Here is a 110,368-nt window from a genome sequence, read left to right on the forward strand (position 1 = left end):
ATGCTCAATGGCCACACAATACTGACCAACTGTTCAATGGGAATGGAATAACAAGAGAGAGGAAGAATGGCGTATCCTGGAAATGGGCAGGGCTAGCAGAAATGCTGAAGAGGAGCCCTCAGCCCTGCACTTAACACTTCCTTAAGTCCTGAAGTTCACACAGAAATGCTTTGATCTTATGGTAGCTATTTTAAACCAGAAATAGCCAGTGAGCTTTTTTTTCCCTTTTAAAAAATGTTTAGGGGTACTCTCATTTTGACTCAAGAAAACGACCATTTTATAGTTCAAGTCGGGGGAAATAAATACAGTGAATGGACAAAAGTACAAAGATTCACAAAATGTTTAGGGGTATGCGTACCCCTGAGTCCCCCCACAAGTGCAACTGCAAAGCCAGGAGTTAGGGCTGCTATGCAGTTTTTCTCTGTGCATGTGTTTCATTGAGCTGAAAACCAAGTGGTCTGATTTAACCCCATTTCAATCTAGGACAAGGAGCACTTGTGCTGTGGGATGGTGTGTGTGTCTGTGTCTGTGTCTAAAGTCATCTATGCCAAGCAGAGTTTCCTTTGCCAAGTGCCCAGCCAGGCCGCTGTTTGGGAGCAACTGCTGCACTTTGGACTTCTGTCTACGGAGAGGAATGATTAATTCCCAGACCTAAGGAAAGAATTTCCACTTGGTTGCAGCAGCTTTGCTTCTTTGCCTATATTTGTGGCAAGAATGGGTTTGAGGGAGGAGGAGGAGGAGGAGGAGGAGGAGGAGGAGGAGGAGGAGGAGGAGGAGGAGGAGGAGGAGGAGAAAGCCATAGAGAGACTGGGGCTGGTTTGAGGGGCCAGTTGACACTGGAAATAAAGTCTAGGCCCTGTTGCTAAAATGCCTGGTCTGAGACCATGGGTGGTGATTTAGGGTCCCATCTGCACTATGCATTTAAAGCAGTATCATACCACTTGAAACAGCTTTGCCTTCCCTGCAAAAATTTTGGGGACTGTAGTTCGTTATGGATTCTGGAGAACTGGTAAGAAACCCCTAGTCTCTCAGAGCTACCATTTGCAGAGTGTTTAACAATCCATTTTTGCAGGAAACTCTGGGAATTTGAGCTCTAGGAGGGCAGTCTCCTACCAGTTCTCAGAACCTGGAGCAAACTGTATTCCCTAGGATTTTGAGAGGGAAGAAGCCATGGCTGTTTAAAGTGGTTTACAAATAGAAACAAGAGCATGTGCTTCTGAAGGCAGCCCTGTTTAGGGGAGTTTTTTGTGTTCTGGTGTTTTATTGTATTTTTAATATTTTGTTGGAAGCTGCCCAGAGTTGATGGGGAAACCCAGTCAGATGGGCAGGGTATAAATTTATTGTTATTGTTGTTGTTGTTGTTGTTGTTGTTGTTATTTTCTCCAGTGCCTATACTACAGAGACATTCATATTAGCCTCATCTCCCAACTACAGTGGAACCTTGGTTTATGAACACCTCGGTTTATGAATTTTCGGTTTACAAACGCCGCGGACCCATCTGGAATGGATTAATTCACTTTCCATTACTTTCAATGGGAAAGTTCGCTTTAGTTTATGAACGCTTCAGTTTATGAACAGACTTCCGGAACCAATTACACCCATGCTTCGGGTTAAGTACGCTTCAGGTTGAGTATTCCGCGGACCCGTCTGGAACGGATTAATCCACTTTCCATTACTTTCAATGGGAAAGTTTGCTTCAGTTTATGAACGCTTCAGTTTAAGTACTCCGCGGACCGTCTGGAACAGAGTAATCCACTTTCCATTACTTTCAATGAGAAAGTTCGCTTCAGTTTATGAACGCTTCAGTTTATGAACAGACTTCCGGAACCAATTGTGTTCATAAACCAAGGTACCACTGTACTCCATAAGTACCCAGGGCGCACAGGACATCATCCCATCATCCCTAGCTAACAGGACAGGGATGATGGGAATTGTAGTCCCAAAACATATGGAGGGCCGAGTTTGCCTATGCCTGGTTTGGACAAATCCCCAGCAGGGCTGGCAGCGCAACAGCAGGTGCCGGCTCGGATCTGCCGCCTGAAGCAAATGGCTTCACCTTGCCTTATGCACAGGCCATCCCTGTGCTCAACAGCAGCAATATACAGAAATTCAGCTCTTACTACTCCTACATAATCACACTGTCAGCTGTTACAAGGCACAATTAGAATGCAATTTGAGCTTCAGGTGCTTATGGAATGTAACCAAAAATGTACACATTAACTTGAGCACTTTTTAAGTAAGGAAGCCGGAGACAGAAAAGATATCCCAGAAGGGGAACTGGCAGAGGATCCCCTGAAAGCACCTGAAAAATTAAAAGAAAGGTTTTTAGGTGCTTTCTGAAGATCTGGAGACTCTGACCCAAGGGGATATAATTTGTCCTTTTGGGTGTGTGATTTGCCTCTTGCAGATTTGGCCATTTGAAGATCACTGTTGGGCAATGTTTCGGACATCCTCCTGTCCTTACAGAATCCGAGGAAGCTCTTTTGCCCAATTTCCACAGCAACTTGGCAAGACCCCTGACCCAAATAGCTGGAAGGTGGGGCTTGCTTGCATTACTGTCTGGGCCCGGGGCAAGACTTGCCTCTGTCAGAGTTGAGACGGCACTGCTGCACGTTCTCCACTCCTGGCACCTTGCTAAAGGCAGTTTGACTTGTGAAGCCGGTGAGTACCGTTCTAATATAGTTATTGCAAAAAGACACCTATATAGTGGAGGTGCCGGTATATGTGACTTCTGGAGACTCCTTCCTGGAGCCACTCTACGCAATGTAGATTAAGGCTGCAATCTTTTCAGGCTCCCCATAGGCATCCGGTTGTCCACTATGAGAAGACAATACTGGACTATGTGCCTGTGGTCTGATCCAGCAGAATCGTCTTACCTTCTTATGCTCAGATGCATCTTTTTATTTAGCTATTCCAAGGGGGGGAAAGATGTTTCAGAGCTTAGCCTGTCACACATTCAGCACTGAGCGGTTAAAAAGAAAAGAAAAGAAAGCAGGTAAAAGGTTAAATGTACCTAAATTCAGGAACGAAGCAAAAATTGTGAGCAGGAATGGGTGAGAATTTTTTATTCATTTCGCATTCGCTTCGCATTGCATTTCGCTTACTGAAACAACATGCAAAATGAAACACAGCTTTCCTTGTCCTGTATTTTGCAGTGCGAGTAATGGGTGCAAAAATTACATCTATTAAAGTAGAATTAAAATGCATGCATTTTGTAATTGTTGTTATATATTGGAAATCAATAAAGCTACATTTTTAAAAAGAAAGAAATGAACAAGCCTGTCCCTCTCCTAGGGCTGCTTTTGATTCTATTAATAGGGAATAACTTTGACTTTAAATTTCTTAATGCAAATGTAATGTGTACTTGAGAGCATGAGAAAAAAATAAACTGTGCTTCCCACATTATTTGAGGGATAATTGCATGTTTATTGCATGTGTAATTATATGTAAAGATCCCCGAGACAGCTGTTTTCCTCATTGAGTCCTGGCACCCAAAGCCGCTTTTCCTGTGTCAGGGTTGAAGTTCCAGGATTGTACAAGTTGAGACTCTTCTGAGGGCTTCCTAAGAAACCACATGGGAAGAATCTCTTGCCTTTGTGCTGCAGATTAATTTATCCTTTGCACTTTAGTTTACAGGCTAATGCAATGATGGCAGCCAAAAGCAAGCAGGTAATGCAGAACGGAACCCCTAAGGTAAGTGCGTGGGCAGAAATCAAGACAGAGAAACTTGTTCCCTAAAGTAAGAGGGTTTATGACGGCTCGGTGCATTTTGAAACACAGGCTCCTTCAGAAGCAACCTTGAACTTTCAAAGTCTGCAGAATGATTGAAGCAGCTTGCACAAATGTTGCTGCTGGCCTCATACCCTACACCCTGACAAAGGCTCCAGTCACATGTGGGACAATTGTTGTTCCTAAACTACCCTTGCAGGGTTTGCTCCTCTCAACCTCCTTCATTCATTCATTGTGTTTACCTTATTGACCCAAATATAAGCCACACCCGAATATAAGCTGCACCTTTAAAATTGGCCGGGGGGGGGGTATCCGAATATAAGCCGCTTTATTGCTCGCTGCTGCTCCCGGCTGCATACAGTGGAACCTCGGTTTATGAACACCTCGGTTTACGAATTTTCGGTTTACGAACGCCGCAGACCCATCTGGAACGGATTAATTCACTTTCCATTACTTTCAATGGGAAGGTTCGCTTCAGTTTATGAATGCTTCAGTTTAAGTACTCCACGGACCATCTGGAACAGATTAATCCACTTTCCATTACTTTCAATGGGAAAGTTCGCTTCAGTTTATGAACGCTTCAGTTTATCAGCAGACTTCCGGAACCAATTGTGTTCATAAACCGAGGTACCACTGTACTGGGCAGGGGGGGAGAGCTGCGCTGCATTGCCGACGGCCTTTCCCTTCCTCTCTCTCTCCTTTCCCGGCCTTGGGGGAGAGGACGGGGGACTACGCGCGGGACGGGTGCCGTTTTGCTGCGCTCCTGGCACTGTTTGCCCCGTGCTCCTGGCTGCATACCATAAGGTCACGAATATAACCCGCACTTTATAACTTTTCATGGTTGGAATTGGGGGTGGGGGTGGGGGGTGGCTGAGGCTTATATTCAGGCCAATATGGTATTTACTGCCTTTCCTCCGAGCAACTCAAGGCAGCGTATATGGCTGCTTCACAACAACCCTGCGAGGTAGGCCAGGATGAGTGTGTGAGGAATCGAACCTGGAGCCTTCCCAGTCTTAGACCCTTACCTTTCTTCCCCAACAGGGAAATGATAACGCATTGCAGAGGGTCTTGCACCTACCGGTGCTCAATTCAGCATGCGGTAACCTCCAGAAGGCATATTCTGTCACCAAAGAAGTTCATCCGCTGATGGCGTCCGTGTGTGGGGCTTATGAGCGAGGCCTCCAGAATGCCAGCTCCATAGCTGCATTGAGCGTGAAGCCTGTGGTAAAGAAGCTGGAACCTCAACGTAAGTCAAGAGGGGGGATCTCTGGCCTGGGGGACAAGTGTGGCCCTCCAGGCATCTCTATCTGGCCCCCGGAACTCTCCCTCAGCCACACCCCCAGCTTTGCACCCTGACGCTTCTTGCCTGGCTGTAATTTGGCCTTGAAGCTTTCTAACACCTCATGCTTGGTTGGGTAGAGGATGGAGAGGAGTGTATGATTGGGTGTACTTCGGCCCTCCAGATTACAATTCCCATCATCCCTGACCACTGGTTCTCTTAGCTAGGGATCATGGGAGTTTTAGGCCAAAACATCCGGAGGGCCGCAGTTTGGGGATGCCTGGTGTAGAAACTAGCCCTACTGTACTAAGGTGAAATTTACATTCACATCATCACCCATTTTTGTTTCCGGCCTCTTCCACCACCAGGATGTGGCCCTCGGAAGGTTACCCTGGAGGTAATTTGGCCCTCAGGCAGAAAAATGTTCCCCAATCCTGATGTACTGCAAATGCTGTATTGTTTGAGGTCTGGAATTGACACAAAGGAAACAAGTGCATTTGTTTAATTCCTGGCTTGAATTGGCCCCATACATTCTCAGGCAGATACTGGGACTACAAAACCCTGCGTGGGTTCACCATTCCATGACAAGGCCAGGGAAAGGAAAATATGGTGCCATGACAGAAGCCGACAGGAATGGCAGCTGAATCCAGCTTCCACAATGGTGAGGGAGCAGCTTCCTCCACTGTAACTAAGGGCAGCAGGCCTACAAATTTTGCTGCCTGAGTTAGCAGTGATACACATGTGCACAGACACACATCTGCTCAAATCAAGGTGCATACGTTTCAGCTAAGTTTCTTTTGAAGGAAAATGTCCCACAAGCACCTCTCCACATACCCCCCACACACTGAATGAAATAGACATTTCTCTCTCTTTCATGACTCCCAAAATAGGCAGCCCGAGGCATTCGCCTCTCTGTATCTAACGATAGGGCCGGCTCTGTTGGCTCAGCCATAATTGAAATGCTTTTGGAGGAAATGTGTCATGGAAGGTCAGGCAGCAGAACAGAAGGATTGTGTTTTTCACTCCTCTCTTTTCATTATAAAATTAGATCTTCCCCTGCCACCTTGCTTTGTGCACGAACCAGGAAAACTCATGATAAAACAAAGATGGCTTCTCTGTCACATGTTTCTTATATAGCTCCGAGGATGTGGAGGGAAGACCCTGGGAGTGAGGAATCGTGGTCAGGGTCCCCGTCCCACCACAATACACACGCCTCCTTTGTGCTTTTGACTTTAACATGCAAGTTAATATAGCAATTATACCCAGGCACCCGGGTCAAACAAAAGTGTCCTGTTCACAGTATGCAACAGACCCTCCAAGTGTTCCTATATTCCAGGGACGTCGCTGTTTCTGATTTGATCCCGGAATGTCCCGGTTTTTCTTAGGATGTCCCTATTTTCACTGGAGAAATGTTTGAGGGTATGGAGTTATTCCACTCCCAAGCCGTCTCAAGGCAATCCTGTATAGGGAAGGTGTTTTTAAATGTTTAATGTTTTATTACGTTTTTACATGTGTTGGAAACTGCCCAGAGTGGCTGGGGCAACCCAGTAAGGTGTGTGGGGTAGATACAGTAAAATTATCTTTATGGAATGGGATGTCCCCCATGATGCAGAGATGGAGAATTTGGATGTTGGACTCTGAATTTGACTTGTTTGGAAATCGTTAAGTGTGTGTTGTGCATGGACTGATTGAATCAACCAATTTACAGCTTCCTCCTTCTCCCTAGCTCTGCCCTAGAACTGTGTTAATATCTACCGTATATCCTCTTTGATTCAGTTGCAGCAGCCAACAACCTGACTTGTCGAGGTCTGGACCATTTGGAGCAGAAGATTCCTGCCCTCAACCAGCCAGTGGAGAAAGTAAGTTATGAGGCTGCTTTGCTGGACGAGCCCTAAAGTCTAGGTAAAAAATGTAGAAAGCCATCTCATTCAAATGTATGTTGTTAAGATGCACGTCTTTGCAGGCACCCCCAAACTTCGGCCCTCCAGATGTTTTGGACTACAATTCCCATCTTCCCTGACCACTGGTCCTCTTAGCTAGGGATCATGGGAGCTGTAGGCCAAAACATCGGGTGAACCGCAGTTTGGGGATGCCTGGCTCAGCCTTTGACAGTTAAGATATTTTGTTATGTGGGACCCACTTCTTCTTTTGCCAAATAGTTTTTATTCGTTCTCCGAATTTTAACCAATCAATACCAAATTACATCCAATTTACTACATTTTTTCAAAAAAGATGACTTTCCATTCTTCTTCTAGATGTGTTCCTACTCCCCCCATTTACTGCTTTTTTCCATTTTTATTTGTATGTTTGTTTATACTTTTCAAGTTTATACATTACATTAATTTTATACATTTCACTAACTTTACAATCATTTTGACATTTCAAAACTTGACTTCCCCCATCTTTCCGCAGTTCCTTAAATTTGTTTTTAATATCTTCTGCATGTCCAGATTAACTTCATTTATTCATCTTCTTTAAAGATATACTCTTATAAAACTCCAGGTTATTACAATAATTCTGCCATTTTTTAAATCTGTTTATAATTTATCTGTAAATATTCAATAAACCATTTCCATTTGGGGGGGGGATTGTTATCTTGGTTTCTTACTATTCTGGTAAAGTTTGCCATTTCTGCATATTCCATAGGTTTTTGTATCCATTCTTCCTTTGCTGGGACTTCTGCTTCTTTCCATTTGGGGGCAAGTAACATTCTTGCCACTGTAGTTGCGTACATGAATAAGTTTCTATACATTTTAGGTAGTTCTGTCCCTATAATTTCCTATTTGCGTGTGGAGACATTTTAACCAGGCCTAGAAATAAATTCAGACAGGACTCATATTTTTGGTTTGGTTTTTGGCAGAATTTAGGCCACAACTTTATTGATTACAAATCAAGTGAGTGGTTGCATAGGCTCTGGTTCGAGTAGCTACCTGCAGCCTTGCAGGCAGCGCTGACTCTGGGCACCAGCAATAAGTCAGTCTTGGGTGAACACCTGGGACAAAGGCAGACAGAGGTGTCTGCCACGTCTCCACCCAGATGAGTCCTGAACTCTGGCTCAGGGCACAACCCTACATAGGGAAGACCAACCATGAGTCCTTGGATTCCTTCTTAAAGGAATACCCAACGCATAGGGATGGCTAGGCATCCCGCCACCCCTATCCACAAGAATCAGAGCCTATCCACAACCTTACAAGTTGTGACGATTTGCTACGCGGCTGGCGAAACCCAAATGGCACCAGACAATCAGCCAAGTGGGGGAAATTCCTGCTGTGCCCCTGTTTCAACGACAGGCGACACACGACGGCATAGCAAGGTCAAGCGCAAGCCCGAAATATAGGGAGAGGTGGGCGGGTGTTCCGATGCACTGAAGCCCAAAAGAGGAAGCTCTGGGCCACATGCAGTGCTTAAGTAGTGGTCCCTCGAACTCCTTTGACTGGCGTCCTGCTAGCCCAATTGCTCCCAGGTTCGAGGGACCACCAATAGGGTGTTGTGGCTGCTCCAATGATCCCACCCACAACAGAAGGCCTGATTGCCGGGTCCCACCTCTGTTAGGGAGGACCCGATTTACTGCTTTATATTCCAATTCACATTTCAACCCTTATGTCTCATCTTGAATTTCACATTTTCCAATTCAATTCTTTCTCCTTCTCCCTCAGCTGTCTAGTTTTCAATTCCTGCTCATATACTTAGCAATATCTGATTCCCTCGTACAGCAAAAGCAAAAACAAAAACAAATGAGGTCTCTCACCTCCTTGCCTCTTCCCCTTAAATCCTTACTTGTTGTTTCTGTACTAATTCTCTCTTTGTTTTCATCTTGCATGTGTATAGATCTGGGACACACTTATTCAGTTGAGTCTATTCTGTTGTGTTTTGGCCATTTATAACTGTAATACAGTAGTTTTATTTGATTTCATAACAGTATACATTATGTTGTTGCAACCTGCCCTGAAACATTATAGTGACAGACAGGTAAGCACCCTTTTAAATAAGTAAAATAATGATCTTCTTTTCTGTTATCTCCATCTGCTTTAGGTTACATCTGATCTAAAGGATTCCATCATAACTTACATGCAAAGTGCCATGTGCTCAGTTATGCACACCTTGGGACTGGGTGCCAAAAGCTGCAAGCAGCCCAAGAGTAGTATGAGGGACGCAGCAGAGTGTGCCAGGACCAGTCGAGTGAGCCAGCTGGCTGAAGCTGGAGTAGACGCGGCCATTGGCAAACTGGAGAAGCTGGTGGACTTCTTCCTACCAAAAACTGAGCATGAGTCAGGTGAGTTAGTACAGGGACAGGCTTTGGTAATCTTCCATAAGATGGCGCCCTGTGCCAGGCCAAAATTTGAGATCTTCTCAGTTAGAGATCTTCTCAGTCTTGCACAGCTTGACATGCTGTGCAGGGAAACTGTCTGCACCACTCTAAATCCAGCACTGCTTAGTACCATTACAGTGGTACCTCTGGTTATGAACTTAATTCGTTCCGGAGGTCCATTCTTAACCTGAAACCGTTCTTAACCTGAGGAACCGCTTTAGCTAATGGGGCCTCCCGCTGCCACCGGCGCACGATTTCTGTTCTCGTCCTGAGGTAAAGTTCTTAACCCAAGGTACTACTTCCGGGTTAGCGGAGTCTGCAACCCAAGGTGTTTGTAACCCGAGGTACCACTGCACCAGATTTTGTGGATGGGTCGTAGGGTTGCCCTATTTTGAAGAGCATAAAAGAGGGCGCATTTGCCAACTTCCCCTTTTAACTATGGATCGCTAGGGTGATTCTCATTTTACATGCCCCTGAAAAAGAGGATGTGTCCTAGAAAAAAAGAGGACATGTGGCAACCCTAGCCGGTGTTAGGTCGCGGATATGCCCAAAGAGAACAAAGCAGTCCCGGTGTTACAAAAACGGAGGTGGTGAATTGTCTACCCATGTTCCCCAATGTTGCCAATTCTCAAATAGAAACAAAGAAAACTGCTTTCTACTGTTTAGAAAGTTCACCTAGCTTGCAACAACTTTCACTAGGGGTTTAGGCAGGGGTCTCTCCCAGCCCTACCTGTAGGGATTGAACCGGAGACCTTCTGCATGCAAAGGAGATGCCCTTATCATTGGGCTATAGCCCTTTCCTACTACGTACAGTGGTGCCTCACTAGACGAATTTAATTTGTTCCACGGGTCTATTCTTATAACGAAAAATTTGTCTAGCGAATCCCATAGGAATGCATCAAAAAAATTTTTTTTAAAAAAATTGCCCATAGGAATGCATTAATTTAATTTCAATGCATTCCTATGGGAAACCGTGATTCGCTAGACGAATTTTTCGTAAAACGAATTTGTCTAGCGAGGCAACCTCGGCTAGAAAAATCCTTTCTTTAAGCGAAAATTTTGTCTTACGGGGCGTTTGTTAAGCGAGGCACCACTGTATTGCCTAAGGGAATTCAGTAATTTCCACAAGGTGGCACTGGAGATGCTTCTGTTTCCAGTACTTGGGCGTACTTCATGGAGTTATTTGGATTCAAACCACAGTTATTTATTTATTTTAACGGAAACTCATACTGCAGATTGCTTAACATGTCCCATCTGAAATTAATAAAAAAGAAAATGGAGGTAAAATGGCCATTCAGACAGAGTATTGTTAGCTGAAATTACAAGGACCATTTTTTTCTGCTTAGCAGCAAGTCATTAAAACTGGGTTAAACCCGTAAACTGATTAAAAACTGGGAGTTGTATCCAATGTTATCACTTGGATGATGGAAGGGTCTTTGATCTAGTGGGACCTTCTATCAGCAGAATGGGGAAGGCAGGCAATGTTTATGTATTCACTCTCCCCTCTGTACCACACCCCCATCACCCCGCTTTCCTCCAACCTGCTCCAGAGAGGGGGAGTTTACCCTTCAGGGCATCATGGGAGTTGTCATAGGGCTGTAGAGGGGAGGGTGAGTCAGGAAAAATAGCTGCCCTCCCTGTTCCACTGATGGAACCCTCCACAGAATCAAAGGAACCTTTCTGCCAGTATAAGGACTTCATTGGTTTCAAGACAATTCCTTATAAATGGACACCAAAAAAGACATTCATGATTAACCAGCAGCATATTATCTAAAATATTAATTATTTTTAACATGAGTTGTTTTTTAAAACTGTGGGTGACAGTAAGGATGCGGGATAAATTTGATTCCATTCACATTTAATGGTGAACCTAACTTCACACTTTCTGAAACAATACTCTGGTGCTCTGCCACAACAAATTCACTTTTGACAGCATCAACAACAGACTTTTTGCAGTAAGGAAAGCGACTGGGAAACGCACTAAAAAAAAGTGTGAGATAAACAATTGGTTTGACAGAAAGATGTAGAACTTCCAAGCAAACAAAAAGATGGATGCTCAATAAAGAATGGGCATATTCTAACCTCCATGGAAGCTTTGTGCAATAAACAAGTTGCCCAAAGAGAGCCAGAGGGAATGAGAGTGTAAGCCCTATGCCAGTTTTTATGTGAACTGCCCTAAAAAGCTGGGGGAATTAATGAATGGGCAAGATTATCCATATGTCATTCATTGATCAGTTAATTTAAACTTTTTTTATGGATTGGTAAACTATGCAACCTTGTGCATGTCTATCTAGAAATCAATTCTTTCAACTTCAATAGGACTTATTCCCAGGAAAGTGTGTGTAAGATTGCAGCCTAAAATTTCTTTAACCTTACCTTAAAACTGTCACCTTTGACAGCTACTGTGGAAGTGTAAGGTGTAGCTTATACTCAAACCAAACTGTCTTGCTATTCTATTTAATTTTTGAGAAGGCAGGCCTGAGTCTGCTCCTTGAAAGAAAATGGAAGCAGAAAGTGGAGAGATGATCTTATTTATATTTATAAAGATGGAATTAAAAAGAGAATGTCGGTCTGTTAGTCATTGGTGTAGCAGCGGTACCCATTTATCTACTTGCACTGGTGTGCTTTCGAACTGCTAGGTTGGCAGGAGCTGGGTCAGAGCAACAGGAGCTCACCCCATTGCACAGATTCAAACTGCCGGCCTTCCGATCGACAAGTCCAAGAGGCTCAGTGGTTTAGACTACAGCGCCACCTGAGTCCCCGTTTATTAGTAGGGATGCTCTGATGTCTTAGAAAGTGCAGAAGCATATAACCTCTTTGTCTAATATCGCTGCTGTTGCTCCTTGATTGCATTATATTCTCATCTCCCCACATTTTTCTTCTCTAGTGCACAAGCCTCCAAGGAAGTGTGAGTCGAGCACCTTTGGGAGGATAAGGTCTTTAGCTGCTACTGCTTTCCATCGTGCATACAAAAAAACCACCCAAAACATTCAGCACGTAAGAGACAAAGGGCAGGATTTGGCAACGTGCATCCCAGGTCTGGTAAGTGTCTCTGCCTGGAATTCTCTTGGCTAAAATGAGTGTGGCTGTTGTACCAAGTGCTGGATTAGCACGTAAAAGTTTAATTTAGGGCTTAGCATGTAATAGTTTAATTTAGGGCTTAACTACACATTAATTTTCTATTTTAAGCATCACTCATAATAAGTTTCCCCATGGCTCCCACTGTTCTAGGACCGTTTGAATTCCCTGCCCAAAATTAAATGAGCCATCGTCAGGACACAGTCATAAAAATCATAACGCCTTTGTTTCTTTAGGCCATATTTCCTTCTCGATTCTTAATGCTGTCACTGTGCTCATGAGGGCTAGAAACTTAAAAATAAAGTAAACAAACAAGAAGTAAACAGAAATGCCATGAAGCTCATCTGGTGCATGTAATGTGTGGAACTTTAAGAAAGAACCAAAACACTCAGAACTACTTCTTCTTCTTCTTCTTCTTCTTCTTCTTCTTCTTCTTCTTCTTCTTCTTCTTCTTCTTCTTCTTCTTCTTCTTCATATTATTAATTTACTGTTCTTCGTTCTAGTATCACAGGGTGGTTTACAATATAAAAATACAAAAATATGCAACATAATAACAAATGAAAACAATAACCCGCCCACACACAGTTTAAAAGGCCATAGTTTGGTCTTTGGTCTCTTCTGGAGATGCTTACTGGCAATAGTGACATCAGGAGATTCTGTCAGCCTGATAGAGAGGCCTGGGGACCCTCAGCTTTAGGTTTTCCACCCTTGCTCTAACCATTGCACTACACTATTGGCCTGCATAGAGAAATAAATTGACCTACATTCCCAAGTAAGCCAATTTCTAACTGTGTTCCTAATTTATTTTCAGGATTATATAATAGTTTCCTGTGTTTCCTTTTCGTGGGGGGTTCTGATCTCTAGTAAAGACTTTATCTCTGGGCACTAGGTTCACAAATGAAGATGAAAAGGCTGGTTTATTTTTAAATGGCTCTGTATTGATTCATGACTTTGATTAACATCCTTCCTAAAGCCATGAACTCTCCCTCGTGGAGTCATGGGAGCATGGGTTTTGAACAGGAGGAGGAAGACACACAAATTATCCCCCTTGGTACCTCCTTTCCAACATCCTGTTGAGTTTGTGCCTGGGAACCATCACATAGCTACTTCCCCTCCCGAGACCTTCTTCTCCCCTACTCCCCATGTATATCTCCCAAAGGACTGGGTCCTCCTGGCTCCAGTCCCAATATAGAGACATGTCTTGGGTGCCCAAGATTAAGTAGAACATGTGTGGTTCCCTTGAGCTGGGATGTGCAGCTTCTGGAGGAAGCTACTAAGCACTCTTAAGAGTGTTTTCACTCTTGAGAGCTTGTGTGGTGTAGTAGTTTAGGGTTTGGACTAGGACTGCAGAGAGGGAAACCCGGGTTCAAATTGCCCGGGTTCAAATTGCCCCTCTGGGCTTAGGCAGTGTTTTTTTTCCCTTTAAAAATGTTTAGGGGTAGTCTCATTTTGACTCAAGAAAACCACCATTTTATAGTTCAAATCGAGGAAAATAAATGCAGCAAATGGACAAAAGTTTGCATTACCTCATATTACACAGCTGCCAGCTCACAGTAACTTCCACATTGGCATGAGGTTGTGTGTACAGTATTAACATCTTCCCGATTCCTCTGCTTGCTGTTGGTGTCTGTCGCCAGATGTCGTCCTTTCAAAAACCATGAATTTACATAAACTTGAAGGCTTAAACAAACTCAAAGGAGGGCCTACCAGTTTGATAAACATTAAGTTGGCTACAGGGTTCGTTTTTGCTAGGTTTGATGGGAAATGAAATTGCGAAGGTAGATCAAGGACTATTTATGTACGCCACAGTGGCAGCGAGAACTTTGTTGGCCCAAAAGTGGAAGTTACAAGAGATACCTACTATTGCAGAGTGGCAGGCGAATATGCAGAAATGGCCAAATTGACTTGCAGGATCCGAGACCAGGATGACCAGAAATTCCAAAGGGACCGGAGTAAATTTATCGTATATCTAAATGATAATTACAAAAATTTGAAGACACTAGCAGGATTGAAATAAATCCTACAATGTGGACTATAGACAAAGATTTAAATTGCGCGATTGGATTTGAAATAGACTACCTGTTGAAGGGAGGGAGGGAAGTCGAAAGCTCGGCAGAGCTAAAAGCTGTATTGTTTGGTATTGTAATGTTGAGAGTGATGTTAAAGGAAGAAAATAATAAAAATGTATTTTTTAAAAAAATAAGTTGGCTACAGGGTTTAAATGCAATGAAGCTCTTGTTGGAATCAGTATTAAATTCATCTGAGAGAAGCCACGTTCACACTCACTTGTTGAAATTGGGATGTTCTTGATTGCGTTTAAAAGAGGCATAAGAGATGGTGGAATCTTCTTTTCTGAAAAGTACTCTCGAAAACCCCTTAGGATTTGTCTATCAGGAAGTCCAAATCTGTTGCACCAGTTCATTTTTTCTGTTTCACCAAAGATTAAAGGAGGATTATCTGGTCAAGTTTTACAATCCAACAATGTAGCAATGGAACTGATGATTTACCGTGCTAGAGAAGAAACAATTTTTTTTAACATTTTTAGTTTCTTCTCCTGTTAGATTCACAACATGTTTAGGGGTATGCGTACCCCTGCTTCCCCCCAGAAAAAAAGCACTGGACTTAGGTCATTTGCTATCTCTTTGCCTAATCTACTTTACAAGGTTGATGAGAAGATGGGAAGTGGAGATGGGAAGTAGAGTGGCCACATGACCAGCTTTACAGAGGACACTCCTCTGTTTGAAGGTCTGCATGTTTTTAGGAGTCTTCTCTTTGAAGGGCTGCCCAAGCTAAGGTGGGTTAAAAGATAAAGAACTCTAAGAAGGGAAAGCAGGAGGGATCTTGAAGTTCACAAAAACATCGGTCACCTGGGTGCAAGTTTTCCCCATCAAGGTGAGGTGTATTGTATTCCTACATAAGATACAGTACTTAACCACCAACCTTTTTACCTGGTGACCTTTTCCTGTAGCATGAGTCATACTGGGAGCTGGGGAAGAACTCCTTTTAGCTGCCTCTGGTGGGGTAGTGAAATGCTTAAAAGGGAATAATGTATAGCAAATTATTTTACTTATAGAAAGTGTTCATTATGAGTACACATAAAAGCTTTCAAATATAAAAATAACTCTTCATATTCAATTTATACATTTCTGATACTAACAATTTATAGACAATTAAAACACAGAGAGACACCTGAGCTTGATGATGGGGTTCCAGATGCTTGAATGAGGCATGTTTGCCAGCCAGGGAGAGCTCAGTTGGTAGAGCATGAGACTCTAAGTCTCCGGGTCATGGGTTTGAGTCCCATGTTGGGCAACTTTCCTTCATTGCAGAGGGTTGGATTATCAGGCACCCCCCCAAACTTCGGCCCTCCAGATGTTTTGGACTACAATTCCCATCATCCCTGACCACTGGTCCTGTTAGCTAGGGATCATGGGAGTTGTAGGCAAAAACATCTGGAGGGCCGCAGTTTGGGGATGCCTGGATTAGATGATCCTTGTGGTTATTATTATTATTATTTTATTATTTATACCCCGCCCATCTGGCTGGGTTTCCCCCGCCACTCTAGGCGGCTTCCAACAATTACCAAAATACATTAAAATATCACAGATTAAAAACTTCCCTAAACAGGGCTGCCTTTAGGTGTTTTCTAAATGTCCGGTAGTTGTTCATCTCCCTGACCTCCGATGGAAGGTTCCTTCCAACTCTACAATTTTATGATTTCTACACTTACAGCTATACATAGAAATCACCGACCCTTTGAAATTTGTACTTTGATGTGCCCAAAGTGACCAAAAAAAAAAATCATTTCTCACCCATGTCTAATTAATTTTAATCCGCATGCCTTCTTTGGGTCTGGAAATGCATAGAATCTTCACCATCTTCTTCTGTGCAGGTTGTCTTGGCCCGGCAGAGCTCAAAGAAGGTCCTGCAGATCATCACTGGTGTTCCGAGCGCAGAAACCGGCTGGCTAAGCAAGAAGGTTCAGAAGGTGCCGAAGAAAGAGGAGGAAACCAAGAAAGACGACACTGCGAGAAAGGTACAACTTTTGAAATCATTATTCTTGGACCGTGTGTAGATCAGTGACAGAAACCATCCTTTGCATGCAGAGGGTCCAGGTTCAATCCTTGCCATCTCCAGGTAGGACTATAGAAAAATGTGTTTAAGATACATTTGCACTAAAATGCTGATGAGTTTTCATGGGGGTTATTTTTAAGCACAAAAGGCTGCAGAAATCTGGTGGATTGAATTTAATGTTGGGAAAACAAGAAACTTAGAGCACTGAAATAATCAGACCCTTCCACCTTTACGTAGAATAATTACTCCCCACCAAGACTTTCATCTTGCTTAAAAGAAAACCTCAGGAACAAAGAAAAGTAGTAGTTTTTAGTTTTATGCAAAGGAGGAGGAGCTTTCCAAATCTTTCGAACTCCCATGTTCACAGAGAAAACTTCAAATGTGGAGATACCTATGATATCCACCAGAGTTCTGTTTCGCACTGGAGAAGCAGAGTTAGCTTTTTAGGAGATTAGCTTTGGCATGTAAATAAATGGTGTTAACCTGTTGAATCCAGCAGTTTTGTGATTTGAGGTAGCCAGGCATTTTGCTTTTCTCCTCCATTGGATGCAACTGGGGGACTCAAACCAGAGGCCAAATTTCCACAGGAAATTCGTCCTCTATCCAAACAGCTTGGGGAAGGAAACGGCAGGAGCTCTTTTCCCAAGGGGACATGGCATTAAAAAGCCAAGCACGGGGTCTTTGATTATATCAAAGACCCTGGAATTTCTGGTGTTATTACTATTATGACCTCTGTTCAGTGGGGGAGGGGGGCCTTTCAGGAAAACTTTAAATTTGCAATTTTTCCATTGTCCTAAATTGATGGAGTTCTGATTTGACATGTTTACCCAGAGAAAATTGAATGTGCTACTGTGTAGTGGGAGCAGAAGGGTACAGATGTGGGAGAAATGTGATTTTATTTTTGTTTGCATTTTAATGAAAAACTACCCAATTCACCCTTCTGCAAACCCAGGATGTGAGCTGGCACACAGTTATGCTTTTTAATTTCTACCGCTCCAAATTTTGCAATTCAGTTTGCCAACCAACCAATATGTACGAAAATGCACATATTGAGGGGAAAGGTGTGTAAAAATGCATAGGTTAGTGGAAACAGCATACAAGAATGCATCGTAGCGGGGGGGGGGGGGTGAAATGCTTGAAATAATGCGCATATTACTCAAAACAGAATTAAGAAATGTGCATGTTAAGAGAAATTTGCACTATAACGCTGGAGCATTTTCAAATTACTGCAGAAACGTGGTAATATGGGGAAAATGTGAAACTGAGAGAAATTGAAATTGTCAGAATTGTCCATCCCTAGTGGGAGGAGAGATTCTGTGGGAGAGAAGCCATCACTTCCCCTAAAGCCTGTGAGATCACACCAGCCAGGGCAAAAAGGTTGGCGAGGGGGATGATTTTCTTTGTTGCACACCCTGACCTGGTTCAGCCTTGAAAAAAACAAACGTTTAAATCCTCATTGATACTAACTGGGTCCCCTTGGCACTAGCTTTTCATCCTTCTTGAGGTTACGTCAGGGGTACAATAGAGTTTGGGTTCCATCAGATCCAAGATGTTCTCAGATTCACACATGGCTCACCCTGCTTCTGGTCCTATTGCTCCACAACCTAGACCTAATGATGCTTAGCACCCTTAACAAACTACAGTTCCCAGGATTCTATGGGGAACTGGTGACCTGGAAACTACAACTAATCCAGAACGCAGCAGCTAGACTGGTGACTGGGAGTGGTCGCCAAGACCACATAACACCGGTCCTGAAAGACCTACATTGGCTCCCAGTATGTTTCCGAGCACAATTCAAAATGTTGGTACTGGCCTAAGCGTTTCCACCCCCCATCATTCAGCCTGGACACTGAGGTCCAGTGCCAAGGGCCTTCTGGCAGTTCCCTTCCAGCAAGAAGTGAAGCTACAGGGAACCAGGCAGAGGGCCTTCTCAGTAGTGCTGCCCACCCAGTGGAATGCCCTCCCATCAAATGCCAAGGAAATAAACAACTCTCTGACTTTTAGAAGACATCTGAAGGCAGCCCTGTTTAGGGAAGTTTTTAATGTTTGATGTTTTATCGTGTTTTTAATATTCTGTTGGGAGCCACCCAGAGTGGCTGAGGAGTCCCAGCCAGATAGGTGGGGTATAAATTATTATTATTATTATTATTATTATTATTATTATTATTATCATTTAAAGTGTTATGAAACCGCTTCAAATGAATGGTGCAGATGTGGTCATGGGTACTCATCATAGGTGCCAACTCCCAGATTGAAAAATCCGGGATCGGCAGTAGCACGGCACCGGAAGTCGCGCTGTGGCCATTTTGGAACTGGGCAGAGCAGCACAGGAAGTTGCTTCTACGCATGCTCTGCCCATTTCCAAAATGGCCGCAGCGCCAGAAATCGCTTCTGTGCATGTCCAGAGACTCCAGACATGTGCAGAAGGAGCATCCCCGTGGCGGTAAGAATCCGGGGGATTTACGGGGTTTTTTAAAATCCGGGCTGCCAGCGGGAAACAGCTGGAAAAACGGGGGTTTCCCGGGGAATACGGGAGACTTGGCAGCTATGGTACCCATATGGGAAAGTCATGCTTGCCCAACCAAGATCCTTGGCTTTATTTTCTGCTTCTAGACAGCAAAGCAAGTCGAGGCACAGAGCTTGCTGGGCAGTGTGTCTCAGAACCTGCAGACGTCGTGCTTCTCCATCGCCTCAAAGGTGAAGGATGCCCCTGCTACTGTCTGGAATGCGGCTGGGCAGCTTCTGCAGGTCTCTCCACAGAGGGCCATGTCTGAGGCAGGGGACAAAGTGGACCTGTTGAAAGAGACCTTTCATAATATCACAAGCAACCTGCTGGGAACAGTCTCCTACTATGTACCTGTAAGTCACATCTCCCTCCTGTGGGATAAGAGGTGGAGTGGTGGGCATATTTGGAGTTCGGATCTGCATAATTGGAGTGGGGTGTGTTGCAGCTTGAATCTCTGTGAACCATTTGCCTATGCACAAACTAGCTTGTCATTTAGAATGGGGAGGGGGAATCAGATTCATTCCACATTTCAAGGTGGACCTACCTAACAGGCATTTTTCCAAAACAATGTGCGAACTATTATTTGAAATTTGCCACCCTCCAAATGTTGCAATGCAGCTCTCCAGCCAGGTAATAGGTACAAAAATGCAGATAAATGCATCTATAGCATACAGCAATGATGTATATTATACGTACAAAAACGTATCAGGGAAACTTGCTTTGCCAAAATGTGTATACTAGGCAAAATTGCGTACAAAAATTTGTCTTTGGGGAGAGACATTTGTGTGAAAATGCTGATGAATTTTCATGAGGACTTCTGTTTGTTTAAAAAAATGCAGACTGATGTGGAAACGTGGAGAACTGAATTGAAAGAATGAGAAACTGAAATTGACATAGTCACCATTCTCTACCCATCTCTCTCTCACAAACACAAACACACAGAGACACAGACTTGCTGGTTGCCTTAGGTCTTTTCCCTCTGTGCCCAGGCCACATGGGCATAGCTTTCCTGTGATTCTGCCCTATGTGGATGTAAATACCACAACCACCTGGATGTAGCTCATTGAATGGGTGTTTCCCACACTGTTGACACTCTCCCTTTGGGCCAGGGACATACTGGGTAGAAAGGCACTGCTCATGCAGGTGCAATGGTCATGTACATACATCACAATGCCAAAAGTTGAAGACTGTAGGATGTGGCCTATATCTGTGATGGCTGCAGCCTTTGCAGAGATCTCTAAAGCAGTGGTGGGGAACCTGTACAGATCTTGTTGGACTTCAGCTCCCATCAGCCTCAGCCAGCATGGCCAGTGGTCAAGGATGATAGGAGCTGTAGTCCACCAAAATCTGGAGGGCCACACTTCCCCACTCCTGCTCAGAGGCCACACCTGTCGGTGGCATCAGCCGTGTGCCCCAGTATCGTGAGAATGTTTGTGCAAAATTCTGTCGTAAGTGCTTGAACCCATCCTGCAGAAACCAATCTCCAAAGGTTGGGAGGAATTTCCTGAAAAATTAAAGCATCTGGGTTTACCCATCCAAAATTCACACCTCTCTCTCTTTCTCTCTTTCCATATCCACTCTCTCCCGCCCCTGGTTTAGCTTCCAAAGATCTCGGTGAAGCAAGAGGAGACTGCAAACATACCCGTGGCTAATTCTGAGACAAGTCAAGACCAGGAAGGTACCCAGCCTGTGAGCACAGATGATGAGGAGGAGAGGGGGCTCGCGTATCAGCTCCTAGGAGTCCGGCGGTCTAGCCGAGGTCACCATCCCCTCTCCTTCCTCAATCTTGATGGGCCCCTTCCTCCTCAGCCAGCCCCCTCCCAACATCGGAGCGCAGCCTTTGAAGCTGAGTATTCAGGATCCCGCAAATCTGCCTTCTCTCCTTACAAGGATTGGGCTGGCAGCAGGAGACTGAGCGAAGGGCTTTGCCGCCCCAGTTCGCAGGTCGTGTACGCCAGGGCTAATACAAGCCTCTATAGCACCACCTCCAAGAAAGACTAAGCCAATAAGAGGCCCAAACCCTCTGCTTAATAACTTGTACAGTCTCTTGAGTCTACTGCCCTTGCTGGCTTTGCAAGCTGCATAACATTAGAATATATCAGTTAGGGCCCGGAGTCCTCAAAAAGAACATTGTGGGGTGAGGAACTGCCTCAACCCCTAGGAGTGCGTGATCAGGATAAGGACCACAGTATGTGAGGCTAGTAACCCATTTCCCCACACCAGGGGGGGGGGATTCTCCATGAAGAGAAATAGCTTTGACAGTTTTTATCAGGGCCACAACCTGAGGAGTTATGTGTTATCACTCCACACTGTGTTACAGTCCTAATCTTGTATTTTTTTAAAAACAAACAAACCTCCAGACATGTTAAATGGGGAATCTGTGACCCTCTGGTAGGGATGGGTGACCCTGGCAATTTCGTTTCTCTCAGTTTGTTTTGTTTTTAGTCCAGTCTTCAGTTCCATATTAGTTTGCCATTTTTCTTTAAAAAAAAAACACCTTGTGAAAATTAACCGGCATTTCAGTGCTAATTTCTCCTAACAAATGCATGATTTTTGCCAAGGAATTTCCCCAAATATAAATTTTTTTTGGGTAAGCTAATTTCACTAACATAAGCATTTCTAGGCACACTTTACCCAAGCAACATGCATTTTTTGTACACTCTAATTGGCTGGAGAATGACACAGCCAAGTTTGCAGATGTGCAAATCTCAAGGGATGGCTTAGTTTTGGTTCACATGTTGTTTCGGAAAGTGTGAATAAGGCAGGTTCACCTTTAAATACGAGCTGAATTTAATTTCTCCCCATTCCTACCCTCTTGAGTTTTGTTGGACACCAAGTTCCATCAGCCCCAGCTACGGTAGTACAGTCAGTGGTCATGAATGATGAACATTGGAGAGCCACAGATTCCTCAGCCCTGCCAAATGCATTGACATGCTTAACACAATGCCTCGTTTAACCTTCAGAACCATAGCTAAAGACAACCTTCCTTACTTACTGGTTGGGCTACTTACATTCCCAGTTGAGGCTTTAAAGAATGAATGGCAAATCTGTGATTTCCTCCTAGCCGACAGAAACATAGAACCATAGAATTGTAGGGTTGGAAGGGACCACAAGGGTCATCTAGTTCAACCCCCTGCAACGCAGGGATATTTTGCCCAAGGTGGGGCTCAAACCTACAACCCTGAGATTAAGAGCCTCATTCTCTACCAAACTGAGCTATCCCTGGGCAGCAAACACGCCTCCTTTGAGCATCTAAAACCCCATCATCGAGCTCACGTGTGTCTGTGTGTTTTTAGTGTCTATGAATTGTTAGTGTCAGAAATGTATAAATGAACAGTTATTTTATATTTGGAAGCTTTTATCTACTTTCCATAAATAAAATAATTTGCTACACATTATTCCCTTTTAAGCATTTCACTACCCCATCAGAGCGGCTAAAAGGAGAGAGAGAGAATTTTCTGTTTTACAATTTAAAGTACTCATTTTTACATTCTTAAAATATTAATGACTTCCCTTCTTCTCTTTCCATGGTTCATTTTACATATCAAAAAGCCCTGCATATTTTGCAGAAACTATACCATTCAGCATTCCATTATTACATCCATCATAACTTATTTTCACTGTTGACTTTATCTTCGTGCTGCCGGCGTTTCCAGCTGTACAGAGTTATTTCCCATGTATTCAATAAACATTTTCCAATCGCCTCTAAACGTATGTTCTTCTTGTTCTCTTATTCTGTTCCACTGTCAAGCAGCCCATACAGTCAGAAAGTTCTTCCTGATGTTTAGTCAGAATCTCCTTTCTTGTAACTTGGGTCAGGTCCTACGCTCTGGAGTAGTGGCATGGGAAGGGGGTGCGGGCAGCCCCGGGTGTCATCACTGGGGGGGGGGTGACAAAAATAATTCCCTCACCCACCACACGACCCTTCCTACATCACTGCAGCAACACACTCCCCTCAAGTGTGGTGTAGTGGTTAAGAGCGGTAGACTCCTAATCTGGGGAACCGGGTTCGTGTCTCCGCTCCTCCACATGCAGCTGCTGGGTGACCTTGGGCTAGTCACACTTCTTTGAAGTCTCTCAGCCCCACCCACCTCACAGAGTGTTTGTTGTGGGGGAGGAAGGAAAAGGAGATTGTTAGCCGCTTTGAGACTCCTTCGGGTAGTGATAAAGCGGGATATCAAATCCAAACCCTTCTTCAAGTGATTTCCAGAAACCAGAATAATTGCTGCCTCCCAACTTTGCAGGCAGAGCACAGCCTTTATGGCTAGCAGTAGCCTTCGACAGCCCTCTCCTCCATGAATCTGCCTTAGCTGCCGCCTCCTCTCCATCTTCCTCACCTGCTCGCTTTGGCACAGTAAGTCTCCACGGAGGAAAGCTGCTTCCCTCTGCAAGAACTGGGAGAGTCCCAGCGCTGCCAGCTGGGCAGAGAGCAAGGCTCCCCCTAGAGGCCAGGAGGGGCGGTGGGGATCTTCCTGCCAGGTTTCAGCCACCTGGAAGGTTTTTTGAAGGCTTGATCGGGTTGAAATGGGCTGAGGCTGCTTGGGACAAGTTTCCATGAGGGCTGCTTTTCTGGTGTTGACGAGGGCGGTGTGGGAGTGAGTTAATACTTTTTGCTGGGTCTCGGTTGCTCTGGGTTTTAGGACTGCCTGGTGGAAGCCGCCTTTGGAGGCTCGTTGCCCTAAAAAGCGGCTTTTGAATCTCTGCAATAAGCCCAGAAACCCACCATCCGGCCCCATTTCTTCCCCTCTCCATAAGCAGGCTGCATTCCTCTCACCACCATTAGCATATGTCCAGTCACAGTCCAGCCGCTGGCTCCTATGGTAGGGAGCAAGAGCAATGGGGCTCGGGCTCGGGGAAGTGAGCGGGAAGAGTTTGGAGATCCACACTTAGGTGAGCATGAAGGGAGAGGTGTAGCTAGGTGAGGCAGGGGTCACACCACAGGGACTGAGCCATGTGTCTCTTCTGAGGGGGAGGCGGCGGGTGGACTGCCTACAAGCTCCGCGCTGCTTTTTCGAGCAGCGCAGGGCCTGCATCTGCCCACCAACCCAGCTGCCCTACAGTTGAGGGAGAGGCTGCGGAGAGGCTCCACGCAGTGCACCCTGCCTTAGCTCGTTCTGCCCCCATGGGCGGCTCACTCCATCCCCGGCTGCACACTGCCCCGGGCACCCGAGCAGCTAGCTACGCCACTGCTCTGAAGCAGGAGAAAACAAGCTATTTCTGTCTTGGGAAAAATTATGGAAGGAAGACTTAAAATTTACAGCGTGCTGTGCATTGAAGGAAAACTATATGAAAATGATGCATAGATGGTACTTAACACCACTAAAATTAGCAAAGATGTATAGAACTGCTTCTAATGTTTATTGGAAATGTAAAGAGAAAGAAGGCACATTCTACCATATGTGGTGGACGTGCAAGATAACCAAAGCATTATGGGAAATTATATATAACAGACTGAAGAAAATGTTTAAAATAACATTTGTGGGGGGAAAACAGAGGCTTTTTTATTAGGCATTTTAGGTACAGTATAGAGATTCCAAGAGAGCAGAAAATACTTTTTTATGTATGCGAGGACAGCAGCGAGATTACTACTGGCCCGGAGATGGAAAGAAGACAAAGTTCCAATCAGAGAGCAGTGGCGTAGGAAGGGGTGTGTGGTCCCTGGGAGCCATCACAGGGGTGTGTGTGACAAAATGGCAAAAATAAGTGTTTTTAAAATAAAAAATTGAGGGTCTCACGACACTTTTTTAAAAATAATATTTAAAAACGAGTTTAAAAACTTCATCTGACATGTTATGATTTTGTGGGCAAAGGATGTGGGACATAACATTATGATAGAGGATTGGGAGAAGTTGTGGAAGGAAAATATTAAGTTTACTGCGTGTAGTTTATTAAAGGAGAATATAATTAAAATGATGTATAGATGGTACCTTACACCAGAAAAGCTAGCAAAGATTTACCACAACAACGATAATAAATGTTGGAAATGCAAGAAAGAAATAGGCTCATTTTACCACATGTGGTGGACATGTCCACTGGTGAATGACTTCTGGAATAAGATTTATAATGAACTTAAGAAAGTGCTAAAAGGCACATTTGTGAAGAAACCAGAGGCATTCCTAGTCGGCATTGTAGGGAAGGAGATTCCCAAGAGAAAGGTATCTTTTTTCATGTATGCCACCGCAGCAGCGAGACTTTTGATTGCTAAATACTGGAAGCAGCAAACGTTACCTACGATTGATGAATGGCAGATGAAGATGATGGAATTTGTGGAACTGGCAGAGATGACCGGACGAATCCGCAACCAGGGAGAACAAGCAATTGAAGAAGAGTGGAAAGATTTTAAATTGTATTTAAAAAATTATGCTAAAGTAATATTTTAAGAATAGAAATTAAGTGGTAAATAAATCTGTGGATTAGGTAAAAGAGGTTATTCTAGAATAGAAAATAAGAAATTTAGTATTAAAAGTGAATATTTAGAGGTAGAATTTGCTAAATTAGAAGTGTGTTTGAGAAACACAGGGACGGGAACCCGAGGAGGTCCCAATATACACTGTGACAAAGATAAGTTATACAGTTTTTTTATTTTTTTTACTTTGTGGTTTTTTCTGCTTTTCTTGATTTTTGTATTTTTGCTTTTTTGTATTCATATCTCCCCCACCCTTTCTAATTTTCTGTAAGCCCTTTTACTACTGTGAAAATCAATAAATATCTATTTAAAAAAAAATAAAATAAAAACTTCATCTGATAATTAATTAACCTCAACAAGTCAACATAATAGGTATTGAAACTTTTTAGTCGACAAGTGCAACGAAACGCGGCTAAACTCGACATAGTGGAGAGCGTATGGATAAGGAAGGGGAGGGGGTGTTTCCATTGAGGTCTGTCTCTGCAGTTTGAACTCGAACGAGACGTAAACAACCGGTGACTCATCATCACTCAACCCACAACCAATCCTATCCGCTGCCGTGCCAGTCAGTCAACCCATGTTATTCTGTTGAGTTAGTTGTGCATTATTACTGAAGCTTATAAGTGCTGTAAGTATCTTATTTTTCCTTCTTTTAATAATTTCAATGTGAGGGGGGTGGGGTGACAAGAAATTTTCCGCACCGGGTACCACCTGACCTTGCTATGCCACTGCCAGAGAGGAGTGGCTGATGGAGATGATTGACCGATGGAGATGATTGACCATTGCAAAATGCCGAAAATGACTGGGAAAATCAGAGACCAGGAAGAGAAGAAATTCAAGAAAGAATGGGGGGGGGAATTAGAATGTATTTAAGAGAACACTGTAAACAACTAAAAACTTTGTCAGGATTAGAATAATACTTTTAACGTACAAAATACAATGGAAAAAATGGTTAATAATATTTCTAACAAATCCGGGAAAATAGGATAAGATGAAGGAAAAGGGGATTGACAATGGAACCCAGGGAAGGGCGGTGGGAAGTCAAGGGATTCTGAGAATCCTAAATGTGAAGGTGAATGATAGGTTGAAACTGAAATTTGTTACGTAAAATTTTATAAAAATATTTATAAAAGAGAATTGTAGTTAAACAACATCTGGGAGTCCACAGGTTCCTGCTGTAAACTTTCTGCACCAAGTTGACAAGTCCTTCTCCAGCTTTATGAATCTTTGCCAGCTGGAATTTCTCTTTAACTGTTACTCTGCCGCTCCCCTACAGGCACACACTTGCTGTAATGAGCAGAAATCCAGAGGTGCTACACAACAGGCAGGATACAGGGTTGATGTGTGGGAGATGCTGTGGCCTCTGCCTTTGGGAATGTCAAGGTAAATATAGTGCAGTGGTTCCCAACAGGTGGTCCGGGGACCCCCAGGGGTCCGCGAGCTATGCCAGAGGGGTCCTCAAGATCCTATTAGAATAAAAAATATATTAAATATATTTCGTATGATAACAGATTTTTTGTTTTGGCCACTTCCTGCATGAGCAGAGTCTAGCGCAAAACTAGAATTAGATAGAGGCAGTAGTTCTGCTGTATGCCGCAAGGACTACAAGAAACTTGGAGATAAGGCAATGAAAAAGATCCTTCCACTTGCAACCACATATCGGTGTGAGCAAGCATTTTCTTCCCTGTGTTTCATGAAAAACAAATATAGGAATCGGCTCGACATGCGGTCGGATTTCAGAGTGAAAGTTTCAAGTTTGGAACCTAATGTTTCAGAAATAATGGACTCAAAGGACAGATTTAACTCATCTCATTAAGAACTGAAAATTAAAACTAACTGTATACTGATGGAGTACTCTGTTGTAACTGTAAAAAACGTATAAATATAAAATATAAAAAGACTCTTAATTTGGCTCTCACTTTTTAATTTTAGGATTAGGAATTAATGGGAGTCCTTGTCACAATAGCGGCTCGATGAGGGGTCCTCGAGAAAATTTTGTTGGGAACCCCTGATATAGTGCATGTCTCTGGGCTGTACTCCAGCAACCCTTTGGAGAAGAAGCTTGGGGGGGGGGGGAGAGAACAAATCTAAAAGCCAGTATGATTGTCACTTAAAACAACTATTAAATGCCTACTTCCAGTGTTCTATTAGCCACCAGGCAGGCAGAAATTTACAGCATATCAAGATGCCAAAAAAGGCATAGAAATACCAGTCTGGATCTATGTAAGATTTCTAGGCAAATGGTCTAGTTCAGGTAAATTATTTCTTGGTTGGACTCAGGCAAGTATGTGGCACATTCCCCCAAAGTCCTGAAAAGAATATAAACAGGTTAGTATGCTAGCTATGTATCCTATTTTTCAGAGCACTATCCTTTATTCGAAAATGTCCCTATTTAATGGGTAGTTTAGACCAGACTTGGACCAAACTGCCCTTTAAATAGGGAACACATTCAAATAAGGATAAAAAAGCATAGGAAGGGATTGGGGGAGTGTTGAAGGAGGAAGTTACTTGGTGGCTTCCTTTATGGTGGAAAAACTATTGTTTTTTCCTATTTAAATTATAGTATTTATTTCTCAGTTTGTATCATGTCCTTTAGCATGTGCAAATTGTATGCGTAACTGTTGTCATTCTCATTTCTTTTACAGTGGAACCTTGGTTTATGAACACCTCGGTTTATGAATTTTCGGTTTACGAACGCCGTGGACCCATCTGGAACGGATTAATTCACTTTCCATTACTTTCAATGGGAAAGTTCGCTTCAGTTTATGAACGCTTCAGTTTATGAACAGACTTCCAGAACCAATTGTGTTCATAAACCGAGGTACCACTGTAGTTATATGTAAGTGGACACTCTTAAGTAACATGTTCTAACATTGTGCGCATTCTGTCTACTCTGTTATACAGCTTTTGAATCTCCGAGTTGCTCTGTTGCAGTTTCCTGTCCCCATGCCTATAAATAGGGCTGGTTTGTGCTTTGTATGGTCCTGGCAGGGAAATTAGCATCTAAGCCTTTGGAGCCAGCATAATCACTTGATGGCAGCAGCAGCAGCGAGGGAGGAACACTCAAACTGGAATAAAGAATAACTGGCGACATCTATGCCAGGTGTCTGCTTGGTCTCATTACTGACTTCTCCCAGATTTCATGAGATACAGTAAATCAGAAAGCTGTCTTTGCTGGGGCTACCAATCTTTCCCCTAGTAGGAGGTTGCTGCCTTTTGTGGCTTTGTGACTAATGGAAATCCAACTGATAAAGCTTTTCCCCATCAGTGCATGTGAGGAAAAGTCAGCTGTTCAATTCCTGCCTGTTGAGGCCACCTACCACCCTACTTCTGTAATGCTAACTCTGAACAAGAGTGGATCTGGATGGGCAGCTGAGTAAGTGAAGTAATGTGATCAGGTCACCTCTGTGGCTGACTAATGGGCTCTTCTGGGGCCCCTCTTCCAGTAGTAATAATAATAATATTTATTATTTATACCCTGCCCATCTGGCTAGGTTTCCCCAGCCACGCTGGGTGGCTCCCAACAGAATATTAAAAACACGGTAAAACATCAAACATTAAAAACTTCCCTAAACAGGGCCGCCTTCAGATGTCTTCTAAAAATCAATTAGTTGTTTATTTCCTTGACATCTGATGGATGCCACCACTGAGAAGGCCCTCTGCCTGGTTCCCTGTAACCTCACATCTCGCAGGGAGGGAGCCACCAGAATGCCCTCGGTGCTGGACCTCAGTGTTTGGGCTGAATGATGGGGGTGGAGATGCTCCTTCAGGTGGACTTTGGTAATATGAGGCTTTGAGCAAGGACAAAATTTGGCACCCCCTCCCCAAATATATATATTTACTTTCATGCCCTCCTCCATCTTGCCTTCCATTCTGTGCCCCCTCAGCTCAGTGCCCTGTATGGGGGGAACCACCCACACTGCCCTAAATCCGGCACTGCCTCTTCTCCCTTCCAATGGTTCAGTATGTGGTCAGCCCTTCAAATAGAATACTCTTTCAAACAGAAGACTCTCCTCTGTAAAGTTGGACAAATGTGACACAAATGTGAGCATCCTGAGCACAGCCAGCCCAAGGAAGACAAACGGCCGGTAGTTGTTGCTGTTGTTATTAAAACATTTCCCATAAGAAGAAGAAGAGTTTGGATTTGATATCCCGCTTTATCACTACCCGAAGGAATCTCAAAGCAGCTAACATTCTCCTTTCCCTTCCTCCCCCACAACAAACACTCTGTGAGATGAGTGAGGCTGAGAGACTTCAGAGAAGTGTGACTAGCCCAAGATCACCCAGCAGCTGCATGTGGAGGATCAGGGAAGCAAACCCGGTTCCCCAGATTACGAGACTACCGCTCTTAACCACTACACAACACTGGCTCTCAGAGTAAAGTTGGAGGAAGCTCCTGCAGCCAATCGGAAGCCGCGGAAGCCATGTTGGGTGTTTGGGTTCCAAAGAACGTTCACAAACTGGAACACTCACTTCCGGTGTTTGCGGCATTCAGGAGCCAAAACATTCAAGTCGCAAGGCATTCGTCAACCAAGGCATGATTGTATATAGGATTATGATGCGGAAAAATGAAAAAACGGAATGGGCAGCTTCATCCATCTCTACTTCTGACTCACAGTGATTTGAGTGCTGGGCCATCTTTTAAAGGGCTGAAAGAATGATGCATCACATAATTGGGGTTGTTTTTATCTCTCAGCATATTGTTGCTTTGCTCTGGAAACCACCTACAAGTCATGTTGCATCCAAAACCATTTTTAATTTCTCAATAGGGGGTCTTCAACATCTGGCACAAACTTACTGTTACAGCAGCAAAGCCTGTGTTGTGCTTGTGTACACGTGCTTGGCAGGTCTTCTTTGCTCTGATCTAAGCCAGGGCTCACCTAGAATGTGGTCAGTGACTGGAAAGAACAGTTTATCCAGGGAGAAGCGGAAAGCTATATAAACAGCCACCTTAGCAAAGCGACTGGTGCTGATGAAAACAAACGGGCAAAACAGGGAACATTCCTGCCTGGAATCACAGTAGCGGAAGCAGACCTCATATCTCTGGGAGTTCTGCAGCAAGGGAGGGGGACAGAGTTGAAGACGGGAGGCACTTCCAAATGAGTTGTCATTGAGCATTCATCCTGATACACTCGAAGGGAGATCAAATGTTGGCTACTTATTGAACATTCACTCTTATTCGTTTGTAGGGAGGTTAGATGCCATTGCATCAAAGCACACATAATCCCACATGTTCCAGTGCATTTCCCTGTCACTTTCCTTACTGCAATTAGCCTGATGCTTTTTTTGGAGGGGGGGGAGTTTGTTGCGCAGTACCTCCCAATGAACTATACTTGTGGCACATGGACAAGCCAGTGTCATGGACTGCTGGGGAATCCCCAAGGGAAGCAGGATCAAAGCCTGGGGATCAGTGGTGGGATGACGATGAGGGGTCAGAGGGAGAAGACTGGGAGGAGTTGGTGTCAGAAGCTGAAGAGGCAACAGGGCTTAGTGATTGGGGGTGAGTCTGTGATAGAGAGCAGTCCAGACTCAGAGGCAGAAGCCAAAGCAGGGGAAGAGGGGGGCCAAGAGGCAGAGATGAGTCAGGATGGTGAAGGGCCCCTCCTGCTCCCCTCCCCCCTGTAGTTTAATTCTACAGCAGGGAGCCTTTTTCAGCCTGGGGCCACCTTACCTTCTGTGCAACCTTCCAGAGGCCTCAGGCCAGTGGTGGGCAGGGCCTCAGGCAAATGTGGGAGGAGCACCGAATGTCAGTGTTACCATTTTACCATTACATAGGGGGCTAATTACTACACACACCCCTCTCTTATATTTCATCCAGGCACGCAAGACACATCACCAGGGTACAAAAACATGCAAAAACATCCAAGGAGGGTGTGATCGAGTGTGGGTTTAGGAGGGGGAGAATCTTGAGGGCCAGATAGAGACACCTAGAGGGCCACAGTTGGGTTCCCCATCCCTGCCCTACAGCATATTCATTCTTCTAGCATGGACAAAAACAGAAATCCAAGTAAACAAATAAACATATTGTACTCTGCCCATTTTCTGGGCCGTATGACAGCTGCCCTGCCCCTTGTCACCTGGCTCCAGGAATGTTCCCTTTCCCTCATCCTGTTGAGAACAAAAGATCATCCCAAAACCGCCTGAACAAGAGGTGCATCTGTGTTTATTTTACTCCCTTGTGCACAAAAGTAAAGTACCAGCACAGAAATGAGTTTAGAAACAGCCACAGCCGTCTTATTTACACACTCAGCCTTCTCAGCTCACCGTAGAAAGAAGAGCACATGAAATTACACACATATATTCAGGAAGTGGCTTTGCTTTGTGGAAACGACAGCGTGAAGGGTTCAGATCCAAGACTCATTTTCAGTTGTAGGCTGTAACACTAGAAGCGGAGAATCCTGCCCCCACCCAGGTATTGCTGGACAAAAGCTCCAATTCTTGATGACTGGCCATGGAGCTGATGGGAACAGAAGTCCAACACCGTGTATGCAGCGATCTCATTCCAAAGAAACCAACTCCAGGGTAGACCTTGTAACTTCTCTCCACTAGGCTGCTAACTGGGAATTGGTTTCCTTTGCATGCAAAGGATTGCTTTCAACAGCACATATCGAGGGCTTCTCCCTCTCCACCAAACAGCCACTGCCCAACCCAACCTGTGCATCTGGGGTGAAAGGGCAGACCATCTCCTTGCAACCTCCTTTCTCTGCCAGAGGAGTCGCCTGCTCCCAATTCTTTGCACTTTCAACCGCTTCTTAGGGGCCCCGGGGACAATTTTCCAGCAGAAGACAAGCTCCAGCTCCTCTCTGGGATCAGGCTATTTAAGATCTACCACACCCACACAAAGCCCTGGAAGGAAGCCATGTCTCCCTTTGCACAGGCGTGTGCTGTACATCACTTAAGAACAGCAGCTGCCTGCTGCCAGCCAACCGATCGGGAGGGAGGGGTGGCTGATTAGGACATGGAGTTCCAGGCACCTACTCACATCGCTCTGCAGCTCGGCAGTAAAGCAGTCAAGTTGAAAGCAAGCAAGACAGAACCGGAGGCTGGAGGAAGACTTGGCAAAGATTCTTGTGTCTTTGCTCAGAACACGCAGCTGACGATATGCTTCTTCCAAGCTGCTGTTATCAAGGCGGGAGTAGCGAGGATTCAACACCAACATGTACAGGGAGAGGCTAAGGCCATACCATATAAGCTTGCCCCATTCAGCATCCACTGGGCTTAAGAGATGGGAATGTTTTGCATGAATAAAGTCCCAGATTCTACTGTTCAGGTCCAGCATCACCAAGCTGCCCCACCAGTGTTGGGAGACTGCAGCTGGGTTTTAATTTCCCACAATGCCCCATAACGCTGCTCAGGGGCACGACTGGAAATTAAAATGTTGGGGCACACCCAACCCCCTGCCCCAGGGCCTGCAGCAGCGCTGATAAGCCTGTTGGGGGCCACCTGTGCAGAGGAAGGAGCACCAGAGGTGACCCTGCTTGTCACCTGAATCCCTGGCATCTCCAGTTTAAGGCTGTTGGGTAGCACACCTGGGGAATCCTCTGTAAGAGTTGTTGCCAGCAAGCCAAATTAGGATGTACTGGGCCAGATGGGTGACTCAGTGTAAGTATAGTGTTAGGAACTCCAGAGCTGACAATGAGATTTGCAATCCCATCCAACAAGTGAAATTCCCATCTGTGCCATGGGGTGTAAAATGAAGATGTAGGACGGTCGCATCCACACATTTAAAAGCATGTTTATGGCCCCAGCCAAATAATCACGGGAGCTGTCGTTTACACCTCTCAAAAAGCTACAATTCCCAATACCCCTAACAAACTACAGTTCCCAATATTCTTTGCAGGGCGAGGGCACGCTTTAAATGTGAATTAAAAATATGGTGTGGATGCAACCGTCGTCTCTTTCAGCCATCGGTCCAGGACAGCCTTTTTTCAACCTTGGGTTCTCAAGGTTGAACTACCGCCCCCATCATCCCTGAACACTGGCCATGCTGGCTAGGAATGACAGGAGTTGTGGTCCAACAACATCTAGGAATCCAAGGTTGAGAAAGGTTGGTCTAGAGATATGGCCCTGTGCAAACACAAAGGTTTTATAGCAGTTCTCGTGCATCAATATAGGAGATGGAAATGGAGACCCCCAGCTTAAATCAAGGGTATTGGGCAAGAAGCTAGCTGCCCCTGATCCAATTCCTACTGTGTAAAAGTTCAGGGGGAAGGGAACGTTCATCCCCCCTTAAGGGCAGCCTGGCACCTCTTGAATTTCAACACCACTTTATTGCCTATTGAGTCGCATTGCCCTGCAGACTCCTGCCTCTGGAGCAGGGTTAGAAGAATGAAATACCCTACTCCAGGCATGGTGTTTCTCATATTCTCAGTCCATCTCACTAGTGGTGGTGGGTACCCATTGGGACTGGTAGGGCAGAAGGCAAGGAGGCCAACAGGCCTAGCCACCCCCTGATGGGCCATACATTAGAAGGCAGGCAGGCGGGAGCTGGCTGACGGCAGACTGAGGTTGGTGGGGCAGTGCCCTGTTTGCCCTGGCGGACCAGCTTTCACCATGTCTCACATGGAGTCTGTTCTCTTCCGGGCAAACACAGCAGACACGCTCTTCACGATGCTGCGGATCCCAGTGCCTTTCTTCACGGCCAGTTTGGCCTCGCAGATGCGTTCCGCCAGGCTGTTGAAGACCACGAGGGCCCCGTGGTAGGCTTCTGCTGCTGACACCTCGTAGAACTCACAGTCCAAGGAGAGAGCCAGGAGCCTGCCCTCCTCGCTGGAGACTGTGCGCCGGTGGTGCAAGTCTCTCTTGTTGCCCACGATGACAATGGGCACTTTCTCCTGGGCTGGTCCTTCCTTGGCCGCCTTGATGAACTGGATTTTGGGTTGCACACTGTTAAAGCTGGCTCGGTCACAGATGCTGTAGACCAAGACAAAGCCGTCGGCCCACTGGATGCGCTTGTCCTCAGAAGAGCTCTCATCTGTCCGCTCCTGAAAAGGAAGGAAAATGTAAGGGTTCCAATGTTTAGTCTATTGATTGGTTAGATTGATTGGTTGCTCTTTTTTATTGAATAAAAGCAATGCCCTTATCAAACAGTTGGTCTGCAAATATAAAGCATTCCTTTAGAGGAGAGAGAGAGAAGGAAAGATGTATCTTCTAAGTTAGTGCCTGCAACACTGGGATTGTTGGAGAGCCTGCAGTTCTGCAGATGCTGTTGGACTCTGTCTCAAGCAGCATGGCCAATGGTCAGGAATGATGGGAGTTGTAGTGCAGCAACACATTGAGCCCCCCCACCCCAATATGAAAGAAATAATATCTTCTTCATCACAATTATTGTTTTTCTCATATGCAGATTTATTCAGTTTATTGACTGAAGCTCATGTGACTATGATTTGATCTAATCAGATGGCATGTCATCCTACAAATAAATTGAGAACCCAGGAGATGCAATAAAATAACATTTAAAAGGCTGGTCTTTCAGAGGAGCACCATAGAATCATATCATCTAGATCCTCAGCTTGGTTGACATCCCATCACAGCTCAAGTCAAGAAACAAACGCAATTAACCAGAATTCCCATAGTTACAGCAGTCAGGTACTTTTCAAGAGACTAATCCTGTGCAACAGTCTCACACATGGCTTTTAAACTTGCTGCACTCTTGTCAAGAGGAGACTCCTATTCCCCTTGTAGAGCAATAATTCCCTGACGAGGGAAGAGGGCATTGATTGTTAAACCACTCTGGGAATTGTAGCTCCGTGAAGGGGAACACTCTCAGCACCTTTAACAAATGACAGTTCCCAGAATTCTTCGTGGAAAGCCACGGCTGTTTAAAGTGATATAAGAGGGCAGATGGGGCCTTAGAAAGTGGAGTTTTACACACACACACACACACACACAGGAATTTGGCACGAAGCTTGTAATTTAAAGGTACTGATCGTCTGCCAGACCTTTGGGAATTATCTGAGATCAACTGGGAATAAAGTGGTGCCTCGCTTAACGAATGCCCTGCTTAACGAAATTTCCGCTTAACGAAAGGATTTTTCGAGCGGAGGTTGCCTCGCTAGACGAATTCGTTTTATGAAAAATTTGTCTAGCGAATCGCGGTTTCCCATAGGAACGCATTGAAATTCAATTAATGTGTTCCTATGGGCAAAAAATAAAATTTAAAAAAATTCAATGCATTCCTATGGGATTCGCTAGACGAATTTTCCGTTATAAGAAAAGACCTGCGGAACTAATTAAATTCGTCTAGCGAGGCACCACTGTAATTATATTTTTAACTATTGCTTGCTTTGCATTTGTTTTTAAATAGTTTACTTTCTTATTTTTTAAAAAAATCCCCACCCCCCACAATCATGGCACTGCCCATGAATCTCTTGTCAACCTTTTGTCATTGCTGTTCAAAGGGGGAGTATAAGTACTGGAAGTCGAATGAAGGTGATAGTGTGGATGGTTAAGTCCAGTGAAAGGCGACTATGGGATTGGGGTCCTCATCTCGCTTTCAGGCCGTGGGAGCCGGCCTTTGTCCACAGACAGCTTTCCAGGTCATGTGGCCAGCATGACTAAACCACTTCTGGCGCAACGGAACACTGTGACGGAAATCAGAGCACACAGAAACACCATTTACCTTCCCGCCACAGCGGTACCTGTTTATCTACTTGCATTGGCATGCTTTCGAACTGCTAGGTTCGCAGGAGCTGGGACAGAGCAACGGTGAGCTCCATCGCAGGGATTTGAAACGCCAACCTTCTGATCGGTGATAGTGTAGGATAACCCTCTCACCTGCGAGCAAGGGAAATCCCAGATGTGGAAGAGGATCTCTCTGCCTTCCGCTGCTAAAGTGTGGGTGTAGATAGACTCTGGGTGGGGGAAAAGCATACAGTTCAGGTTTGCCAAAAAGCCACTCCCGATAGCTCTGTTCTCTCACTTCCCCTCTCTGCGTCTGCTCCTCTGCCACTCCCTTTCCAACCTGGCATTCCTCTCCAGGTGTTAGCAACTGGCAGCCTCGTAAAGCAAGAAACGAGAACTGGAAAAGTTTTATACAGTTTTGATCCCTGTATGGGACAGCGGCATATTCCTTCACTGCAGGCGGTTGGGTGAGATAATCCTCAGGGTACCTTCTAACTCAACAATTCTATGAATCAAGATTTCTCCTTCTTCCTTAGTGGCAACTTTATACAACCAAAACTCGGTTCCCAAACACCTCCATTTTGGAACGTTTCGGCTCCTGAACGACGGAAACCTGGAAGCAAGTGTTCGGGTTTTCTAACTTTTTCAGAAGCCGAACATCTGACGCGGCTTCTGCTTGAGTGCAGGAAGCTCTTGCAGCCAATCGGAAGCCGTGCCTCAGTTGTCGAACATTTCGGAAGCCGAATGGGCTTCCGGAACGGATTACGTCCAACAACCAAGGTTTGATTGTACACACAAAATGGTTCACTGTGTGTGGGGGGAAGCTACTATGCAGTGTTAGTTATAAGTGGCTTCCTTGTGGCAGCTGAGCAGCAGGCTAAGAATCTGGACCAGCTGCAGGACTGAGAAGGAAGGCCCCGGAGAAAGCAGCCTCCAGGTCCTGGTGGGCCTATATGGGCTTATCTGGCCCTGTTGATGGTGCTACAACCAGTGCCGGCTAGCTTAGAGCTGCCATTTTAATTTTCCATAGTGCCCAGGAGTAGTGCTATGTTGGAGCCACCATGCGATGTTAAAATGGCAGAGGTCATAGGAAGTTCCCTTATTGGCCCACCTAGCTCAGTACTGCCCACACTGAGTGACTGGCAGACTAGGGTGTCCAAGCTCTACCTAGAGATGTCAGGAGATTGAATCTGGCAATTTCTGCATGCAAAGCAGATGCACTACAGCACGGAGGTCCCAGGGCTGGTTTCAGGTTTGGAGAAACAGGCATCAGCGCAGAGACAGACTCTGGCAGCTGCCTGAGAATCCCATATGCTGGCACTGGTTTTTCTAGAATCCCCTCACTGGATGGTAATCTAATCTACCCATCCCCTCCTGCTCCACATTTCACGGCAGAAGGAAACAACCCAGCCCTTTGCACAGCATTCATTTTTGCAACTGGAATTGTTTCTTGTTTTTTTTCCCAACTATCCAGCCTCCCCAAGGGTGACATGAAATTAACAGGCACAAATCTGTCCATGCAATGATGTAATTATGACACTCACCCATGTCTCCATATTCCCCGATGAACCTTCTAGTGAGAAAGCGCACTGTCAAAGCTGTGAAAAAGAGTGGGAGTTGTAACTGTTATGTAGGACAGATATTGAGATATTGGGGGGGGGGAGGGAGGACCTTTGTTCTATTCTCAGACCGAGAAAAACAAACATAAACTCAAACCTGCAAATATGAAAGTTATCAAAATTAAGTTTGCTGGATTTGTAGCTGATCTGACAGCTATTTTTTCCCCCTTGAGGAGAAAATCTTAAGTTCTACAGAGCCAAAAGCATAATTTTGCACATGGTTTATAACCATGTGCTAATGGCCATTTCCAATTAAAGATGTTTGCACAGTGGTAGGTCGCTGCCCCTACAAACATCTATAATTATAGCACAATCCCAATCATGTTTAGTTCCACTGAGCTGGTTTGCATGTAATGCTGTGCCAAACCATGGCTTAGCATGAACACATGAGGAGAATTGCAACCTGCTGAACTCCTCTCCTGGTATTGTTGCCACCATATGACCTGGGCCTAAGCCATGGTTTGGTTTAGCGTTCCATTTGAACCCGAGCTTGTGGTTTATCACATTCTAGACAAACCATTTATAGCTAAAGTTTGTTCATGAGTTTGCAGCTCATGGTTTGTTTGGAGGAGACGAATCAAGAATTGGGTCTCAAATGATACAGTAAGCCAAATTATGGCTTCGCTCACATAAATGCAGGAGGAGGAGGACTGGGCAAGGACCACACACGATCTTCTCTGTGAGAACCCTCACACTTGTGCATTTGCACTAAGCCATGGTTTGGTTTAGAGTTACATACACACCAGCTCACTGCATTCTGTGGTGCTTGCTCCCTAATAATTGTATTTAGGACAGCAGCCTTCTTTGTAAGCTCAATAGAATTTTTGTAGAATTTCCTTCATACCGAGTTCCATAACACTTGGGGAGCATATGACTGGGCTGTTATTTTTTCTTTATTTGTTACATTTCTGCTCCACCTTTCTTCCACCATAGAACCCAAGGTGACATACGGTAAATATAGTTCCCACACAGTCACCCATCCAGGCATTAACCAGACTCAAGCCTGCTTAGCTTCTACAAGATGGTCACTTTGCTTGCCTACAGGCCATTTTGCTAGCAATGCCTCAATTAACCTCCAAGTCAGTATGCAAAAACTCACAAAAAAAGATGCAGCTATTGACAAATTATAGAATATATTTCATGTATGGATGCAATCATTATGCTTCAGATTAGGGTTTCTTTAACTTAAAGTAAGGCTGCAATCATTTGTACGTCTACTTGAGAGTAAGTCCCATTGAAATCAGCAGGATCTACTTCTGAGCAAACATACACAGAAGTCCACTGGAAATATATACTGCGAAAGAGTTAAGAAACAAAAATTAATTTTAAAAAGGAAGACATTTCAGTGAGCCGTGAAATACTGCAATCTTCCCTCTGTGCTTCATATCATTTAGCAAATCGGATGAGAGGTTAGCAATTGGCTCATACATATGGATCGTAGTGGATCATGCAACTTTTCCCGTGTACTGTAAATATCGAACTCACAAAACAATGCTGAGTTGTGTTCCACCCTAGCTACCTTTTCTGAAAGGCAAAGGAGAAGTCCCCAAAATATAGGGGTTCTGTCTCTGAGGGGGTGTTTCACAGCATTAAGTTTCCAGATTTCCTTCATTTGACTCACTTTTTCGTTACTTTCTTCCAGTGACAGAACTCACCTGATTTTCCCACGCTGTCTGCTCCAAGGACCACCACGTTGGCTTCCACTTTCAATGGCGAAGAAGTGGGTGCCTCCACCCCAGACTGGTGGTCTGGGGTGTAGCTGGCACTTCTACGCAGAGGGATTCGGAGGACCATTGGTGGATCTCTTCTCACCCAATCTGTCAACCACTGACTTGTCTCTTGGCTGCTTTCCTCTCTCTGTTCAGCCAGAAGGAGAATGACTCCCTTTCTCACTGCAGCTGGAGGAGTGATTTGCATGGATCATACCATTCCTAATGAACAGGAGGGGTTTCACTCAGGGGAGCGGCTAGGTGAACAGATCCCCAGCTATTAAAAAACACACCATGACAGCATGCAATGTAGCAGGCTAATTTTATTCACAATAAAATTGTCAAGAGGAAATAGTGGTGAGATTGACCCCCCTGCATTGGAGTAGTGGGAGAATCTGGGTGGGGCTCATTCTTTCTATATACGTAGATTTCACCTCCAGTACTCTCCATATATTATACACACAGCCCAATATGGGATAAAATGAACCCCATCATGTGTTCAAAATGCATAGGATTGGTATCTAACACTGAGTAAAATTGAGTAAAAATGTGCAAAACAAGTTCAAAATTGTGTTGGAAATGTGAAGAGAAGGAGGGTACTTTTTACCATATGCAGTGTAAAGGCTTTCTGGGAAATGATATATAATGAACTAAAGAAAATGTTTAAAAATACATTTGTTAAAAAACCAGTAGCCTTCTTACTAGGTACACTAGGTGAAGAGTTACCAAGAGAAGATAAAAGACTTTTTATGTATGCAACAACAGCAGCGAGAATGCTACTAGCCCAGAGATGGGAGGAAGGAGAAATATCAACAAAAGAAGAATGGCAGATGAAACCGGTGGGAGTATGCAGAGATGACGAAACTGACAGGGAAGATCCGAAACCAAGAATATCAAGTATTTTCAAAAGACTGGAGTAAAATTGTAATTTATTTAAAAGACCACTGTAAACAGTTAAAATCTTTGGCAGGGATGTAATGAGGAATTACTTATGGTAATTACGGTTATAAAATAGATGGGTAATGGTAAAAAATGCAGCAATTTTAAACTTAAACATGGAACCCATGGAGGGAGGGAAGGAGGTCCGAAGGTTCAAAAGAACCTTGTATTTTAATATTTGAAATGGTTATGTTTTATATGTATAAAATTATCAAAAATCCAATAAAAATTATAAAAAAACAAACAAAGTGCATATGAAGGCCTCTGTTTGAAGGTATTTTCTGTTTGAAGAGCTGTCTGTTCCAGGGGTTTCCAAGCAGAGGTTCACAAACTTCATTCAGGTGACCCCCGGCATGTCTGTGAAGAACATATACAATATGAATTAAATGCAATACAAGGAAGAAGAAAATCGATAACATTGCAATAAAAAATCGCACAGCATCTAGCACAGTGTGTTACAGTTGTTGCAACAAGCAGGGAAATTGTGAAGTGGTCTTCCAGGGTCTTCAACCATTTTCACATGGTCCATGGTGGGGAAAGTTTGCGAACCACTTGTGGTTACATTTTTTTAGGGTTGTGTGTCCGGCTAAGTTCTACTCAGAGTGGACCTGTAGAAATGAATGAACCTAACTTCATGGTGTTCATTAACACCAATGGGTTTACTCTGAGTAGAACTAGCACTGAACACCACCCAATGAATCTTAAGAAGGGAGAGCAGGGGACTTGAAGTTGTCCATCAACAGTTAACAGCATCTAACAGCAGACTGAGCAGGCAGGCACCCAGGTCACCTGGGCAGAGTCTTGTTTTGCACTCTGGTATAATCAGTCGTACTTCTGTTTAAATGACAGTAATTATTTCTAAATCTGCATCTTAACATATAAATTAGGATATGCAAATTATTATTATTAATAATAATAAATGCAAATTATGCCCTCTTTTGTCCTCTTTTTCGGCAACATGTAGCAGGCCACTTTAAGCCTGGCATGTTCCAGAATAGGTGAAAAAGTAAAGGTAAAGGACCCCTGGATGGTTGAGTCCAGTCAAAGGCGACTATGGGGTTGCAGTGCTCATCTCGCTTTCAGGCCGAGGGAGCCAGCATTTGTCCACAGACAGCTTTCCGAGTCATGTGGGCAGCAGGACTAAACCACTTCTGGCGCAATGGAACACTGTGATGGAAACCAGAGGGTGCACGGAAATGCCATTTACCTTCCCACCACAGTGGTACCTATTTATCTACTTGCACTGGTGTGCTTTCGAACTGCTAGGCTGGCAGGAGCTGGGACAGAGCAACGGGAGCTCAGCCCATCATGGGGATTCCAACCGCCGACCTTCAGATCAGCAAATCCAAGAGGCTCAGTGGTTTAGACTACAACACCACCTGTGTCCAGAATAGCAGCTGCCCCAGAAGATATAAGGTTATGGTGTTACTTTCTTATTAACAAAATGTTACCTATTGCCCTTGCAAAATTGCTCATAGCAATACAGAAAGCTACAGTATATATAAAAAGGATGGCGTGAAATAGCTGCAGTACCCTTTATTTTGAATTCAATTTGGAAGCACAAGCTTGTCAGGATGGAGGGCACTCCTATACCATCATTATTTTCAGGTGAGATTTAATCGCATCCCAGAAAACTTGGGCTGCACAATTCAAGCTAATGTGGAGCTCTTACGAAACAAACCAACTTCCCGGCACAGACAGGACTTTGGGCGATAAGAAAAGAGACGGCAATGTGTACTAGAAAGTGTGAGATGACATTTGCTTGACACGATGTTGACTAATCTCCCCACAAGCAAATCAAGATGAATGCTCATGAAACAGGTCGTCTCAAAGCAACTGGAGAGAGGCGCGTGCAGAAATGTCTAGCTTTTGTGTGGCTGGAATGTAATCTAATGTACAAAGGTAGGAGTCACATCTGTTGCTCCATTTATGTTCGCCTCAACCCTGGCATGCGGGCCCTAGAAGGGGCCATCGGACAATGTGACCCTCAGGCTGAAAAAAAGGTTACCTATCCCTGCCTTTACAAAGACCTGTGAAGGCACATGAGTCTTCAGCGGGTGATTACGGATGGACTTTGCAGTAACAAAGTCCACAATTCCCAAGCACAAAATCAATTGGTTTAGTAAAATTGTTCATAAACCTGTGAGAGCTCGGCCTGTCCTCTCCGGTTGTGAGAATCCCATAATTGGTTTTGGTTCCTTAGACTGCGCTTGCCAGAACTCCTTGTGCAATGAACTTACAGTTCTGCTACTGTTAATTATTGCCCATTATCACCACCAAGTATTTATTTGCAGGCTGTTAGGGATACAGCAAATTTGTTTCTCTTGTGGTGTCTTTCTTCTCATCTGCATGCAATACCAACAGACTATCTTGTGTCCTCAATCTCAACCACTCTGAATCTTGATCTGATGAATCTGATATCTGATGAAGTGTGCATGCACACGAAAACTCATACCAAAATAAAATAAAAACTTAGTTGGTCTTTAAGGTGCTACTGAAGGAATTTTTTTTATTTTGTTTCGACTCAGACCAACACGGCTACCTACCTGTAACTAGAACTATGGAAGGCACCACATTGAGCCGCATGAAATGGAAGTCCATCAAGGTATCTGATGAAGTGTGCATGCACACGAAAGCTCATACCAAAATAAAAACTTAGTTGGTCTTTAAGGTGCTACTGAAAGAATTTTTTATTTTGATCCATGGGTCGTCTTTTTTGCATTTTTTTGAAACCTAATTTGTTAGTCACAGTTTTATGTGTTTTTCAGAATCTTTAACGATGGACCATTTTTTTCTGCATTGTTCAGAATTCTGACCTCACAGTTCAAGATATTGTGCATTTTTTTCCACTTTGGCATTTTCTAGAATCTTGAGCTGCAGGCCACATATTAGTGCATTTTCAAAATCCTGACTCCATAGGTCACATTTTTCTATTTTGCTATGGGGGAAGCCATATATGATTCTGCTTTTAATACCATTTGCACCTGCAAAAGTTTTGGGGCAATCACACAGCTTCATTTCCATTAGTGCATATTCCAGAACTTCCCGCTGAAATCCCGTAACTTCTAATGCCACAAATGTTCTGATTTATTTTTGTCCCCCTTTGGTTGTATTAGCTCCTCCAGACTGGAAACTTTTTGGGGGGGGGGGGACACATTAAAAAAACCTGTTGCCAGTGACCTGCTTGCAACATCAAATCTATCTGACTGACCCATTTGCAGTATTAAGTCCCTATCTGGAAGCACCAATAATTTTCATTTCTGCTGCTATATTGTCGCTTTCTAATTTTGGAATCACGCTGCTGCTGGATTTGCTTTGTTTAACCCAGGGGTCCCCAAACTACGGCCCCCGGGCCGGATGCGGCCCAATCGGCCTCCCAATCTGGCCCGCGACGACCCCCGCCGCCTGCTGCCGCCGCCCGCTCTCACGGCGCGCGGCGCGGCGACGATCTTAAAAATCGGCAAAAAATCGGCAAAAATCCTTTGTGCGCATGCGTATGGGCCTCTCCCGACCCAGAAGAGGTCATTTCCGATGCACTTCCGGGTCGGGGGAGGCCCATACGCATGCGCACAAGCGATTTTCGGCGATTTTTCCCCCGACCGTGTGCCATAGCTGCCAAGTATCCCGTATCCCCCGGGAAAACCCCTTTTTTCTTACTGTTTCCCGGCGGTATCCCGTTTGGCGATAAATCCCGGCATTCTCCCTTAAATTCGCTTCTTCCCGGCGGCCATTTTTCTGGTGCCGCTTTGCCCTTCTATGGGCACCAGAAAATGGCGACGCTGGCGCCGGAAGTCGCTTCCGCGCATGACCGGAAGTTGCGTGACGCGACTTCCGGTGGCGCTTCGCCCTTCTATGGGCATCAGAAAATGGTGACGCCGGTGCCGGAAGTCGCTTTTACGTGTTTCCGGTCATGCGCAGAAGCGACTTCCGGCGCCGGCGGCGCCATTTTCTGATGCCCATAGAAGGGCGAAGCGCCACCGGAAGTTGCGTCACACAACCTCCGGTCATGCGCGCTGCCGATCCCGGATCTTTACGACCCGGAGTTGGCAGCTATGCCGTGTGCGTGTGCGCACGGGCGCGCACTCCCCCGCCCTCCGGCCCGCTGCGCACGCACTCCCCTGCCCTCCGGCCCGCTGCGCGGTAAGTCTGGGGACCCCTGGTTTAACCTGTCGCTGGAAAGACTGTCTTTATTTCGTAAGCAAATGCATGCAATAAAAACAAGCACTTCCCAGTTGCTTTTAAAAAAACATAAGTCTTTTTTGTGGTACAACCCACCCCCTTTGCTGTTTTTTTTGGCTCTAAAACAATATTTAAGGAACCACAATACTCTGTAAAATAAGGCTTCAAGGTGCAACTGAAAACATGTGGTTGGCATGGAAGAAATTTTGATTAGCATTCATAAAGATTAAAAGAAAACAGCATTCAAGAGGTGAACAAGGCTCTTTCATTGTTTGGGATCATTATAACAATACCAATTTATAATACAAATACCAATATCAATCATTGAACCAAATTATATAATTCAGATAAGGAGGCCCCCCACGTGCTAGAATTGATGATTTTCTTTGTTTCTATGTTCCAAAACCTTATTGATTTCAATTACATTCCAGTCATCATCATAATCCCTTATACAAGCAGCTGCAATATTTATGACTTCTATTCATATTGACACAGTAAGTGATTTATGCAGGGCTTTTTTCTGGGGGGAGGGAGGTGCAAGGGTACGCATACCCCTAAACATTTTGTGAATCTTTGTAGTACTTTTGTCCATTAAGTGTATTTATTTTCCCCGATTTGAGCTATAAAATGGTGATTTCCTTGAGTCAAAAGGAAAGTATCGCTGAACATTTTTTTTTTAAAAGCACTGGATTTATTTTAGAAGTGAAGATCTCGAACTATATATCCTTGTTCTTCCTGTGTGTGACATTTATTCAGTCTGTGGTGTTTCTTCCTGTGCTTGCAAAACTATCTTCTGCAAAGCATGTATTGACTGATTTACTTTTTTTATTTAAAAAAACCCCGCATTTCTGGTGTGTTGGGCTTCTGTGGATTGCAAACATTTACACAATACAGCATCATCGGGGGGGGGGGGGGGACCACGCAGAGAGCACCAGCTTCCCTGGCAGGGCCTGAAACGAGCCCTCCTCGGCGGTGCCCTGAGGAGAAAGAAGGCAGCAGGCAGCGGGCGGCGGCTCCTCCTCCTCCTCCCTCATTTTTAAAAGCCACATCTTCTCCGCCGCCTCCTCCTCCTTCTCCTCTCCAAAAGCCTCCCTCACTCGACGGCTCCCTCGCCAAGGAAAGAGGCGGGGCCGCCTGCCGACGCCATTTCCCCGCGCCGGCTTAGTCTGGCCCGCCCAGCGCCGACGCCTCAACTCTGGGTAGGTGTTGCCGCGCCAAGGCTCAAAAGGAGGCGGCGACGAGGTGAGGTGGGAAAGTGCACAGCGCTTCTTCAGCGGCTTCCCTGGGAAGGGTGCCTCTGAGCATGTGCAGGGAGTTCGCGGTGTCCCGCTTCCTCGGTCTTTGGTGTGTTTATTTCCCTGCAGGGGGCATGGAGCCGTTTGTCCCGCCGCGTCTCAGCAACCCCGCACCCATGCAGGACCATCCCTCCTTCTTAATTTTCTCGACCCTCCCATGGTAGGGGGATTTCTCGGTGCCTGACTGTCTCCCTCCCCCCCCAAAACCCCTCAACCCCCCCTTTTCCGTATGCGACCTGTGCCCACCCCAAATTTTCTCGTGGGGTACTAAAGGTGCCACTCCAGCTAGCCATGCGCCTGATGATTCTCTTTGGGAAAGTCAGAGTTTTGGGCCAAGTTATTCCGGAAAAGTTACGCCTTTGGAAGTTTGTGATTTTTACGTGTTCTGCTCCTAGTGCAATTTTGGGCAATTAAATTGAAGTTGCCACATATTTGTTTATTGTGTTTATATCGTTTTTTTTTGTTAGATTATTGTGTTTCTATCCCACCTTTTTTGTTAGTTTATTGTGTTTCTATCCCACCTTTTTTCTCCAAATGAGGCATATGTTGTTCCTACCCCCCTCATTTAGTCCCCACAACAACCCCGTGAGGCAGGTTAGGCTGGCTGTCCCAAGTTCAGCCTGTGAGCTTCACGGCCGCTTGGGGATTTGAACCCTGGTCTCCTAAGGTCCTAGTATGACACACTAACATTACATCACACTGACTATAATGTTGTCTAGGCCTTCTTTAAAAACAGGTGCTGAGCTGCAGAGGGGCAAAGCTGGGGTAAGGGAGAAGGGTTAAAATGATGAGATTTATTTAAAAACCTGTTAGATTTCTTTGAAACTGGCTGTTGTTTACGGGTGGTTTCAAGCCGTCACTATTTTCAGGTGGGATTCAATTTGGGTTGTGCAATTTTTGTTGATTGAGAGGTCTTGACATTTTGTAGTAGGAAAAGTGACAGGAATATGCACTGGAAGGTGTGGGATGATAACACTTGCTTTGATGCAATGTCATTCAATCAGTTTCTGGGAATAGCAAGTGGGGAGATTTCTGTTGCTTTTGGGTCCTGCTTTCAGGCTTCCCACAGGCATCTGATTGGTCACTCAGAACACGGTTTTGGACTATTTAAGTCTTCGGCCTGATCCAGCAGGGCTCATTTTAAATTTTGTATTGTACAGTGGTACCTCTTGTTGTGAACGGGATCCGTTCTGGAGGCCCGTTGGCAACATGAAAAAACGTATCATGAAGCGCTGCATCTGCAAACACGCGTGACACAATGCAACGCTTCTGCGTATGTATGCGCAAAGTGCGATTTAGCTCTTCTGTGCATGCGCGCAGGTTACGGACGTGCTGAACCCGGAAGTAACCCGTTCCGGGACTTCCGGGTTCGGCACGTCCGTAACCTGAAAAGACGTATCATGAAGCAGACTTAACATGAGGTATGATTGTATTTATATTGTTAACTGCTTTGGAAACTTTAGCTGAAAGGTGACCTAGATATCCAAAAATATAAAACATATGCTTTAACCAGTATATATTTTTTTTGCTTGTGTTGTCTACCCTAACTTGCCTTATCCTCTTCTCATAGCATGCCAGGCATAGAGATGACACTCCTACATAGTTTTCAGATGTCCTGACTCTTCATTCGCTACCAGCCATGGGTTTGAAAGCCAAACTCCAGCCACCAACAGTGGAGGTTCCTGTCAGGGTGGCTGTACGGATTCGACCTTTACTTCCCAAGGAACGACTGCATGGGCACCAGACTTGCCTACAAGGTGACCCAGAGACTAAGGAAGTTACTCTTGGGCGCAACCGCCATTTCCACTTTGACACAGTCTTCACCGAATCCTCGGACCAGGAGTCTGTGTATGCTGCTTGCGTACAGCCACTGGTGGAAGCTTTCTTTGAAGGTTTCAATGTTACTGTGTTTGCCTATGGCCAGACAGGCTCCGGGAAGACCTACACCATTGGAGAAGCTAGTGTCTGTGAGTTCCATCTTTTGCATGAATGCCATGTCTTGCATTCTTCCTTCCTCTCTACCCAGGGTACATGTAGCCCTATTACTTTTTAGTGCATAGACAGGGACTGTATTGTATGTAAGCCACTCTTTAAACAAATAAGCTAAATCATAACCTGCATCTGAGCAAGTGAACTGTACTTCACGAAAGGATCTAGCCTCAAGGGCCAGATTTCATAGGTGCGTGGAGCCGTCCACCTGTCAATCACTTGATGACACAGTGGTGGCAAGGGATTGCGTGCTTTCAAGTAATGAAGTTGAGACTTTAAACCACCCAGTGTAGCTGATTTACTCTCTCCAAAAATGTGAAGCCAATTTAAATGTTTTGAAGAAATTTTCCAATCAGGTTTCTAAAAAAGCTTTTGTAAGAATGAATCACTCCAAGGGAGCTAAGAGGGTAAACTTTGGAAGGTAAACTTTGTATTGTATTTGTATTGTTAACTGCTTTGGAAACTTTAGCTGAAAGGTGACCTAAATATCCAAAAATATATAACATATGCCTTAACCAGTATATTTTATTTTTATTTGCTTGTGTTGTCTACTCTAACTTGCCTTATCCTCTTCTCATAGCATGCTAGGCATAGAGATGACACTCCTACTTAGTTTTCAGATGTCCTGACTCTTCATTCGCTACCAGCCATGGGTCTGAAAGCCAAATTCCAACCACCAACAGTGGAGGTTCCTGTCAGGGCATTGGAAGAAGCTTGGTTCCTTGACACCCACACCACTGTGCCACTAATGGCTATCATATGTACAGTGGTACCTCGGTTTATGAACACAATTGGTTCCGGAAGTCTGTTCATAAACTGAAGCGTTCATAAACTGAAGCGAACTTTCCCATTGAAAGTAATGGAAAGTGGATTAATCCGTTCCAGACGGTCCGCGGAGTAACCGTTCATAAACTGAAGCGAACTTTTCCATTGAAAGTAATGGAAAGTGAATTAATCCGTTCCAGACGGGTCCGCAAAGTACTTAAACTGAAGCGTTCATAAACTGAAACATGGGTGTAATTGGTTCCGGAAGTCTGTTCATAAACTGAAGCGTTCATAAACTGAAGCGAACTTTCCCATTAAAAGTAATGGAAAGTGAATTAATCCGTTCCAGATGGGTCCGCGGCGTTCATAAACCGAAAATTCATAAACCGAGGTGTTCATAAACCGAGGTTCCACTGTATGTTCATGGCAAGTGGGCTAATAAAATACAGTCGTACCTTGGAAGTCAAACGGAATCCATTCCGGAAGTCCGTTTGACTTCTAAAACATTCGGAAACCAAAGCACGGCTTCTGATTGGATGTTTAGCTTCTGAAAATTGTTCAAAAACTGAAACACTCACTTCCGGGTTTTGATCGTTTGGGAGCCAATTTGTTCAGGAGCCAAGGCATTTGAGATCCAAGTTACGACTGTACTTTGTGGGTTAGTAACTTTTGTGGATTCCTTTTGCAAGGCTGCTGTACAGTCTCAGGTGAGGACAGAAGCATTTTTCAGCTTCATGCCTTACTTGAGACGACTGGGGAATCTTGGATAATCAGTGTAATATCTGCTGGGATTTGGCTGTCTGGTTTATTGAGTAGATGTGAGTCCCCTTAAAGTGTGTGGGAGTGGATTGCTAAATTCATGCTGAACTGTTATTGAAACCTGTGCTCTGCAGCAAAGTTGACTTCTGAATCAAGTTTGGTTAAAAGCAAACAGTAACCTCCTTCGTTATAATAACTTTCTTCCTGGTGGTTAAATTAGTTCCCCACACATCTATTACAGCTTGCAATCCCCCCCCCCCACAAATGTGTTTTCTTTGTTGCTTCCAGCTTCCATCAATGAGGATGAGCAGGGCATAATCCCACGAGCCATGGCTGAAGCCTTCAAGATCATGGATGAGAATGACTTGCTGGATTACACGGTCCGCATTTCTTATCTAGAAGTGTATAAAGAGGAGTTTCGGGACCTGCTGCAGGTGGAGACAGCTAGCAAGGACATACAGATCCGGGAAGATGACAAGGGCAATATTGGTAAAAACAAACAAACTGTTGCTGCTATTGCTCCTTGCATCTTTAAAAGCCTGACTTCTCATTGTAGTTTCAGTTGGCATTGCTCCTTTTCCTTGCCATTGCTAGGTGGCAAATCGAGCAGGTAGCACTTTGGTTTGCCTGGTCTGTATTTTGTGGATTTAACAATCTAGCACTCCCTTTTTACCTCTTCTCCAAAACTGGAGTTTAGTTCCCTCCATCTTCCCTGGTGTGGCTGAAAATTAGGCTGGTACAGGCTTCTTTTCCCAGGATTTACCTCTTGAATCATACATTATTTCAGGATTTGGCTCCCTGTACACAGTGACCTTGCCGTGCCATTATTAGCCTGAGTTATTGCTTTCATTACTTAATTAATTAAATAAATGGGTTTTACCGGTACTTACCTTCTTGTTGCTCAGCTGTTTAACTCACCTTGATGCTTTCATCAGCTGAGGCAGAAAAGCTTCATCAGCTAGAGCTCCCTTTAGCTCTTGGTTTTCCTTCTTTGCTATCCCTCTGTTGTTGCAGTGCTGCATGGGGTGAAGGAGACCGAAGTTGAAGGCTTGGATGAGGTCCTGAGCTTACTGGAAATGGGCAACATGGCCAAGCACACTGGGGCCACCCACATCAACAGAAAGTCAAGCCGCTCGCACTCCATCTTCACCGTGACCATGGAGCAGCGCCGCAGTGCCGGGCGTCTTACTCGCCTCACCCTTCAAGAGAAGGTCTTGGTTCCAGCCTCTGGCCAGGTTCTTTCCTCTAAATTTCACTTCGTGGATCTGGCAGGCTCTGAGCGGGTGGTGAAGACGGGGAACACTGGGGAGAGGCTCAAGGAGAGCATCCAGATCAACAGCAGTCTTCTGGCTCTGGGCAACGTAATCAGCGCATTAGGAGACCCCCGCCGGAAAGGCAGTCACATTCCTTACCGGGATTCCAAAATTACCAGGTTAGTATGCTGTTCTTTTTATCCACAGTGGCCTACATTAGGGCAGAGTCCTGTGTGTCTTCCTTGAGCAGTTTGCTCGTGTCTTGACTGTGCTGTCTTTCCACTTGGAGGTTCTTCTCTTTCTGTGTTTCCCAATTTGGACCTGCTGCTTGGAATCTCTGCTAGTTTTGTCCCAATTGCTGCTTCTGAGGCAGGCTCAGTAGTCGGAATGTTCATTTTTATTGTCCTCCTTGTCTGTTCAGCTTCAGCCTTGCTAATGGATGTACAGTGGTACCTTGGTTCTCAAACTTAATCCATTTTGGGAGTCCGTTCGACTCCTGAAACCATTCGAAAACCAAGGTGCAGCTTCTTAGTGGCTGCAGGAGCTTCCTGTACTCAAATCAGAAGCCACATCAGACATTCGGCTTCCCAAAAACGTTTGCAAACTGGAACACTTCTGGGTTTGTGGCATTCGGGAGCCAATTTGTTCGGGAGCCAAGCTTTTTGACAACCAAGGTACCACTGTACTGATTCCTGTCATATTCTTCAGGATCCTGAAAGATTCTCTTGGTGGGAATGCCAAGACTGTGATGATTGCCTGCCTCAGCCCTTCCTCCTCTGACTTTGACGAAAGCTTGACCACACTGAATTACGCCAACCGTGCGCAGAATATAAAGAACAGGGCAGTAGTGAACTGCTGCAAGGAGACGGAGCACATGGAGCAGCTGCAGCTGCAGATAAAGAGCCTGCAGAGGGCGCTAGAGCAGCGGCACCGCTCCGAGACACGCATCATCAACCGTTCCGAAGCTCCCATCAAGCGGCATTCGCAGGATAATGCCACCCGCTTGCATGCAGAGTGTAGCCGGTACAGAACCTGTACGGACGCCGCATACCAGCTCTTCATGGAATTGCAAGGGGAAGGCAATCTGACTGTGGACCAGATCCTGCGGGTGAAGGATTGGTTGTGTGCTGTGGAGAGTGAGAGGAGCGAGCTGAGCTCAGCCTCTGGCTTAGACAGTGGCATCGAGAGCACTTCAGTGGAAGATCAAAACCACAAGGCGGCAAGTTCCAAGCTAACTAAGTCTCAGGTACTATTATTCGCTGCTATTATTTTTTTCAGATTTCTTAGCCACAAGGGTGAGCCACTACCATTTTTTAAAAACCACACACACACACAAATAAATAAATAAAACCACACCTTAAAATAGATTGCAAGAAAGTAAAGTAGGTCCTAAATATTTATTTAGGATAGTACTGTGGGCAGGAGTCCCCAGGTCCTTTGCCAGGGGGGTTCACATGGGAGATGAGATTCTTCTGCAAAGGTTGTCAGCTGGTCATGTAGTTATCTTAATCTGGACCTCTTTTAGGGTATGCAAAGATGCCAGATCCATGACAGACTTCAGTACAATTTGTTGACATTGCCAATGAAGAGTGAAGCTTCGTGGTAGAACACTCTTTTCTCCTTTACGTCGGCAGGTGTGGCAGTAGGTGTGCTAGACCAGTGTGGGGCCTCAGTGATGGTCTGGATGAGAGCCCATAAACTGAACCTCAGTCTGGATACGACTGAGGCACTGTTGGTGGGTAGATCCTTTAACTGGACAGGTGGGGTTCAACCTGTCCTGGCTGGGGTTGCACTCTCCCTAAAGGAGCAAATGCACAGTTTTGGGGATACTTCTGGATCTACGACTGTTCCTGGAGGCACAAATGGCCTTGGTGGCACAGAATGCTTTCCATCAGTTGTGGCTGGTGGCTTAGCTGCAACCCTCTCTGGACAGGAATAGGCTACCTTCAGTTGTCTACATCCTAGTAACTTCTAGGTTAGATTACAGCAATGCTGTAATACACATGCATGCCTTTGAAGATAGGCCAGAAACTACAACTATTCCAGAGTTTAGTGGCCAGATTGTTGGCTGGAAGTAGGAGGTTTGATCATATAACACTGATCTATCTATGTAACATATAACACCGATCATATAACACCGACTATGGTGGCTGCCTTCTAATTTCCTGATTCAATTCCAAGTGCTGTTTTTTGACCTATAAAACCTCAGGACTCTAGTACTTTCGGTAACAAGTGTCACCCTCTTTCTCTTTGGCAGAAGCAAGAAGACCACATGGAAGGATCTGAAGCTGTGAGAGAAGAACACATGACAAGGCTGGAGAGGCAAGTGGAACGTTTAGAGGAGGAGAATCGGGATTTTCTAGCCGCCCTTGAGGATGCCATGGAACAGTACAAGCTGCAGGTATCACTTAGGCCATGTGCAAACTTCCTCTCTTGTGGGCACAATGGTGATCTTCAGACAAAGAAATCCATATTTGCAGCCAGATTCTTCTTGTCCTCCCTTTTACTTTAAGGTTTTGTGCTCTCTTCTTTCCTTCGCTCTGTTAGGAAGACAATTGGTTCATCTTTTGAAAATGAGTCCACACCAGCATTTTTACAGGTCACCTGTTCAACCTCTGAGTTTTGGGATTTTTGTTTGCAGACTTCATTCAGCTAAGCTGAATGGTACCCAGCAGTATCTGCTGGGCACTTAATACATGGAAGATTCCATCTTCTATCACCTTCTATCATCTTGCATATTGTTACTCTAAGGTAGGTCTATGTGCTGCTATAATCCAGCCTAGCCAGCAGTCCGAGATGATGAGAGTTGCAGTCCAACATGTTCTGGAGGGCACCACATTGACTACCCTGTGAGGCAACCAGAACTTGTTCTCTCCCTCCCCCACAGAGTGACAAGCTGCAGGAGCAACACGACATCATCTGCAAACTACAAACATACCTGCAGACGGAGATGCCCACACTTGGTGTTCCTGAATTGCTGCAGAACGTCTTTTTGGTACAGCTTGACCAAAGGCCTCACACAGCTCCTGTGGATGCTGCCCAGTCTCACCACCGGCTTAGGCTTGCCCGTGATAAGCACAGCAAGGTTTGTGAGCTGCCCTGGGGTATTCTATCATGATACATTGAGTTTTGCTTCCTCTTGAGTGTTGTCTAGGAACAGCCTATTTCACCTCCCCCCAGCCCATCAATTTAAGTAAATTCTGCTACAGTAGAGTTCGGTGTCCTAGAGATTTGAATTAAAAGTGGTGAGAGATGTAAATATCATATTGCTTTTATTCGAGGTGAGGCAGAGAAGACAACGTAGACTTTGTGTGTAGAAAATATTTCTGATGCAATGTTTTTGGGAGGGCTTTTCCTTCTTTTATTTTCTTCTCTGGACAACTTTCTGTGTAAAATTGGGAGGTGCTTCCTCACACAGTTTGAGCATAACTCTGGAATGAGTGGGAGGAGCCACCCAGTATATCATTTGTCCACCCACTGAAAAGAATTAACAGCACAGTAAGTCTATTGTAAGACCACACGGGTGGCGCTGTAGTCTAAACCACTGAGCCTCTTGGGTTTGCTGATCGGAAGGTTGGCGGTTTGAATCCCTGCAACGGGCTGAGCTCCCGTTGCTCTGTCCCAGCTCATGCCAGCCTAGCCGTTCGAAAGCATGCCAGTGCAAGTAGATAAATAGGTATTGCTGTGGCCGGAAGGTAAATGGCGTTTCCGTGCACTCTGGCTTCCATCACGGTGTTCCGTTGTGCCAGAAGTGGTTTAGTCATGCTGGCCACATAACCCAGAAAGCTGTCTGTGGACAAACGCCTGGCTCCCTCGGCCTGAAAACAGGATGAGTGCTGCAATCCCATAGTCACCTTTGACTGGACTTAACTGTCCAGGGGTCCTTTACCTTTTACTTTTTTGCCTAGAAATGTTAAGAAGCTATTTGCGGATCACAAAGGTATATGTGTGCTTTTACTGAATATATCTGCCATAATTACATTTTCAGGTAAGGGAGTGTCAGGTGTAGAAAATGGGTTACATTTATCTGGTGAACCTGTTACTCTTTCAGACTTCCTTGAAGGAGTTAGAGCTAAGGATCTGAAGTTTCCCCTTTAGGGGACAAATAATTTCAGGGTGCAGGCAACACTTCAGGGGTATTTCAGTTAGTATCCATTTCTCTCTATAACAGCTGTGCCAAAGACTCCCTTGTGGCTTGACGAGCAGCTTAGAGGCTAACAATACGATACAAACACAGGAGATTGACAGGACTTCAGAGCAGGCGGCGGAGCCATCTGTGGAGAAGGGAGACCGTGAACAGATAAGATCCCTTTACCGACGCAGGTGAGTGAAGAGCCTGATGCTGGACTTACAGACCCACCTACTTCACATACCTCTGGTTCAGTCTCTAGCATCTCCACCTGGATATCTCTTCCTTTGGAGCAGGATTTCCCAAACTTGGGTCGCCAGTGGTTTTTGGACTACCAACTCCCATCATCCCTAGCTAGCAGGACCAGTGGTCAGGGATGATGGGAATTGTAGTTCATTGCTAGGAGATGCAATGAGGTTGAGGGAACGTTCTTTCATATGTGTTGGATCTGTAAAAGGGTAAAAGAGTTTTGGGAAATAATCCATAATGAATTGGAAATAATCCATAATGAATTGCGAAAAAATGTTTAAAAGTACTTTTTTAAAAAACCAACAACAAACAGAGTCCTTTTTTAAGATGGAAATTCCCAGGTGTCAAAAAAGGTTATTTATGTATGCCACTACTGTGATCCCAAAATGGAAAATGAGCGAGGTCCCAACTAAAGGAGAATGGCAACTTAAGCTGACGGAATATGTGCAGCTTGCAGACTTAACATATAGAATAAGAGAACAAGAAGAACATACATTTAAAGAATATTGGGAAATGTTTATTGAATATATGGGGGGGGGATTGTGTACACTTGAAAATGCTGGCAGCATTAAGATAAATTCAACCGTGTAAATAAGTTATGATGGATGTAATAATGGACTACTGAATGGTTTAGTTTGCAAAATATGTAGGGATTTATGATATGCAAAATGAACCATGGAAAGACAAGAAGCCAGGGAAGTCATTGATATTTTAAGGATGTTTAAATGAGTATTCTAAATTGTAAAACAGAATTTAATAAATATATATACTGTATACATATATATACATATATATACATATATATACATATATATATATATATATATATATATATATATATATATATATATATATAGGAATTGTAGTTCAAAGAGAGCTGGAGACCCAAGTTTGGGAAACACTGTTTTGGAGGGATGCTGCTTGTGTGGGATACCTTGCCTTTCTGCCAGACTCAGTGATTTCCTTGTATCAGTGTCTGAAATTGGAATGTCTGGCTTGTGTTGTGACCATCTGAGGGCCCACCTCTTGCTAACACAAGTGGGATAACATTTTATGCATGAACTGCCCTTAACAATATAGGGGAATGTAACTGACTGGCTGAGCAGGCATGCAGATGATTTCTTGTGTGATCCCTTAGCTTTACTTCATCAAGGGTGATGAATTCCATACAACAAAGGGGAAACTGACTGAGATGCCACCAGCTTTACTTCTGTCTGGGCTCAGGGTGGTGTGTGTGTGCTTTATAATTTCAACTTTTCTCTCCCGCATTGCTTATGCCAAGTCCTTTGGATAAAGTGACCAATTTGGTTGCCGTTCTAGAAATGGGATCTACAGCTGCAGCCAGGAGGAGGTTTCGGACAAGAGGAGCAGCAGACAAGGGAATAAGAGCAATCCAGCACTGATCCAGGAGGAGCCTCCAGAACCCTCTAGAGGTAAGAGGAGATTCAGTTGCCCCTCTCAAAACTCTAATGAAAGCAATATAAAACCAGGACACCCTGAATGCCTGAAGCTGTACCTGGACTAGGCAACTCATTATTATTATTATTATTATTATTATTATTATTATTATTATTATTATTACTATTGGAATTCAGCCCGTTTAAAAACGGGCGCTAGAACGCTGCTGTTGTGCAGCGCCGGCATGGGACGGAGGTCTCCGAAGCCCCGTCTCATGTGGGAGGTGCGAGGCGGGGGGGGGAGAAGCACTTCTCCCCCCCCTGCCGCGCACCTCCCGCATGAGACGGGGCTTCGGAGACCTTCTCCGAAACTCCGTCCCATGCCGGCGCTGCGTGCCGAGGCGGCGGGGGGAGCGCTTCTCCCCCCCCCCGCCGCCTCGCCGCGCACCTCCCGCATGAGACGGGGCTTCGGATCGGGGACCTTCTCCGAAACTCCGTCCCATGCCGGCGCTGCGTGCCGAGGCGGCGGGGGGGGAGGAGCGCTTCTCCTCCCCCCCCCCCGCCGCCTCGCCGCGCACGCCAAGCCAGTCCCCGAGCCGAAGTGCGGCGCGGCGGGTGCTTTTCACCGTTTGCCTCCCCCTTCGCTCCGGGAAGGCAAACGGCGAAAAGCCCGCGCCGCACTTCGGCTCGGGGACTGGCTTGGCGGCGGCGGGAAAAAGGGGAGGAATTCCTCCCCTTCTTCCCGCCGCCAAGCCAAAGCCGGCTTCCCTCGGCGCCCGCTGCCGCTTCGGCTTCCTCAGGGAAGGCAAGCAGGCGGGCTGTCTGCCTGCTTGTGTTTGCCGAGGAAGCGCCGTCCCATGCCGGCGGTGCGCGGCAAGGCTGCCGGGGGGAGCGCTTCTTTCCCTCGCCGCCTCACCGCGCACCTCCAGCATGAGACTGGGCTTCGGAGCGGCGGTTGGCGGAGCGGCGGTTGGCGGAGCGGCGGTTGGCCGTTGTCTCTCCGTCCAATCCCTGTGTCCCTGGGGCCCATGCGCAGTGACCCAGGGGCACACGGGACAGCTTGGACGCAGGGACAACTTGGACTTTATTATATAGGATTATTAATTCAATTTTACACTATACATTTGACTTCAAACATCAATCATAATCATCAACATTTAGGATTTCCTGAATCCTTAGACTTCCCTCCACCTTTTGCTGGTTTCCAATACAGTAGTACCTCGGGTTACGAACACGATCCGTTCCGGGTCGCAGTTCGTAACCCGAAAAGGTCGCAAACTGAGTGCCGCTTCTGCGCATGCGCAAAGCGCGGTTTTTGCGATTTTCGCGCTATGCGCAAAGCGCGCACGCCGAAAACACTTCCGGGGGTGCGGAGTTCGTAACCCGAACTGTTCGCAACCCGAGCGGTTCGTAAACCGAGGTACGACTGTATGAAACTTTTTCTGCTGCATCATATATTTTCTCCATTTTTCTTATAATAATCCATATTTACCTTGGTTTTCAATACATTACAAGTGTTACTCAAATCCTGCCAAAGGTTTTAGTTGTTTACAGTGTTCTCTTGGGTAAATTGTAAAATTTTCCCCCATTCCTTATTAAAGTTTCTGTCTTTCTGGTTTCTGATTTTCCCGGTAATTTTTGCCATTTCCGCGTAGTCCATCATCTTCATCAACCATTCGTCTCTGGTTGGGACTTTAGTTTCTTTCCATCTCTGGACCAGCAGTATCTGCGCTGTTGTCGTCACATGCATAAAAAGTTTCTGCTCCATTGGTATCTCTGCATCTAAAATTCCTAGTAAAAAAACTTCTGTTTTTTACACAAACATTTCTTTCAACTCATTTTATATCATTTCCCAGAAAGCTTTTGTTATCTTGCACGTCCACCACATTTGGTAGAACGTGCCTTCCTTCTCCAGCATACATTTGAAGCAGTTCTATACATTTTTGCTGATTTTGTGGATTTTAAATACCAACGATACATCTTTTTCATATAGTTCTCTTTCAACGCACGGCATGCTGTAAATTTTAAGTCCTTCCTTCATAGCTTTTCCCAATATGTCAATTGGATATTATGCCCAATATCTCTTTTAGGCAACTCTTGCCTTGGTGCCTTCTGTCCCTTCACCTATTTGTATTGGAGCCTTGCCAGGGCACTTCTATATTTTGCTGCTTCTTTTTTTCGCAGAGGACTGCAGGAGACCAGAGCTGAGCAGCCTTGGAGAAGGCTTTTCAGGGAAGGATTCAGAGTGGCGGCTGCTTCAAGCCCACCAGAAGATCCGTGAATTGGCAATCAACATCCGCATGAAGGAAGACCTGATTGTGGAACTCCTCAAGACAGGTGAGGAGCTCTCTTAAGTAGAGATGTAGCTTGGGTGATTGACATGAGGTGAGGGGAGTTTTGGGGCTGTGCCTGGACAACCGCAGGGCCTCAGGAAGCTGCTGCATCTTTGTATCCCAGCAGAGACCCTTCTTTCCTGTGTCCTCCATATTTTTATTTACTTTGAAAGCATTTCCCCCTTTATATATTCTCAGAACAATTGGAAGGGGCAATGTTATATTTGATTTTATATATATTGTCACAGAGGAGGTGCTGCGACTACTCTAGAGTAACGACTCTCCAAACCGTTGCCTTTTCATGCTTTTATTGTGTGCAGGCTATTTACAGTGCTAGGGCTGTACAGGATACATGTTCTCAGTCTAGGTCAGAACCCTGGAATGGCGCTTCCCGCGTTTTCTTCCAACATAAGAGTCTGGGCACTCCAAATCTCTTTCCGCGTTTCCTCCTGCGTAATTCCGGAACCAGAGGGAAAAAGGGTCTCCTTTCCATGCTTTCCTTCTCCCCCCTTTTCCCCGCTCTCTCTTCCTCTCTCACGTGCAACAGAGGCTCTGCTATCCTGCCAGAGCCCTGTCTCCTACTTCCTCCCTCCCCACTGGACTCTTCCTCCTCCCTGCTAGCCCCGCTGCTATTGGACGAAATTCTCCTCAAGATGGGCAGGGGTTCTCTGTACTGTTTCTCCCCCCCCCCATATATATATATATATATATATATATATATATATATATATATATATATAATATCTTGGTTGTATGGCTTGAGGAAAAGCATTCACATAAAGCCAGAAAGGAGTTACTTTGGTTTTCTTTCAAGAGTAGTAGCTGTATTGTTTTGTGTTCCCAAAATAAATGCAGCCTCTGTATACTTAATTGAGAGCCTCTCCATCAAACCCAGGTGGACTTAACATCTGAACAGGCTTGCAATGAACTGGAAATTCTTATCTGCGGTATTCTTAGTGAAAATTGAAGCAAGACAAGTCTTTTTTTTTAATGCGTCAATATTTTATTCATGAAAAGTGGTGCACAAGTTTTTAAAATACTCTGGTTTTATCCAGAACACTTTTGTCTCTGGCTCTGCCAGTCATTGTCTCTAGTTCTGCCCCTACCAGCTTGCAGCCCCCATAAGAAAAAAAAACTTTTCCCACCCCCTGTGGTAAAAGGATAATTAATTCTTATATGTGTCATGCTGCAATAACAAATATTTACTGCCATTCAGTCTTCTTATTCCTTTCCTTTCCATTCCTGTTCCCCAGCACAACTTCTGCTTGTCCTCTCTTTTTCCTGGTCTAACTTTCCTTCTCTATTATTCAATCATTATTTTTTTAAATGATTTTTATTGGTTTTACAAAATAAATCTCACAATTAACACCATTAAATTTTAAAATCAAACAAGTTTCTTCTGAATCTTACGACTTCCCTCCTCCCCTCCGTGTATAGCTTAATCAACTGCATACTATGTTCATCCAAGTTATAATCCTCCAAAGTATACAAAGTCTTTGTAACATTGCGAGAATTATTCTTTCTCTCTTATTCCCATCCTGGTTTACAGTTACTATTACATCCTTACCGAACACTGAGCTGATAAGACTGCTGCTGTCACATCTTCCTCTTCCTAATTACTGGTGGAAGAAGAGATAGGAGTCTGTCTTGGAGGGTCTTGATTTTGACCTGCCATGATCTCCATGAAGTTGTTTCCCCCCCCCTCCTTAAAATGATTTTGTTTTGCTGCTCCACTCCCCCCACCACTTACCCCCCAAAAGCCCATCCCTTTTATGGTGATGCCAAGTGTCTGTGTCTTTCAGGGAAGCATGCACAGACGATGAACAAGCAGTATTGTCAGAAAATCCGCGACTTGGAGCAGGAGGCAGAGCTGGTGCGAGTGGAATTAAACGACGGCCAGAGGCAGCTTCGGGAGCTGGAGGGCAAGGAGCCCCGAAACCCCGCAGAGAAACGGAAGCTCCAAGAATACCGTTCCAAAGTGGCAGCAGCTCAGAGCAAGGCAAAGGTGAGGCTGGAACACTACTACAGTATATATATTAGGGGGGGGGAGTGTGCCAGATTGTCTTTAAAAAGGCCTCTTCTATTTTGAGATCCTCCTTTCCGGCCCCTGGCATTACTTGTCCTGCCATATTGTCTGTTCTGCAACAGATCCTGCAAGAGAAGAAGCAAGTGACGGAGAAGCTGGCCTCTCTCTCCGCTCAGAACGAGAAGCGCTTGCAGGAGCTGGAGCGGAACGTGCAGCTGATGCGGCAGCAACAGGGGCAGCTGCAGAGGCGGCTGCGGGAGGAGGTGGACCAGAAGCGGCGCCTGGAGACAGAGATGCACAAAGGGCAGCACCGTGTCAAGGTAGGGGCGGCTGGCCTTCAGTGCCAAGGCCAGAGAGTATTCAGGAGCAGCGATGGCCCTAGCTGTTCACAGAATTGTAGAGTCGGAAGGGACCGTTTTAAAGAGAACTACACTGGTTGCTGGCATATTCTGACCTCGGGTTAAAGAGGCTAGTTTTAACCTTGAAAGCCCTTCAAGGCTTTGGGATCCAGGGACCCCTTTTATCAATTTGTAAGAGAATAACATTTTCCACTGAGGCTCCTGTGACTGCCACAACCAGTAATCAAGCAGGTGGAAACAAGAGAGGGCTCCTTCATTGGCGACACTTTTGCTATGTAATCCATTCATTTGGTACCCATAAAAGGTAATATAAAGGTAAGGTAAAGGACCTGTTGTGTCCAGTCAAAGGCAACTGTGGGGTGCGGCGCTCATCTCACTTCAGGCTGAGGGAGCCAGCGTTTGTCCACAGACAGCTTTCCAGGTCGTGGCCAGCATGACGAAACCGCTACTGGCACACGGAGGACCCATGACGAGTGCCAGAGGGCACAGAAACGCCATTTACCTTCCTGCTGCAGGGGTACTTAATTATCTACCTGCACTGGCGTGCTTTCGAACTGCTAGGTTGGCAGAAGCTGGGACAGAGCAATGGGAGCTCACCCTGTCACACAAATTCGAACTGCCGACCTTCCAATTGGCAAGCCCAAGAGGCTCAGTGGTCTAGACCACAGCTCCACCTGCGTCCCATTTGGTACCCAATTATAATTTGGTACCCATATTATCTTTGTCACCAGGTTAAGATTTTTTTTTTAATTCTCTGGGGGCATTTTAAATGAATTGAAGTTATAGTTTTATTGGAGAAGAACAGGGCTTTTTCTGGCACCTCTTTTTCTAGAAAAATAGCACTGGAGAACAATATACATAATAAATAAAACTACCTGGAATTGAGTTACCCATTTGGCTTTCTGAATATGTTTTGATGTTATGGAGTCTTTAGAAGGTGGTCTGTTGTTTGGTGTTGCATCTTAATTGCATAGTTGCATTTTGTGTCATGAGCCACCCTGGGATAGGTTGCTATGAAGGGTTGTACTGTACATAGAAATGCCTTTAAATAAATGATACCTTGCGGGTCTGACTGTTTCCCCTCCACTCATCTTCAGGAGCTGGAGCTGCAGCATGAGCAGCACCAGAAGATCTTGCGCATCAAGACCGAGGAGATAGCAGCATTCCAAAGGAAGCGCAGGAGTGGCAGCAACGACTCCATGATCAGTTTAGAACAGCAGCAGGTAATGGGGCGGCCAGGGCTGGTGTGCCTTTCATGTTCAACAGCGCGAGGCTGGGGTTTGAAATGCCCCTGCAAAAGGACAGGATTGGGAGCAATAAGAGATGGAGCTTTTTGAAGGGTTAATACCTTGGTTGACGAATGCCTTGCGAGTGGAACGGTTTGGCTCCCGAACACCGCAAACCCCGGAAGTGACTGCTCCGGTTTGTGAACTATTTTTGGAAGCTGAACGCCCGACGGGGCTTCCGCGGTTTCCAATGGGCTGCAGGAACTTCCTGCAGCCAATGAAGAAGCCCCGCTTTGGTTTTCAAACTTTTTGGAAGTCGAACAGACTTCCGCAATGGATTCCGTTCAACTTCCAAGGTATGACTGTACAATAGTTAAATCGTTTCCTGGGTTTACAAGTCTTGTCTTTATTTTATTCAGTTGTGTTATGTCCTGAAATTGGGGGACATAGGAAGCTGCATTACACTGAATCAGACCATAGCTTCATTTAGTATTGTCTGCTCTGGCTGGCAGTGACTGTTTAGGGCTTCAGGCAGAAGTCCCCCTTTTCCAGCCCTATCTGGAGATGTCGGGGATTGGACCCTCTGACAGCTTGAGTCCCTCTGACAAGTCTCCCCTTCCCATCAGAAAATTGAAGAGCAGAAGAAGTGGCTGGACCTCGAGATGGAAAAAGTCCTTGAGCAACGCCGTGCCTTGGATGAGCTGGAAGACGAGCTGACCAAACGGGAAGCCATAGTGGCCAAAAAGGAAGCTCTCCTTCAGGAGAAGAATGGCCTTGAAAACAAGAGACTCCGCTCTAGCCAGGTGAGCCTTGGGTGAGGAAGGTGGGCTGCTCATTGTCATTATTTTCTTTGTGACAAGTATAACATAATCCATTCTGAATGTTTTTTTCTTAGTAAACCTGGGGTGGGGGTGGGGAGTACAAAAACGAAGCTTACATTAATGAATCCGTTCATGGAGAAGGTGTAAATGAAAAGAGGAAGAAACATTTCATTGCAAAATTAAAGCTCATTGAAATAGGTTTTTTTTGGGGGGGGGCTTAATTTACAAGTAAATATTCATAGGATTGGGCTATAACATCCAAAATATGCTGTTGGCAGAAGGAAGTGAGGGGTGGGGGTTGCTGCTTAGGAGAGGTGCAGTGGGGAAAGGTGGCTATGTGGTGGCAGCAGCCCAGTTCACTCCCATGGCCATTGTTTGGTGCCCACCTAGCAAAATGAGGCCTGTGCAGAGACTCCTCCCCATTACAGTGTATAGTGGCTGGTGGGGACGAGGCCTGAGGCGAGAGTTTGGTTTTCACCTTTCACAACTCGTTCCACTTGGGGGGGGGGGACACAGAATTCTCCGCTGAAATCTGCATGAAGGCAGAGAGTTGCCTGAGGGTTGAAGGGAGGTGCCCCTCCCTCTTAGGATAAATAAATAGGGTCCTCCTTCGGGAACAGGGGACTCGATCAATGCTAGCCACCATCCTCCCTTCAAGAAGATACAGTGGGACCTCGGTTTAAGAACAGTCCTGTTTATGAACGCTTCGGTTTACGAACTCTGCAAAACCGGAAGTAGTGTCCTGGTTTGTGAACTTTACCTCGGTCTAAGAACGGAATCTGAATGGTGGAAGGGCACCGGTGGCGGGAGGCCTCATTAGGGAAAGCGCACCTCAGTTTAAGAACCGTTTCGGTTTAAGAACAGACTTCCGGAATGTATTAAGTTCGTAAACCAATGTACCACTGTAATGGTTTTATTCTATGCCAAGATGTGTCCTCTCTTTTCCCTTATAGTTGCTGTGCTATTCCTTCTTTGAATAGGGTTAGCTCTGTTAGCTCACTCCCCTGAGGAATTAAAATCAAGAGAAAACTGGCAGCCTTGCCATTCTAAGGATCTCCCCCTTCCCCGTCCCTCAATTCTTTCTGGCTTAGGCCCTGAATGATGACATCATGCGGGTGTCCAGCCGCCTGGAGTACCTGGAAAAGGAACTGACACAGAAGAATGGGCAGCTTTGCCACAGCAGCACGCATGATCAACAACAGATCCGGCAAGAAATTAACAACTTGCGGCAAGAGAAGGACCAGTTGCTCAAACAAAGGTTGGAGATAGACAACAAGCTACGCCAGGGCACCTTGCTGTCCCCAGAGGTTAATTGGCAGTTTTTTCTTGTTGCAAGTATAGTTGATGTACTAGAGATGATTTGTTTCCTTTTCTGCGATTTGTAGGTTCTTACAATAAACATTCTACATAGGTACAGTATATTTCAGAGTGAACTTTCTCTGAAAGTGCTTTGAAAATGACCTATGTGCATCTTCATTTATTCATTAATTAGTTTACGATGTACAGTTCCTCTCATCTTTAAACAAGGGTGTGATTGCCATGAGTGCAGAACACAGCTGCTCGATAAGGTGGAACAAATGAGCCTCAGTGGAGTGCGGGAATCTTAAAACTAGGTCATGACACCTGGGGTTCATTTGTGAGGAGGTGTGGGATATAAGTTTAATAAAAAGAAAATATATCTGGTGTCTTGACTCTTGGGGCATTGTGTCCATGAGTGCCATCCTATTTCTTTCCTAGTTGCTAAATTTTAAACTCAGGCCCCTGCTTGGCCAAGGACTTGAGCAAAAAAGGCTTTGAGCAAATTTGTACGCCAACTGGGAGTCACATTAAACTATATTTCAGGTTTATGAGAGCAGCTAAATGTAAGGACTGGGAACCTCTCTGCCCAGCAGAACTAAGCATTATTAGTTGCAAGACAACCAAAGTTATCCTTTCCCTCTTAGTAGTTTTCTTGCTTTCTTCCTCTCCAGGAGGAACGGATCCTTTTCCAGCTAGATGAAGCCATTGAGGCTCTAGATGCTGCCATTGAATACAAAAACGAGTCAATCACTTGCCGGCAACGTGTTCTGAGGTCCTCAGCCAGTCTCCTATCCCAATGCGAGATGAACCTGATGGCCAAACTCAGCTACCTCTCATCCTCCGAGACCCGGGCACTGCTTTGCAAGTATTTTGATAAGGTAGGTGTCGAATTGTGGCTCTGCTCAGTGGAGCAATGCACTGCCCAATATGAGCACATCAGAGGCCCAGGCCCTTACCCAGGGGCGCAAAACTTTTAGTCAAGCTTAGGTTTCTCTCTTTCCCTCCAAGCCAGCTCCTCCCTGCAGCTTTCAGAGCAAAGCTCCCTCAATGGTTTTCCTGGTCCTTAAAAACAAGCACAATACCGTAAACCTGCATTTGGACTGCCACCATTTGGGGCAGTAGGTTGCGTAGGAAAGGAGCAAGAAGGCATCCCTACACATAGAAATCTAGAATGTCGGGGGTTAGACTGGAACCCTTCTCCCTGAAATACCCTTTCTCTGTGAGGGGATTTTTCATTTATGTTTTGCACAGAGGAGCTTCCCATCTCCATCTGCAGTGGCGATACAATCCAGACCTACGCAAAGTAGGCTTACATGGCTTCCCACATTGTCACTGGGTCACCCTTTTCATAATAATAATAATAATAATAATAATAATAATAATAATAATAATAATAATAATAATTTATTATTTATACCCCACCCATCTGGCTGGGTTTCTCCAGCCACTCTGGGCGGCTTCCAACAGAAAAATAAAATACAGTAATCTATTAAACACTAAAAGCATCCCTATACAGGGCTGCCTTCAGATGTCTTCTAAAAGTCTGGTAGTTGTTTTTCTCTTTGACATCTGATGGGAGGGCGTTTCACAGGACAGGCGCCACTACCGAGAAGGCCCTCTGCCTAGTTCCCTGCAACTTGGCTTCTCGCAACAAGGGAACCACCAGAAGGCCCTCTGTGCTGGACCTCAGTGTCCGGGCAGAATGATGGGGGTGGAGACGCTCCTTCAGGTATACTGCACCGAGGCCATTTAGGGCTTTAAAGGTCAGCACCAACACTTTGAACTGCTCGGAAACGAACTGGGAGCCAATGTAGATCTTTCAAGACCAGTGAATCTGTCAGTGCCATATACATATGTCAGTGCATACGTCGTTTCAGTTCTATTAACAAGAAGATGCCTTAGTTGCAAGAAGACCATGCAGAAAGTTTGTGTTTTGGGCCAGGTGGTGACTCTGCGAGAGGATCAGCACAGACAACACATTGCCTTTTCCGAACTGGAGATGCAGCTGGAGGAGCAGCTGCAGCTGGTATTTTGGCTGGAAGTAGCACTGGAGCGCCAGTGCTTGGAGATGGACCGCCAGCTCACCTTGCAGCAGAAGGAGCATGAGCAGAACATTCAGCTTCTGCTCCAGCAGAGCCGGGGTAACAAAGGGCCTTTGTAGTCATTGGTGAATCACTTGGCATGTTAAATCTTCAGTTGGACAGTTTGCCGGTCCTCAGCAGACTGTATATTTAATTCCCTTCTCTCACACAGAGCACATGGAAGAAGGGCAGGCAAACAGCAGGCTTCAATACCAAGGAAGGATCCAGGCATTGGAAAAAGAATTGGCGCATTACAAGTGGGCCAACCACGAGCTGACTCAGAAGCTGAGCGTGAGCGATTTGGAGGGACAAGGGAAAGGTGAGGATAATCTCAGCTCTGGAGGCTTACATCTTTTTATCACCGCCACTGACAACGGTTCAGATGTGACTATTCTACACAGCAAGCCAAGCACACAGTCCCAACCATGTCTGAAAGGCAAAGTGGTGGACTGGGTTCCTGAGAACGGGGATGAGCAACCCTTTTCATCCAGAGGGCCAAATTCCTGTGCTGAGTGGGGTCAGGCAAAAGTGAGCAGGGCATTTGGAGTAAATTTCACCTTAGCACCGTAAACTAGTTTCTGCAGACATTCTCACATGCCCTTTTCTGCTCTCCATCCAAACAAGATACATTATCAGAATTCAAGGACACATGCCAGCCTGGCAAAAACACTGAATGTGAAGCTGAGCCACTGTGTGGTGTGGCTTGGGAGGGCTGTATTTGGACCTTAGACCTACCCCTGCCTTAAAAGTAACAGAGGCCAAAATAGGCTGGTGCCTGCTGCCAAAAAAAAAATTAAACCTGAAAACAGGGAAGTAGAGGTGAATGAATGGGTACCATTGTTGTTACACCTACTTGGTTACAGTTGGAAATGATAATTAGGCTTTGGAGAACAAGGTTTTTAAGAAGGGAGTTATGGACTGGGGCAGCATTTGAAGGGAAGTTGCTCAGACAACGGCTCTACATGGTTTTTGTGGGCTATCAATCTTAAAATGTTTTGGAACCTGCTTTGTGGAGAGATGTACACTGATGTTGGAAGGTCTGTAGCACATATGCCCATCATGGAAAAATGCTCAGGTTTAATCTCCAGATAGAGAAAAGGTGAAATCAACACAACCCATTTTAATATATATTTTTCCCCCTTCAGCCCTGGCATTCTCAAAACCAGCACTATTATGAAAGCCATTTGCAGGGGGAAATTAGTTGAGCTCACCAGCACTGTATTTATGAAAGAGACAAGGCCCAGTCTCTCTGAAGCCATATTGACCAGGCCACATTATCAATCTCTGCCATCAGAAAAAAATATCTATGTTCTTGGCTGTTCCACAGCTTTTTCTCTGAGCACGTGAACAGCGATTGCAGAGGTGGACAATCTTCTATTAGCACCAAAGATCAACAATCCAGAGGCAAATGCAAAAAGACATGCGCTAAAAATCAAAAGAATTCTAAGCCCAGGAATGGTCCCCCATACCCTGGCATGATGATCGTCCCTGGTTAGGTCAAACTTTCTTCGCTTAAGTAGTGTAATTTGGGTGTGTTGTTTAATGGTAGTAACAAAACAAGTGGGATTTGGAAACCCTTGCTGATCTACTTCAAATCACCCAGAGATCTCTCCTGCAGTACCAAAGGTAGGCAGAAAGCAGGCAATATTGAGCTCGATGACCAAATGGCTTAAGGCAGTTTCCTGCGTTTTAGCATAAGCAGGCTCTCTTTATGGGTTAGTCAATTTTACTATATTCCTGTTGGTTTTCTCGGTACAGGGAATTACCAATTTTGGGGCCATTTTTGTTCATTACACAGCACAGACCCTAGGAAATTACTGTCTAATGTGTTCTTCTCATATAGGTGTGGAAAGAATCACTTGTGCAGCTGAGGACAGACCTGGTTCGATTAGAAAACATGGTGACTTTAGTGCAAGTAGCATGTTGGATCCCATGCAGATAGAGCTCTCTGAAAGAACCCACAGAAGCGGGGATGAACCCCGGGACCTGGTGCATGCAGCCTTGCCATCCACCTGGAGGCGGTCTTCATTATCCAGTGCCAACACCTTAGTACCGGAAGACTTTTGCCAGAAAGAGACAGACTTATTATCCAGAGGTGGCCAGATCAAGGAAGCATCTCTGCCACTGAGCGTAGCTCCTCTGCTGAAGTCTCACATGGAGCTGTACAGGACTGGGCTGTCATATCCAGAAATCATTGATGTCAGGAAAAACCCATTCTAGGTCCCAGCTTCTACCTGCTACTCTTGCTCAAAGCTTGAGGGGTATTGCCTACACTGCAGAACATCTAAGGTGTATTGTTACAAGTCGCTACAAGTAGTAATTGATGGCTATGCTTAAGGTTCAAATTAGCCTTCTGTCATACACTAGAGGGTTTTTTTGGAGGGCAGAAAAGCAGTATGTCAGACTTTTTCCTCTACAACAGTGACCTTTGTATTTAGCTGCAGTACCTCCCAGAGGGAAGACCACTACCTCTGGCAAAAGACCTGTCTCTGGAGAGATAGTAAAGTCAGAAATATTTGCTGCTGTAGGCCTAGAGATATGTAAATAGTTTAACTAGCCTTTTATACTGTAGTTTCTAATAAACTAGAGTAACTTTTATAAGGGCTTGAAATACATTGTTTCCTTCCTGTTCCCAACTTAACCAAAAATATTACTATTTATACTCTTCCTAGCAGTATTCAAGTACCATACAGCTTTGTAGGGTAGACTGATGCTAATTATTTCCAGTTAATTTATGAGCTTTAAAACCTAACAATAAATATTAGTTTCCTTCGTTTCATGGCAAGGAAGATGTGAAATTGTTTTTTGCGTGGTACATAAAAGATATTCAGTTCCCTAGTATTTAGCTAGCACAAATAAAGAACATTCTTTCAGTACTATAAAAGCAACTTACCATATTAATTTATTTTACAAAAGTACTTTTTAAAAGCAGTCAGTTTCACCCATCATTATATCCTTTAGTGCTGAAACTCTGGGAGGAGCCCTATGATGGCATGCTCATAGCTTAAATTTATATGGGGACAGTACAGCTTCTCCTCACTTCCGGTACTAGAACAAAACTGAGTTCATGAGCAAGAGGTGCTTCCATTGTGGCTGGCAATATTATCTTAATTTTGGTTTTAAAGTCATCCAAAATGGCTTTGTCATCAGGCTCCCAAGTATTTTCATCATCTTCTTCCCAGGTTCAGCGAAGCAGCCTTTTCCGTGAGTAGGTCCTCCTGATGGAATGTTGTTTCATGGCTGTAGTGTGAAAGGGGGGGAAGTCTTCATCTGCAGCTCCAAATGCATCATTGTTGTCTCCTATGTAGGAAAAGCAATAATATGAAAAATACTGGCAGGCATAGACAGGAGAGGCAAGCAGTTGTAAGTTAGCTATTCCCCTCTGTGGAACAGCAACTTTCCGAGAGAGAGCAAAATATCAAATAGCTGGTGAAAGAACCCAAAGCAGTTTAAGAATAGGTTCTCGCAGAACAGGACATGAAGGCTATCAAGGGAACTGGGTATTTTATTGTTACAGGAAGGTCTTACAAGAACCATTGGACTATGTAAAGGGGGGGGGGGACCCCTGACCATTAGGTCCAGTCACGGATGACTCTGGGGTTGCGGTGCTCATCTCACTTTACTGGCCGAGGGAGCCGGGTCATGTGGCCAGCATGACTAAGCCGCTTCTGACGAACCAGAGCAGTGCACGGAAACGCTGTTTACCTTCCTGCCAGAGCAGTACCTATTTATCTACTTGCACTTGGACATGCTTTCGAACTGCTAGGTTGGCAGGAGCAGGAACCGATCAACAGGAGCTCACCCCTTCACGGGGATTCAAACCATCGACCTGAGTGGCAAGCCCTAGGCTCTGGTTTAACCCACAGCGCCACCCACGTCCCTATTGGACTATATTTGTGTAGGCAATTTGGCTCTTTGCAGTTCAGGCTTCTTTTGAACACCACTCAGGGGTTCAAATAAACTTCATTTACCTGTGGGCCATTTCCTCAGGGATGTGGTGTGGCCTTGATAGAGCAGCGGGGACTGTGTCAGCGCCCGAAGTCCAGTAGCAGAGATTGTACTCTTCCCTGAAGACTTTGGTGGAGTCATACCTAGGAGACGTGCCAAAAGATATTAGACACAAACCCTGGTTGGAGGTTCCAACACTTCTGGTAGCTATGCAATATTCATATGTGCAAAATGGCAGAAATAGGGCTTGGGTTAAGGTTAATCAACTACAGCTTGATCCTTCCTTTGAACAGTAAGTGCAACCTTCTGTTTATTAAATTCTAAAATACTGAAAGAAAGTTAAGGCATATCTAAAGGACTCGTCAACATTTTAGTAATATGCAAATTGATTGTTTAGCCATCTGCCTTTAATAAATTAACAGAACAATCCTATGCAAATTTACTCATAAGTCCCACCATGCTCAATGGAGTCTACTTCCAATGAAGTGTGCATAAAAACATTTGATCCACTGATAGCCCTTGACACAAGATGTGTGTTGCTCCAAAACTGCTGTGGGGAAAAAAGTACCACAAGCTCAATAGGGAAGCAATTGGACTTGTTTATTAACCCTGTAAATTGCAATGCAGGTTAATTTTAAAAAGATAGTAAGTTGAAAGTTCATAAAATCAGAGCTGGAAGAGATTAAGTTTTGATTCAAGGCCCTTCTCAAAGACATGACCTTTGGATCTACCATGCCACAATCAAGCAGGTACACTGTTGAATGGTTCCTGCAGCTGGGATTTTTAAAAGACTGAGCCTTGCTTGGTGTGCTGGTAGGGCTGGCCAGAGGGCAATTCTAGGGCAATATAGGTATGTGTGGAAAGTCGCAAAGGAGCCTTTTCTCCTCTCTGTCTGTATTCCAGGCATTGGCAATGCTTTCTGCGCATGTCCAGAAGCCAAAAATCATGTCTGGACATGCGCAGAAGCGATTTCCGGCACCGCGCTGCCCGTGTCCAAAATGTCAGAAATCGCTTCTGCGGCTGCGCAGACACAATTTTTGGCGCCGCTCGGCGAGTCACCGCACCGCGCCGGTTTAGTGCAGCACGCAGGAGACTTGCCGAGCGGGCGGCTCTGTTCATGGGCGGTCCGTGGGCCAGACAAATGGCCTCCATGGGCCACATGCAGCCCATGGGCCGGACGTTGCTGACCTATGCTCTACTCTGTTCCTTTTCACTGTAGCTGGCTTTCAGTCCAAAATTACCTGAAATGCCGAAGACCTCCTCTTCCTCTTCCAGTATTGTCTTGTTTAAAGACGCTACACCTTTTCCTGTACTCAGCAGTTCGGCTGCATTTGGGTTGCCCCTCTTTGCGCAGTGCCTTTTTTTCACTTCCTGGCCGACCTCCTCCTCGGGAGACATGTGGCCAAAGGGTCTTTTTCTGAACGTTAGGCATGGGGTCCCTCTGCAGGTGCTCTCGTCTCCACTGGGCTCTGCATCGCTGCAAGGCGACTGGTCCTGAAGCCTACAGATGCCTTCAAGTTCAAAGTCCCCCAAGGGCAGTGCTTTATTGACGCCGAGAAGGTTGGAAGCTCTAGTTTCCCCAGCCACCTCCACGTGCCTCTCGCTTCTGCTGCAGCCCACAGTGGCCCTTTTCCTTCGCGGCCAGTCCTTGATCGCTTCAGGGGTCACTTTCCCTTTATGCTTTGGAGAAGGTGTCCAGGGAAGGCCAACATTGCCCTGGGTTGGGGAAGTAGCGTTGGGGGGACAGTGAGTTGGAGTGTACGACTGACATATATAGGTCTGTCCCCCACCCCCAAACTTTGCAGGGGTACTGTGAGCAGAGCGATTACAAGATGGCGAGATGGAGACAGTTTCCAGTTTCCCAGAGTGCCTGCCGCAACAGGTCACGGAAAGATCCCCTGTAGCAAGATCGCTTTCATCTCCTTTGGGTTGTCCAGACTGCAAATGAGCCTGAGGATCCAAAGCTGGCTCAGAGCCAACCCTTTTAATTCGGAGCTTGGGCAGGCCAGAAGCTTGCATCTCGAGCTCAATCTCGTAAGTTGGTACGCTCGTTGCCAGAGGCAGAGTGTGACTAGTCCTAGGTGTGCTGAATGTTGCCACCTTCTCGGGATTCCCCAGCCGTGCTGCAGCCTCCCGCTGCCTTCTGTCTGGGGTGTGGCGCAGTGAATAGGCACACGAGCCAGACTTTGGGGTTTCAGGCAAGGAGACCTGGTCACATGCAGGAGGGCTCTGTAGGAGCAGAGGCTGCAGACTTACTGCCTTCTCCCCTGGTAAAACTGTACCTGGGCCGCCTTCTGCTTCAGAACTGCCAACGGCGAACACATTGATTAGAGAGGAAGCATCTAGGCGCTCACACAGAACCACAGCATCTGGGAGAAGCATGTGGTCCTTTGTGGAGAGCTCAGGAGGCAGGTGTCTGTCTAACCCCCTCCCTTTACTTAGAGTCCTCACTCCATGTCTCTTCGTGGAGGGGCTGCTTTCTGCTTCAGTTTTAGCAGAAAGATTCAAGTTGGTATAGCACAGATGCTGCTCGGCAGGCAGGCAGGCAGGCGACTGAAGGGCTTTGGCTGGGTACATGTTTGTGACCCTCTGGTGTTTCAAAGGAGTCTTTCGGGGAGTACAAGACTTCCTGCGCAGATCCCAAGTCCCAGCAGGAGAAAGTGTGGATGTGGCATTTGGGGGTGGGCTATATGGCAATGAGTCAACATCGGGCAGCAAAGCAGGATAACCAGGTGGGGGAAAGGTTTCACTAAGCTTGGTGTTCTTTGGACTCAAAGACTGTTCTGAAAGTCTGCCTCTGAATACTGTGGGTGTCACTTCTGAAAGTGGCTCTGCAAGTTGTTCTACCTCAAGAGGCTGGTTCTTGGCAGAAGCTGGAGAGGCAATTCTCTGGGCAACTCTCAAGGAGCGCCTTGGGGATTGCAGTTGTGAGAGCCACTTTCCTGGTGAAATTGATGGGAATGGGGAGCGCAGAGCAGCTGCCGAACAGGAACCACTTGCAGGCGAAGCAAATACATCATCAGGCACCTCACCCCCTGCCTGCTTTCCAGGGGTTTGCAGCTGTGCTGCCTTGTGCGGGGAATAAAATATTTCCTTCATCAGAGCCATGCGTGCAAAACAATCCCCTTTCTTTTCAGTGGCTTCAGGCAAGGACTTGCTCTTCTGTCTACAAGGTGAGAATAAATTTCCCAAACTTTTGGCTGCACAATGCTTTGGGGCTTGGCTCTTTTGGGGGGTCTGCTGTAGCTTCTCCAGAGGAGTTCTTCTCAGTGTGTTATTAGGGGGACTTAAGAGCTTTGGCGAAGACCGAAGGGATGCTTTCCTTGGTGTCTGTGGAAGGAGAGTGAAAATGGATAACTGCTTTTATCTAGGACTACAGTAACAGAACAGACTACATATTGAGCTTATCATTTCAACTTAGAGAATCACTTATGTATTTGACTAATGATATTATATATTAATGCTGTACATTAATATATGTACAGAAGTGGGAAATTAAGAAGGCATATAGACTAGATAAGTAGGTATGGAAAGAAACATAAGGCAGCAATTTTACCTGATAAACAAGCTCACTGGAGGCTAAAGTTTTTCTTCTTGTTCTGGGTGACTCCATCCCTTCAGAACCGAGCTCATCAAGAACTGCTCCAAAGAGAAGGCTCTTTGGGGACGGAATGGCTTTTTTCACAAGAGGAAATGCCAAGCCTGGAAAACAAAAATATAGCAAACAGTCCACACAAGTGGCAGCTGCTGTAGGCTCAAGCTTTTAAGGCATGTTCCTGGCTACCCACATTGGCATGAACTAGTTAGTAACTATAAACCAAACATTTCCAACTTGTAGATGTCTAAATGTATGACTGACTTGCTACGCTGAGAGACCGTGCCATACAAACCTTGGTCTCTGCGGTGACAAAGTGGATTAATTACTTTCAGCAGCAACAAGAAGTGGCTGGTATCTCCTACAACTGCAACTGGAAGGAAAAGTTAGCATGCAGGGAAAGGTTAGACCTCCCTTTTACTATCTGCTTCAAATTGCCCTCTATCATGTACTTATGGCAGATATATGAATATCACTAGCGGATTAGGAGGCCTGTAGAAGGAATGAATGAAAGTAGGAGTAGGACCCAGGTTAGATAGTAATTTTCTGTACCAATCCATCTACCACTGAGAAGCAGGGCTGTCTGCCTCCAAGGAAATATAGGGAGAGTAGTTTTAGGTTGCGGCACCATAGCTGTGGAATACCCTACCCAAGGAGGCTTGCTTACCTCTCCCTTCAATATTCTGAAAGAAAGGATGCAGCAAGCTCGCCACACGTTGTTGTGTGTTGCTGATCTTGTGTGAAAATCAGTCTATTTAAGAAACGAGTACCTCTCATTTATCCTTATTTTTGGCTAATCAATTTGATGGAGAAAGATAAGGGAGCTTGAACATCCAGCAGATGTAGATTAATGTCTACTTTGCCTAAAAAAATGACCTTTTATTTATATAGTTTTTCATGACAGTACAACATCAAACAAGCATTAGAAGAAAAGTACAAAATTTCCCAGGCAAATAAACAACAGAAAAGTTGCAGGTAGAGCAAATAGCACAGTATGAACGCGCAGGTAAAATAAAGCAGCATCTACTTTGCCTCTGACTGAACTCTCATGTGTTTTGAAGCCAATCTAGTCATCAATCCCTGGAACCCAAAGCAATCCCTTGCTTGCTTCCATACCTGTTAAATCATCTTGTACATCAGGTGCTTCTGACGGCATTTGCTGTACACTCTTCTTGCTGGGTTGAGAGCAGTAGAAGGAACCAGAGACTGCTCTATCTTGTAAAAGTTGCTTGATCCGTGGACTTCTTCTTAATCCACCTTTGAGTTTGTATGTGGGAGAAACAAGGTTTGTCTTTAAAGTCACAGCCATATACTGTAGTACCAAGTCAGTGCCACCAATAAAGGGGAACCTAAGAACTGGTGCTGCAACTCAGCATATAAGCATAATTAAAATTCAGCGAAGTTTTCTGATGATAATCTTTTGATTCAAAATCGTGGTTTTGCATTGGCTGCTGATCTCCAGCAGATTGCCACCAATATACTTCATTCACTGTAACAAGTTTTTTGCCCTAACTACCTAAAAACAAAAGGATTTCTTGCTAGGCTACGTGCAGACTAAGGGCTAGGGAACCTTAGTCGCTGGATTCCTGTTCCCATCAGCCCCAGTCTGTATGGCCAGCTCAGAGATGGTGAAACTTTTAGTCCAGCTACATCTGGAGAGCCATGGCATAGACCACACACCTGTTATCTTGTCGTGAATGCCAAGTCTGGTATCCTAAAATATGACACCCTAAGAATTCTAAATTGGATTATGGAGAAGTGTATGACAGAATATGGGGAAGATCCAGAACCTGGCAAAATACTACAAAGGGCTTTTGGAATTTACAGGAAACTGAGTTTCTGTTCTTTCCCTCCTCTCAATAAAATAAAATAAAATCAGCATCTCTGGAAATCTCATGTAGCCACCAGGGCCTTCGCCTCCATTCTCCCTGGCCCTCCCTTTGTGCAAGGAAGCGATAAATGTTTGACAGCTTCAATCCCCCCAAAAAAACCTAACCATTTTTGTTCCTGACTTTGTTTGTACATAATGAAGTATGTGCAAAGCTGCTAAGGAGCATGTAGGTTTATTAGGAAAAAGGAGAGACATAGCTTGATTTCCCCTCCTGACCTAAAAGGGCTAGAACCAAGGAAACGTAGGCTGAAATACTCAGAATCATGGAGCTCATTGGCAGACTGTGAACTAGTCATTATCTCTCAGTCTAACCCAGGCATCCTCAAACTTCGGCCCTCCAGATGTTTTGGACTACAATTTCCATCTTCCCTGACCACTGGTCCTGTTAGCTAGGGATCATGGGAGTTGTAGGCCAAAACATCTGGAGGGTTGCAGTTTGGGGATGCCTGGTCTAACCTATCTCATAGGAGTGTTGAGAGGATAAAATGGAGGGAGAACCAGTGATCCTCCCAGATATTGCTGGACTGCCATTGACCATGCTGGATGGCCATGACTGATGTTGGAATCCAACATGTTCCCCACACCCACTGTAAACTGTCCCGAACTCCTTGAACGAAAGGTAGGATAAAAATGAAATAAGAATCAGAATTCTTGCCACCTTCTGCTACAGCCAAACAACCAGCTGGAGCTACCCAAACATGCAAATAAAAAGGTCACATACAATCAATACCTACATGGTATGGCTTTTTCAGGAGATTCTTCTACAATGCCAACTTCAGATCCAGGGTCTGAACTCCTATGAAGGAAACACCACTTTAGAAGCTCAAGCACAATGGCAAAGGACATCTAAGTGCAGAAAGCTACCCCCCCAAAAGTTCCACTTTCTACCTAAAACAGTAAGTTGCTTGATCAGCGAATCTGGTGCCTTGACTCACCGGCCTTTAATCTGCTTGTGCAGCAGCCGCCTGGAGATCTGCTTGTGCAATGGTGTTTCTGCCACACTCTTGGTCAGCAGTTTGAGATTATCTGAAAAAGACCAAAGAATAATTATCACAATGTAGCAAGTCTGCACAATGACTTGCGTTGTGTAAACCAGGTGAGGATAACATATCTGACGTTTAGAAGTTTAGAAGCAAGTACTTTTTCAGATTGCAAACAGCTTCAGCCCCCCTCAAGTTTTTCCCTTCCCATCACTTCCAAAATACCCTTTGACTGCTCTGGGGTGGGAGGTCCTCCTGGCTCCACATTCACTTAAACCCTTCCATAGTAGACACCTTCCTTGGTGTTCCATACTTTCCCACTTACTCCTTTTGCCCCATCCATCCTACATAAGCCAACAAAAGAAGTGGGAGTTACGTTCCAAGGCACCACACATTTAAGTGAAATTGCATATATTTGAAACACCATTGAAAAACCCTGCAAACGCCCTGTTCTGCCCCCACCTCATCCCCTTTTGTGATGTTTTTGGGTCACTTCTGGGTTTGGAGCAATGCATGTGTTGCGCACAGATCGGACGCACGCACAACAGTCACTGCCTGTTTAGCAAAGCACTCATTTAAGTAACCTCTCACCTCTTGCACACTCCTTAGCTCGGTTCCGCCTGTTTTTTAAACCTTCTACAGCTGATACTGACTGGCTTCGAGGAATCTTTGATAGGGATCTTTTGCCTGGAGGAAGCATTTTTTCATTGAAGAGGTTCCTTCGTACCTTTGTCACTTCTGGAAGCATTAAAAAGCCAAAAGAAGGAACTGAGTTTTGATTGCTGTTCACAAGACAAAACACTCTTGAGACAATATGATCTTTTTGTGCAGTTCAAAATCCAACAACTCATATAAAGGGTCAGATTAATTTTTTTTTTTTCATATTTAAACATTTTTCTTTGTTTTAAATTCTGGACACACAGAGAACCAAAAGGGAGATGCTGGGTTGTATCCAACTAAATTCTATCCCAAGTAGACCCATTGAAATTAATGGGCTTAGTCAGTCATGTCCATCAATTTCAGTGGCTCTACTCTGAGTAGGCAAGACAGGAGTGCCTGGCGTGCTATGGTCCATGGGGTCACGAAGAGTCGGACACGACTAAACGACTAAACAACAACACTCTGAGTAGGATTACCATTGGATCTAACTCTAATGAAATTTAGAAGATCCAGAATATGAATCACATAGACCCCAAATGCATCGCTGCTGAATTGAACCACGTATCCTGTTGAACGCAGTTGAAATACAAATTGCTTCTCCCCTCAGATTCCAGCAAGACTTTTTACACAGCATTTATACTTCACAATGCACAACCTGAATTCAGCGATACATTCTGGATTACCATCAATAGACACTAGGGACTGGCAATAAATGCACATTTCATGGCACTTATTGTTGGATCAAAAGAGAAAAGTTTGGTAAATATAAAATTATAATAAAAAATATATAATTATTTCCATCCTCATAAGCCTGGACAAAGCTTTTAAAACATATATGGATATTCTTTAAATAAATCAATAAAGGGCAAGCACTGTGACAAATTTGAGAAAGTCAGCTTCAGTGGTTACAGTTTTGGGACGGATTAAAAAAAAAAGGAATAATTGAATTTCTCCTAGTGTATTGTGGGCAATTGGTCTGAAAATTGAGGACAGGAGAGATGCCCCTGGGGAAGAAACTCACCAAATTGTTAACTAATAGGTCCACTACTAGGTGGATAAATGCCACTTTATGCAGACCTCTTGACAAGCCCGAAATCCCTCCAAGGGATTAATCTGAATCAGATCACACCCCTAACATCTAGTTCTCTAATAAGGAAGGAAGAGGAGGCTTACCTTGCACTGCCACTTTCTGTACAGATGGTACTGATTTCACATCAAGGCACACATGAGAGCTGTCCTAAATTATTAGAATATAGTATTAGAAAGACTTCAAAATTACATCTATTTATAGGTAATGGGGGGAAAAATAATGCCAGAAACTGAAATCCATTTATTTGGAATGGATTTCCATTATTTTCGTTCCAGTGAAAACTAAATCAGTGGAACAGCTTTCCATATAAAGGTGTTTAACATCAGAATTTCAGAAAGGCTATACAAACAGGTTTTCCAGAAAGATATAGCAGGAAAAAACACGTTACCTTCCTCGTACGGTTTTTGGGTACTTGAGGAATCTCTATTTGGCGTAAGTTCTGCGATGCTTCTGTTACACTCCGGTGTCTGGCCAGAGTATTCTTTCTAGAAGTACAAAGTAAAATCTTGAGCAAGCCACACAATTACATTTCAACATTTTTTAAAAAAAGTAGGGGCTTTTCACGCGGCCACCTTGAAATAAGGTTCATTGTTTTTAATATGAAGTGACATTCTCCCACGCTGCCCTCAAGGTAATCTAACACCAACAAGCAAACCCACATGGACCCACCTTTGAAATGTTTGCAATATCCTTTGATAAACCTCAGAAGGAATTTCCTTATTCAGAAAGAAATTGCAACCCAGTCTAATCATCTCTTCGGATGATGTTAAAAAGAGAGGTGTGGTGATTTACGTGAAAGAAAAATTAAAGCCAAAGTTAATATTTAAAGATGAAGAAGGGAGATACGTAGCAGTGGAAATCTCATCGCAAGGCGAAAATTTTTTAATTCTGGGAGTCTATGCACCAAATGATGGAAAATCGGAGTTTTTAAGAAACTACATAATAAACTCTTGGACTATTTGGATTACAAATTATGCTTAATGGGAGACATGAATGGAGTGGTCTCTACATTAATGGACAGATCACAAAGACAGTCCTGTACCAAAGAAGGAAGACTACCAAAGTCTTTCTTTGATTTGATTGAAAATTTTGATCTGATTGATACTTGGAGATTGAAAAATCCATTGGAAAAAGACCAGACTTTTTTCTCAAATTCTCAACAATCGTGGAGTCGTCTCGATTACATATGGATTACAAGAGAGCTAGGACCAAGAATAAATAATGTTGAGTTTTGCCCAAGAACTTGCTCCGATCATAATGCTGTACTACTAGACTTAAGGGTATCTCTCCAGGGAACTTTCAGATGGAGAATGAATGACGCGTTAACAAGAAATGAGAAAGTAGTGGAGAAAGCCCAAAAAGTATTGAAAGATTATTTTGAGATAAATTTAAGGACTACAACGGAGAAAAAAATTGTATGGGATGCCAGTAAAGCAGTGATGAGAGGATTTCTAATTCAACAAAATGCTATAAAGAAAAAAGAAGCCAATGCGAATAAAGAAAAGATTCTAAATCAAATGAAAGAAAAAGAAAAGAAATTGAGGGAAAATCCTAAAAATCAACAGGTGCAGAAAGAAATTAAGGCATTGCAAGTTCAATTTTCTAAATTGATGAATCAAGAAATTGAATCCAAAATTAAATGGATGAAACAGAAATCCTTTGAGTCAGCAAATAAATGTGGAAAGTTACTGGCATGGCAATTGAAGAAGAGGCAGAAATTGAACACTATTGTAAGTCTAGTGCAAGATGGAAAGCATCTGGAGCACCCGACAGAGATACAAAAAGCTTTCCAGAAGTATTTTAAACAATTGTACAAACAGGAAAATCAAAACAAAGAGGAAGTGGAGCAATTCTTGGACAAATTTGGGCTGCATAAAATCCCAGAAGAGAACAAATCCCTACTGTCCCAACAGATATCAACGCAAGAAGTGGAATATGCTATACAACAAATGCAGTCGGGCAAGACCCCAGGACCGGATGGTTTGACAGATGCATATTATAAGACAATGAAAGACTGGTTAGTACAACCTTTGAAGGATTTATGCAATGAAATTTTGAATGGAGGAGAGGCCCCCGAATCTTGGAAAGAGGCCTACATTACTCTGATACCAAAACCAGACACGGATAGAACGCAAGTTAAGAATTATCGCCCAATATCATTACTCAATGTGGATTATAAAATATTTGCAAACATTTTAGCCTCCAGACTGAAAAGGGTTTTGAAAGATTTTATTCATCAAGATCAAGCTGGCTTCCTCCTGGGGAGGCATTTGAAAAATAACATTAGGAACATAGTCGACATTTTGGAAATGCTGGAGCAGAAGATAAATAAAAAAGCCATTCTTATGTTTATAGATGCGGAGAAGGCGTTCGATAATATTTCCTGGCTATTTTTAAAAAGAAATTTAGAAAAAATGGAAATGGGCAGTGGTTTTTTGAATGGAGTAAAAGCAATCTATTCAGATCAAAAAGCTAAGATAATCGTGAATAATATGGTGTCAGATGAGATTAGAATTGAGAAAGGTACAAGACAAGGGTGTCCTCTCTCTCCCTTGCTTTTTATATCGGTCCTGGAAGTCCTGCTTGACAGGATTAGAAAAGATGACGAAATAAAAGGTGTAACTGTAGGGAAGAGACAATATAAACTTAAAGCCTTTGCTGATGATTTGGTGTTAACTTTACAAGATCCAGAGTCCAGTGTACAGAGGGCTCTGGAAGTTATTCAAGAGTTTGGAAGGGTAGCAGGTTTTAAACTGAACAAATCAAAAACTAAAGTATTAGATAAAAACTTGAATAAGGAAGAGAGAGAGAAATTGCAAGAAACAACTGGTTTATCTTTTGTTTAAAAAGTGAAATACCTTGGTGTGTATATGACTGCAAAAAATTTAAATTTGTTTAAGGATAATTATGTGAAAGTGTGGAATGAAGTTAAGAAGGATCTAGAAATGTGGACCAACCTGAAATTGTCTTTGTTGGGCCGTATAGCAACGATTAAGATGAATGTATTGCCAAAGATGTTTTTATTTCAATCACTACCAATAATTGAAAAGCTGAGTTGTTTTAAAGAATGGCAAAAGGTGCTATCAAAATTTATATGGCAAGGGAAGAAGCCAAGAATTAAATATAAGATATTGACTGGTGATAAACAAAGAGGAGGCTTCTCTCTACCTGATCTTAAAATTTACTATGAAGCAGCTGCCTTTTGCTGGTTGAAAGAGTGGTTTACATTGGAAAATGCTGATATTTTGGATTTAGAAGGTTATGATAATGTTCATGGTTGGCATGCATACGTGTGGTACGATAAGGTTAGGGCCCATGGAAGCTTTAAAAGGCACATCGTTAGAAATTCATTGTTTAAGGTTTGGTCCAGATACAAAGACTTATTAGAAAGAAAAACGCCAAATTGGCTTTCGCCTTTGGAGGCCAAGGTTCGTAAAAGATTAAACATGGAGACCGGTTGGTTGAAATATAGAGACTTGTTGATTCAAGATGGAGACCAATTTAAATTAAAAACATATGAAGAATTGAAAGGTAAATTGGATGATTGGCTCCAATACCATCAGATAAATGAAGCGTTTAAAATGGATAGAGTAATTGGTTTCCAAACTGAGAGGTCAAAGGTGGAAACAGAATTGTTAGAACCTAAGACGAAAATACTTTCGAGAATGTATAAATTGCTGCTAGAATGGCATACAAAAGATGAACAAACTAAAAATGCTATGATTTTGTGGGCAAAGGATGTGGGACATAATATCATGATAGAGGATTGGGAGAAGTTGTGGAAGGAAAACATTAAGTTTACTGCGTGTAGTGTATTAAAGGAGAATATAATGAAAATGATGTATAGATGGTACCTTACACCAGAAAAGCTAGCAAAGATTTACCACAACAACGACAATAAATGTTGGAAATGTAAGAAAGAAATAGGCTCATTTTACCACATGTGGTGGACATGTCCACTGGTGAATGACTTCTGGAATAAGATTTATAATGAACTTAAGAAAGTGCTAAAAGGCACATTTGTGAAGAAACCAGAGGCATTCCTAGTGGGCATTGTAGGGAAGGAAATTCCTAAGAGAAAGGTATCTTTTTTCATGTACGCCACCGCAGCAGCGAGACTTTTGATTGCTAAGTATTGGAAGCAGCAAACGTTACCAACGATTGATGAATGGCAGATGAAGATGATGGAATTTATGGAACTGGCAGAGATGACCGGACGAATCCGCAACCAGGGAGAACAAGCAATGGAAGAAGAATGGAAAGATTTTAAATTGTATTTAAAAAATTATGCTAAAGTAATATTTTAAGAATAGAAATTAAGTAGCAAATAAATCTGTGGATTAGGTAAAAGAGGTTATTCTAGAATAGAAAATAAGAAAGTTAGGATTAAAAGTGAATATTTAGAGGTAGAATTTGCTAAATTAGAAGTGTGTTTGAGAAAACACAGGGACGGGAACCCGAGGAGGTCCCAATATGCACTGTGATAAAGAGAAGTTATATAGTTTTTCTATCTTTTTCTATTTTGTGGTTTTTTCTGTTTTTCCTGATTTCTGTATATTGCTTTTTTGTATTCATATCCCCCCCCACCCCTTCTAACTTTTTGTAAACCCTTTTTCTATTTTTTCTATTGTGAAAATCAATAAATATCTATTTTTAAAAAATAATAATAATAATTTTAAATCAATGCCGTTTATGCCTTGCAATCACCTTTTCTTGGCAGATCTGGTGCGTAGTTCTTCCAGTTGTTCTGCATCGGTACTTAAGGAAGCTGTTCTGGAAACAGGAACTGAGGATGCAGAAGGAGGCAGGGATGGAGTTTGGCTCTCCTGACTGAGGGAATCGTCACTGAAGAAGTCTGCTGGCAGGACAGAGGCCAGCTTTGGGGGAATCTGTGTCCCCAAGCTGTAGTACAAATCCCCAAGGGTCTTTGGCATAGATTCCAGGTACCTACAGAGACATCGTAACACAAGCACACATCAGACATGCTACTTACCAAAGGCTCTAACCTTTGTGAGATTTTGTTACCAAATTCTGCACCTGACTTTATTACTAAACTTGCAAGCTCTTGCTTTTAAGAGTATACCTATGTTTCAGTTGAAGAAAGGGGGTGGTTGTGGCAATAATGGAAAGCATACAAATCTGTCATAAAAATAAATAAATCAGAAGCCATGTTCACTCACTACCAGCCCGATTATCCCCCTTTCCCAACTGAGTTATGTTTCCTAAATTTGACAATTTAGCCCAGCCAGAAAGTTTTTCACACAACCAGGTATCCAGCTGAGCAACCAAAATACTTGTTGTGCCTTCAGTGGATTAACAGTGCAATCTTGGAATCATAGAACCATAGAGTTGGAAGGGACCGTGAGAGTCATCTAGTTCAACCCCCTGGGTGGGCTCGAACCACACTGACCCATTGTGCCACCTGAGATCTTCTCTATGTTTGCTCAAAAGTAGGGCCAATTTAAATCGATGGGTAGAAATCTTAACCAGTGAAATAAAGCAATATACCACCTACAGATTTGTTACACACTGCTCTGATATCTCTAATGAATTGATGGTATATAAGTATGCTTACAAGTGAAGAAATAAATTTACTACATTCTATCAAGTAACAGTACTACCCAAGTACTCTGGTCTATATTTGGAAACATAAATAACAAACAAACAACTAAAAGAAACCAAAGTATTATTTAGATTAAGCTCTTAAATCTTACTCTGAGTAAGATTAACATTGGATGCAACCCCAAATAAATTTGTTGGAGCTAAAGAAGAAAAAAACAGCCTAAACTTAATTTGACATATCCCCAGCTATTTAAATAGTCAGAAGTTTTTGAAATATGGTCCATTTTATTTTGATTCTGGTTCAGAAAGGCTGCAATGAGCCTAGGAATAGTAAATATAAAATACTGGCAATTCAGATAACCAGCTCTTTAGCTCACATTCTGCATTAATAGTCATGCAGCTCTCAAGTCCTCTGCATAAGTCCTCTGCATAACAGAATATGTTCAGCCTTCCCTGCTCCACTCGTCGTTTTGTAAATGAATAAAATTAGCCAGCACACAAAAGCACTTACGTTTCTACAACTTCTTCCAAAAACCTGGCGAGGTATCCTGGGTCTTCAGTCAAACACAAAATCCGCAGCATCTCTGTCATCTGTGAGTTGAGTGGCAAAAAATTGGTCAAGGGTCAGTGATAGCAGGCCAGTTCACATGTAATGCCAGGCCAAAGCATGTTTTAGCATGAACAAACAAATATGCAGTTCTGCTGTTTCTACTATGGCCTCAAGGACCTTTGTTTAGATATAACCAAGCCAAACCTTGACTTAAGCACAAATGAGGAAACATGCAGGTTCCTGGGGTGAACACTATGGCCACTGTGCTCCTCTCCTAGACCTATGCTACCCATGGCTAAGTCAAAGTTTGTTTATTTGAATACATTTTATCGTGGCTTATGGAGAGAAATACAAAACTTAATATAAAATATATTTTCTTTTCTTTTTTTGTCCAAACTAATACAGTAAAACACATAAAGAGAAGTGGCAAGGGAAGAGGAGAAAGAAATAAAAAGAAAGAGAGAAATAAAGAAAAAATAGAAAAGAGGTTTTTTTAAAAATCAGAAGGTAGAGGACTTCCGTTTCTTCATCTGTCCGATACACACACACACACACACACACAAAATATTCACTTCATCCACTCCAATATAACACCCAACAAAGCCCCTTTCTAAAAACAAACCTTATCTTCAATCCTCAAATCCAAATGTAATTCACTTTCTTTTTCATGCAAAAAGTATTTAACAAATGTTAACAATGATTTTTCTCTGAAAAAGTTGACATGTTTAATTGATTGACATGGTTAAGTCAATGTTTAAAATTAGCAATGCATCCCAAACCTGGCCTCATGTCTTGTCTCTCCCAGACAAGCAAAGAGTGGTACACTAAAAACAAACTTTGGTTACAAGCTTGTGACTTGTCTGGAATGAGATAAAGCACGAGCCCGGGTTTGGACATTAACCCTGAAACAAACAATAGCTTAGCCCTGGATAGTCCAGCAGCAGCACGACCAGGGGAAGAGTGCAATGGCAGTGATCTTCACACCAGGAAGCGGCACATTTGTTCATTTGTGCTAAGCTATTGTTTGGTTCCACATTATATGCTGGCCGGGTCACCGAGACCATAGTTGCTGCTCAACAGCAATCGAGATGTGAAGATTTCACATGCTGGCTGAGAATGGCTGTTTTCAACTTCTGGAACCCAGAGAGCAAGGCTTGTTCATCTACCTCTTCCACAAGCTGTTCCATCCCATCTGTGCTGTTTTGCAAAGAAGGGCATTGCAGGCACATTTCAAGGCGCAGATAGACCTGAAGCTGACACCTGTTAAAGAGAGGGAGAGGGAAAGGGAAATATGAATGGAAGAGAAGGTATGCCGTGCTGCTAATTTTATATCGCCTGCTGAGAGTACCATAGTAGTGACATTAGCAGCAGGAAGAGCTACAAATGTTTCCACCCAGTGCCTTCCTTGCTGCCACCATCTTCCAAAAAGCTTAGCAAGGAGCCACACATTATTGTTAAGATACCATGGATATTGACTGGTATTGTGGTTTGTTAGTGCAAGGGTGATATCTGCCTATCAAAAGCAGTATACAAACATTGTAAAACAGATAACATGAAGTAATTTTGCAAGGTTGCTTACACATTCAGCATTTTATCTAGAATGGTACACACCACTACACAAAGCTATCCTTGAAAATTAAAACAAAGGGTAATTGTTATTTTTGTAGGAATGCGTTCACTAGTGAATTCCTCCACTACTGCACAAGTGAATTTGGTAAGGCAATCTCTTCAGCACTACAGCAGTCTATTCCACAATTATCAGAACAACCTATCTGGGAACGTAATAGCGTCTCGTACTCTCTGACTTTGATTTCCTTATCAGGATCGTTGCCAAGCTGCTGACGGAGAGCTTTGCTGGTTTTCAGGAGATTGCTTCGGATTGTATCCACACCAGTTGCCTGTAGATTCAAAATCAGAAAGCATGTAACGCTCTGAGGACAGACAGCAACTTCAGAAGCAACACAATGAAATAATAGGTGAACTGTTTAATTGCAAGGGCAAAATGAAATATTTGAGTGGACAGAATGATCAGTGTCAAGGAGACATTCAGGAGCAACAGGGTTAAGACTTCTAGGGGTTTTTGTGTTAGGATATAAAATGTGAACACTGGATTTTTACCTTGAGGCTTCCTACCAACTTTAGTTATTTCAAGTATTTTCTAGGTTCAGTGCAGTTACACCCAACATGTAAACTCAAATAGCAACAGACAAACAACTAGGTTCAAGGATTAAAGATTTTAAATTGATTTATTAAGAATAGGGCATGTACAATACAAAAATGTGTAGTTGCCACTACTGGCAAGATTTAGCACCAAACAAGATGAGACATTAAACGCAACCATGCATTTAACATGCCATCTAATTTGACCTTAGCAAACACACTCTATTCTCACCAGGAAATATATCCAACACTGGGAACGTTGCTACTGTGCTTGAAACACAATTCCTGCAATTCATTGCCCCGGATCAGGGTGGGGAACATTTGACCCTGCAGATATTGGCGGATCACAGATCCCATCACCCCCAACTGCTAGCCATACTGGTTGGTGCTGATGTGAGTTGTAGTCCAGCAACATCTAGAGGGCAACATGTTCTAAAAACCCTGCTCTGGATGAATAATCTAGGGCTGAGCTGAAAGGGACCTCCTTTTTGTGGTGAAGTATATTGGTTTGTGCAAGAACAGAATCCTTGTTTTGATTATTAGAGGAATGCAAACTGGCCAAAAAAACCCACACCAATCAGCAAAATTTCGCCAAAGCACGTTACCAAAAGAGGTAAATGGATCATATGTTTTACAGCAAAAGACATCTGTGTCCCACAAAATTGTGCTCATTGCAGGCACACAGAGATCCATAAAGAAAGGCCTCATTGGTGCTGCTGCTTGAATAACCAGCATTTTCTTCCATTTCCGTTCCAACATCTTTTTAACTCTAAAAAAGCATGAAACAGTCTCATGTTTTAAGAACCTGATGTACATTCCCCCCACCTCCAAACCCCTTACTATATATTTATATTTAAATGGAAAAGCAGGCATGTCTAGCTACCCTACCTCATTTGATTTCTGCAACGCATTAACAGCTGCCACCGTCTCCTGGGCATATGCAAACAAATTCTCCCCGCTCGTCACCGCCTTCTGATAGTTTGTAGATATAAAAGAAAGCATCTCCTCCTCAGTCCTGAAGCCTACAAAACAAATGCACACATAGGTAAACCAAAGTGGGGGGGGGGGGAGGTTGAATCAAGAACTTGCCACGAACAGTTCATGCAATCAAGTACTTGAACAGTGCTAAAGGATTATTTTAAACACATAGCTCTAGTAGGTAAAAGAACGGAATGGCCAGGGGTAGCCACATGGTGTCCTCCAGGTGTAGATGGGACTTCAACTTTCATTACTCCAACCACTGGGCCATGCTGGCTGGGGCTAAGGGAATTCAAGTATGACCACAGCGGGAGGACACCGTGCTGACTACCCCATGGGGTAGGCAACCATAAATGCCTTTTCCTTTTTTAAAAAATATAATTTTTTATTAAATTTTCTGTTTTACAATTTGGAATATTCATTTATACAACCTTAAAATGTCAATGACTTCTCTTCTTCTCTTCCCATAATTCATTTTACATAGCATAAATCCCTGCATATTTTATATAAACTAAACCATTCAGTATTCTATTATTACTTCCATCAAAACTTGTTTACACTGTTGAATATTTCTTAATGCTGCCAGAGTTTTCAAGTGTACACAATTTCCCCCCATATATTCAATAAACATTTTCCAATCTTCTTTAAACGAATGTTCTTGTTCTTTTATTCTGTACGTTAGGTCCGCAAGCTGAACATATTCCATCAGTTTAAGCTGTCATTCTTCTTTGGTTGGGACCTCGCTCGTTGTCCATTTGGGGGCTAACAAAACATGGGCTGCAGTAGTGGCATACATAAATAACCTTTTTTGACACGTGGGAATTTCAGTCTGAATTATCCCCAACAAAAAGGACTGTTGTTTTTTTTTGGGGGGGGGAAGGTGCTTTTAAATATTTTTTTTCAATTCATTATAAATTATTTCCCAATACTGTTTTACCCTTTTACAGGTCCACCACACATTAAAGAACGTTCTTTCATAAATGCTTTTTCCAATGAGGGAGCAATAAAAAAGCAATTCCACCATTGCAGGTTTCTCATACCTTGGCTCACAGATTGCACCAGTTCCCATACTGGTGCCACCAGCAGCAAGAAATACTCCACAATTCTACTACATTTAGAACAGTGCCTTCTACTCATGCTCCTATAGCTAGAATATCCTAAACATTTTTCTTCCCCCTCTACTTCTGAAGCCATTGCAAAACCCATTGCTTCTCCTACAAAGCCTCTCTCTTGTACTCTCCAAAACACAGGATAAGCAAATGACTTCATCTTGTACATACCTATCTTGGTTTTCTTTGCTTCCCCCCTTTCTTCCACTTTATCATTCAATCTTCTCAGTAATAGCTTTTGGGAAACATTTTCACTGACTGGCAGCTCTCCATCTGGCTGGAACTTTTGAGCCTTTACATTTAGCCTTGCAGCATTTAGCATTTGAAGGGAGCGAGGCATGGTCTTCATTTTTTGCCTAACAGGAGTCCGGGGAACTCCGCCTGCTCAAATCAATAGACATAGGCATAACTTGAGTTAGAGAAATCATAGTGCACCATATCCAACAGAAGAAAAGAGTTTAAAAAATCAAGTAGAAGTAGGGTATTTATTAAAGCACAAGAAGGGCAGCTATCATGAAGAATGGAACAGAGGATGGACAAGTGAGAGTTGAATGTGCATACGTCTCTTCCTGTGATCCCGCTGTTGGGATGTAGCAGAGATGCCAGAGGCTTTCTTCTGGTAAAATTCAGACAGACAGTGGGTAAGTTCCCTTTCATGCTTTGGAGCCTCCTTTTCCTCAGTAGAAGACCCTGCCTGCAGCAACCTGTGTAGGGAAAGATTCCTTCTGTTTATAAATCTTATTTTGACAGCAAAGGCAAAGATTTTTCCTTTCCACTAGTCGAAAGCTTGCAATATGTAGCGTGTCTAACAAGCTCCACTGAACTCTGCAAGTCTTCCTAGTCATTCTAGATCTGAGGCCAAACTCTTGTCTGAATAAGACATATTCATTCATGTTGGAATGTGAAGCTCTGAAAAGCATATTTTTTAAAATTCAATTTAAAAATTGGTCTGTATTACTGAGTAAATATTATTTTTGCTCATTACTTCATAGCTCAGTCTCTGCGACGAGGCTGGGACCACCTTCACGGAATGCTTGCTGATTCAATCTAGGCTTCTGCATCGCCATTTATTAAGCTCATGTTAGACTCTGAAAAAAGTAACCGGACACCCATACCCAAGCCCCATTCTTATCAGCCAAGTGCCACTGGGGAACTTTGAGGAACATTTGCCAGGGAGCAGGCACAATAAAAGCCTTATGTTTCCCCCCACTCAGACTCCCTTTGATCTTGATGCCATGGCATAACCCAAGGCAAGAATGGGATGGGACCATTTCTCATAAGAACTCTCCCTTAGCCTGAAGAGAAGCGGTCACCAGAACCTCCCTCATATATCTGTACCCTCACCCATCTAACCAGTCAATAAAGGGACTGTTTACTAAGTATGTCTATTTCATGTAACCACTCAAAATTAGGCATTCATTTCAAAACCACTGAGACAAGCTATAACAACGTAACTTTAACACAGATAATACTCTATGTTTTGATCCCCACTAAGTAGCCTTCATGTTGTCCTTTGCAGAGGCATTAATAGATGCTTAGGATTCTATAATTCTAATTTTGCATTTATTTAACATGGAAAGATCATGTGCAGAAGAAAAAAACTGACAAGGCATAGCCAATGCAAATACACTTGTAAGTTGGTTGGCGAACGCCTAAGCAGTCAAACGTTTTGGTTCCTGAACACCGCAAACCTGGAAGTGATAGTTCCGGTTTGTGAACGTTCTTTTGGAAGCTGAACCTCCGGCGGTACTTCCTACAGTCAATCAGAAGCTGTGCCTTGGAAGTTGAACATTTTGGAAGTAGAACGGACTTCTGGAATGGATTCCATTCAGCTTCCAATGTACGACTGTATATTTTGTAAGGCTGATTATAGAACCCTCCAGATCACAGATCTGCTCTTCCCGAAATTAGACTGGCTTTGAAGGCAGAGCAAAAAAGAATCACCTGAATGATTCCATCAAGTGAGAACTTGCTCCACAGAGGTTTGAGAAAGAGTACCAGCCTTCAATCACAGCAGGACTCCAGGGGTGGGTGCAGGACAGCTCCTGCTGCGCCCACTCTGGAATCAGTGCTTCTGCTGGACCTGCAAAGGCAGAATAAAAACATCCAAGAATTATAACGGCTGCAGTCTATCCCACAGTTAGGAATGAACTTGCTGCAAATGTTATGCATGTTTGTTTAGTTATTTAACTAGTAATTATACCATACTTTTCTTTAATAAAATACTTCAAGGTGGTATTTTATTTCATTTACTTAGAAATTAATCCCATAGAGTTCAAAAGACCTCATTTCCCAAGTAATCTGCATACAATTCTACTTTCCAACAATATGGATGAGTCTATAGAAAACTAAGCAGAGCAAAGATTCAAACACCCCGCCCCCAACACACCACAGACATTAGATTCCTTTCCCCCCACTACACTAAACTACTTTAAACAGGCAGGGCATCGCTGTTTTAGATCAGTGGTTTTAAAGCTATATTCCAGCAAACACTGGAGTTTCTTCGAGGCTTATCTGGGGTTTTGCAATGTGAAGTTCTGATTAAAGATGCCTTTCTCCTTGTTACCAACCTTCCCCTGCAATGTGCAGCTGCAAGAGAAAGTGGGTTATTTTAAGGGCATGTTTCTCAATTCAAGTAGGGCACTGGTAGTGGAGAACTGAAGGGAAGCAACTCTGGTTGATTTCTGTTGGAACTATGGAACCAAGGGCCATTGGGAGGCTGCATCCCCATTCACTCAGGAAGAATATGGCAAGGTGAAGACCACTCTGGCCCCATCCTCAGCAGGCCTGAGGATTCCTCAGCAGATGAAACAGTATGGGTGAGGTTTGCTGGAAAGATCTAAGCAAGGAAGCATGTAAACGTACCAGAACTTGCTAGATCAAAGTCATCACCAACTTGATTTACCACACTGCTCACGATTTCTGGAAGGCTAGACTCCTCTTTCAAAAGATTCCCTTCTAGAGCTGTTTGAAGGAGGGCTCTCTCAACTTCTGGTGCTCTCTCAGCACAGAGCAAAGAAAGAACTGCAGTGGTATTCGAGGTGGGAGAGAAAATCCCAGTACAGGGACAATAGGCCCCAGATGGAGACACTTCAGCAACCTTTTAAACAGGTAAAGAAAAAAAAATATCATGTAGGCAGCTCTACCTTTGCTCAGGAAGGAAACATTATTCAGTACATATTCAGGGGAACCCTCAGTATTTGTAGTGCATAGACCAGAAAACATGAACCACTTGAAAACTGCTCAGAATCTTGGTAAATCACTTAATGACTTTTCTGCCTGTTGTGGAAAGGATAATGCATTCTGTGCTAGATGCTGTAGGATATGTAAAAGTATTTTTATAGATACACCACAGACCACCTGAATGAAGTTCTTGGACCACTAGCAGTTCACAGACCACAGTATGGTAATCCCTGGACTAGAGAATGGTGCCAAAATGTCTAATTCAACTCTATATCTGAGGTTTTGCAAGGTGCAACTCTGGCTAATATAAGATATCCCCTAGAAAAAGTGATACATGTACCACTGAACGCTCAACAAGTAGAGTGAGTCATAAATGTGACAAATAAATATTGAAAACTAGTTAGCTCTTCACAGCTAGGTGAAAGTTGCTATTTGGAACAGCCACAATCCTTACCATGTGTAGCCCTTGTGCCAGGAGGGATTTTACCAACTGCTGAAACAATGAAGTCTCTTGGACTGACAGTCCTGAAAATGTGTTCCGCAGTATCCAGCTCTGTGTGTGAAAGCTCCCAGCATGCACTGCATTCCAGCTGGTCATAGTGCATTTCAGAGTAATATTGACTGGACTTTTGAGGTGCCTCTGGCTTAGAGTTAGAGGCTCCAAGATCACACCACAGCTTTGTGCCTCTTCAACTCCTGTTTAAGGGGAAACACAACAGTTAAGGTTTAAGAGCTTTTAAAATGGAAGAGAAATAATTAAAGCAGGAAATAAATTATTAGTTAACTGAGAACTCAGCGACTATGAAAAAAATAAAGAGATTTACACTAGATTTTTACTAGGTTGAGAAGCATAGAAATGATCCTTATACCTAGGAATAGATTCTTACAAATTTAATTGAGACAGATGTTAGTGTAACTAGAGATATGAAGGCCTGGAAAAACCCCAGAAAAATTCGGAAAAAAACTTGTTTTTTTCCTGAAACCTTTTTTGTTTTTTCCTGAAAAATAAAAAGTTGATTATGGAATGTTTTATTTTAACATGATGAATAAAATATTTTAAGATAAGGGGTTCAAATATTTTATAAATTATTTATGGTATCAGATTATTCTAATTTCTGTGAGGACAAGCAAGTCCTAGGTTACAAACTGAACTTTCCAATGCAAGAACAAGATACATTTCTTCCTTTAGGAGGTGCTGTTGTCACCAGAAAAGAAAAAGGTTTCAGTTTTGTTTTTGCATGCGTGTGGTATGCATTGGTTCTGTTCTTTCTTCCGTTCTTTTAATGAGAATGTTTTTTAAAATACTGTGAAGAGGAAATATGAATAATTGTTACTTCTGGATTTTTAAAAATAGTTTTGTGGAGGTTTTTTTTTGTTCCACATAAACTAGTAAACAGTTCAGGAGATTGTTGCTCCATTTCAGGAGATTGTTGCTCCATTTGTCACAAATACAAAGAAATATTATTTTTAAAGTAAATTCTGTTTGCAATAATTGTTTGGATACACTATATTTTTAATATGCTAGTCATGATAATTTTATGCCCATTAAAATTGTCCATAGTTATATTTTATGTTTCTAAAGTAACAGAATGACTTTCAATCTGGAAAAGAAAAAAGTCCTAATGTAGCATTTTTTTCCTGAAAATTTCCGTTCCCCCCCCCCCAAACCAAACAGAAAAAAACACGGGGGTTTTCCGAACTTCAAAATTTCCAGAAATTTTACATCTCTAAGTGTAACACCCCAAGCCCCTTTCAAAAATAATACTAATGCTGGTATTACATTTGCTGTCTCTCAGTCTTCTTATAAGGATGTTCTCAGAAACAAGCTACATGTTTAAGCTATAAGATGAACTATCTCACATTTAAGTTAAGACTCAAGACAGCAGCTTTCCAGAGTACAGCTTCATTGTTACCCTAATTGTTTGTTGTAGAATGTAGAAACATCTGCAATTTGGAAAATATTTGATTGGTCAGTTTGAAAGTACAACTACTTAAAAGAATACAGCAGGGATGGAGATCCTACAGCTCATCCCTGACCACTTGTCATGCTGGTTGGGGCTGTTGCAAGCTGGAATCCAATAACTTCTGGAGGACCACAAGTTACCCAGTCCTGGAATAATGTATCCTTTTCACAGCACTTGCGCTGTACAGAGAAGGGAAAAGAAGTACTTGCTAGCTATAACCAGGCATTACTTTCATTACCATCATTATCAATTATTGTCTTCCAAAGCAACTACTCTATTCCGAACTTAAAAATGGATAATGTCATGTTGGTGGTCAACAAAAGAGGTTTAAAGATTATCTCAAGGCAAGTATATAAAAAAAAGTAGTATAAACACCAATTGGGAAATGCTGGCCTGCGAGCGCTCCAATTGGAGAAGAGCCTTTACCAAAGGTGTCATGGGCTTTGAAGACGCTCAAACTCAGGATGAAAGAGAGAAACGTGCTAAGAGGAAGGCACGCTTGGCAAACCCACACCATGATCAATACCCGCCCGGAAACCTATCTCCCTATTGTGGAAGGACATGCGGATCCAGAATTGGCCTCCACAGTCACTCACGGACTCACTTTTAAAACCATGTTTATGGAAGACAATCTTACTCAGCTACGAGTGATCGCCAAAGAAAACTTTCATTACCATCAGATTTGAGGTACAACATTCCTTCTACATGAGGGAAGGATGCTTGCAATGAGGAAGGCGATGTAAACAGGCAGTTCAAAGTTGAATCAAAAGGCAAGGTTGTAGTCCATGGTGTGAATGGTTGCCCAGAGGACCCAGGCTCCATAGGAAAGTCAGCGGTACCCCCAGTACAGTGGTGATTTAAACACTGAATTAAAGTCTCAGATGGCAAGATGTTTCCCCCCAATAAGCGCATCAGTTCAACCAACATCCAGTAGCCAATGTGGTCTGACGTTCTAAGAAGCTGAAACAAGGCAACAGAAAGGCTCAGGTTAGTGATATTAGTAAGATGATTAAAGGCTAATAATACAATGTATTCTGTCTACAAGCAGAGGGAAAAGAAATATTATGGTCTGAGAGATTTCAATTATGCATTTTTTTGTTATTAAATATTGCTATGAAAACAACTGTTCAGTGCTGGTTGAACGTTAGCCTCTGGTGGTTTGTTTTTGTTTTTAGCAAAGAACCAAGGCATATATATTAACAACAGGCTTCTAAAAAGTAACTTGTCTGGTTGCTGTGGAAGTGAATGATTACCTCCAGGCAATCAGGGGAAAGACCATCTGCTTCCCTACAGACCCTAATGGGTCTGAGGTTAAGCAGGAGGTAGCTCTGTGCATGCATATTTGTGTATGTAGCTAAGAGCTGTCATCTCTGTTGAAGTGAACAAGTAGTCCACATGCACAGCTCTATGCACATCTCATAATGTGGACTCCACACTTATACAAGCACACCCTTGTAGTGTCACTATCTGTGAAAACCAGAGGGACATAATGGGTTGTAGATAGTATTGGACCCTGACCAGTGACATCTGGGTTCAAATAGTAATTGAGGCATAAAGCCCACATCACCATGGGACCACCAATCAATCTCTCTCTCTCTCCCCCCTAAACTACCTTACCAAGTTTAAAGGAGGATAAAATAGCAATCCCAGCATTTGACACCATGTGCTTCTTGGGGGAAGAGAGGGAAACAAACACAATTAGCAACATGCCACATAAGATGGCAGGCTAATCATCTGTGATGCAACATCCCTAATTATTAATTCTCTCATATTACCTTGAACCAGTCAGCAGTGTCCACCCAATACAATGCGATTTTCTGGCTAGCCATCATTTCCCGGATACCCTTAGGGATGAACTTTTCTGTCAGATCATGTGAAGCAGGCAGTTCATCAGACAAATGAGGAGGACTTCCAGAAACAAATTGCAGCAGCTCCCTCTGGGAATGAGGGCAAGGAGAGAAGAGGAAAATAGCATTCACGAAGCCCTCAGAAGGAATATAACTCCCTGGAGGTTTGTTCAGGGTCACAGTTAACTTGCTTTTCTGGTTTCTTAACACTGGTTTGGATGGAGAAGCAATTTCAGGCAGGTCCCACTGATAGTCGAGTAATGATTCTTTCAGTATGTTTTGAGTGAGTGTGGCTCGGGGTACCGAGCCAGATGACTTTGGGTTGCAGTCCTGGTTTCCAAACTTTGCATCCAGCTCCTCCTCGAATTCTTCCCAACTACGGGATCCAAGCTCACGGAAATTGCCCACTCGTGAAGTTCTGCCCTGGGCGCCCAAGGAATCAAAGAACTTGAAGCCCCATCGGATTTTAGCTAGGCCAAACTTGCAGCCCAAGTAGTTCAAGATCCTCAAGGTGCCCAGGTGAAGGTGAATCTTCGGCTCAGAACTGGCAGTGTCCAACAGGAAAACCACATTGTAGGAGCAAGTCATGATGCTACAGAAAGTGCTTTTTTTTTTTGTATGCTGCCTGCGTTCCGGCAGTCCAGGAAATGCAGCAGAGTAAACCAGCAGGCAATCTAAGGAAAAATCCAGCTCAGTCTCCTTGCCTTAGCATCCCAAGGCTGCTCCTGGGCACACTTCCTTAAGAAAGATTAGCCCCTCTGAAGAGGCAACTGGGGGAACTTACTTCCAAGCAAGCATTATTAGGGCCAGGCTTGTAGCCAAACTGAGTTTTCTATTCCGCCTGGGACGCCAAGGGAGGGTGAAAATACGTTTCCCTTAAGATTTAAGTCCTGTTGCCCCTCCCCAACCCCGCTTCCTGCATTAACAAACCTCCCCTGCGAATTCCTCTCACGCCAATCAAGGCCACCTTCTCCCCCCAACCCCCCCTAAATACTAAAAGAGCACTTGGTTAACTGCTACTGTCAATTCTTAAAAAGGGCCCCACTAGCTTCTTTAAGCCCCTTCGGTGTCACCCGCTCCACAGCTTCAGAATAAAAACAGGTCCCCGTTTCTTATGCAGCCGCCGCCGCCGCCATTCTCTCCTGCGCGCATCCCTCAGTCGAACTGCCGGCGCGCTCCCCTCTCCACTCTTCTGATTGGCTTCAAGCCGCCTCGCGGCCTCCCTCGCCATTGGCCCAGGTGGCTTCCTAGCCTCCGACCCGCTCTCGCGAGCTCCTTAGGACTCCTGTTCCCTTTACCCCCTCCTAACTCGTCCGCGCTCGGCTTCTCCTGATTGGCTAGCTCCTTGCGTGGCGGAAGAGCGAATTCCCCCTCCCCCTCCTCTAGGAAGATGTCAAGGCCGAACTTCCGGCTAAAAATAATCCTGCCGCTCTGGACCTCTCTCTATGGAAAATCAGTTCTTAGACCGGAAGTGCCGCTGCCCAGGGGTTTTTGCCTGGGGCAGTTGCACGCTTACCTAGGAGCAAACCTCATTAAAGATTTGTGTAATTCTCTATCCCTGTTATTGGCCCTCCAGATTACTGGGTCGTAGTCGTAGCTTGGCTATGTTTGGCCTCTAGACTGTTCTTGACATAATATTTCTTTATAGCTCTTTGGTTTCCCCCCCCAGGCCAGCTTCCTGCTTCACTTTCATTGGCTAATAGTTCTGGGATGGGAGCTCCCATTGGCTGGCCATAGGGAGGCACAGATTGGACTGTGGGCGGGGTTATTTTGAATTTAAATGTTAAACAGTTTGCATTGGAGGGGAAAGGAGCTAACCGAACCCATAATTTCTGGTGGGTGGGGAGTAATAGCAGAGTCTGTTAATACGTACTGTAATAAGCTTTTGGAAAGGAGCCCTGACCTAATAAGGATAGTCAAAACAAAAATAAAAAAAATCCTTCCAGTAGCACCTTTGTTGTTGTTGTTTAGTCGTGTCCGACTCTTCGTGACCCCATGGACCATAGCACGCCAGGCACTCCTGTCTTGCACTGCCTCCCGCAGTTTGGTCAAACTCATGTTCGTAGCTTCGAGAACACTGTCCAACCATCTCGTCCTCTGTCGTCCCCTTCTCCTTGTGCCCTCCATCTTTCCCAACATCAGGGTCTTTTCCAAGGATTCTTCTCTTCTCATGAGGTGGCCAAATTATTGGAGCCTCAGCTTCACGATCTGTCCTTCCAGGGAGCACTCAGGGCTGATTTCCTTAAGAATGGATAGGTTTGATCTTGCACCTTAGAGGTATTCAAAGGAGCATCTCTGTAAAGCCAAAATAAAGTGCTATAATCTTCAGAGCTGTGTGCAGTGGACGATCAAGGTCTTGCACCACCTTGGCAGGATTAACAGATCTACAGTGCAATCTTGTAAAATGTTTACTCAGCAGAAAGCCCCACCGAGTTCCATTGGACTTACTTTCAGACAAGTGTGCTTAATATTGTAATTCTGGGATTAAGCCCTTGTGGAACTCAGTGGGACTTGCTGCTGAGTACAGTGGAACCTCGGTTTACGAACACCTCAGTTTATGACTTCGGTTTACGAACGCCGTGGACCCATCTGGAACGGATTAATCCACTTTCCATTACTTTCAATGGGAAAGTTCGCTTCAGTTTATGAACGCTTCAGTTTATGAACAGACTTCCGGAACCAATTGTGTTCATAAACCGAGGTACCACTATAAATACTTAGAGGGGTTGCATTGTTGTATAAGCTTTGATGGACTGGATGCAGTAGTTTCCTGTCTATTTGGACCTGGGACTCTCCTATAACCTGAACCTACAACATAATAGCAACCTTTAATTTTTGAAAGTGCATATTCATCTCTTCTTGTCTTTTACAATCTTCCTCTTTTTACCTCCACTTTTTGCCTTCTCTTAGTAAAATAATAATAATCGTCCTGAATTTTTGTTTTTGTTTTAAAGTTAAATGGTGGTGATTCCTATTGTAAACCCATTTCTTGGTCCTGGCCAGTCAGTTCATTAATCTCTTATCAATTTCCAGGAATCTTGGGGGAACAGCAATGCCAGAACTGTTAAGATGGTTATGAAACCAATATAAGTTTGTCAGGCAAATAAGCCTTGAGATAATAAGCCTTTCTCTTTCTTTCTCTTTTTTTACCACTAGATGTCAATATAGGCTCACTTTTAAGGAAATGATTGCTTGTTCTGATAGAGCTACATAGGTTATTTTCCACCCAAGTAAGCTGCATGCTACTGTTGGTTCCTGGCGTTCAATATCCCACAACCTATTTTTTATTATAGCCTTGGCAGATGGTAGGGACATCGATCACAAAAGTTCCACTGACAGCCCAAGTTGCTGTATCTTTATGTTAAACTGTTGTAGCCTTGGGGAAGGAAAGGGGCCTAACAAAACTTTGCTGAGGAGAGGATATTTATCTGTTGTAAGGCAGATGTTTAGCCAGCATAGAAGAAATCTTGCCCAGGTGACAGTCTCTACTTTGTGTTGACCTCCCTCTAAACACAAGGCTGCATAGGGTATACATCGTGGGACAGCAAAAATCTTAAAAAGGAAAGCTGCCTGCTCTTGTTCAACCAGCTGGATAAACCCTAGCAGCCAGACTGGAATACCATAAAGCAATTGAGCTAGAATTTTGGCGTTGAAGACCTTAAGGCCAGAGGGGATATGTGAATTGCCTCTTGTTATGAAGAAACGCATTATAGCCTGCATAGACATCTTACTGGCATTCACCGGCATTGCACGGTGAGAGGACCATAAAAGCCTATGATTGAATGTCATTCCCAGGTAGCTGAATTCGAATACCTGCTGAATGGGTTTTGGTGGGCAATTTCAAAAGTCTATATAAGGGTTTGTGTACCATTGTTCTGGATTCTTTCCTACTCCTGTGGCGGGGGAGTGGGGACCCTGTGACAACAGTACTTTTCTATTGCAATAAAGATCAGGCTTACTAGCTGCTTTGCTTCTCGGTATACTCTGGTTTGCCTCTGTTATTTTCTCCTACTGATAGGGAACCCACTTAAGGACTCTATACAGGCTCTTGGATACCCCATAAGGGAAAAGGAGCAGTTTTTTTCTTGTAACACTGGCTTTCAACACTTGCATGAGACTGACAGTCCCATTGAACTCAGTGGGACTTAAGTCCAGCAACATGTGAAATGGGAGTTTCATGACTGGAAATTGAACCTTTTGTTCAAACCTTTTAGAGTTGCATTTTCTAAAAACAAGTCACTGGTTTATTTTTATTTTTATTTTAAATCACCCCAATCACTGCCAATTACAGATTAATATGAGGGAAAGGAATATATCAGCACAACTGATTAGGTCCACAGAGATCATGTTGATGAATGGAATTGTCTGAGTCAATGGGAGATGAAACATGCAAGTTCTTGTGAATGGCTGCTTTCTCTGGAATTCCTGAAGCCACCTAAAGTTAGTAGCCATAGTGGGGTAGTGGATTCTAGCTATGTGATAGAGGAATGGGATGGGGGAGAGCCTTTTCAGAGGTGGCACCATGTAGATCAGGGGTAGGTAGGACTGCATTTCCTTCTGAGCAGAGAGATATCATGATATGGGACCAGAGATAAAACAGGGAGGGGAATATTAAAGGTCAGGATAAGGAGTTTTTGCAATGATCTCGGAATGGACAGGGAGCTGGTGAAGAGATGAGATTTATGGAGGGAAGTTGTATATTCACAAATGAGAGAAGTGAAGTTTTAGAAACAGACTTCTGGATAGAGGTGAGCAGTGCTTTTTTTCTGGGGGGACACAGGGGTATGCATACTCCTAAACATTTTGTGAATCTAAAGTTTGGCCTCTTTGAAGGGCAGTATTTCAATATGAGCAGGAAAATGAGAGTACGATACCCCTAAACATTTTTCTTGGGGGGGGGGAAGCACTGGAGGTGAGTATAGCTGTGCATGGATGGACAGGTGGACCATATTATTATTATTATTATTATTATTATTATTATTAGGCAACTATCATCCTATACCATCTTGATTATGTCCAAGAGAAATACAGTGGTACCTTGGTTGTCAAACTTAATCCGTTCTGGGAGTCCTGGAACCATTCGGAAACCAAGGCAGGAGCTTCCTGCACTCAATTGGGAGCTGTGTCAGACATTTGGCTTCCAAAAAACGTTCACAAACCAGAACACTTCCAGGTTTGTGGCATTCGGGAGCTGATTTGTTTGGGAGCCAAGCCATTCGACAACCAAGGTTCCACCGTAGAACTCTTCCTGGATCAGCCATGCACATTTATTTACTTTTAAATTACTACACTGGCTTTCATTACGGGAGATAACCAAATGAGTTTATAACACAGAAATCCAATGAAGCTAAAATGTAACATGAAAACAGCAATAGCCAGTGGCCTTCAGAACCTGTTACTAACAGATAAGAGGAAACCAGAATGAAAGCACTGGCCTCGAGCATGAGACTAGCAGCTTTCAGAAGGATGCTTACTGTACTGGTTGGCCACTTGATGACTCAGAAAGAGCCATTGTAGTTAAGGTAGGGCTAGGGAGAGAATCCAGCCTGAAACCCTGGAGAGCCTCTGCCAGGCAGTGCAGGTAATACTGAGATAGAGGGACTCATTAAACAACGTGTAGCAGACACAGAGTGCCAATTGGATTTAGCCAGGACCCCAACTTTAATTGCCAATGAATCGACCAGGTACTCTGCCTCCCCCGTGGCATATCTAACTAAACTCGAAGTCCCTACGGTAAGCACCGGAGGGCCTTTACCCTGGCACGATGTCCGCTTACTCAGAGAGACAATGGCTCTGTGACTCTGGACAAATAGAAACAATAGACCATGTGCTTCTCCAGTGTCTTTATTATAGAGACATTCATATAAGCCTCATCTCCCCACTACTCCACAAGTACCCAGGGTGCACAGGACTATTTTATACCTCCCTGCTGCTGTCAGATACCAACCCTGCTACAACATACATGTTGCCAGATTCTGCACAGCAGCGTTCAAAACTCGTCAGATGGTGACCTGTGCCACAAACTAGATTTAATGAACACTCGCATCAGAGTGCTCTCTAAACGGATAGTTGTAGTCTTTTATATACTAACCTTTTATGCTCTTCCATATGCATTTAATGTCCCTAACCCTTCTTTTCTATATTATTTTAGTTTCTATTAGATTCTTCCTATAGTCTTTAAGATATACCTTCTGCTTCAATACTTTTTAGCTTTCCAAAACGTTTTACAGATGATTGTACCCCAACCTGCTTATGCTGCTCTATGACCGTACTAAATATTTGATTGATTGACTGAGATAGATGGACCAATGGCCAGACATGGTGCAAGACTGTCTTCTTACAGGTGTTTGAATGGCCCATGCCAGAATGTACCTGTCGAAGCTACCTGAAAGGGGCACAGCCTGCCTTATCAGCAGTGGCAAGAGAACAAAAAAACAACAAAAGAGCCTAGCGGAGTTTTCTAACTGACTTCTGATGGAAAGATACGATCCATAAAAATCTGTCGGTTGACAACCGCCAGGTTAAGAGCTGATAACGTCAAAGCCTTAGGGTTGGAAGCTGATCCAACTGGGTTGTCCTGCTCCAGGCAAGTTGCTGTGGCTCTTTTGTTCCTCCCTTGCTCTTTGCAGTCTCCTTCCTTCACTCCTTAGTCAGCAATGCAGCTTGCTGCCAGCGCCAACTTTTTGCGCGCCCTCGTCACCAAGGAGTCCAGCACTAGCATGTATCTAAGCTGACAAGTAGGGATGAGGCTTTGACGCTATCAGCTCTAAATTATGGTTTCTCATTTTTCCAATCTTAAGTCCAGTTCTCCACATTTCCACATCAGTTTGCAATTTACGTGTGTGTCTGTGTGCGTTTTCTGTTCTACAATTTAGAATATACAATTAAACAACCTTAAAATATCAATGACTTCCCTTCTTCTCTTTCCATGGTCCATTCTGCATAACATAAATCCCTGCATATTTTACTGAAACTAAACCATTCAGTAATCCATTATTACATCCATCAGAACTAATTTTCACTATTGAATTTATCTTAATGCAGCCAACGTTTTCAAGTGTACATGATTCCCCCCATATATTCAACAAACATTTTCCAATCTTCTTTCAACGTATGTTCTCCTTGTTGTCTTATTCTATAGGTTAGGTCCTCAAGCTGCGCATATGCCATCAGTTTAAGTTGCCATTCTTCTTTAGTTGGGACCTCACTCATTTTCCATTTGGGGGCTAACAAAACACCAGCTGCAGTATGAATAACCTTTTTTGACACCTGGGAATTTCCATCTGAATTATCCCCAACCCAAAGGACTCTGTTTTGGGGAGGGGGAAGTACTTTTAAACATTTTTTTCAATCCATTATGGATTTCCCCCCAATGCTCTTTTACCCTTTTACAGGTCCACCACATATGAAAGAACGTTCCCTTGTGTGTTGTTTTTAATGCTTTCTGAAAACTCATTAGCACTTTATTGTGAATAACACCTAACATACACATTTTTGTAGGCCATCTTCCCTAATATGCACAATTATGCTGGGAAGTCTAGAGAACAGGGAGTGTGATTTCTAAGACCGTTATCCTTCATGAAGCTTAGTCCTTACACCAGGCTTCCTCAAACTCTGCCCTCCAGATATTTTTGGCCTACAACTCCCATGATCCCTAGCTAGCAGGACTAGTGGTCAGGGATGATGGGAATTGTAGTCTCAAAACATCTGGAGGGCCGAGTTTGAGGAAGCCTGCCTTAGACCGTGTTAAGTCTCATTGAATTAGCTGAGTCTCATTAAATAAAATGCGTAAGGAACTATGCACAATATCTTCAGCTCCTTGGAGGAAAAGGTAGGATATAAACACAATGAAAAGCATTCTTTCTGCAGAAAAAAACTCCTTGCTGAGGATGTCAGTGATGGGGCATCGTTTTGCCATGGGGAAAAACCAAAATCATACATTTAGTTGGGGGGGGGGTGGTTTGCCAAAGGCTGGCAATTGAGAATGTAATGCTACAAGCTGTAAGACTGATATGCTCTTGAAACCTTTTTTGGCATTGCCTGAAGCGAATGGAAACCTGCAACATTTGCGCTCCCTGAACTGATGCGCCATTGTATTCAAACCACCAAACAACACCCCATTCTCCTGAAACTGAAATGGATACCAGAGTGACCTCCTTCACTTGCCTTATCAGAGGACAGAGGTGGGTGGAAAATGGTCATATCTCCCTTGCACTGTTGCTACTTTTTATACTCTACTTTTTATATCATTTTTACACAGTGGGAAGAACTGTGGGTGTTATCATTTATAAGCATTGTTGTTGTTTTTCTAATAGAAATCACATTTCTAAGTTTTGTTTAAAGACCGCACAAACACTATGAAGCATAGCATTTTACTTTGCACATTTCCTCCTTGCTTTCTTTATAAGCAAATACAGATGCAGCTTTACTAGCAGACATTGAAACAAATAAAGAAATTATGCCTTCAGACCCAGAACAAAGGACCCTAAATTACTAAAAGCACCATCATAAGGCTAAGAGGAGAATGAAAAGAGTTCAGATTAAGAAGCAGTAGATAAAACCATTAAAGGATAGCTTAGTCAGTAGAGCATGAGACTCTTAATTTCAGGGTTGTGGGTTCAAGCCCCACGTTGGGCAAAAGATTGCTGCATTGCAGGGGGTTGGAATAGATGACCCCCTTAGTCCCTTCCAACTCTACAATTCTATAAACAGATCCCATGTCAAAAGCTCTTCACTCTACCCCCATGAGCTGTTACTTTGCTCTCTTAATAGGGCAGTGCTTATTTTTCCTTTTTGTCCCTCCCAGAACACATGCAGGGACCATTGCCCCCCCAGATGTTCCTGAACTACAACTCCCATCAGCCCCAGCAAGCATGGCCAGTGACCAGGAATGTTTGTAGTTGTCCATTTTACCCTTGTGCAGTAGTAGGCTGCCTTCCACACACACTCCCAAACCCAGGCAAGCAAGAGTTCAAGGACATGTTCCAGTCAGGCAAAAACACTTGAGGAGGGTGTGAAGCAGTGACAGTGAGGAGTTTTGCCTAATCTGAGGGCCTAATAATAATAATAATAACAACAACAACATCAATAATAATTTATTATTTATACCCTGCGTGTCTGGCTGGGTTTCCCCAGCCATTCTGGGTGGCTCCCAACAGAGGAATAAAAACAGAATAAAACTTCAAACATTAAAAACTTCCCTAAACAGGGCTGCCTTCAGATGTCTTCTAAAAGTCAGGTAGTTGTTTATTTCCTTGACATCTGGTGGGAGGGCACCACTACCAAGAAGGCCCTCTGCCTGGTGCCCTGTAACCTCACATTTCTCAGAGAGGGAACCTCCAGATGGCCCTCGGTGCGGGACCTCAGTGTCCGGGCTGAATGATGGGGGTGGAGACGCTCCTTCGGATGTACTGGGCTGAGGCCATTGAGGGCTTTAAAGGTTAGCACCAACACTTTGAATTGTACTCAGAAACATACTGGGATGTAGGTCTTTCAGGACCAGTGCTATATGGTCTTGGTAGCCACTCCTAGTCACCAGTCTAGCTGCCGTATTCTGGATTAGTTGCAGTTTCCTGTTTACCTTCAAAGGTAGCCCCATGTAGAGCGCGTTGCAGTAGTCCAAGCGGGAGATTAACCAGGGCATGCACCACTCTGGTGAGGCGGTCTGCGCGCAGGTAGGGTCTCAGCCTGCGTACCAGATGGAGCTGGTAGACAGATGCAGTTCACCCCTGGGTGTGAGGTGCCCTGCCATACCATCCAAGTGTCCAGATTTTCCAGGGACAGTCCTGGAATTATGAAAGCCATCCCAGCTTCTGATTTTATCCAGGAATTTATCCCCCGCCAGTGCCACCGCTGCCAAGCTCGGGGGGGGGGGGGGGGAGGATGAGCTGGCGCTTGTCCCAAGCAATGGCGGTGGTGGCAGTGCCAACTGTGAGCAAACATCCCCTTGCCTCTTCATTGCCTCTCCATGGCTGTCGCTGCTGGCCTCCTCCCTTGGGCAGCTTGTAGAGGGCCTGTGTACTGTGTCCCGTTGGTGTTGCCGTGGTGATGCTCACCTTTCTTCAGATAGGAAATGCTCTGTAAGGGGCGGAGAGGAGAGAAAAAAGTTGGGGGAGATTGAGAAATGCCCCAATTTTCATCTGAGGAATGTTGGAGGGTATGCAATGAACCGTGTACACCAGGGTGAGACAAACCTTGGAAAGGAGATTATGGTATTCCACATCCCAGGGGCCACCACAGAGAAGATCCTTTTATGACCTGCTGCCCCACAAACTTGTTTTTAATTAAGGGAAAGTTGACACGTGTCCTTTATTCAAGAATAAAGGGGAGAGAGAGAGAGAGAGAGAGAGATTATGCTCATATCCAGGGATACAACTTGATCAGTGGCAGATTTATGTATAAACTATACAAGCTATAGCTTAGGGCCCCACCCTCTTGGGGCCCCCAAAAAAATTAAAGAAAAAAAACCTGGATGTACATTTCCAAAATATAAAATAAGAAACAAATAAAATAAAACCTACATACAGAAATAGTGTTTTGTGTTGTATAGGCTCCTATGATGTAAGCAATGGGTCTTGCCTGCTCCCTAAAATATTACTGGTTTGCTCATTTCTATATATAGGGTGCCTACATTCTGCATGGACCTTTCAACAATTACTTTGATAAAATACATATTTTGTTATGTTCAGATGGCTTTAGATACCTATTAGGTCCATAAATTACCATATAACATATATTCAACACAAAAAACAGTGACAATTTGTTGTTGACAAAGTACAGCTGACAAAGTAATCTGTATTTTAATCAATTGCTTTTTATGTTTTATTGTAATTTTATTGGTGTGAGCCGCCCTGAGCCAGGTTTTGACTGGGGAGGGCGGGGTATAAATAAAAATTTATTATTATTATTATATAAAGGGCCCCATTACCTTCAGTAGCTTAGGGCCTCATCAAACCTAAATCTGGCCCTGAACTTGATAGTGGTTGATGACAGGGAGAAGTCCTGCACGCCAATCATCCGCAAAAGCCATGAACTGGGATGCCAAGGAAATGAAAAAGAAGCTATTCAAAAGTTGAACAAAGAGAAGGGAGTGCCAAAGGCTATCCTCGCCCAGGGCACCATGTGGTCTAGAGACAGCCATGGGTTTCTTCCTCTTCCTTACAAGTGAAGCAGTAAGCAACACGTTTTCCTTTAACCTCACCTTGATTGGCATTTGCATTGTCCCATCCCTGGGTGATACAATGCTTTCAAATGAAAACAATGTCAAGGTGTGTTTCAAAACACGGCGCACAGGGAAAATAAACCACTTGTCCCTTAGATGACTGTCCTTTCATGATGCCCAGCCTTCCCTTCCATTCATTCTACCAGGATCTCCTTAGAACCATTTCAAATTTCAGCTGTTCTGTTTCAACCTTTTCCAGCAGCGTTTGTCGTTCAGGGATGGGGGACCCTGTCGCCTTCTGGATGTTGTTGGAATCCAACTAGCCAACAATGGCTGACAACCGGGAAAGATAGGGGTTGTAGGATGCTTCCTACAAGACAGGAAGGACCGTCTTGAAGACAGGAGTGCCTGGCGTGCTCTGGTCCATGGGGTCACGAAGAGTCGGACACGACTAAACAACAACAGGATGCTTCCACAACATGCACAGCACACATGCTTCCCCCCACCCCCAAAATCAAGACTTTTTGCAATAAGGAAAGTGACAGGGAATATGTGGGACAACACCTGCTTGACACGGCGTTGTATAACTACCCTGTAAGGAAACCAGAAGGAAAGCTTGATAAAATGGCTGACATTGTCTAACCACTCTGCAAACCTAGGCAAACATATTGTGATGTCTTCTTCTTCTTCTTCTTCTTCTTCTTCTTCTTCTTCTTCTTCTTCTTCTTCTTCTTCTTCTTCTTCTTCTTCTTCTTCTTCTTCTTCTTCCCCAACCATCTGGCTGGGTTTCCCCATAGGTTGTTGGGAAGAAAACAAAGCATCTGAAGATAGTGTTGCAAGTAATGACGGCGAACCTGTGGCCCTCCAGATATTGTTGGACTCCAACTCCCATCATGACCAATGGCCTGGGATGATGGGATTTGTAGTCCGACAAATATCCATATGGGTGTAGGTTCCCTTTCTGTGCTTTAGATGATGACCGGAATTATTATTCACAACCTACAAGATTTTTAAAAAAGAACAAAACAACAGCAACCACAGACCAATAACCCTCTCCCTCCACCCACTCCCATAAACACATTTAAAATAAGAGGAGCATTTTTGCCTGGCACCTAAAGGTGTATAATGAAGGCGCCAGCCGAACCTCCTTGGGGAGAGCATTCCACAAATGGGGAGTCGCTGCAGAAAAGCCTGTTTTCGTGTTGCCACCCTCCAGACCTCTTGTGGAGGGGGCACATGTGGGTGATGATTGCAGGTCAGTTCACCTGAGGAGAGGCAGTCCTTGAGGTATAGTGGCCCTGAGCCATTTAAGGCTTTATAGGTCAAAACCAGCCTTTTGAACCGGACCTGGAAACTAATTGGCAGCCAGTGCAGTTGGGCCGTGATTTTCAGCAGCCAACTGGGATCCTCACAGTGGGGTGAGAAATGGGAGAGAGGCTGTGTTTAGACTAGAGGAGAACCACTGGACCATGCAGGCAACTTCATGGTTTGGAAGACTGCCCACAAAGTTCTGATCCCAAAGACAGATAAGGTGAGAAATGGTGGAAAATAAGGCAAGGTGAGAGCGTATATTGCTTCAGTGGAAAATACTTGATTTAGTTCCCATGATGGGTGCAAACAAGGAAAGAAGGACTCTTTGCTTTCTTTCCAATGGAAAAAAAGTATTTGCTCGACTCGATCTCTGCCACCCTACAGATTTTTTGGGTTACAATTCTGATTGGCCACAGCTGGATGGTGACCGATGCAAAACAGACGCAGAGCAAGATCCCAGCCAGAGCTACATGAGCCCCAAATGGGATGAATGCAGTCTGGTGCCCATCGAGACTCGGTGGGGGGTGGGCAGAGAGAAAAAGAACCCAAGGGTAGTTGGAGCCAGAGCCAATGACAGGAAGAGCCAACTACTCTTACTTTAGCCTCTGCAGAGAGCTAGAATGACATTGACGACACTATGTCTAAAGAGGACTGGCTCCCTGGACTGGATGTAAGTTAGGAGACAGGCAGGCGGCCCCGAAAAAGCACAAGATTGTGGCCCTGAAAAAGCACTTTCTTTGGGGCCGCCCTGCTCTCACCGGGGAAAACGGGCTGTCCCAGTTTTTCCAGGACACTTGGAGGGGTGGCGCTGTGGTCTAAACCACTGAGCCTCTTGGACTTGCCGATCACAAGGTCAGCGGTTCAAATCCCCCCCGACGGGTTGAGCTCAAGTTGCTCTGTCCCAGCTCCCGCCAACCTAGCAGTTTGAAAGCACGCCTGTGCAAGTAGATAAAAAGGTGCCACTGTGGCGGGAAGGTAAACAGCATTTCTGTGCACTCTGGCTTCCATCCCGGTGTTCCGTTGTGGCAGAAGAGGTTTAGTCCTGCTGGCCACATGACCCGGAAAGTTGTCTGTGGACAAACGGCGGCTCCCTCGGCCTGAAAGCGAGATGAGCGCCACAACCCCATAGTCGCCTTTGACTGGACTTAACCGTCCAGGGGTCCTTTATCTTTTTACCTTTTTTACTGCTTTTGGCAAATGCTGAGGGCACATCTCTTTACTTTGGCCTTTGATACCTGAGATGTGTTTTTTGGAGAGGGAGAGGCACTTTTCCCTGTTACTGTAATTTGTTTTAACAGTTCTTAATCTTACATTTTTGTAACTTGCCCTGGGTGGTAAAGGTCAGATAATGCATTTAAAATAAAATAAATAAGAACAACAATAAGCAAAACAGCACTGTACTTGAGAACGACTGCCCAGGAGTCGATTACAACTTGCCCCCAGGTGAACGGCAACTTAAAAACCTGCATTAGTAGTTCTAATGGTGAGTACAAGTTAGATAACGGCTAACAATGTACACCGCAGTGCCCCACTGGCTGTTGGTTTTTTTTTTTACACCCAGTGACCAAGCCAGATGGTCTACATGCCATCCCCATAGAGACAACGGTGGACAAGTTCTGGAATGGCCTTCTGTGTTTCAAAGGTGGTTAGGAAAGAAAATGGGAGGAGGGAAGAGGTGAAAGGGAAGGGCAGCAATGGAGGAAGACCAAGAGGCCAGAAGAAGATAAGGTGAGCCTGCTGAATGGCCCATCTAGTCCAGGATCTTATTCTCACAGGTGCTAAGCAGATGCCTGTGGGAAACCAGCATATAGGACTCAAGCACAAGAGCACTCTCGCCTCCTGGGGGAAACCAAGCATAGCCACCTTATGCCATGACCTTCATGAATCTGACTCATCCACTTTTAAAGCCATCTAAGTTAGTGGTCATCACTGCCTCCTGTGGGAGAGA

At 44.1% G+C, this 110,368-nt stretch overlaps 4 protein-coding genes across 7 annotated transcripts; 2 read left to right on the top strand and 2 right to left on the bottom strand.

Moving 5' to 3' along the window:
• The first annotated feature begins 1,733 nt into the window (after window positions 1-1,733).
• PLIN1 (perilipin 1) lies at window positions 1,734-21,520 on the top strand. The gene is made up of 9 exons (XM_035131809.2): window positions 1,734-2,661; window positions 3,630-3,693; window positions 4,771-4,975; window positions 6,785-6,867; window positions 9,041-9,281; window positions 12,205-12,359; window positions 16,288-16,431; window positions 19,083-19,328; window positions 20,575-21,520. Exons 2-9 carry the CDS (start codon window positions 3,646-3,648, stop codon window positions 20,974-20,976), a joined length of 1,524 nt encoding a protein of 507 aa, XP_034987700.2. The 5' UTR covers window positions 1,734-2,661; window positions 3,630-3,645; the 3' UTR covers window positions 20,977-21,520.
• Window positions 21,521-31,522: 10,002 nt separating this feature from the next.
• On the bottom strand, window positions 31,523-39,504 carry LOC118079484 (ras-related and estrogen-regulated growth inhibitor-like protein). Its single transcript, XM_035103671.2, has 4 exons — window positions 39,279-39,504; window positions 37,549-37,602; window positions 36,158-36,234; window positions 31,523-34,365 (listed from the first exon to the last, which is right to left on the bottom strand). Exons 1-4 carry the CDS (start codon window positions 39,415-39,417, stop codon window positions 33,940-33,942), a joined length of 696 nt encoding a protein of 231 aa, XP_034959562.1. The 5' UTR covers window positions 39,418-39,504; the 3' UTR covers window positions 31,523-33,939.
• A 6,081-nt stretch (window positions 39,505-45,585) lies between these two features.
• On the top strand, window positions 45,586-69,214 carry KIF7 (kinesin family member 7). 4 transcript variants are annotated; one of them, XM_060282669.1, is made up of 19 exons: window positions 45,586-45,649; window positions 47,316-47,712; window positions 49,547-49,747; window positions 50,273-50,690; window positions 51,220-51,757; window positions 52,769-52,912; window positions 53,399-53,596; window positions 54,683-54,834; window positions 56,210-56,322; window positions 58,471-58,623; window positions 60,422-60,624; window positions 60,768-60,965; window positions 62,102-62,227; window positions 62,857-63,033; window positions 64,143-64,358; window positions 65,022-65,228; window positions 66,293-66,491; window positions 66,604-66,750; window positions 68,275-69,214. In XM_060282669.1, the coding sequence occupies exons 2-19, from the start codon at window positions 47,385-47,387 to the stop codon at window positions 68,649-68,651; spliced, it is 4,095 nt and encodes a 1,364-aa protein (XP_060138652.1). In that variant the 5' UTR covers window positions 45,586-45,649; window positions 47,316-47,384; the 3' UTR covers window positions 68,652-69,214. The 4 variants fall into 4 exon arrangements, with proteins under 4 accessions (XP_060138652.1, XP_060138651.1, XP_060138650.1 ...); XM_060282668.1 differs by having other exon boundaries at window positions 45,588-45,697; XM_060282667.1 differs by having other exon boundaries at window positions 45,588-45,692.
• A 345-nt stretch (window positions 69,215-69,559) lies between these two features.
• On the bottom strand, window positions 69,560-96,899 carry TICRR (TOPBP1 interacting checkpoint and replication regulator). The gene is made up of 22 exons (XM_035130983.2): window positions 95,877-96,899; window positions 94,776-95,061; window positions 92,592-92,833; window positions 91,820-92,054; window positions 90,899-91,037; window positions 89,516-89,658; window positions 89,126-89,335; window positions 87,756-87,889; window positions 86,505-86,605; window positions 85,874-85,967; window positions 84,669-84,748; window positions 83,303-83,542; window positions 78,984-79,080; window positions 78,679-78,742; window positions 77,437-77,583; window positions 76,801-76,891; window positions 76,600-76,661; window positions 75,091-75,231; window positions 73,936-74,081; window positions 71,621-73,709; window positions 70,403-70,522; window positions 69,560-69,731 (listed from the first exon to the last, which is right to left on the bottom strand). The coding sequence occupies exons 1-22, from the start codon at window positions 96,534-96,536 to the stop codon at window positions 69,616-69,618; spliced, it is 5,637 nt and encodes a 1,878-aa protein (XP_034986874.2). The 5' UTR covers window positions 96,537-96,899; the 3' UTR covers window positions 69,560-69,615.
• Between the last annotated feature and the right edge of the window lie 13,469 nt (window positions 96,900-110,368).

This window comes from Zootoca vivipara, chromosome 14, assembly GCF_963506605.1.
Source record: "Zootoca vivipara chromosome 14, rZooViv1.1, whole genome shotgun sequence".
Classification (NCBI taxonomy): domain Eukaryota; kingdom Metazoa; phylum Chordata; class Lepidosauria; order Squamata; family Lacertidae; genus Zootoca; species Zootoca vivipara.

Coding starts and splice junctions, on each gene's coding strand:
- TICRR (XM_035130983.2), bottom strand. CDS start 96,536: ATGACTTGCTCCTACAATGTGGTTTTCCTGTTGGACACTGCCAGTTCT. Junction 84,749..85,873: donor TGGAACAGCTTGTGGAAGAG/GTAGATGAACAA, acceptor CTCAACTCACAG/ATGACAGAGATGCTGCGGAT. Junction 77,584..78,678: donor ACAGAAAGTGGCAGTGCAAG/GTAAGCCTCCTC, acceptor TAATGCTTCCAG/AAGTGACAAAGGTACGAAGG.
- KIF7 (XM_060282669.1), top strand. CDS start 47,385: ATGGGTTTGAAAGCCAAACTCCAGCCACCAACAGTGGAGGTTCCTGTC. Junction 53,597..54,682: donor CCCGTGATAAGCACAGCAAG/GTTTGTGAGCTG, acceptor TCTCTATAACAG/CTGTGCCAAAGACTCCCTTG. Junction 60,966..62,101: donor AAGGGCAGCACCGTGTCAAG/GTAGGGGCGGCT, acceptor ACTCATCTTCAG/GAGCTGGAGCTGCAGCATGA.
- LOC118079484 (XM_035103671.2), bottom strand. CDS start 39,417: ATGGTCCTCCGAATCCCTCTGCGTAGAAGTGCCAGCTACACCCCAGAC. Junction 37,603..39,278: donor AGACAGCGTGGGAAAATCAG/GTGAGTTCTGTC, acceptor TCTTTTTCACAG/CTTTGACAGTGCGCTTTCTC. Junction 36,235..37,548: donor CGGGGAATATGGAGACATGG/GTGAGTGTCATA, acceptor TCCCCCACCCAG/AGTCTATCTACACCCACACT.
- PLIN1 (XM_035131809.2), top strand. CDS start 3,646: ATGATGGCAGCCAAAAGCAAGCAGGTAATGCAGAACGGAACCCCTAAG. Junction 4,976..6,784: donor AAAGAAGCTGGAACCTCAAC/GTAAGTCAAGAG, acceptor TCTTTGATTCAG/TTGCAGCAGCCAACAACCTG. Junction 9,282..12,204: donor AAAAACTGAGCATGAGTCAG/GTGAGTTAGTAC, acceptor TTTCTTCTCTAG/TGCACAAGCCTCCAAGGAAG.